At 35.7% G+C, this 122,018-nt stretch overlaps 6 protein-coding genes across 8 annotated transcripts; 4 read left to right on the top strand and 2 right to left on the bottom strand.

The window, feature by feature from the left end:
* Nucleotides 1–3,423: 3,423 nt before the first annotated feature.
* LOC146729625 (uncharacterized) lies at nt 3,424–6,995 on the bottom strand. The gene is made up of 2 exons (XM_085495023.1): nt 6,881–6,995; nt 3,424–5,185 (listed from the first exon to the last, which is right to left on the bottom strand). The coding sequence occupies exons 1-2, from the start codon at nt 6,993–6,995 to the stop codon at nt 4,680–4,682; spliced, it is 621 nt and encodes a 206-aa protein (XP_085351149.1). The 3' UTR covers nt 3,424–4,679.
* A 1,210-nt stretch (nt 6,996–8,205) lies between these two features.
* On the top strand, nt 8,206–14,829 carry LOC100366923 (uncharacterized). Its single transcript, XM_002737057.4, has 5 exons — nt 8,206–8,395; nt 12,257–12,522; nt 13,241–13,407; nt 14,196–14,277; nt 14,686–14,829. The coding sequence occupies exons 2-5, from the start codon at nt 12,295–12,297 to the stop codon at nt 14,740–14,742; spliced, it is 534 nt and encodes a 177-aa protein (XP_002737103.2). The 5' UTR covers nt 8,206–8,395; nt 12,257–12,294; the 3' UTR covers nt 14,743–14,829.
* Nucleotides 14,830–23,626: 8,797 nt separating this feature from the next.
* Nucleotides 23,627–75,980, top strand: LOC102808957 (uncharacterized). Of its 2 annotated transcripts, XM_085495169.1 has the most exons (21): nt 23,627–23,687; nt 28,511–28,589; nt 29,301–29,375; nt 29,680–29,787; nt 30,565–30,609; nt 32,090–32,177; nt 34,574–34,603; nt 36,530–36,675; nt 44,330–44,522; nt 49,180–49,305; nt 50,520–50,631; nt 51,178–51,341; nt 52,915–52,998; nt 53,573–53,752; nt 57,101–57,199; nt 60,605–60,736; nt 61,503–62,957; nt 63,571–63,669; nt 64,772–64,885; nt 70,195–70,221; nt 72,907–75,980. In XM_085495169.1, exons 2-20 carry the CDS (start codon nt 28,532–28,534, stop codon nt 70,196–70,198), a joined length of 3,312 nt encoding a protein of 1,103 aa, XP_085351295.1. In that variant the 5' UTR covers nt 23,627–23,687; nt 28,511–28,531; the 3' UTR covers nt 70,199–70,221; nt 72,907–75,980. The 2 variants fall into 2 exon arrangements, with proteins under 2 accessions (XP_085351295.1, XP_085351294.1); XM_085495168.1 differs by lacking the exon at nt 70,195–70,221.
* Nucleotides 75,981–77,566: 1,586 nt separating this feature from the next.
* LOC100370013 (translin-like) lies at nt 77,567–82,751 on the bottom strand. Its single transcript, XM_002734422.4, has 6 exons — nt 82,557–82,751; nt 81,157–81,250; nt 80,437–80,533; nt 78,681–78,796; nt 78,463–78,542; nt 77,567–77,893 (listed from the first exon to the last, which is right to left on the bottom strand). Exons 1-6 carry the CDS (start codon nt 82,620–82,622, stop codon nt 77,657–77,659), a joined length of 690 nt encoding a protein of 229 aa, XP_002734468.1. The 5' UTR covers nt 82,623–82,751; the 3' UTR covers nt 77,567–77,656.
* A 222-nt stretch (nt 82,752–82,973) lies between these two features.
* LOC100370307 (RING finger protein 32-like) lies at nt 82,974–98,156 on the top strand. Its single transcript, XM_006816042.3, has 8 exons — nt 82,974–83,176; nt 84,936–85,167; nt 86,298–86,440; nt 89,028–89,060; nt 89,986–90,110; nt 94,916–95,024; nt 95,397–95,564; nt 96,482–98,156. The coding sequence occupies exons 1-8, from the start codon at nt 83,129–83,131 to the stop codon at nt 96,707–96,709; spliced, it is 1,086 nt and encodes a 361-aa protein (XP_006816105.1). The 5' UTR covers nt 82,974–83,128; the 3' UTR covers nt 96,710–98,156.
* Nucleotides 98,157–101,547: 3,391 nt separating this feature from the next.
* Nucleotides 101,548–118,695, top strand: LOC100370157 (kelch-like protein 18). Of its 2 annotated transcripts, none has more exons than XM_002734423.4 (10): nt 101,548–101,700; nt 103,332–103,462; nt 106,332–106,472; nt 108,635–108,833; nt 110,158–110,318; nt 111,350–111,486; nt 112,242–112,464; nt 112,962–113,066; nt 113,597–113,708; nt 116,208–118,695. In XM_002734423.4, exons 1-10 carry the CDS (start codon nt 101,557–101,559, stop codon nt 116,592–116,594), a joined length of 1,740 nt encoding a protein of 579 aa, XP_002734469.1. In that variant the 5' UTR covers nt 101,548–101,556; the 3' UTR covers nt 116,595–118,695. The 2 variants fall into 2 exon arrangements, with proteins under 2 accessions (XP_002734469.1, XP_085351020.1); XM_085494894.1 differs by lacking the exon at nt 101,548–101,700 and adding an exon at nt 102,209–102,391.
* The last annotated feature ends 3,323 nt before the right edge of the window (nt 118,696–122,018 follow it).

Genomic DNA, 122,018 nt, shown 5'->3' with positions numbered 1-122,018 from the left:
GAATCCAAACCCAACCCGAATTTGAACTACATCATGGAGTAAACTACTTCAGGCACAAGACGTACACCAAGCGATATAAGGGTCAACGATTTGAAATCATTGGAGGTGACTAGAAGAGTGTGATAAGTGCATTTTTTTCACGTTGTTTCATCTCCAGGTTTTTATTTTTGCTTGATTGAATGTGCAAACATTTTATTCTGCCAATGAACATCTTTTATGCATTGTCTTTCCTCTCGTTTTCTATGTTGCAATGTTTCGTAACAAATCTTCCGCCCCCCCGATTTATTGGCGGGGTTTTAATCATATCGTAACGTTAATCGAAAACGAGTCTGCTAATACTAGTATTCATACGTTTAAAAAAATCAACTCACCTCACAACAGCACAGAATTCGTTGTTTTCTCTCCCGTTGTCAGGTTGGCCGCGCCTCCAGTTTGAGTAAGTTAGTTCAGACTCATTAAAATTGGTGTACAGAGGATTATTATCGTCTTCTATATAATCACGTATACCAATCCACGTGTTTGCTGTAAGTACATAGTGATAGAGTACATGATATGGTGTGTGCAATACAAATGTACACAATGGTTTAACATGTTTTCCAATCCCTTTTTCTGAAGCCTTCTTTTGTGCACGTGGGGCGTTATTGCAGTGCTTCTACTTCATTGCAAGTTCGTAATGTGTCATCTTCGCCAGCCAAGGACCATTTATTCGACCGAAACCTCAACATTAACCCTTGGCAGATTTCACCACGATTTACTGTATGTCGCACGTCCTCAAACGATTATAAGATTCACTTGGGCTCATTTGATTTACCCAATCAGAACTCACGATAGAAACGACACATTACTTGGTAAAATCGTGGCGCTAGCTCGGTTGAATATAGAAATCAACATGTTGCTAGCTTTTTCTCCGTAAACGAGCTTACTGACCATCAAAAGAAAAAACTTAGTGCTGTTTCTAAGGGAAATGATGTGTTAATTGCAACGAAGAACGGATCGAGCAAGTCTGTTTTCTGTTTCGACAGTTTTGTCAGTTTACTAAAACACGGTTTGCACAAATATTTAAACATTCCATAGTCTTTATTCAATTGGAAACGTGTCAACGAACATAGACCTTTTTTTCTTTGACACCCGGCAAATCAGCGCAGAGCTTACACGCCGCCATTGTTTTAATCTGTGATGACCCCCGGATCTTCAAATTTATGATACAGCTTTTCCTAACACGATCACGTACGGGTTCGTGGGCCGGTTATGAATGGCCGGTTTTAGCGAAACCGTGCGATTCGGACGATGGTAATGTGTGTGTTATTTATATTCAGATCGTAACAGATACTTTCACGCAAAAAGAAAAGAAACTGGTGAAAATCGGACTTGTATGTATTTACGTGTACCTTTGATAGATGCGTGATTGGCATCAATTAACACACGTTCCACCCCTTCGGTTGGAATTGAAGTTAGGCGTCCTCCCATAGTTTCACAATAGCTCTGTGCATCGTCCCAATTCAACTCAAGATCCACAATTCTGTATGTACCATCTTCAACAAAATAAATATCTGCAATAACAATATTCAGATTTATGTAGCAGAAAAGTACACTTCGATTTGACATGAGTTGTCAATATCTATGTTAACTGTGTAATATTAGGCATAGTTGATTTCATCATCTATGTTCATTGGTTATTTTATAATGGCTACTTCGTTGAGAAATGGATTTTTAAACATTTTGAATATGGATTATAATAATTGTAATCATCTCGAATGATATTCTGCCTATATCACACAATTGATAATTCTACAATATTTATCATAGTACTATATCTTCGTGAGGTCCGCGTCTGTCCACAGCGGCGATGTGCATTTGCCGTGATCTTACGTTCGAATCCCGTGGTGCGTGTTTATATCTTTCTAACGTGTCTGTATCTTGCATAATTACCTTCTCCTTGCGATCCCACCATTGTAACATTAACGGCCGCACATGAAGACGTGTATATAAACGTCAACATACACACAAACTGTAAACAGGTTACCATTTTATATTCCATCGTACATAGCCAAGAAAATTACTGAAGATTTGTTGCGTCGACATGAGACCATCTGGCATGTAATTATGTTTTATAGCCAACGCCCTACTTAAAGAAAAATGTATATATCATATGAAATGGCCTCAGGTTCACGAATTGTACCTAATGTTATATATAGAAGGAATTTGCCAAATATACGAGTGTATTTAATTGGTCAATTCTATGACTGGGGTGTAATTACGACATATCTACTAGTATATCTTAAAATTGCAACATATCTATATATTAAAATGTCCTGTATATCATAATATGACTTATGACTTGTGTATTGATAATTACATATCACTATTACATATATATTAAACTATGATGAATGCAACAATTATGTTTATCGATTTTTGTAATCGGTAATTATATCTTTTGGAGCAGAGTTTGATTTGATGTGAGATAGACACGAGACTGCGTTTTCTCATCGGCAGTTTTCCATTGTTCCTCCCCCTTTAACGTACCTGGCATTCCAATGATCTATGTCATTACAATGTTGTTTTGAGCAGAGTATCAAATTAACAACGCCCATGTTCGAGGAGATTGCACCATATGACAAAAAATGATTTCCAAAACGAAATAACTATCTTATACTAATCAAAAACTAAAAACATGAAATAATCTGCAACTATTGCGACTGGTGTTCTCCGTCCTTATAAACGAACCAACGAAATTGTGGCGGCATCCGACAATATTAATTAAATTTCCGCATGTTAAAGCGAGTGGGTCGTCACCTGCGTGCGTTGTTATCGTGGCTTGGGATTCGATTTCCGCGCGTGCGCAGGTGACGACTCCTCCGCTTTAATAATGGTGTTTCATGTCTATTCAGAATGTACCTGCTGGGTGATTAGAATTCTGCTAATTGCTTCGGAAATTCAACGTATATACGGTTTACAACTACGGCTATAACGTTAATATTGTCGGTGCTTAGCGAGGGTGATATCCTTATCATGGTGTTTAAAGGAAACATCAAGCCAAACAACATAAAGACCCCTCAAGAAATAGCTCCACAAATGTGGGAGAATGCAATTTACAGTTTTTTTTAATATCACTTTTCATTCTCTAGATATTCAACTTTCAGTTCATCAGTATTATGTAGTCAGCCACCTTGATTCTTCAGCCAAGGATTATGGGTAGAGTATGACATCATGAGCGTCTATCGAGGGATGGAGAATGGAGACAAGCATTAGAATTATACAAATTCGCGTTGTTCTTATCCCTCGTCATTCTCCAGTCGATGTGTACCAAAAATATAAACATTATAATGTTCATTGTTGTATTTCTAGTCCCTGTGTACATTATCTTCCTAATCAGACATCCAACGAACATATATCGTACAATAAATACAAATAATCTGTAAGTTTTTGTTGTAAATGTTTTAATTTTTGTGTACATGCAAGTGCTACATAGTATCAATAGTGCTACACAAATTTATATATACCCTATCACTGTTTTCATTAAGAACAACACGAATATGTTGTGTTACAATGACTAATTACATAAAGTCAGGGTGAGTGAAATACAAGATCTATAAAAATGCTAAGAAATATTGTGTAATGTCGGTATTTACTATTCGTAATGATGCGAACATGGTGCGGAGATATTGCCTTATTTTAAGAACAACACATCATTCACCGTCGCCCTCGAAGGCTTCAGTTTGTTCTCATCAAGATATACGTTTTATTTGAAAAAAAAGAAAGTGTGCATTGTGCATGTGTGGGATGGGATAATACAGAAAGAAAAAAACGTGATACTGTTATTACATGATATTAGGCATGATGATGTAAACCGTTTTTAAAGTGACGTAGAATACTAAAAATGATTTAATTTGTCGATATTGAGTACGCAGCAGTATATGGAGCAAACGTCCCATTCATTGGACGATACCGAACAGCAGTATAGTTTAAAATGTTGGAACAGTAAAATAACTTCTTAGTTGTAGTATGTACAGTGAATTAAACACTCATTATAAAAAAACACATTAAATATCTCGACATTATTATAATCAGCACACAAGCCCTGAACGTAATAAGCATTTCAATGTTCATTTCAATGGCCGCGACGTGTTTTATAGTTATTACTTTTGGCAGCGACATTACATTTATTTAGTATTTTAATAATATAAGATTATTTATGCAACATTTACACAAATTCGACATTGAATAGAGCAACCTTATAGGGAAACCAATCTTGAGACACTGTATTTTGCAAACTGTACAATTGAATGCGTGTAGATTTATAATGAAAATATATGAACGTGTGGTAATGGTAAGAAAAACGCCTTTTCTATTATATGCTAATCTCCGTATTCCCAAGCAATCAGTATTAATCTGCCAACACACAAGTAAAGCGAGAGTATTTACATATTACATAGTAGAAATATATTAATTGTTGAACAGAACAATGCATTATGGGAAATGTCAAACGTTAAAGCGGAAGAGTCGTCACCTGAGCATGCGCCAGGTGGCCATAGCGTGTCATTGTTTACAAACAAGTGTCTACCCATCAGCCGACCCATGACCCTTTGCGTTTATAGAGTGTGTTGTTATCGTCACTCGGGACTCAATTCCCGCGCGTGCGTAGGTGACAACCCTCTCGCTTTAAACACACAAGACTACTAGGCTGATAGACTTTGTTGGTCACGTTGAAGGTCTGACTTGCCCCTTTCCATGACAATAATTTGGCTTAACATTACGGACAGAGATTCTTGTAATCCTTTAACTTGTGAGACTAATATTAATAATATTATCAGCAAAAATAAGGTAATCATTAAGAGCAAGCCCAGTACAAAGAGCAGCAATGATGAAGTGCCGATCCCGTCTAAAGAAAAGTCGAAGAATGATATAGATGTCTCCGTTGCGCTGTCCGTATTCTTGGCCTGTGTATTTGTTGTTATTGGTGGAGTGTTTGTATCGGTCTTTCTGGCATCCGAATTTACAACAGCAACGGTTATGAGTTCTGGCTGCTGGTCTCCAGTGGACATCTGGTTCGTACCAAATACGGTGTTGTCTGGACCGTTTCTCAACTCCGTTCCACTTGTGCTGTGTTTCGCAGCTGCGTACTCCGTCTGAGTTGTGCGCATGCGTCGAGTGGTACTAGTATCGGTGTCGGAAACACTTGACGCTAATGACAAATAACAAAACACAGACAAAAATAAGTCGAAAACATTAATATGTTGACATTCTGTGTGAGATATTGGAGTTGAAAGGAGGTGTAAAGTTTGATGCACGCAATTTTGAATATATAAATAAATGGTAGGTAAATATTATTCTAGCAATATTTCGAACCATCGAATCGTGCCGAATTTCAACCTATGACCTATCCTAAATCTAAAAAGAAGACTTTCTTGAATTTACAACCTGAGATCAAACAAAACATATTTAGTATGAATAATGTTCGTCTAAGTAACGATATAATCTGATTGTATAAAAAAAAAAAAAAACTGTAAAATAAGTTCAAAATTTTATTTTCACCGGTGATGTGCTAGGCTGTGAAAATGACCTGATGTCCGGTCCCGGGAACAGGGTTAACACCACAATTGAAATGTGTATCAAGGAGCGAATTTTCGCTCTACGTGTATTGTAAAAACAACTATGAATCATACTTGTATTTCAAACTGTTTTATTAAATACAAAATCAGACGAACCACGCCTTAGATTTGTGAGTTGATTTTTCGGCAATATCAACTGGTTTTGAAATTGTGGACTGATACATTCAGAGTAAGAATTTAGCTGGGTCGACTTTTCCAATATTGCCAAGACCAGTGTAGTTGAATTGGGTAGTTTAGACATGTCAAAAGTGATGATTTTCACGATTAGACTTGACTGAAAACTAAAGAAATCACTCTTTTTAAAATTGTTGGTACTGTAATCATTGATTATATGTGTAAATATCACCGCTTATTGTCGTATACTTTTAGTATAACAGATTTAGCGCATGAGACAACGCGCTAACTGCATTACCTCGCTGTGGTTTTTCAGTGACTTGTTTTCAAATCTCAAAAAAATATACTGTTAAACAAAGCTCTTGACAAATTATTTTTAACATCACATCAGTGATAAACACACTTGTGACTATTCCTAGCTGCCCGAATGTACAATGTGCGTTATCGTGTTGAAGTTAAAGGGCGGTGGTCGTCGCGCCGCGCTCTCGAAATGAGACTCATAGTTACGTACACAACGCGTGTAAAATACATTGTTTTTTTTACACGAAATTCAAACACGCGCTGCGTGACGACCACCGCCCTTTAATATCGGTTCGAAATAACAGAACTATAATGCGGATGATTGTATCTATTATTTCTACATGTAGCGCAAATATTAAAGCGCGGTGGTCCTCGCGCAGCGCGTGTTCGAATTTCATGTAAATAAACAACGTATTTTACACGCGTTGTATACGTTGCTATGAGTCCCATATCGAACAGAACGCGGCACGACGACTGCCGCCCTTTAAACAATAAACATCATAAATTGTCTCTTCTCAGATTAGATACATTTGTGTGTGCCATTGATAATTAATAATGTTTAGTATATTAATATATCGAGTCTCGATTTTAAAACTTAACTGATACTTAATAACTGAAATATCGCCTCTTTTAAAAATGCGCGGAGATAATGCGTCATGTAATGTAATGTAACGTAACTTAATGTAATGTAATGTAATGTAATGTAATGTAATGTAATGTAATGTAATGTAATGTAATGTAATGTAATAATATTCTCATCTAACATTATTTCCTCATTATGATTTCATGTCGATTTCCTATCAATGAATAAAACGTATATTTGGTGGTGAATGTGTTAATCTCGACAACCTTACCTTGTTCAAGTGTACCAGTGACCGTGCCAGTGATTGTTGAAACCGTAGCTTCGCTTCTTCCTCGCATCACTCCCAACAAACATGCGTACATCAAATAACATTTATGAAGCTCCATTATTCGGTCAGAAACGTATAAGAGATTTAAATTTAAGATGTGAGAATGTCAGCGTGTGAGGTTCGTCTGTTCAAAGTAATGTACATACCACCTGTTGATACATTTTCTGAACGCGCGCCTGGGAACGCCCGTCCTTTGGGCGATAGTTCGCCGACATGGGTTGCATAGCGCCCTCAATTAACATACTGTGAAGTATTTTATTTTCGCTTGGAATTAATTTTCGCTATTTTCGCTGAAGGAATGATTCAGTGAAAATATAATCCGGCGAATACACCTGATTTCCTATTTTTACATTCAACTCATCAAAAATCAGTGAAAATAAATTCTATACAAAACACCCAAAACATCTTTGTAGCGGAAATTAATTCCAGCTAAAATATATTATTTTACAGTATCTTTTTATTTGTTTGTTCTTCGACGTGTGGTTAACCGGCCCAGAAGCCGTATTTTTATCATTATCATTTTACTATTTATTTATTCATTCCTGTTATTTATTCATTTCTGTTATTTATTTATTTATTTATTTATTTATTTATTTATTTATTTATTTATTTATTTATTTATTTATTTATTTATTTATTTATTTATTTATTTATTTATTTATTTATTTATTTATTTATTTATTTATTTATTTATTTATTTATTTATTTATTTATTTATTTATTTATTTATTTATTGCATTATAGATAGACCCAGGGCCCTCCACAGTCGCCACACAAAATATAGACGATACAATAAGTGTTTACGATAAATACACGCGCCTGCGTGTTTTTCGTGGTTTCATCACAAACTATTAATTATACGGGTAACAATATTTAGCGTATTAGACAAATACTATTTTTTAATGAATACAATTGTTTTCAATAAATATTTTTGACGAACCCGTGACAACTGAAATTGGACTCAGTTAGCGCTGAAAGCATGTACAACGGAACATATGGGATTGTTCTGCAATGATTTCGTCGCGATCGACACCCGCATATTTCACTTTCTGGCATTACGTATATATTTAGACTCTAATAACGAATATCGCAACGAGGACGTTGATTCATTTAACCTTTCTGCGAACGAGGGGACATGCAAGGTAAATTCCACTGTATTCGTCAAAAGGCAAAATGGTAAACTCGACCTTTGACCTTCTGAGGAAACCAATACCATGACGTCATAAATAAGTGACAATTTAACTCAAATTTTAGATTATATTTGTCTAAAACACATATAGGATAGGCACTGACAACGGCGGCGACGTCGCCATTTTGATGGACATTTTTAATTCTTTCTGAAAAGAGTAACATATCAGAGAACACGACAGAAGAGAGGGGCATAGCTGAACTTTAATTGCCGACGCGTACCGTAATAACTCCCTGATTGGTGTGGTGGTGTAACTCGACATTGGCAAGGTAATTTAGAATATTTTTTATTTTTGGCGAAATCGCCTTCTCTATTTCTGATTCCGATTTCCCCTTTCTCAAAATTAAAAAAATAATACTTTTTGAAAAAGAAAATTACATGAATGTCACACATAATTACAATGTATAATTTCAGTGCAGGGGTAAACTGTTTAATAACACCCTACATAGATATTATATAAGATTATTCAACTTATTCCTGAGTAAATGTTAGGTTTTTACTTTACGTAATTCCTTCTCCTTAAATAGCATTTATTCTACCAGTATAAATCCTATATGCATGCATCATTGGAAGATGCAACAAGACAATTGACCTTTGGTACACTAAGTGTCACGACGACAACACGGCCATATCATACACAATGTGTCGAGCTAATAATTAGACAACGACCTGTCGTATAAATATCGTCGAACTTCCAATTTTGTTCACGTTTCGGGGGAGCAGTAACTGAATTTAAACCTAAATATCAAACTTTTATAATTCATTTCACTGTGCAGAAGTTTGTCGGTCACGTCAGGTTCTGGTCTCACATGACTGTTATAAATATAACCCTGTACTATCACGGCGATATTAATCATGCAAAACAAACACTGCCGTGAAAATTATTTTATTATTTCGAACGTTAGTTTCTTATTTTGCTCTTTTAATAAAGCAAACTAAATAGTTTACTTGATATCGTTTATTTTACCAAATGCGTAAAAAAGTGTGGTTTGTTTTGAACAAATAATCAAATTACAGTAAACAGCAAATGACTCAGGCTCGTATAGTAGTATTTTACTCCTACTATGTAAATTACCACTTCAGCATATTTACAGCATGTTATGTGTAAAATATTGGAAAATGCTCCCGGATCTGACTTACCTTAAAATCTGTGTGTTTTACAGATTGTATCAATATCAGATTTTAGTTTTCTTTTCTGTGCGCTTGATATTATGTTCGTTTACATCACAAATGTGTAGGCAAGTTAGCCGGAAGTTGGCTTATGGTAGGCACGATCACTGTCCCGTGCCCATAAATGCGTGTTTTCCCTCATGATTTCGTGGTGTTTTAAATATTCACCTGCTATTCAGATGTGATAGTTATATATTTAGAGTACGAATTCAGTGATGACTGTGCGACTGGCTGCGAACGAGACATCGAATTTTGTAGTGTAGCCGGATAAAATACCACGTGATAGTGAATCCCACAAGTCAGCTATGATGACTTCCAGTTATCCATAAAGCGCTGTTCTCCAGCGGCCATTTTTAACTTAAGACATGGTAAATAAATAACACGAAAGACGTTCCGGTTTTAAATCAAGAATTGATTACATATATTTTTGGCAATATTGGAATGGATTATGGTACCAGTCCCTATGACTAATTTCACTTATTTCCGTTTTTTCCCAACCCGTTTCTCCTTCGCTATAATTTTATGACTCGTACCATTCACACACCATGCCATGTTTTAATCGAACCTTGTGACCTTTAAAGTGCCCTGACTTTATGGGATGCTGGTTGTTATTTACGTATCACGTACCTCGTATGCTTCAATGCCACTGACCAAATAGAAAAAAAAATCGAAACAAACAAACAAACATGTTTTGAAATATAGTCGCATTTCAATTTTGATGAGTCATCACGAACCTTGACTTCAATTGTGGTCTTCTAACCAGGTTATTTTTAAAGTCCATTCCTATATTATAAGTTGCGCCCCGGTGACGAAGCTGTTCTATGACTCAAATCCGGTTCTGGGACTCAGTCCATAGCGTCACTATTGTTTTGATTTATGAATAATTACATAAAAAATAGGATGTTTGAGAGATTCCTTACATTCTAAATGACAAGCCTGTCATAGTTGTCTATTTGAATGATATTAGATACACCCGTTACGTCATTTTAACGTCACGGAAGCGTTTCGTCACTGGAGGGCGCGTACTTATTGGGAAAGGTGCAGTGTATTGTGGTGATTCATCACGACTACTCTCCATTCATGTATACGGTCTTTAAATCTACTAACATAATCAAGATTTAATTATTTTTTTTTTAACTTTCAGAGTAACAATTGATAATCTTGCCTCGAGAACTTCGTTGCGATGTACTCGACCAATTTCTTTTAAACAGAACATCAAACCGATTAATAATCTCGTCGGACGTTTCGTTGTCCTTCCCACACATTTTAAATAAATGACACATGTTTTAGTATCTCAAGATACGTAATCACAGATATTTCTAGTTTATCACGTGTTCCACCGCGTTTTGTGTGGTCATTGTTATTGATTTACTTATCCTGTTTAAGGTTCAGTAGTAGTCTAAATTTAGGAGACCCTAACACGCTCTTCACGAACTTCAGAGTGAGACAGTCTGTACTGTATGTGACTGTCCCATAATTATAAAACTGTCAGCATGCTCATAATATATATATGTAATAATTTAGACGGATTCATATTCACAATAGGGGTCGTAGGTGTGCTACATTGGTAACACTCTTCTACCACCACGTGACCGTGATTTCATATGGTTGACCCCTATTGTATTTATCAACACCAACGTACAGTATTGGTTATGGCCTCCCACGTCGCACTAATTATATCGGTCACAATGGTAACTGTTATTTAGCGTGACACAACTAGACACAAAGTAGAGTTCGTTGTAATCACGTCGTCTGATAAATGACATGCCAGTACATTGTACCAGTACAACTCTCTTATGAGTAGCGCCCTCTAGCAGCAAAGAGTTTCTGTGACGTAAAATGATAAAAAGAGGACCGGCCGTTCACGGCGTCCATATTGTCCTGACGCGTGATCGTCCGTCAGTAAAAAAAACAAATTACGTAATCACATTGCCACATTGATCAAGATTGCTTATTCACCATCAACGTCATTTGACGTCATGTAAGTGGTTCGTCGCTTGAGGGCGCGTTTTACAAGAAAGTTGGATTAGATGTTAGATCAGTCAAAATAAGCATTAACCATTATTGACATTAGCAAAAATGTCAATACTTTGACAATTTCAATCCGCTTGTAAAATGGATAATTTGCAATTTTCAGTTTGAAAACTGAAGTGGGCTTGAAGACTGAAAAAAAATTATTACCGGTAAAGCGATTAAAAATGAAAAAAATGAACCGTCGCCCATAATGCGAAACATGGTCCCTACCATCTTTCAGTTAATAAACAATTGTCTACAGTCATATATGTAAACCAACTTTAAATATTTGCACCCCCCAGATTTACTTGATTTGGAATCCAAGAATATTTAATATATAGTCAATGTAATCCATACAATTGTCTCTGCCCGGGTTGGCATACAATTAAAGGACGGTAGTCGTCGCGCCGCGCATGCGCGAGATATGGGTCTCATATAAACAAAGATGGCGATTTTGACTGTTGTGCAGACCAACGAGTACATACTGAGAGGTTACCAAGCTTCAATTAGGTATTTTGTTTTGATGATTGGTTGGTATCGAATGAGTCGCCGGCAGGAATTAGTAAGAGTGGCGCCCAGGGCAAAACTCGTACTCGTGATTTTATCAGAAAAGCGCTTTGGATTATGGGAAAATCAATGATTATCAAAGCAAATGTCGCACATGCGCAGCGCGACGACCAACGCCCTTTAACGCTAAAGTATTAGGATACCAAAGTTTGAAGTCTCGAGTCATTAAATGTGTTCACCTTAATATGTTAATGTGTTTTTTCTTCAAAAGAACGGTAACTCCCACCAAACGGGCGCCCTCGTCAATGGCAGTCTCTGTACAATCATAGTAATCTTAATGCACAGGCATTTGAGAGCAATGGCTGCTCCGTTTCGTATAACAAGTGCTCTTGTTACAGATCATCGTCTTCATATTATGTTTTATTTTTTCCACAAAACAGACCCCCCCCCCCCCCGGGGTACACTTGTTATAGTAGGCATGGCAGAAAATAATACAACGACCCCGTATCCGACAACGGAACCATCAGACCAAATGCAAACAAACACCCAGGTTACACCGTACCCAGTAGACCCAAATCAACCAACGACAACAAATGCAACAGGAGCGCAAGACCAAACTGGGCAACAGGCGCCACCACCGGCAGGGTTTCAACCAGGCGTTGAACATGAAGGGAAACCCGGCGAATATCCAACGGAGCCCCCACCGGTAAATAATATGTAACATTTCATTTATAGGCTGGAAATATTTGTTTATCGCACAGTGAATCAAAGTTGGGAAAATTTTCATACACTAATTAAAATCTGATGTAGTGTACGGGATTTAATTATTTTTTTAATTAAAAAAAATCACAAAATCAAAATCAAAGTAAAATAATAAAATAAAAAGGTATTAATAACAAAAGTAATAAAAAATAAAATTAAAATAAGTTTATAGCCAAAATAATTAAAGCCCTTATAATACATCAGATTTTAATCAGATTGTAACTGGGAGATGCCGTTGCGTGCCAAGGGGTAGTCTATTAGGATGTGGTCTTTGATCGGACGAATAACAAGGCCCGGTGTTTTGGCACATTGTTCTAGCTGCTGTTGGACTGGCACATTCGGAACTATTTTTTGTTGTGTTGAAAATAAAATTAAATCACTATTATAATCTGACTACGATGAACCATACCCAAGATGCAAATTTATACAAATTTATTCATGATTCTGATAAACAACATTTAATAATGGTCAAAGGTCACTGTTAGAGTTACCGGACAAATATTGTGCGTTCAATCTTAGAAAGAGGAAGTTTTTGTCAGGTTTCTATCGTTTTCTGGACAAATATCCCATCTGGATAAATATGCCCTGAGCAAAATCTGTCAACACGTTAGAAATGTGTATACTTATGGATTACCTACTTCACACCATGTTTATTTACACAGCCGTATCAACCGCCTGGAGGATGGGAGCAGCCCGTGGGCCCGGCACCGGGGCAGCCTGGTTACGGCCCGAACACCGCAATGTACTACGGAGCGACAGGTCAACAGGTGAATGTTGTAAGTCAGCCACGAGTGACCGGGACTACCACATACATAATCAAGGATGAACCGTAAGTGCGGGTCGTACTACATTTAAGATAAAGGAGCGGGGAGGCAGCGTTTTGGGACGACTGGGGGAATATAGGGAAAATAGTTGTACTACATGCACATGTAGTACGCGCATGCGATTCAACGGTGCGTTGGGCTCACTGGGGAGAAGTGACTCCGAGTTTTAATAAAAGGGATCTTTGGTAATTCATGTTATATGAAGTTAATATCACGTTAGTAATGAAGACATGCAATCTTCTTGGGAAAAAAAAAACATCATTGTTCATCGTAACATACTAAAACCGACTCAGACAAATCGGCATTCGTTAGATAAATTTGCAAAACGCTCGCGCAGATGTATGTATAAGCAAATTCGAACCACACAGGAAAATGTTAAAACCTATATATGAAAAAGTTGGTTATAAATCGCATGACATTGTCCATTGGTTTATTATTACAATCATGGAGCTATAATATAAGAGCTATTAATAATAGAAACATGAAATATCATTATTTTTGTTGTTATATTATCATATTTTGAGAAAGTTAGCCAAATAGTATTTAAAGTGAAATATTATTTTTAGGACTTTTCGAAACTTTATTTTAATAATTCAGAATAACAAAAAGTACCCCGTCAACTAAAAATGTATATTTTTTCACCCGATGTCACCAGTCACCATTTTAAAGCTTAACATGATATATCTCCACCATAGGAATTCAATGATAAAATCTTGACAAAATTTACGAGTTTACCAATTCAAAACGCTTACTGCGAATCCTTATTGGTGAGTACGATGTGTATTTCTTTCAGCCCGCCGTCACGTGTCAACCATTGTCTGCATTGTATTATCAGTATCATATTCTGGCCCTGGGTATTCGTATGGTGTGCATTGGTAAGTCCATATATACCTATTGCTACGTTCACACGGCAGCATTCTATCGAACTTTGCTCGAGCTGGCTAGAGCCGAACGCGTATACACGGCCATTTTGCTGGCTCGAGCCGTAGAGCTCCTGTCGTGTGAACGTAGCAATATTGTATCCAAATATTTGACTATGCCCATGAAATCCACACATGAGTACTGTATTAGTGTGATCCTTGTTTGCCCAGAACTCAATATATCAGTACATGTATTATGTATTACAAAAAAACAGCTAACGTGTCGTAATTCTGCAATAATACAGAATCTATCAGGACATATTTGGAATTAGCAAATACAAAATAAGTCATAGTGTTTTCAGATAATTGTTCAATATTTAGATGAGCATAAGCTAAGTATACTTGTGTTATTTTTATTTCTAGTGTATAATGGAAAGCAAAGAAAATGAGAGATGGGCCCGAGCACATAGGAATTACTGAACAGCTTATGACGTGTAGAGCATGGTGAATGTAACAACACGACTACGAAATATTATTTTAACATTATCCGTCACATTAGAAAAGAAATCCTAAATGAGACACGCTTAAATTAACAGGAGAATTAATGATAATTTGTAGAAAATCCTATATGCCTTCCATGGTAACAGAAAATAATCATGGCCTGGGACTCTGTGTAATATGCTATACAGTAAAATCACAGCCCGTGACTGTGTGAAATAAGTACATGATGTCTTGCGCCCTCTGGTGACGAAGCGCTAAATAGTCTGGGCTAAATGGGTGACGACACGGTCACGTAAAAAAAAAAACGTTCTGTGTTTTATAGAGATTTCTCACCTATCTACACCATCTTTTACATCACAGAAGCTCTTTGTTGTTAGAGGGCGCGACTTCAAAAAAGGCGCACGGTGTATTCTTGTTCGATTGCGTCACCAAATAGACTCGTTCAAAAAATGTTCAAATATCTCGCTACGAGCGAAAGAGCCACGAGACTATGTTTTGCCCATTAAATAGTGTTCCATTCTCTCTCGTGATCACATCAACTGTTCCACTGATCTATGTAACCATGGTACTTTGAAGAGCGGATTTGATGACGGGGGTATTGGAACACTACTCTAAGGGGAAACACGCAAGTGTGGTTGCTCTCCCGCTCGCAACGAGATGTCGGCGGCCATTCGCGTCGAATGTCTATTTCTCATGTTATGATTGGCATACCAAATCATGAGATTTAGCTATGATGACGTACTCGGACAGAAACTTCACGTGACACTGACTCCCGCACGACGAAGAATGCATGGAATCCACTTTATTGTTTATTTATAACAAGCACCATGTAATTATTTTTACAACATTATCAATAAATCAGTCAGTTTCTAAATTGTCAAATCTAAAATAAAAAAAAATGCATATTTACATAATATTATTATACTCAAGAAATCATTTCTGTATTTACTCTTCTCAGTTTGTGTTAGTGTTGTTTGCTTGAATAAGTTTGACCCCTGAACCATGATTGTGCGTTAGTATTTGTTATAAATAGTAAACCAATGTTTGTCAATACACTAGCAAAGTACGTATATATACACACTTTGCTAATATTAATTTATTTCATAGACACTTACAGTTGGGATCATATGACGTTTGTCAGTTTGATGTCAAATTATAAACAGTTTTTTCCGGGTGTTCTTATGGACTCTGAATTATTTACTCTTCCAGTTGGATTGCACGTGTTTTTTATCACGCGTGGACTATAATGAATAGTAGACTATAATGGTCACATCGTTTTTTTGTTTTTGTTTTGTTTTAGTGTTTAGTATACATATTACCCTAGCACGCCCTCTATGTGACAAGGGTTCTTAGGGGTACGAGAGATATATTTTCCAAGCGTTAGAACCTTACTGAAAGTGGTTACATTTCAAAGCAGTTTATTCCAGATTTGAGCTGTCTTTCAAGTTATTTATCGTCACATAGAGTTGATTTTATTCTCTTTTTTTTCAAATCATTTGTTCGATTATTCACGACTTATTAATTTCTAGTTACTTCCACAACCCTGATTTGTTATTTTTTCATAAATCAAAATATTTAAAGCAATTTTAATGTCGAAAATATTGAACGACTAAGCAATAATTTACAATGGTGCAGTTTAAATTGTAGTTGTGAATTTATTCATTATTTTAAATGTGTTTCACTTTAATATTTTTTTTTTGATGTTATATACCAAATACAATCTCGTTTGAAAATCATACACATTCCATGTGTTTTTGTTATTATTATTATTATGATGCATGATAGTTAAAAAGAGTCTAGGAACGGTGGGTCAAGTCTGCGGTGCGGAGAGGATCTTGCAAATGATGAGATGATAAGCCTTTATTTCGGGAAATTCAGTTAGAAAATTTATTTTCACTATAGACCTTAGTCGGAAATGGCCGCCGAGACCTTGTGTGAGTACCGCAGTGCGAGGGAACTACTAAATAACGGAAGACTATTTGAAGGAAAAAAAAAATACATGCATTGTTCATTTTCATCAAAAGTACATTGTCAAAGCTCAGTGCACGCAAGTGAGGCACCTTACATGTGCACTATAAATGCAATTTCACCACTAACTCGACAATCCTAGTACCGATGTAATTTGTTGTGTGGTGGGTCATAAGTGCCTGAGTAGTAAATTCGGAAAACTTGATTATATCACGTTTATCTGATATTTTTAATATTTATAAAAGCACTATATCGTTTCAATACCATATCACGTTATATTTAGTTTGACGTATACTTCCGGGTATAATGGTTTGTTTCCTATATATAGCGCGCGGGGTGAACACATAAAACCAAAGATTTATGTAATATTAAAGTACAGTTCGTCGCTAGCGGGCGCTATTTATCGAAGTAGTGAACACGGAGACACTCAACTTCACACGTCATGATTAGTATTATTCGAAAGTTGACATACTTAGGTAGTAACAACGAAAACCATCTTAGACTAGCTTTATGTTATAAATTACGTGAAATGTTTCCCAAACGTTGAAATTTAAGTCATTTTCATTTGTCATTCGGTGGTGTTTGGACTTGTAGTTCAATGTCAACATATGAAAATTTGTGCTTACAACTGGTTTTTAATCCGTGTCGAAAACGTGCACAGAATGGTCGTTTTGTGCACGTTTTCGACACGGCTTATCAGCTACCTCAAGTGCCAAATCCATGAAATAAACAACCAATGTCAATAGAGTAGCCTATGTGTTAAAATGGATTAAGTACTGGCAAACCAGCTTCTGCATAGGTATGTTTCTAAACGCTTGCTTTTTAGCTGATTTAGTCATCATTTTTGAACTCAGAAGCCCGCAAAACCTGATATTACATGTGAGAACGAAACAAATCCGTCGAGATTTCACGTTTTCCCGTAAAAGGGATGCTGGCTGTTCCCTCTCTGGACTCCCTCCCCGCGTATACTAGTACTGGTACTACCATGGATTAGTACATTCCATGGTACTACCAACTCTAACCATGTCCCCATTTGGTGACGCATGTCAACTATAAATGGGCATCAATACTCATTTCGCCCAATATTTCGCTTTTATAACATTTTATAACATATCACTTAATTTCCGACCGGAAACACGACCATGTTTTTATCCCTTTTTTTCTCACTCGCTTATTAAAAACACTGACCGCTTGTCCAAACACTGAACACTGGCACATAAGTTGTCGAAATGGTTGTTTTAGTGCTAAAGTTTGAGGATTCAATGAGTATTAACCATTATTTAATTTCGAACGACACTTTCAAACCATCATACTTTGTTTCGTTCGCGAACGTACAGCGGGACTGTGTTCCGTTTGAATCCAGGGCTGCTATATCGTTTCAACAACATGATTATCGAGACAATTACATGATACAGGCAATGCTAACTCCTTGGGGCAGAGAGCAGATACACCATGAACATATTGATGCCACGGCCATGTATTTAAAATGCGAGCATGCAGACGGGCGATATTTCTGGGTTCGCGCGCTCGAAAAAATAAGCGAAAATTATTCAACAGGCGGTTGCAAAAGCGATTAAAAATGATAATCGAAAAGCAGAAGCGAGCAGGAGGTTGGGTGAAATTAGTGCTGTACATTCAGGTCCTTTGTAAAAATACGATCGGCCAAGATCTATATCATTCTGAGGCACGCTAGAGACAGACAAAATGCAGTTTTAAATATTGACACCGTTCGTATTTTTTAAATGAGTCAAAAAATAAATAAATTGTATGCTGCTTAAGCGATGATGGATCGAAACAGACTCGTTTTGCAAGCTTTAACGGCTACGTTCTGCTGAAGATATAAGACTTCACTTTCAGAGTTATTACCGAAGATAATGTACAACAGCAAAAAACAACAACATTTGGTTATGTGAAATAGAGTAGCATTCATGTAGGTTCAATCAGTACTGTTGTATCGTCTATTTCGTCAACCGAACGTTACTACCCTACCCCATTACTACCCGGACCTGCTCGTCGATAATTATTGCAAATGTCATTTTTTTTCCAGAATCAATTGGGTATAAGTACGTTATTTTAGAATGATTTTCATTTGGTTTCACCAGGGAGCTGTAATGATCATTACAGCTCCCTGGTTTCACCAAAGACAATTGTCTTTGGTTTCACGTGATAGTTAATCTGATTTATCATATAGCATTACAAACAGGAAGTCCTCGGCATGGGTCAGAGTACTAGTATACCCCAGACCACTCGTTTTGATGAATGGTCTGGGTGTGGCTTGTGGGTAAGAATAGAAAATGAATTTCGGTGAGGTTGTGATTATTTGGATTTTTGAGAACGGATTTTTACTATTGAAATGAAATTATCACGTCTAGGGGTGAATTGTTAATAGGTGAAGTGATGTTAAAAACATAAGTAGTTCATCTTCTTGCGTACACCGCAACAACAACGGTTTATTTTCTAACACAGATCTCCAGTCAAGAGGGTGGCGTTTGGACGTAACCCCGGAGTTAAACCATAGAAAATATAGTAGGAAGGACAAGCAACTCCAGCGATTCTATTGTAGCAGGGTAGGCTGGAAAAAAGTTAAGCTGATTTAAACTAACCGTTAACATAAACTAAATATTTATTTCGATTTCTCGTTAAGGTAGAGAGATGCCTGACAGGTATTTTAATTAGTTAATTAGGCAACCAAGATGACCTCCCTTGTCCACAAAACTATATACAGACAAAACAAAGTCAGCTTGGACATTCAGTTGTGAGACATGACAAACTAAACGGTGCCAGTGATAGATTTCGCGAATGAAAGAACAAAATAAACGCAATAAAAGGCGCCGACCACGCGCGTTCGAAATATATAGAACTGATGAGAAATTTCGCCTGCATCTTTCACTCACTCAAACGCACACATATGCTATTTCCGTATATTGAATACGTTGGTAACGGAAGGAACAAGTTTAAATCATCTTTGTATTAACACAACTTGAAAGCAACAGTCTCACACTGAATATATGTTTATAAATTATCAAACTAAACAATCAATGAAGCGGACTGCGTAATTTCGTTGATGAGAGTCGCCTACGGTATTCCATGGGTATTCTAAATGGCCGTTGCTGATCACGAGTTCCCGTGTGTAGATGATTTGCTCGATGTTTTTTTTCCGGATTTTGATGACGGTGGAAATGATAGTGAAGAAGATCCAAACGCAGTAGACACAGCAATTCATGTTAACAACTCTGTGTGTGTGATTCAGAGCCCGGGCCGATCAACATCGAAAATAGCGAAGATTTGCGTTTCCTTGATCGTCACGTAAAAGAAACCCTTTGAAACGCTAACAAAAAACCGATAATAGTGAAAATAAAATAATAAAGACAATCGTGCCTCATTTATTCACAAGTATTCGAGTTATTTTGTTGAAATTATTAATAAAAACAGGGTATAACGTAGGTAGACGTGCATTCAGGCTGAAAGACTGGACGTGTCGTCAAGATGGCGACAGACGTGAAAACGGAAAACGGAATGAAAGTCTATTTATAAAATGCGAGACAGACAACAACAAAAAACAAGTGTAGTCAGTGAAAATAACAAAATTTGACGATTCATGCATCATGAAAACAATAATATTCGTGTATTTTGTCGAATACGGGGTACAAACTTACACATGCATTCCGTTTGAAAGTGTGAATAAGTAGTCAAGATGACGACAGACATAAAAACGGACGGATTGAAAGTTAATTTCAAAATAAGTGCAAGACAGAGAACAACAAAAACCGAGCACAGTCGGTGGAAAATAACATAATAAGAAGATTCATGCATCATGAAAACTAAAATATTCGAGTATTTTGACGAAAACGGGGTACAACCTTAGACATGAATTCCGGTTGAAAGAGTGTGAGCTATTGTCAAGATGGTGACAGACAAGAGAACATACGGATTCAAAGTCTGTTTGAAAAAAAAAATGGTGGCAGAGAAAAATAAAAAACGAGCATAGTCGGTAAACAATAACATAATAAGATTCATGCACCATGAAAACAAAAATATTCAAATATTTTGTCGAAAATGGGGTACAGACTGAATATAACATGTACGGAAACATTACTGCCGTCTGAAACTAACTTTTAATTTTATTAAATTAGTTAGTGACATCGTATGGAAGTAAATATGACGTCATTGTTTACTTGCTCATCATAATATTCCAGCCCTGCTTACGTTGGGCATACTGCGTTTGACATTGGTGTTACTATACTACTATACTGTCTATGGTTAAACAGGGCCCAAATTGATAGGGGGTAAAACACGGAAGTGGAAGAGCTGTCCATGCATTGACCAATCACACAAGAGCTCACAAACACCAACGAAATATTTGTTGTTGTACTTAACAAAGGGGTTTGGCACTAAAAACAATGGAACGTTTATAGGCTTAACGTTGGATTTAGATCGTGTTATAATCCAAATCCCCTACTAAGACTTGTAAGCACCAATTTTCATATGAATATGCCTTAAATGTGCACGTGGACTCGCATTTAAGGATTCGCTGTTGTTGCGAATTCTATTTCCTGCAAATCACGCATTAAATAATTGGTGAATAGTTAAAATGTTTGTTTTTTTAAATGTTAATGATATCGTGAATTACGTTTTTACGTTTTCTTAACTAAAAGAAGTTTTATCTTTGAATGTTAAAGCGGGAGGGTCGTCACCTGCGCACGCGCGGGAATTGAGTCTCAAGCGACGATAGCAACACATGCTAAAACGCAAAGGCGCATGGGTAGATGCTTGTAGATGGCCATCCGATGCATGCGCAGGTGACGACTCACCCGCTTTAATATGTATTTCGGGTTCTTCGAAAATAACTTCTCTATTTGCACGGTTATCATACAGTTTTTTGTTGTTGGAATATTCATTTCATATTATTTGAAAAATAAGCTTTCTAAGAATATATTACTTGATGGGATGTTACTTCAGAAATGTGCTATGCAATTGCAATAGCAAAAACCTCTACTACAAACTTAACCTTCTTATCATTCTCCAAGCATAGTCTGATTCCGGATCTTCAACCACGCCACCAACGGCAAAAATTAGCCGAGGCCTTCTTGTAAGAGGTAGGGGTATCAACACATTACATAGCTTAAATGAGCGAATGTCTCAGATTGAACATTTGAAACAGGTATGGAATATCTTTAAAAAGTGTATTGAAATGTCCGAGAAAAAGTCATTGTGTTAAATAACTTTTCTCTAATTGACGTGAGCATTTTACATTTAATTACAAAAAGATATTCACTTAGACCTCACCTTGTTATTTTGACAGGGGGAAAGACATCCTGGAAGTTTTGGCTTCTTGTAACTCATTTGTTCGAAGTTAAAGCGCGGTAGTCGTTGCGCTGCGCATGTTCGACATTTGTGTTGATAAACATTGAATTTCCCACAATCCAATACGCTCTTCAAATGGAAATCACAAGTATGAGGTTTGACCTGGGCGCGACTTGCTCTGATTACCGCCGGTGGCTCCTTCTATACCTTCTGATCACATGAAAATTATCTAATTAAAGCTTGGAAACGTGTCAGTTCGTACTCGTTGATCTGCGCAACAGTCAAAGTCGCCATCTTTGTTTATATGAGACCCATATAGTTTGCACATGTGCAGCGCGACGACTACCGCGCTTTAAGTTCAAGTTTATGGGTTAGGGGGGGGGCAAGGGAATAGCTGGTACAGGTTACAGGAAATAAAAAAAAGCATTTTACGTTTTTACAAGAAATAAAATGAAAGTTCCATGTGTTTTTTACACTTTACAGATAAAGCAAATTCCTAATTACATTCAAGTTACAATATAATATATTTGATAATTTGTGTTTAAGAATCAAAATTAGAAATTGCGTAAGAACTACATTTAATGTGGAAAATGCTTCATACGCTTACAAAAAAAGAAGATCTTTGTACAAATTACGGACGAATAAAATAGCTGATTACATTTTACACCTTGCCCATGTCTACGAATTCACGTGTTTTATTTATTGAAATTACATTATTACGAGAATAAAAACAATTGATTGATACGAAAATACCCTTGCCGACCCTCGTTATGGTGTATATTGTTGCTAGTCTGGCTCTGTGTGTCAGATCATCTATCATTATACTTGTACGTAGTGACTAGGTCTTCCTAAGTTGTAAACTTTGAAGACTTTGAATTTGCTACTCTCGGCGCCACAAAGGTATTCTCTTCATCTTTATAAATATTTATATATTTCACGATTCGAACCGAAACAGGAGTTTCTATTGGCGATTGAATAACATTTGAACGTGTTTGCAAAACTGTGCATGTTCATTGGTTGGTTGGATTCAACTGCCATTGAATTTATAAATAAATAAACATGAAGGGAATGATTTTGTTGCGCTGGGAGTAACAGGCTCAAGCTTGGATGCACGATTGGGGGCGTAATTTGGGCTCCGCTAGTAGGGCCCTGATGCGTATATACAGAGATTGTATATACTCGGTCGGGACATATGTATCGAATGCGTACTATACATGGCCATTTTTGCTGGCTCGAGCCGTAGGGCTCCGATAAAATGCTGTGAACGTAGTAAATGTAGGCATTAATTAATTGATATTTAAAAATGTTTATGTAGTTGTTCACATCAAACGTATTTTTTGAGATGAAACTGATTCACACCTGGTGTGGATTTAATGATGATGTTTTAAATAAGACAATTTTAAAAGTTGAAAATTGCTGTGACATTATAGAGTGTATAAGTGAATATTAATGCTTGAGACACAGGTTTCTGGTGTGTGCTGTAGTTAATTTCACGAGTATGTATATTACAATTTGAACAAAAATGTTGTAAATTATTTTGTGTGGGGAATGAGAATGCGTACAAACAATAGTAAATCGTACTCAGTGAGGTTGAGGGCGCACTTATATAATGTCGCCATTTTGGATACAACATTGCGTGGTGCATGAATTTGGTAAGTTCTGTTATAGAAATATACACGATTTCTCCATCTTTTAGTCGAAACCGAGCAGTCAGATTCGTTTTATAAGAAGACATTATATCCGGAGTTTGTATTAACACGAATTTAACTCAATGAAAATTTCGATTCGGTTCCAAAAAATTTCCTCGACGGTTTCGTTTCAGATCAACACCCAACGCTTGGCATTTTGTTTGGCCTCATCGGAGAGTAAGAACTCAAAATAAATAAATAAATGTTAAACAAACAAACATGCCGTACTGTCAAATTACAAGGCACGTTTATGGTTCAGAGAACGATAAAAAATAAAAAATGAGGTTTTCCACTTTTTTCAAAAAATCTTTTTAAAGGGGTACAGCGACTGTCGGCGTGTTGCAAATTTCTTTAGAGCGGGTCTAATAAATATTTGCCTGCAGCATAATCCCTGTGTTCATGTCGGTTGTTCCGGACGATACACCGTCTTATACAATGCATGAAGTTAATTATTGAAGATCACAGATCATTCAAGAGTTTCATGAAACTACTTAGAAAAAAATAATATCATCATTGCTTCATTGAAATATAAAGAGTGCACATTAATATACAATATGGTATAGTTGATGTGTAATTGAGAAAAATATTTTATTTACGATTACATGTTTATTAAATGTCCTTCAAACGTGCCTTAGACTAATCATTTCTAAGTTTTAGAATATGATGTTACTGTATTCTATCAAATTCATAACCAGGTTTGTCTGCCTCCTAATCTTATGACTATGAAGCTATAAATTAAAAGTATGTTTTCTGTAATAACCACATATTTTACTGACTCAAGTTCTGTAAGTTTACATTTATAGTGTTGCATTTGAAACTGTATGAATGAGTAGGCTTTTGGTCAATTAAGGACGCTATTTTGTTTGTTGTTTAACAAATTGTGCTAAGCAAGAAAGCTTATACTTTTCAAAACTGTAAAACAACTTCGGAAATATTCTTCATTGATCGGGCAATCATTTTCCGACAGAGTACTGTCAGACTATAGTTTAACTCTGTATTTTTGTTTCGAGTCATTTTGAGCTTCATGCAGCGACACCTGAGTGTCGTACTCAACTCATGTGTGAATTCAACATCTGTTGTTCACTAGCTGCAACGTTATATGAATACTCTCTTGTATTTTTAGTAAACTAAACCACTGTTCAGCTGTGCCTGCATTGTCCATTGTATATATTCAATAATAATATTCATTATACCATAATGAAAACTTAATGATTCATTTTTTGACAGGAGTGTAATAAAATATACAATGAAGTGAATTTAAAAAAAAAGTTAAATTATCGTGATTTGGATATAAAAATAAATGTGAAGACTGAAAACTTGTGACATTTCATGTTTTTTGTCGCATTCCGTATAATCTTTTAAATTGGCGTAACTCTAATTTAGGCATCAAGGAGGAGTGAAAGGCCTTAATTTGGTTCGAAAATAGGCATCACGAATTACACTAGTCACATGATAAAAAAAAATACTCAGTATATGCATGTTTTTCCATGCATACGAGTGACCTGAAACTGTGTTCTTTGACCTGACAGGTAAAGTTGCTAATTAAGCAATCAAAATGCTGGTTGGTGCCAACGTGTTCGAATTACCATAGCTCATTTAAATATGTTAATGAAAGTTCAGCAACTTCATGGTGAACGCAACACCGAACAGATTTACCGATGTTGTAGTGCAATCTCTTGTCTTTGATTTTGATGGGAAAACAGCATGATTTTTTTTTTAAATCAAGAAATTAGTTAAACTGAGCATTAAGGATGCTGTACACGTTTTTGGTATTGATTTTCTAAACTGATATTTTCATATAAAATATTTACTGAACCACACAAAGCTATATATTGATGGACAGCTTATTTCACACTGGATATGAAATCGACAAGATAGTGTGTGTATGGACGTGTATAGTCACGTGATCTCTGTGTAAACACAGAAAGCCATTTTCGGTAAAAAATAATTGAACCAACGAATAAACAAATTTAGTGGAACATTGGCAACAAAACAGTTTTTCAGACGACGCTCACCACCATTCCGCGTTAATTGAGATATATATCGACATGATAGTTGGAGAATAAATAATAATTTAGCTATCTTGAAAAAACAATGCGATCTGGTTCTTTCCGGTATTCAGAAATTAGAACGTAATTTCGAAACAAATAGGAAAATAGAAAAATCCCTGCGCGGCTTGAGAGGGAACATATCGAAGAGTGTCTGTGCGAAAAATTGGTATAATGCGTCCACTAAAACTCGAGATCAAAGGCCTGCAGTTGCCGTGAATCGCTGTTTTGTTTCACCGAGAAAACGGCAAAAACAACTTAGCAGCAACGTATCGTCGGCTAACTCAAAATCCGTTTGTCCCATGGATCAAAACAAACTCATAACGAATAGTCATGGTATCTGTCTGTCATAATCACGCAGATGTGTGGATATGCGTGGTCGCAATTGGTTATAAAGTACGAAATTATGCTCCCGAATCCAATAGGAAACACTGTTTGTGACAAAGCCGCGCCAAAATGACGTCATGATTTACATATTCATTAATACGTTGTGGGAGGAGACACTTTTTTTCTGGAAGACTCATTACCATACATTACCCTCCATGGAAGCTCATTCTCTTGCTCAGCTGCTGAACTAATAACCGTGGCTGAACGCACCACCAGAGTTAACTACATGTAGTTTTCTTTCCAAGATTTTTGTTTTGCGAGATGTCTCGACGAAGATCTGTATTATCTGATTTGAATGGCAATGAGGGGGATAGAAGTCACAGCGAGTGCTGAACTGAATCGGGAGATGCGATCACTTAGGTTTAAAAGTTGTCTGTCGATCGGGCGGTGAATTTTCAGTTTGTTTGCTCCGTTATTATTTTGTTGATTTGTAAAATAACCTGTTCGCCATAAATCGTGTTTTCCGTTTTTTAGTTCCCAAAACTGTTGACAAAATTAGTGTGATGATTCTTTTTCCATCTTCAATGCGTAATACATAGTACCGGAACAACTGCTGGCGGGGACTACTGCCGGTATCTAACATTCAGTTCACTTTCTATATCATGTATAACAAATCTAACTTCATTGGATCCGTCAAATTATTTATTGGGAATGTGAAGATAAAGAAAAATAAAACAGGTAAAACAAGGATGCTCACACACACGCTTTTACAGCTGCTTGTCTCTGGCTTTACGTGTAGCCATGGTGTAGCCAAGTCCGGGCCCAAGTGTTTCACTTCCGACTCATTGTGGTCGGAGTCCATGACACGTAATTTGGTCACGAAAACTAAGTCTGCCATGTGCTCAAATTTTCTACCTTCTGTTTATACCTCCATGGTCTGATCAATTAAATCGTGGAAGGTACCTTCCGTGATTAAATTTTCATAATAATCGCTTTACATACTGTCGACGTTCTTCTCAAAATTTCCTTGCATTCGTTTTCTTTCGTCACTGTCATAGTCGACTGCTTGAAGAGGGAGAAATTCAACGAAATTAAATTTGTGGACGATCGTAAATGGAGTGCGTGTAACTTGTACCTCGGACTACTAATACAAAAATGTACTCGTATTACCATAGACCTTGTTTTCTAAGGTCTATGGTATTACTAATCTGAGCGTGTACTGAATGCAAGAGACTGTTTATATTTGCTATGGGTGGTGACTATTATGCAAATTATCTGTCTATTATGTCTTTGGCTGATTAATTAAAACATAGCTTTCAAAACAATGACATGTGCTTTTGTTTTTAATTAACAAAAATTGATTTTTACACCCTATAAAAACATTCAATTCACTTTTTTTCCTACTGAGTGTTTGCTCCTTGTAGTCCAGCATTGAAAAATACAAAAAAGTAGAATTTTGGGTTTCAAAGCAAAAAAAAGGTGTACAGCATCCTTAAAGAAGAATTTAACACTTTTTATGATAAAAAGAGCTCATTGTCAAAACACAGTTTACTCATTCACGCTACCCACAATAAACCATGTACTCTTGAATAGACGTCAATGACAACAGAAAACCTAAATTTAGGCATCAGGAATGATTGAAATGTTCAAAAAATGATGCCTAAATTAGAGATTATACGGTATAGTAGCTTAGATTACAGTACATTACAGATTACAGTAGATTTATTGATCTCAGTCAACAAATGTAAAAATATGGTAGGTTTCAATCAGAATAAACTCACCAACGCTGTAACTTTCAGTCCTTTAGAATTGAAATGAAATCCATAAACTAAAAATGTGATTTTATATCTTGTACTGTAAAATACTTTATTTTAGCTGGAATCAGTTGCGGTATTGCTGAAAAAGTTTTTCGGGTGTTTTGTACAGAATTTATTTTCACAGGTTTTGATTAAAGTTTAATATAATATAATATAGACAATAATGTACATTCGCTAGATTTTATTTTCACTGAATCATTCCTTAAAATTTTTGCAAAAATAGCAAGAATGAATTATAAGTGGAAATGAAGTATTTTTCAGTAATACTGACTATAGCCATGTGCTCTATACCAGAACAAATGCTCCACTTGACTGTACATTCACTAAGTACTGTAAATGCATTTAATTATTTACTGGCTTTTAATTTCGCTATTTTTGCTTTAAATAAAATCCGCTAAATTAAATCTATGTTAACATGTAAAATACCAATAAAACTCATTGTTTTCTTGACAAATTCACGAAATTAAGACAGTGAATATGCTCTAAACATCAAAATAATGATATTAAATGTAAGTGAAAATAAATGACTTTACAGTATTGTTTTAACGTACCGGTATATTTATGCTGCATGTTTGTGTGTTTATTATCATTGCAGACTTATTATTAGCGCTTAATTATGGTTGTCAAGGGCAGACCACGTTGCTTCTTTGATATTGAAGTGAATGGAGTGTCTGGTAAGAACACAGTCTCGTATTTGCTTTATCAGATGTAAATTTCAATGTACAAATAAAGCGAGAGGGTAGTCATCTGCGCACGCGCGGGAATTGAGTCCCAATCGACGATAACAACACATGCTAAAAACGCAAAGGTTCACGGGTTTGTAAACAATGACACGCTATGGCCATCTGACGCATGTGCTGGTGATGACTCCCCCGCTTTAAATATTGTAAACCTTGTTTGTTTTTGAAATTGTTTTGATTCTACTGGAAGTGACCCAACCTCGCATCACATATGATATACATGTAGTTAGTATATTAATAGTGTCTATAGCACCCCAGTGTCGGGTATTTAATACCATGATTGCTAAAAAGAAACATAATCCTCTCTTTTATTTTTCGGATCATGTCTTGCTGCAAGACATTGTGTCATTATTATTGCCTTGGAAAGTTTCACTGTGCCATTTTTACCACACATCATGTATATGATATTTACATGTATAAGACAAATGTATGCAACCTAGATATCAAGGTACAGTATTATCCGATGAAAATATGCAAATTATTTCTGTATTCAAAAATGCAAAATATACGTAAGCAATACTTTGTGAATAAGCAGGGGCACTGAAAAAAGAACATTCAAGGAGAATACAAACCAATTCTGTCACATGTGTTACTCTTTTCATACCAATGTTCACAAGATTAAATGTTTGACATATTCATTTCAAGCTGGCCGACTGGTGTTTGAGTTGTTTGCCGACATCTGTCCCAAGACATGCGAGAACTTCAGATGTCTGTGTACAGGTATTCTTTATATTTTTAATAAATAGATTATGCAGTCAAAGTACACGCCAAATACTGTATTTTCATTTGAATGGAATGTTTACACAGTTTATTAAATTCCACTTTTGGTGATTGGAACTTTTATTTATTTAATTGCATGACATTTATAAGCTGGTTGATATCCTGTAGCATTTAGATATGTCAAATACTAGTAATCTTGAAAGCTTTCTCTCTTGCAATTGAAGCTGTGTACAGTATATTCTTGCTTATCTAGACGTCTTTCTCAATACTCACATTTTGTAACTCATGACATTGAACTTTGCAGGTGAACTTGGCATTGGGAAGACAACCGGTAAACAGATGTATTATAAAGGCAGTCCATTCCATCGTATTGTTAAAGACTTTATGATACAGGGCGGTGATTTCACTGCTGGTAAGTTTTCAAACAGTGGATTATGTAATAAAAAGCTTATTTTGGAGAGCCTTGTTTAATTGAAAAATATGTTCCATCTGGTGTGTGGATTATTTAACATAATCTGCCGCCACAAAGTTTATCTTTATCCATTTTTCCAATATGCCATTTGCTTATTTTGGGATATCTTTATTTATTTAATATATATTTTTACTTAATTTTATTTACTCATTTGTTTATATATCACATTTATTTCATTTGTATAATGTGTGTATTCCCTAAAAATTACTGTAGTGACAAATTTTTGTGTTATTAAAATAATTACATATTCACATTTTGAGTGCCATAATTTTCCAGCCCAAATTTTTTGTCAATTTTTCTGTAAATGTTTTTGGACCTAATGGACGTAATGTTTTGTTGGCTACAGAGCTTGTTCAAAATTTATAGAAAGGTAACAAAAGTAGATTTTTGGGTTTTTTCATTGAACCCCTAACCTTATCACTGTCAGACTTCCCTGCCTACCTTTTCTGCATTTTTTTCTTCAATATTTCTGGAAATAAACCCTAAGTTTGAAGCCAACAGACTAAATTTCAGTCTATTTTCACTTTTTACTCAAAAAATTTGGCTATTTTTGTTCCAATTTTCTGAAGGAAAATGCACACAATAAATAGGAGTATTTTGTGAATTTGTGATGAAAAGATGGTGAAAAGGTTCAAATTCAGTCAGTGACGACATTGTGTACTGTCAATTTTAGCTTGTTTTATTTGTCTTAACTGATGTTCTTGTGTTCTGTTTTAGGTAATGGGACTGGAGGGGAGTCTATTTATAATGGAGCTTTCAAAGGTAGTTTTTTTATGCAATTTTTTTTTTTACTAACACTAAATAGTGATGTCATACTTTTCAACATCCCATTTTACAGTTCAACATTTATTGGCATATCTGGTGATCATTGCCGAACCCATGCTAGAATCTTGTAAAACAACTTTAATACAGTAAATCGTGTTAATTGTGCCAATCATAGAGGAGATAAGCTCATCATACGTCACTAACAGTAATTCTGATTTCTGAAATCACTGAAAAAAAGTTGTAGGAACTATGCCACTTTGCTTAATACCTAAGTATGTAAGCCCGTAAATTCACTGCTGCAGCTACCAGCGTGTATTACATTGCCCAAGTAATAGTTTAAATATACATTTACTGTCTGCACTGTTAAATAATGTCAATGTCAAGTGCATCTTGCGAGAATATATTGGTAGTAATTTTGTATTGATCATATGATAAGAAAACCAAAATGCTCACATTAGGTTTGTTGTTCACACAGATGCAAATATTTTGTTTTGTACTACCCACAACTGCGAATGAGCTATATTATTATACATCTGTCACCGTAACGGCATAAGTCACAGCGTGCCGTAATTTTGTGGTATTTTCATCCTACTATATTAAGATTTGTAAATCATATTTGCAAATTCCAAATATGGAATGATTACGCGCGTAAGCGTCCACTAATTAATAAAAACAAACATGGCTGCCACCAGAGTTTGACCAGACTCCACACAAAGAAGTTCGCTGATTCTGCTCTAAACATTTTGAAATTCGGCATTCCCTCCGCTGAGGGATTCTCGTAATAACCTTATAGTCATGTGATTAGTCTGTATATCCTTTTTTTCTCAAAGCTTTCATGCATCTTTATTGGGGACTTGGGACGATTGTGTGAAATATTTGATAGTCTGAATTTGTGCGAATAAAGGGGAATATATAATAACTCATGTAATGACATGCTGGCTATCATTTTGGCTTCCCTTTTGATTCTATGTTCAAACACATGTAGGACTGTGGTAATTCAAAAACGAGGCAGAATTCTGATTTTTTAAAAATATTGAAATATAGTTAGGGAATTTGTAACTTTGTGAAATGAAATTCAGATTTTATAGACGAAGTAGAAACCAAAAAAAATCAGAAGCCACAACATTTTTGTTGGACACCTATACTGTCTTCTGTCACATACAATTATATTTTTCAGTAGTCAACAACCTGACTCAACTTGAATTTGAAAGATAACAGTTTTTCTCAGGATTCCTATAAAAGCAGTTCTGTTAGAAGAGGGCACACTGATCCCGGTGAATCCTCATTTTGTGTTCAAAACCAAACTAATAGATCACATAATAATCCCGAAACTACATTAAAGCTAATTGTTCTGAGTATGCAACTTGAGAATTGATATTTTTTGATATTAGTTGATATTTTAAAATCAATTCTTTTAAAATTTCGTACTGCAACAGCAGATGGAATTTTATAAAAAAAAAAAACTCTTTCATTACAGATGAGAATTTCATCTTAAAGCATGATAAAGAGTACCTCCTCTCCATGGCAAACTGTGGTAAAGATACCAACGGATCTCAGTTCTTCATGTAAGTGACATTCAATAATAGTATCTAGAAAACTGTCTCATCAGCTTTATGCATGACCCCTGGAGGTCACTCATCCTGGTGCTTTCTGGTGGGAGGGTACTGTAAAACATGTCTTTTTAGCTAGCATGTTACTTTAGCTATAATTTCAAGATTTCGCTAATTTAAAAAAAAAATTATTCTCGCCATAAGATTGTTTACTCATTAGCTGAATTAAGATTGTGTTAATTCAAGCATGGAGTCAAATTTGCTAATTAAACTGTAGCTATTTCAACATGTTTTACAGTATTTTCGTCCTATAACAAAAATAACTTCCTATGGTATACCTTGTATTTTTAAAAAAAAATCTAATTGAGATATTCTCACTTATAGTGAATTTGTACCTCCAGAAAGTACCAGGATGTGTGACCTTTTTGGGGTCATGCATACATATACAGCCTATTCCCTTAATATTCAAAATGTATGCAGTTAGGAAGAGATACCAAATTTCTGTTGTATTTATACATTTTATTGGAAAGTCTGATGTGTCTTGATGTGTGATCGGAATCAGAATGACTAGCAAATGTACAACTGTTAATTTGCATGTATTATGTAATAGTTATTGTCCGTTGTGCTGCGCTGTGCTAGAAACGTTGCTATGCAATTTAGCACTCCATGATGTTTAAAAATATCTACGACTATTAACCTCTTGATACACCACAATTTTTCTAGTCATTTTTTGGTGCAACATTTTCTGTATTTTTATGTAATTTTCCATAATATTTATTAATTTTAGACATAATTTCCCATTGCCTATTGATATATTTTCCGTTCACTTTGATATCCTGTGTTATGCAGGAAATCAAACATAAAAACAGGGCAAAGAAAGTTCGTAATGGCTTCGAAACAACACGCGAAAGTATTTCCTTGCTTTATATTGTGTTATACATATACATATTTGATGTTTGTCAATTTTAATAAAGTAAGGGCATCTCAACACAATATTCCCCTCTGAAAGATGGGCATTTTTTCGATATTGAGCAATAACAAAAGAAATTCAATGTTCAATCCATGCAATATGCAAGATTTCGCAGTGAACGGAAAATCGCCAATTGATAATCATTTTTTTGGGGGGAAAAAATATTGGTAAAATTTATACCGGGTATTGGTTTCTTTTGTAAATGGCATTCAAAAAGTTAAATCGTCTCGCGTTAAATAGTTTACATGTTTGTGCATGTTGTAGTTTTATTTTTGTGCTACATGTCTTTGTGTATCTTTCTATAATTTCTTTTTTTTTTATTTTGAACTAAAAAGATGTAATTTCACATTGGCTGAGCATTTTTTTCAAAATTTTTCCGAAAATGATGAAAAAAAAAATAATTATTTTTGTCAAAGTAGCTACTAAAATTGGCTCTGGTGTTCATAGGGTTAATATAACAAGGTTTACAATTGGCATTACTTAAATTATGCATTATTTCATGGTTTTAGACATAGCAACGTTTTCTGAACACATTGTCAGTCATATCACCAAGTCTCAATGTGCTTTGGTGATGTGACTGACATCACACACAGCTACAATGTCTTAGTATTATTCTCTGCACATTTTAAGACGAAAAAAGGTTTTGTTGTTTTATTATATGTTTTTTTTATATTGACAACGTAATAAATATTCCCATAGATTTCGGCGTCACTTGAAGATTGCAATCTGCTCAGGTATTGGGTTTGTATTCAGTGATTCTGATTGGCTAGTTTCAGGCACTGTCAGAGTCATGCATTACTTAGGGGGTCCTATCACCTTATCAGTTAAGACCTTTCTAGGTTTGAATAGCCATTCAGTGATTCTGATTGGCTAGTTCCCGGCAATAAATAATGCATCACCTAGGGGGTCTTTTCACCTTGCACACATGATGAATACAATGTTAGTGTTTTTTTTGTATGACATTTTTGTCTCTTTTGCCATTTGTATAAAATTATTTTCAGAAAATACTTGTGCCCTTCCAGCCTGTCGAAGGTAATTGGTTTCACAGGTTTTATCATGTATACACTTATGCTGTTTAACATAACACACAGTGATTCTATCACTTACATATTTTGTGTCAACTGATGTATTTATATCAATAACACCTAAAAGTCGGCTCCAGTCTTACTAGCACAGGACTATCTATATATATATATATCGACGTATTAAATATTTTTTGCGTCTCTAAGAATTAGACGTGTTTTCAGATTCGATAAAAATTCATGTTCCATAGTTTGTAATTGTATAATTTCTATTACCATTGGAGCCTATATATCATATTTGTAGCCTAGTGTGGTGTACACTCATTAAAGATGAACAGATGTCTTAACTCGGCTTCGTATTAATTCTACTATTTTGTCTGTTTCTTTCATGTCTTCCGGACGTTACTTCTCTACTCCAGTACTACTAAACCGGCGCCCCATCTTGATGGGTAAGTTGACTTGGTGCGGGGATTCTTTCAAAATGGTCGTATGGCGATGCTATCTCATGATCTCATGAGGGTGCTGTAAAAATTTATTACCGTACTTCGTAAGCCCAGGGGCCTGAAAATCGGCTTATACTCGAGGACCACCTCAGAAAAGATAATTTTTTGGTGGTTTAAAATTATAACCATCTTCCCAACCATGAAAAATTATCCGAAATACATTTTTCATTCACAGCGTCGGTCTTGGAGAAATATTACGTTTTTTTGAGAAAAAAAAATGCAAATCGAGTCATTGATTTCCACAAAACTTTTTACAATGAAAAAACAAACATTTAAAAATACACACATTTTATTACAATACGATTTACCTACTGTGAATTTACGGTGCAAAAATGGGTAGGTTCTATGGGAAAATAAGATCTATCTTTATTATTATCTTCGTTGTGGAATGTTTTTGATGCCATGATGTTTTTCATCATAATTTGACCTGAAACGGCTTTCTTTGACCTAACAGGTCACATCTTTCGTTAACCAATCAAAATGCTGTGTCGCACAAGTGAAGTTTTCTGATTATTGATGAAGTAATTTTTTCAACGCAATGCGGAAGTGAATTACCGCAATGTTCAAATGCAATCTGTTAATACTGATTTCGACAAAAAATACATGATTTTTTTTCTCTAAAAGCTGTTGATTCGCAATTTTCGAAAGGGAAACTGAGGGTAGAGGAAGTATTTAAACCTTTCACTGTCGCAAAACAAGTCATGTCGAATAATAATAGTTTGCTTGTTAACACCCCATTCACGACAGTCTCAATTGACACGATTATTCGGAAAAGTAAAACGATGTTCTATGACCAGGTCTCACGGCTTGACGATCATATTTTTGGCGTTTCTAAAACTACTACTCAAAAAAAAATATGGATTACTTCCATATTGCAACATCAGGGTTTATCCGGAGTAAATATTCGAATAGAAAATGTGCGAACCATGTTCTTTTCATTCGCCCGCCATGCATTCCATGCATTCGCGCGCCATGCATTCCTTTTTTATTATAGCAAGTTCTCTTAAAAGCAAAAACCAAACTACCATACCAATCATGATTTTTATGCAATGAGATACACTTTTTACATGCATATTTTAATAAATGTCGTCAACGCCCGGTAAAAACATCCTGGGCCTATTCTCGGGGATGCCCTCAACTCGTTAATTGTCTAAAAACAGAGGGATGGGCTTATACTCTGGGAGGGGCTTATGATCAAGGAAGTACGGTATCTGGTACTGCTGTAACGCGATATTGGGGAACTGTTACTGCCACCATCATATTGTTCCGAACATCAAAACATCAACATTGCCAACTAAGTTGCTGAATGATTTGTTATTCGCATCTTAACATTCGTTACATGATTAGAACTTGTTAGTTCAAATCGCTTTATGAGGTTGTGCTGTTCGGCTAAAATGATGCGTACCAGACACACCATCGCCACACACACCAGACACACCATCGCCACACACACCAGACACACCATCGCCACACACACCAGACACACCATCGCCACATACACCAGACACACCATCGCCACACACACCAGACACACCATCGCCACACACACCAGACACACCATCGCCACATACACCAGACACACCATCGCCACATACACCAGACACACCATCGCCACACACACCAGACACACCATCGCCACACACACCAGACACACCATCGCCACACACACCACACACACCATCGCCACACATACCACACACACCATCGCCTGTGTCAAAGCGATCTCAAAGCGTGCTTAGCAAACCAGTCATTAACATAGCTGGCAATATTGCTGTTTTGGTTTTCAAAACAATATGGCGGTGACAGTAAAAATGATAGATTGGAGGCGCTGTTCAAAATTATTTCAGTTTTTACATCTGATTTCTTTTGTAGAATACATGTTGTATTTGGTCAAGTGATCAGTGGTATTGAGCTAGTGAAGGAAGTTGAAAACCAGAAAACTGACGCTAGCAGTCGACCAATTGCAGACATACGTGTTGTCAATTGTGGGGAATTGGTACTCAAAAAGCAAGCTAAAGGTAAAACATATTTTATATAGGAATATTACTGTAGAATACTTTATTTTCACTTGGAATTTATTTTCGCTATTTTCGCTGAAGGGTTGATTTCGTGAAAATAAAATCCAGTGAATATACTTTTTTTCCTATATTTCACATTCAATTAATCAAAAATCAGTGAAAATAAATTCCATAAAGAACGCCCAAAAAGCCTTTTCAGCGAAAATTAATTCCAGCGAAAATAAAGTATTCCACAGTATGTGTTGCATTGCTGCCATTAAAACAGGTCATCAGATTTCATTGATTTTATAATATGGTTTTATTTTTTTCACAAAACCCAGATAGAAAAATGTTTCTTAATTTCTAAGAAAATTCATTCAGTTGCATGAAGGTGAAAAAATTATTTGTAGTTATGAGATGGGTACTTATGGATGCCACAAATTATTAGGAATTGCTGATGAATACTATTTATTAAAAATATATTATCGTAAAAATCCGCAAATAAGCGCCACCCTCAATTAAGAGCCACTCAGTGAAAATTTGTTACATTTGACCCTCCATTAAGAGCTACCAAGAGTTGAGTGGTTTTGTCAATAAGAACCCAGAAATAAGCGCCAGCCGCCCGGTTGTTTACAATCAGGCAGACACAAGCTTGTCGTGCCTCACTTCCACCCTGCATTGTTTATTAAACCTATAACATTACAGGAAATTATTCATGCAACAAGAAAACTGAAAAACAATAAAGCAACTGGACCAGACGGAATACCAGGAGAACTGTTGAAATATAGCAACAAAATAGTGAAACAAGCTTTACAACAAATGTATAACCACATCTTGGAAACTGGTATTTATCCACAGTCATGGAACACAAATGTTATAACACCAGTACACAAAACAGGTGATAAAATGGATGTTAATAACTACCGTGGTATATCTGTTAGCAACATCATTGCTAAAATATTTAGTAGTATTATTAACAAAAGAATATCCAGCTATTTAGAAAGTAACTTCACCATACATCCAAACCAAGCAGGTTTTCGTAACAAACATCGCACTACTGACCATATATTGACACTCCACACCATTATTAAAAAATATCAATTAAGAAAGGAAAAAATATTCTGCTGCTTTGTGGATTTAAGAAAATGTTTTGATACAGTGTGGAGAACAGCACTGCAATATAAACTACTGAAAAATAACATCAACGGTCAAGTATATAACATTATGAAAATGATGTACAAAAACATGGACTTTGTTATAAAATTAGGAGATGTTATAACACCACATTTCAAGCTAGATAATGGTGTTAAACAGGGCTGCCCTTTAAGCCCAACATTGTTTAACATCTTTATGAATGACTTTATTGAAGGACTGTCAAATATTGAAATGCCAGCACCAGACTTAGATGGTAAACATATTAACTGTCTACAATATGCAGATGACATTGCATTATTGTCTACTTCAAAGGTAGGGCTACAAAATGCACTAAATTACCTTCATACATATACAGTTAGTTGGGGGCTACAAGTCAACACATCAAAAACAAAAATTGTCATATTCAGGAAAAACTGGTGTAAAATATTATCACAAAAATTCACCTATGGAAAAGAAGAAATAGAAGTCAAAGAACAATACACGTACCTAGGAGTAATTTTTAAGTCAAATAGTAATATTGTAACTACAGCTGATAGACTAGCAGACAAAGCATACAAAGCACAATGTATACAATCACAACTATATTTACATAATACAAATAATATTAATATTAAATTAAAGCTGTTAAATATGACCCAATTACCAATCCTAACATATGCAGGAGAAATTTGGGGTGTCCTTCTCAAACCTGCTACATGGGATAAGACAGAAACTGAAAAGTATCACATCCGTTTCTGCAGACAAATTTTAAATTTAAATAATAAGACAAACAAAATAGCCTGTAGGATGGAAATGGGACGGGAACCCCTTATCTCCAAAATATACTGCCAAGCAGTTAGGTATTATAAACACCTAATAACTCTTGACTACAACAACTTGGCATACTATGCACTGAAGGAAATGAAGAAAAATAATTACCCGGGGTCATGGTTGAAGTCATTAGAAGACAACTTAGAAATATATACTAAATGTAATATAGATAATATAACAATACAAGAAGTGATAATTTCAATTAGAGAATATTACACTAACACATGGAACAATGACAATAAAAGAGATGATGCAAAACTGCGCACTTACAGTACATACAAAACCACACTAGACATGGAACATTACATAAAACACATAGATAACAGACATTACATCAAAATACTAGCACAATTTAGAACAAGTAGTCACAAACTAGCTGTAGAAACAGGAAGGTACACAAAACCAAAAACACTGATAAAAGACAGATTATGCACCCACTGTAAAGAGATAGAAGATGAATTACATCATTTACTAGAATGTAAACTGTACACAAAACACAGAGATGACATATATAATATCCTTAAAGAAATTAACAGTGATTACCAAAACTTAAACAAAAAAGAACAATTTAAACTTGTACTACAGTCACCAAATACAAACCATCTTATCACTCTCTGCAAATATTTAGTTAAATCTAAACAAGACTAATTCTTTTATTTTGTCATGTTCTTCTATATTTTTTACATATTCTATGCTACACACAGTGATACTTACATATCACAGTATTTTAATATTTCTTATATTATTAATATTTGTCTGTAGTATTCTTGTCGTTCACTAATGTTGAATTGTTCACTAATGTTGAATTCTTTTTAAATCAATTTTTATATTTCATGTACTTTTATTATTTACTTTATTAATCTGAAAACCTAAAAGGAAATGTTAACTCTTTCTTTACGGTATTAATAAAGCATTATTCTATTCTATTCTATTCTATTGCCCCACAGAAGGTGTGAGACAAATAAAGATTATCCCCATAGGTTGCCTGATGTCCAGTATAATTGAGAACGGAAGAATGACAGACGAAAGAAATACACTGAGAGCGTGAATGTGACTGTCAACTTGTCTATTTTAAATTTCTGACACACAATCGACCAATTCACAAACTATTTAGTAGTAACTATGTTTTTTGTCGAAACACCGAAGGACACGTTGAGATATTCATTGCCAATGTTGTCTTTATAACCAAGTAAAAAACGTCACGATTTTAGAACGCCTTTATCGGAAAATCGGAGGTATCGAAAATACTTTCTCACAGAACAGAACAGGAAGTCAATAGAAAACAAAAGATTTTTTCCTTAGCTTGGGGGAAATTTGGTTAGCGTGGGGGGAAACAGAGGTGTTAATCCGCTCCTGGCAACGTTTGAGGGATCGTGACTTAGCTCCGATTGTGAGAATGTAATGATTACGCAGCCCACTCTCGCTGATCGTGATTTGGGGTTATTTTTGCCATTTCATTTGAGACGTTCGTTTTGGGGTGATTCGAGACAAAATGTTCAGGGAAGTGACAAAATAACTGGCATTAGTTTGGAGAGGACTCTCTTACCGAAAATAATCAAAATTGAAGTCGAATGGATTAGTTCCACAAACTTGCGCGATCAACTTGTCTTACAGCAAAGCGAAGTCGACGTGACCCGCCTGACCCAAATATTTAAATTAGCTATTTGTGAGAATTGAAAATAATCTGGACTTGTACCAATTAGAAAATGCCTTGTAACAGGCCTGGGCTTTCGTAAATGATTTAGTCTCTCCGATTGGTCACAGGAAATTATTAGTCCCCGTTCGGACGCAGTCCGAAAACGGGGACTTGTGTTTTGCCCTGTGTGCATCCGTCCGTCCGTCCGTCCGTCCGTCCGTCCGTGCGTCCATGATCACCTGTATCTCGAACATGCATGGACCGATTAAGTTCAAACTTCACTCATACATCACACATTATATGGGACATATGCACATGCATTTTTTTCATGATCCGATTAACGATAGCCAAATAGCGGCCATTTTAAGGCCGAAAATGCATCAAAATCGCACATTTTCACCATTCCGGACCCGGATCTCAGTTATGCATGGACGGATTTTATTCAAATTTGGTACATACATTAAACATAATAGGACCTTGATGCACGTCATTTTTTTTTTGGGGATCGGGTTCGAAATGGCCGACTGGCGGCCATTTTGTTTTAAAGAATTCAGTTCTGGATCCGTATCTGAGACATGCTTGGATTGATCGAGTTCAAACTTCACACACACAAGGTACATCATGTCACAAATATGTATGTGCATTTGTTTCATGATCTCATTAACGATAGCCAAATGGCGGCCACTTTAAGGCTGAAAATGCATTGAAATCGCACATTTTCACCATTCCGGACCCGGATCTCAGTTATGCATGGACGGATTTCATTCAAATTTGGTACATACATTAAACATAATAGGACCTTGATGCACGTCATTTTTTTTTTCGGATCAAGTTCGAAATAGCCGACTGGCGGCCATTTTGTTTTAAAGAATTCAGTTCTGGATCCGTATCTGAGACATGTCTGGATTGATCAAGTTCAAACTTCACACACACAAGGTACATCATGTCACAAATATGTATGTGCATTTGTTTCATGATCTCATTAACGATAGCCAAATGGGGGCCGCTTTAAGGCCGAAAATGCATTGAAATCGCACATTTTCATCATTCCGGACCCAGATCTCAGTTATGCATGGACGGATTTCATTCAAATTTGGTACATACATTAAACATAATAGGACCTTGATGCACGTCATTTTTTTTTTCGGATCAAGTTCGAAATAGCCGACTGGCGGCCATTTTGTTTTAAAGAATTCAGTTCTGGATCCGTATCCGAGACATGTCTGGATTGATCAAGTTCAAACTTCACACACACAAGGTACATCATGTCACAAATATGTATGTGCATTTGTTTCATAATCTCATTAACGATAGCCAAATGGGGGCCGCTTTAAGGCCGAAAATGCATTGAAATCGCACATTTTCACAATTCCAGAACCGGATCTCAGTTATGCATGGACGGATTTCATTCAAATTTGGTACATACATTAAACATAATAGGACCTTGATGCACGTCATTTTTTTTTTCGGATCAAGTTCGAAATAGCCGACTGGCGGCCATTTTGTTTTAAAGAATTCAGTTCTGGATCCGTATCTGAGACATGTCTGGATTGATCAAGTTCAAACTTCACACACACAAGGTACATCATGTCACAAATATGTATGTGCATTTGTTTCATGATCTCATTAACGATAGCCAAATGGGGGCCGCTTTAAGGCCGAAAATGCATTGAAATCGCACATTTTCATCATTCCGGACCCAGATCTCAGTTATGCATGGACGGATTTCATTCAAATTTGGTACATACATTAAACATAATAGGACCTTGATGCACGTCATTTTTTTTTTCGGATCAAGTTCGAAATAGCCGACTGGCGGCCATTTTGTTTTAAAGAATTCAGTTCTGGATCCGTATCCGAGACATGTCTGGATTGATCAAGTTCAAACTTCACACACACAAGGTACATCATGTCACAAATATGTATGTGCATTTGTTTCATAATCTCATTAACGATAGCCAAATGGGGGCCGCTTTAAGGCCGAAAATGCATTGAAATCGCACATTTTCACAATTCCAGAACCGGATCTCAGTCATGCATGGATGGATTTTGTTCAAATTTGGTACATACATTAAACATAATAGGACCTTGATGCACGTCTTTTTTTTTCGGATCAAGTTCGAAATGGCCGACTGGCGGCCATTTTGTTAAAGAATTCAGTTCTGGATCCGTATCCAAGACATGTCTGGATTGATCAAGTTCAAACTTCACACACACATGGTACATCATGTCACAAATAGATATGTGCATTTGTTTCATGATCTGCTTAACAATAGCGTAATGATGGCCATTTTAAGGCCGAAAATGCATCAAAATCACATATTTTCACAATTCCAGAACCGGATCTCAGTCATGCATGGATGGATTTTGTTCAGATTTAGCACAATGTGTTGTACATATGCAGGTGCATTTCGGTCATGATCTGCTTTGAATGTATATGTCACTCAAATATGAACGGAACGGGGATGTGTCATTGACAATGACTTGTTTTTAATACATGTAATTGTTACTTTCTCGGTATCGTTTCGTATTTGGTTATATAGGGGTTGGGCTATAGTTCGACCCGTTTGCCTGGACAGTGAAGTACGTGAATATCATTAACATATCATTATAAGCTAGCTTGATTATGAAACAGGAAATATATAAACCAAAGCTGTACTTTCAGACGTCTAGCGCAATTAAAACAATTCCCAAGTACCCAAGCTGTAAAAATATATAGAAAAGCGTGTTTTTCTTTATTGTTTTTGCCATAAATACAAATGATTGGGCATAATTTTTTTCATTCGTTCCATGCTCCTGAAACTATTTTATATCGTCACCAAATCAACCACCACGCCAGCCACAGCCACGCAAGTTATTCCCAGTTTTCAAGAAAATAATTGGAGTTTGCCGTACCAGACTTGGTAAACAATTGTACAACTGAAGTACAAGTGTGGGTCAGACCCTGAGAGTGCTACCAAATCCGACTTCTGGCATCGCTACGCATTGTCAGTCGGTGAAACGTCGAATCGTCGTGTACGCTAAGCAGCACGGTCAGCGAGCAGCCGTTCTTATTTATTTGACATTTGTTATTTCCATAACAGTATTTTTACAGAATAAATTAATTGCAATGATACATCATTAATAATTATTTGTCTGTTTTGGTTGTGTGTGTGTTTGCCTATCCCTTCCCCATTTCACAATGAAAAAGTTTGATCACCCTGGTTTAAGAGCCACTGGCTACAAAGTTGTCAAAATGTTACCTCAAATAAGCACCACCCAGAAATGAAAGTGTTACAAAGTGGCTCTTATTTGAGGGTTTTTATGGTAACATGGATTACTATGAAAATTCCTGCAAAATAATCTATATCTGCATTTTTTCTAACAGTTTTTCGACAACAAATATTTTGAACTGAGTAAAAAAACGAAATGTTGATGACTTGTGTGTAAATTATGTAACACTATTGAAATATGAATTGAAATCAATTTTTGTTGCCCCTATTTATTCTATTGAAATGTCTGATTCAATCAGAATCAGTGAAGTTAACTGTTTAGTGATCATTTTCATTCATTCAATTAAAAAGTGTATTAAAAAGCTTTATCGTGATCTTTGGGCTTATGTGAAACATTCAAAGTGATGACGAGTGCACTAGAATTCGTGGCTAATGAAATTTGAATGTACAATTACTATGGGGTCGAAATAATTACCAGCATTTGGATGTGCTGAAAATAATTGAAAATGAGACATTAGTAAATATTTATTGCAATTCATACAAATTTAAACATTCCTGTATTTTACAATATAACTTCAGGAAGAATCTCAGAAAGCAACTTTAGATTGTAAAATAAAAAAGAAAAAATTTAATTTTGTGAGATTAAATGTGAATTTCGGTTAGTTAAAAATCATTACATTTTGTAGTTTTGAATATTTCTATCGGGTTCTATGACACAGTGTCATCGACATTTGCAAACATTTGTCTTCACGAATGCTATAAAATCACAAAATCTTGAAAATTCCTCGAAGCAAAAATTAAGCGATTTACACTTTGTCAATCATGTTCTAACTTCTAGATACCATTTTTGTTTTTTTTGTAGCTAAGAAAAGGAAAGCGAGTGTTGATTCTTCGGAGGAAGATTCTGATGACAGCGATTCTTCACTGGACTCCGACTCAGATAGCTCAGAAGCTGACAAGAAGAAAAAAAAGAAGAAAGCCAAAAAGAAAGACTCAAGGAAGAAGAAAAAAGAGAAAAAGAAAAGGGACAAGAAAAAACAGAAAGGCAGTGAAAGGTATTTACTCCTTTCCTTTCTCTGGCAATTAAGCATTTCTGTGATGTCCAAATGCATAGAAGCATATTCTCAGGCACAGAATTTTCTATGTTGCTAAGACACGCACCACTTTGCCATGTATTTCTATGAGTGATATGCGAGCTGCCATGGAACACCGGGCGAACGCCAGTGAAAAAAGCTAAATTTGAGAAAACAACACAAACTTAAACTTTGAAGTGTATCCTGAGCAACCAAATTTGTACATGTTACACACGTCCCCCACGTCCCCTAGTTTTGTTACACTGTTTGAGAGAGTCTCAACAACTATCCCAAAGTACAGTTTTTCTGAGTTTTCAACTTTTGTTTTTACCATGATGGTGGAAATTCCCCCTAGAATAAGCAACGTTGTTTTGTCCTTTGTGTACCAAAGTCTACTTTTGTAATCTTGCACAAAATAAAACCTGCAAAAACTCTTTTGTAATTTTTTTCAAAATTGTGATCAAGACTTGAAGCAAATATGAAATTATGTCCATTTAGTACAAAAATATAGAAAACCACTTAAAAGTAAGCAAAATGTTGCACCAAGATTTTGGTCAGAAAAATTAGAAATTCCGAAACGAGTACTTATGGTTTACAATTTGTGCATGTGTATCCATCAATGCATCCAGAGCACATAGTCTGTGCTCTCGCTGTCGCTCGCAAATGTCGTAAATTACGAAATTTTGACAAAATTTACGAACAAAATAAATATCTATTAGTAGGATTTACGAACACATTTTGTACAAAATACCCTCGCAAATCGCGCTCATTTAATTGTCAAGACTCGACTGTGATCATCACGCGTGTTACGGTTTGAGTGATTGCCATTTTAAAGTTAAACAACGTCCCGTTACTTCTAAGATTGCAACAATTGTTACATGGTGATCGCGATCAACACGGAACTGCCACTGAATGTATTTTTCCACTCTAAAGTTATTTTGGTGTCATCGCACATGCGTAGTTTAGTCGACATGTGTTTCAAGATACCCTGCGACATTACTCTCAGTATGGGACGGTTTCATGTCGCCCTTATCAAACACGTGATTTATTTATTTATTGAAAATGGAGACTACGTCAAAAAGGAGCAGACAACTGCTCGACGACTATTTTTCACGACGAGATGGAGAAACCGCTAAATCGTGTTCAGAACCAGAAACAAATGGGTGTCCTAACCCTGACAGCACCAAGAAACTGAAAGTTGATCGTACTGCAGCACGATTTCAGAAATAATGGAAGGTTAGCTGCGGTTCCGTAGCTCTTTGGTGCGACATACAATCTAATTTTGCCCTACCAATTTCATTCGGACGTCTTGTTTTTATTTTTGTTGTTGTATGTCGAACATGGGCCGGCCAGTCTCTGTCATGTAAATAATGCGGTCGGCAACATAGGGCTATGATTCCACAGCTAATGGAAGGTGAGACAATGTTAGCGAATCGATCGAAAAATATTATAATTTGTGTAACATTCTTACCGGGCATTCTTAGCATTGAGATCGAGTTACAAGACCGAAAGTTACTTTAGTTACTTTTTCACTTTAATTCAGAAATTTCGATGAAAATAAATAGTCATTTTGTGTCGTCATAAACGTCAACATGCGGGTTTGCACGATGAGCATGGGAGATTACTTCATAATAATATTGATTGGCATAGAGTTTTTTTCTGAGAAATTTCCCGTGAAAATTTATTCACAGACTTATGTTCTTGGCAGTGAACTTAGTGAACTTTTGAATGATGACTCGTTTTCCCCACTGTTAACAATGTGAGCTTATCATGAATATGTTTAATTAATACTGAGTTATTCAAATAAAGGTTCTGGTGTCTACATTTTATATTTTGTTGTGATGTTTTGTTGTACCATCATAAATGGTACATTTTGTGGAGCAGACTGCCTAATTTGATGTCATGAAATTACACACAAAATTAGAGCTCAGGTTGCACCAGCAAGCACCATTTTCAGCATGCTGTTCTTGTTTTCGGCGGACGACAAAGGAGACACCTCCCTCTCCTTCTCTCTTCCACGTTGTGCTCGGTCGCGGGAAAATGCTCCGCAGTTTCCAGACAAAGTTTACTAATACTTTTTTTTCTTGATTAGTAAATTTACTATTACCTAGCAAATTCCAGAGAGAGCCCAGCATAGTTAAAACCTTATAGATACATATGCACATGCAGTGACTCCTCAGGGTGACTAAGAGTTCGAAGCGCGGTAGTCGTCGCGCTGCGCATGTGCGAGATATATGGGTCTCATATAAACAAAGACGGCAATTTTGACTGTTGCGCTGATCAACGAGTACGAACTGAGACGTTTCCAGGCTTTAATTAGGTAATTGTCATGTGATTGGAAGGTATCGAAAGAGTTACCAGTGGTAAACAGTGCATAACGCGCCCAGGTCAAACCTTATACAAAATTTGCACATGCGCAGCGCACCGACTACCCCACTTTAATCTGGTTTGATTTTATTTGGCTGAGAGGATTTACTAAGTCTGGAGGTAGGTAGTTTAATATGGCAGTGAAAGTTAAATCTGATGTGGTTTACTCTGGCTGTTAGGGTTGAGGGTTTACTCTGGCTGTTAGGGTTGAGGGTTTACTCTGGCTGTTAGGGTTGAGGGTTTACTCTGGCTGTTAGGGTTGAGGGTTTACTCTGGCTTTTAGGGTTGAGGGTTTACTCTGGCTGTTAGGGTTGAGTCTGGCAGGGTTTACTCTGGCTGTTAGGGTTGAGTCTGGCAGGGTTTACTCTGGCTGTTAGGGTTGAGTCTGGCAGGGTTTACTAGGGCTGTGAGGGTTAAGTCTGGCAGGGTTTACTCAGGCTGTGAGGGTTAAGTCTGGCAGGGTTTACTCAGGCTGTTAGGGTTAAGTCTGGCAGGGTTTACTTAGGCTGTTAGGGTTAAGTCTGGCAGGGTTTACTCTGGCTGTTAGGGTTGAGTCTGGCAGGGTTTACTCTGGCTGTTAGGGTTGAGTCTGGCAGGGTTTACTGGGGCTGTGAGGGTTAAGTCTGGCAGGGTTTACTCAGGCTGTTAGGGTTGAGTCTGGCAGGGTTTACTCTGGCTGTTAGGGTTGAGTCTGGCAGGGTTTACTATGGCTTTTAGGGTTGAGTCTGGCAGGGTTTACTGGGGCTGTGAGGGTTAAGTTTGGCAGGGTTTACTCAGGCTGTTAGGGTTGAGTCTGGCAGGGTTTACTCTGGCTGTTAGGGTTGAGTCTGGCAGGGTTTACTATGGCTTTTAGGGTTGAGTCTGGCAGGGTTTACTGGGGCTGTGAGGGTTAAGTCTGGCAGGGTTACTCTGGCTGTTAGGGTTGAGTCTGGCAGGGTTTACTCTGGCTGTTAGGGTTGAGTCTGGCAGGGTTTACTGGGGCTGTGAGGGTTAAGTCTGGCCGGGTTTACTGGAGCTGTGAGGGTTAAGTCTGGCCGGGTTTACTCAGGCTGTTAGGGTTGAGTCTGGCCGGGTTTACTCAGGCTGTTAGGGTTGAGTCTGGCAGGGTTTACTCTGGCTGTTAGGGTTGAGTCTGGCAGGGTTTACTCTGGCTGTTAGGGTTAAGTCTGGCAGGGTTTACTGAGGCTGTGAGGGTTAAGTCTGGCAGGGTTTACTGAGGCTGTGAGGGTTAAGTCTGGCAGGGTTTACTCTGGCTGTTAGGGTTGAGTCTGGCAGGGTTTACTCTGGCTGTTAGGGTTGAGTCTGGCAGGGTTTACTAGGGCTGTGAGGGTTAAGTCTGGCAGGGTTTACTCAGGCTGTGAGGGTTAAGTCTGGCAGGGTTTACTCAGGCTGTTAGGGTTAAGTCTGGCAGGGTTTACTTAGGCTGTTAGGGTTAAGTCTGGCAGGGTTTACTCTGGCTGTTAGGGTTGAGTCTGGCAGGGTTTACTCTGGCTGTTAGGGTTGAGTCTGGCAGGGTTTACTGGGGCTGTGAGGGTTAAGTCTGGCAGGGTTTACTCAGGCTGTTAGGGTTGAGTCTGGCAGGGTTTACTCTGGCTGTTAGGGTTGAGTCTGGCAGGGTTTACTATGGCTTTTAGGGTTGAGTCTGGCAGGGTTTACTGGGGCTGTGAGGGTTAAGTTTGGCAGGGTTTACTCAGGCTGTTAGGGTTGAGTCTGGCAGGGTTTACTCTGGCTGTTAGGGTTGAGTCTGGCAGGGTTTACTATGGCTTTTAGGGTTGAGTCTGGCAGGGTTTACTGGGGCTGTGAGGGTTAAGTCTGGCAGGGTTACTCTGGCTGTTAGGGTTGAGTCTGGCAGGGTTTACTCTGGCTGTTAGGGTTGAGTCTGGCAGGGTTTACTGGGGCTGTGAGGGTTAAGTCTGGCCGGGTTTACTGGAGCTGTGAGGGTTAAGTCTGGCCGGGTTTACTCAGGCTGTTAGGGTTGAGTCTGGCCGGGTTTACTCAGGCTGTTAGGGTTGAGTCTGGCAGGGTTTACTCTGGCTGTTAGGGTTGAGTCTGGCAGGGTTTACTCTGGCTGTTAGGGTTAAGTCTGGCAGGGTTTACTGAGGCTGTGAGGGTTAAGTCTGGCAGGGTTTACTGAGGCTGTGAGGGTTGAGTCTGGCAGGGTTTACTGAGGCTGTGAGGGTTAAGTCTGGCAGGGTTTACTCTGGCTTAAAGGGGTTACTCTAGCTGTGAAGGTTAACTGTTTAAACATACACGTACTACTAATTGTTAACAGTGATACTGAAGATAAAGAGAAGTCACAGGAAGCCCAGTATGTGTGTTCTATTAATCCTGATGAAATTCCAGATATTCCTAATAATAACTTTTTGATGAGACAACCTCCTAAGAAAGAAGAAAAAAAGTAAGTGATATTTAAATACCATAGTAAATACATGCCATCAATACCACTGCCAAGTTTGGCACTTATGGTAAATATGTGCCATCAATACCACCACCAAGTTTGGCACTTATGGTAAATACATGCCATCAATACCACTGCCAAGTTTAGCACTTACGGTAAATACATGCCATCAATACCACTGCTATGTTTAGCACTTACGGTAAATACATGCCATCAATACCACCGCCAAGTTTGGCACTCATGATAAATACATGCCATCAATACCACTGCCAAGGTTGGCACTCATGGTAAATACATGCCATCAATACCACTGCCAAGTTTAGCACTTACGGTAAATATGTGCCATCAATACCACTGCCAAGTTTAGCACTTACGGTAAATACATGCCATCAATACCACTGCCAAGTTTAGCACTTATGGTAAATACATGCCATCAATACCACTGCCAAGTTTAGCACTTATGGTAAATACATGCCATCAATACACTGCCAAGTTTAGCACTTACGATAAATACATGCCATCAATACCACCGCCAAGTTTGGCACTCATGGTAAATACATGCCATCAATACCACCGCCAAGTTTGGCATTTCCAGTAAATACATGCCATCAATACCACTGCCACGTTTAGCACTTACGGTAAATACATGCCATCAATACCACTGCCAAGTTTAGCACGTATGGTAAATACATGCCATCAATACACTGCCAAGTTTAGCACTTACGATAAATACATGCCATCAATACCACCGCCAAGTTTGGCACTCATGGTAAATACATGCCATCAATACCACCGCCAAGTTTGGCATTTCCAGTAAATACATGCCATCAATACCACTGCCACGTTTAGCACTTACGGTAAATACATGCCATCAATACCACTGCCAAGTTTAGCACGTATGGTAAATACATGCCATCAATACACTGCCAAGTTTAGCACTTACGGTAAATACATGCCATCAATACCACTGCCACGTTTAGCACTTACGATAAATACATGCCATCAATACATGCCATCAATACCACCGCCAAGTTTGGCATTTCCAGTAAATACATGCCATCAATACCACTGCCACATTTAGCACTTACGGTAAATACATGCCATCAATACCACTGCCAAGTTTGGCACTCATGGTAAATACATGCCATCATTACCGATGCAGTTATATAAATGTCATGATACTGCTTGATAACATTTATTAAATGTATTAACAGAGAGAAATCACCACCATCATATGGCACAGCAAGACCCATACGATCTGTACCTTATGGAAGAAGAATCATGAAGACCAGTTCTGGTAGAAAAATCAAAGGAAGAGGCACTATTGTGAGTTAAATTATATGGTTGATTCTAGAGGGAGATGTCCAACCTGGATTGAATGTTTCAGTTAACAAATCCATAAAACATGAAAACATGACATACAAATGGATATAATTTGGTATATTGCAAAACAATTCAATCAGCAACCTGTTCACGCTGGTAGTTCCTTGACTGGAGCGTGTTTAAAGTGTGATATATACTCTATTTCAACAGCGAATACACATAGTGATTCTGAAATACTGATACAATAACTTAGAGCAACAATATTAGAGTGAAATATCAGCATGATATAATTTTCTCTTTCTCCATGAATTTTATAACTTGCTATAATCACATTAAAGTGAAAACATTACTGGATTTTTGTGATTAGTTCAGATTGTGACAAAAAAATCAGTCAATTTTAGAACTACCATGATAAATATTGGCACAGTTTCAACAAAAATATAATTTTATCATACTCGTGAATATTAATTTATGCAATTAAGATATGGCATTGCAGGTGCTGTGAAAATTTAGACATTACTGAATATTGTTATACTTTTATTGTTTCAGAGATACCGGTCCAGGTCTAGGTCCAGAAGCACCACACCACCGCATTGGAGGCAAGAACAACAACGAACCAAACCATTCAGAGAATTTGAAAGAAGTCAGAAGTCTCGGTTATCTCCTGATAAATGGCAAAGTGGATGGTCACCAAGTGAATTTGCAGGCAAAAAGTGAGTCATTTCATTCATTCATTCATTCATTCATTGTTACCAAACTCAGCTCTAAATAATTATGAATTCCCATCTGATATACCGTTAAAATCCTATTATAAACCGCATACCTAATAGTAACTGCGCACCCCCCCCCCTGATTTTGGCTTCAGTATTAAAGAGTTCTCAACAAAAATTGAAAACGTGAAAAGTACCTAATACTAACCGCACCCCCAATTCAACAAGACCGTGACGGACTTTGTTTCGACCAGCTGGTACATTGTTCCTAATCCTATTCATTTGTTTCAGCAACGTGCCTAAAATATTCACACCTCTTTATTGTTCAGTGTTAGGATGTCAAACACGCAGTGAAACTGCTTTTGTCTTGTGATAACGTTTGTCAATACTCCTTATGAATACGTCCGTGTGTCGCAAGTTTTCGACAGTGAGCTGTTCTCACCGAAAAACTGTTAAATTCTTTTTCAATGCTCAGTTTATCATTCGAAAACAACTAATTTCGTGATTTAAAAAAAAGTCATGTCGTTTTCCCATGAAAATCAAAGCCAAAAGATCGCACTACATTATCGGTAAATCGCTTCCGGGTTTCGTTCACCATGAAGTCGGTGACTTGCATTAACATATTTAAATGACTAAGGTAATTTGAATACGTGGGCACCATCCAGCATTTTGATTGGTTAATTAGCGACTTGACCTACCCGGTCAAGTACTGTCTCGTGTGCATTCAAACTACATAGCGGAAGTCGTGTCGCTTCGATCGTTTACATGTGACTGAAATAATTCGCTTACGGTGAAACTAAGTTGAATTTTACTTGCATTTGATAACAATTCAACGAATTTATTTTTCGTGCGCTATTATAATCACTACTGAGTAATAATCAACAATTTCAACAGTTCGAAAACAAGTAAGTTATTCACTTGTGAGCATGGCTTCGAAGGATTGCGTTACCGTACCCACGGTACTGTACTTTTTTAGTGCCGTACCATGATCATTTTCTATTAAGCAATGCATTAATGTTTGTTTTTATTTGAAACTCTTGTCAGAATATACTTTCCGTTACGAAGAAAATAAAAATAAATGCATATTACATTAAATATACAGAGTATTGTTTTTTCATGTGAATAGTTTTTTTGTGACGTGACGCTTATCACTCTTCCCTGACATCTAAATTGGAGTTACGCTTATATTCAAAAGATTGTGCGGTGTATTGCATGTTTTGTGCGAGTGATGTGGGAAAAAAATGACCACGCCCATTTAGTGATTCCAATATGTCCCTAATATAAACCGCACCCCGAACTTGAGCTGTTGATCCCAATTTTGTATTTGATACATTGTTATATAAACCGCGGTTTATAATAGGATTTTAACGGTAGTTCAAATGGGGACTTATGTTTTAGGTTATGTCTATCAAAAACTGTTTATCAGGCATGCCTGGGCTGATTTTATTCAAACTTGATGATCAGTTACCTTGTGTGAGTCTTTGTCATCAACTTTGCACTAAATTAAATATCACAGAAAATACTTGCTTTGAAGAAATTTGAAGAAACGACAACCTTGTTGATTTATTTGTTTCAGAAAAGATGAACGAGAAGGTACGAATAGAGAAAGCAAGGACGAGGAGAGGAGACATAAACACAAGAAAGAAAAACACAAAAGCAGGTACAGTGAAAACTAGAACAGACCTTGAAAACTGTCTAAAGTGAACACTTGTAGAACACAGTGAAACCTGTGTAAAGCAAACACAGTGAAACCTGTGTAAAGCGAACACTGGTAGAACACAGTGAAACCTGTGTAAAGCGAACACTTGTAGAACACAGTGAAACCTGTGTAAAGCGAACACTTGTAGAACACAGTGAAACCTGTGTAAAGCGAACACTTGTAGAACACAGTGAAACCTGTTTAAAGCGAACACTTGTAGAACACAGTGAAACCTGTGTAAAGCAAACACTTGTAGAATAGACTGAACACTTGTATGACACAGTGACCTGTGTAAAGCGAACACTTGTAGAACACAGTGAAACCTGTGTAAAGCGAACACTTTTAGAATATACAGTGAACACTTCTATGACACACAGTGGGACAATACCTGCAACTCATTATTTTTCGCAATTTCTTCGAATAACTCACTAATGTTGTTGCTTTGAATAATATTTTGAGTATTATTTTGTTTAACAAATATTATTATTATTGAAAAGACATTACTGAAATATTATTTCATCATTATTTTCTTTAGATCCAAACACAAGAAAGGTCACAAACACAAGAAAGACTCAAAGAAACACAAGAAACACCGTGGAGGGTCAGATAGAGAAAGCTCTCCGATGGATGCCTCACCTTCTAAAGAGAGAATGTCGACAAGATCCGATTCTGGTTCGCAATCACAAGAAATGAATGGAAAGGAGGGAAAGAAAAAGTGAGTTTCGGTGTTTAAATAAAATTACTCATTAAAAATGATCGATAGATGAATTTAAAACACAAACATACCCATGCAACACAGAACAGTAGCATGTAATCTACCGTATTACCCCGGGCACACGCCCCTCCCTGGGCAAGCGCCCACCCCCTGTTTTCACATAAGTTACATGTTGGGGACATCCTCGGTTAAACGCCCAGGGTGATTTTTAGCCAAGAACGGGGTCAACAATAAAGTTTTATTTGTCAAAAACGAACGCGTTTGATTTATTTAAATAGTGTGTTTGTTACGGTAGTTCTCTTTTTGGAGTATGTGGTGGCCCTGAAAGGGGCCGTTTTGTTTGTGTTTTTACGTAAAAACTCATTGGAACTTAACGACGTAAGATGAACCACATATCTTCATTCACGATAAATCCAATATTGCAATAATCCATACCTTGGTGAGTGGTTTGAAGCACTTAGCTTTGGTTTCAAAACGTAGCACTTTGCTGACTGTGAATCCATAACGGAAGAGTATCGCCAAGCAATGGACGCGGGGCATTTTGGCAACGACCGCAAACGTATCCGTGTCCAGCCATTGGTTGGCCACGTAGAGGTCAAAATACGTGTTCTATTTTTACGCGTTCAGTTTGGCTCTTCCGTTTCACCCCCTCCAGAATGTTCTACTTTAGCAGTCTAATCGCAGGTTTTTCAAAAAACGTCGAAAAAACACAAGATAGAGAGTAATTTCTTTATTACAAAAATGCTGAAAAACCGCGAGTTTTTGCCTTAGTTATTTTTTTATTGGCGAAAAACTGCGAACTTGGCAAATTTGATTGCACAACTTCCCTTTATCATATACACCCAGCGACACCGATGCCAGCTGACTGTAAACGGGAGCTAGCACTTTTGAGACATCACGTCGTAAACTTGCTACTTTCCTTCCATCTTTCATCACAGCTATGGCATTACGGTCATGTGGATTATTTTTCTGTTGTTGAAGAAAAAACATTTTGCCGACCTCAAGTATATTACGATAACCATAATGAGGCATGCCGACGATGGGAACTTGTTGCATCATAATTTTGTCAGGTGTGTGGTAGCGTGAATAAATCATGTTAATGAGGTCGACCAGAGTTTATTTTCAGTCTGTTTTTTATGTATCACCATTTGGATATGTTTATGTATTCACAATAGTTTGTAAACATTTCACATCAGTAATAAAAGGTTTATTTGTTTCATAACCCTGTCTGCTATTCTTCAGTAATTACGATGCGATGTATCAATACGTGCGTTATGAGGTCATCGCCATCTTGGATTACAAGCGGTAGTTTTTCCCCGGCCGTTTCAACTTGCACTGATCATGGTTACTAAAAATGTAACCGGGCATTGATTACATACTTTGTAGCCAATTTCAGTGAGTAATACAACTTCATTCGCTGACATAAAACAAGTTTTATTCTTGAAATTCGACCCTGTGTCTTAGTGTTCCCACAGTTCTTGACCGAGTGCTCACGTTTATTGAAACCTCGCATAAATCAAGAAATAAGTACGTGTACAAAGTGTACAAAAGCATTCCTTTATTTGACCTTATCATACGATCACAAAAACAACTTTTTAAAATCTTTTTTGGGTTGGTCCTCTGGTAAGCGCCCACCCCCAATTTTTCCCGATTTTGTATGTATGTCGCATATGACTTGTTTACCACTTCCGTGTGACTGAGAATGTTCTAGAACCGTACTGTGTCTGGGTGGAATTTTTAAAAACTGGTTGAATAGGTAATAGAACACTGTAGGAGGCAATAGAAGGTAATGGAACATTCTAGAAATTTGTAGTAAGTTCCAGACTCATTATGTATGCTGATGCAATGGTCTATTTATAGACAGTGTGGGTATATATAGGGGAGTTGTTCAGCACTGAGATCAGATCGGAGATCTCGTTGAATTTTATTGGAGTTTAAGTATCTAGTTATTGGAGTAGTGGAGTTTTACCGCGTTATTGTACTTGATGTTTGCAGAGTATAATAATACCAGTACCAGTTGAAACCTCATCTGTTGGCTCCGTGTTCGTATTTTATCGTCGCCGCCAGGGAAGTCTTTTTGTTACTGTTGCCATTTTGGTATTTGAACCATCACACCTGTACTATACCAATTACGGTAATATTACGTTGCGTGTGACAATGTTCAGGCCCCTGGGCACGTGCCCGGGGTAATACGGTAGTAGAATTTGAAGAAATATATTTTGAAAAAAGAGTTACAGTTGACACAACTATAACTTTGTGACTTGATGCTTTAAGTTTACGATAATACAATGTTTTTATTTGTTGATTTAAAACAAAAACAAGTCTACTCCAGGTATAATAATATTGGTACGTAAACTTGTTTGTTGTGATAATAAATAAAGCATATTTTTAAGAATGGATTACGTAAACTACTGGGAAAGATGTGATATTGTAGATGTAGACTTGTTGCACATACCCAGCTGCTTATGTGACACACCATGAGATGTTGCATGGAATGTCATTCTATTCTTTTAGATGTTTGCTGTATTTTTTAGTGTCTTTGTTGGCCAAAATATTGACCAGTGTTTTTAAAATTCTTGTCAATATTCTGGCCATTAAGAAAATAGTGGCCATTATAATGGCCAGAAGTGACTTTTTAAAAGGTCTGGGGGGTGAAAAAAACAGTGTTAATGTGAAATGAAAAAATTATTATAATCTCCTCACTAGCCTAAAAGTACAAATAAATATTTATAAGTTTTGAAAATTAAAACTTTCTGAAACGCGACGGAATTTCTGAAATTAATCCGGACGCTGTTCATAATATCTTTAAACACGTGTATCACCCAGAAAGACTGCGAAAGTAATCTCATCTGGAGCTATGTGACGGTCAAGTTTAAATAAAAAGAACTCACAACTATGTTTGTGTGCTTACATGTTCTCTCAAGCAAAATATTGAACAATGTGTTTAAACTTAAAAACATATACTTTCAAGATGCATCTATGAAAGAAGTTGATTCCTATTCACTCAAAGAAGCCGTAGGATAAGCATCTCATCCAAAATCTGTTTTAGCAGATAAATGGCTGTCTATACGTTGACACTTACACTGCTTACAAAGAGGTGAAGAGCAATCCATCATGGGGAGGAGGTCAATATGAACAAAAGACAGTACACTGTGATAAACAATATCACCACATATCTGTCTAGTCAAAAATTTATGTTGAACTGGAATTAAAACAATATATGTTTATGTTGTTCTGGTGCCCTCTGTATCGATTGTGAAAATAAAGTTATAGGAAATACAATTAATATTAACAGGATTACATTATGACAAACATGATATTTTACTACTGTGTTTATAATTATTTCAGTTCTGGTGATGCCTCAGATGAAAGTCCTCCTCCTACTCATTGGAAACCCGGACAAAAACCATGGAAACTGAAACAATCTGATAATGATGAATTGGAACGGTGAGTACCGTTAAAATCCTATTACTAACCGTGGTTTTTATTACAATGTTGCAACTTCAATAATTAGTTTTGAACCTCAAAGTTAGGGTGCGGTTTGTAATAGGGCCATATGGTAAATAAGAAATATGGATGCTCAGATTTTGGGGGTGTTTTATCACGATTTTTTGGTGTTTATTACATATGCAACTTCACAGAAGATTCCACCTAAACAAAACATGATTACAAACATAAAAAACACAGAATAGTAATATGGTATAAGACATATCGTTTTTTGGAGGATGTGGTGGCCCTGAAAAGGGCCGTTTTGTTTGTGTGTTTAGTCATGGAAGGTATCCATGTTGCGACTAAAACACGATGAGAAACAGGTTCTCGATCTGCGGGACATCATTGTGGGCATGTTCATTCGTCATCATTGTCTTCGCTGTCGCTGTCAAATATATTAGCAATTTCATTGCCAATAGCGTCCAGGTCGATGTCTTCGTCATCAGTCTCCAAATCATCATAAATATGGTCGTCTTGAGTTACATCCAAGTTGTTGGAGATGCCCGGTTTCAAAAATTATCGCCGGACTGTGTCTCCCGACAAACTTTTCCAGGATTTGTCAACCCAGTCCACAACCAAATCTCTAGTTGGACATTTCCTTTTTCCAGATGGGGTGAACTCTGCAAGACCCTCCTTCATCCAGACATCCCACAAATCATGCATCACTGTCTTCACTGGCTTATTTACGCCAACGTCAAGTGGTTGCAGAATTGCGGTCAATCTTCCTGGAATCACCACAACCTCTATGTTTTTCTTGGCGAGTGCGGCCTTTACTTTGGCCGTCAAATGAACAGAACACGAGTCCCAAACTAATAGCTTTCTACTATCATCATCTTGGCGCGGAAAAGTCCTGCGATTATAGTCAAGGCAACCTAAAAAAAAATAACGTCATGGAATGCCGGTAAAATCTCTCAAACATGTATGCATATGCAACAACATAGATACTCTAATTAATATTCATCGTCGGTTCCAAGACGCCCACGACCCCACGAGACAAACATTGAGAAAACACTTGCAATGTGGCTAGAATAAAATAGGGCACACTTGACACAGTAGCAAAACACGGGATGAAATAAATTTACCTGGTTCATCAATGTAACCTTTAGGGTGTACTTGAACTTGCACACTTGATTTTGATAAATGCGACTGGTCACGCTTTCCTTTAAAAATGATTACCAGCTTTAATTTTGTACCATCGGCTGCGGCAGTCAAAAACACCGTGAATCCCTTTTTCTCGTTGCCGGTTGTCTTAATGTGCACAGTCTTAGCACCTTCGTGCTCCAGTGTCCGGTTGCCCGGCATGTCGAAACGGAGTGGCGTTTCATCCATATTGTATATGTCAGAAAGTGGGTAATTATTTTTATGTCTAAGTCGAATGACGTAACTACGAAAGAGCATGATTTTCTCCTCATAGTCTGGAGGCAATTTTTGTCCGATTGACGTTCTCTGTCGAGTTGACAGCGCATGGCGACGCTTGAAACGGCGTAACCAGCCATTCGAGGCTTGAAAACTCAAACACTCGGAAACTCTGCGTGCTTGACGTTGTAACTGTTTACTGGTTATACCATTCCCATTTTGCCGTTGATTTTCAAACCACTGCATGAGGCTGTCGTCGTGCTCAATGTCAGCAACTGAGCGGCCTCCCCCAGCGAGGCGTTTTGATGATTTAGAACGGATGGCAAGTTTGTCTTTCTGCTTGACCCAGTCTCGAACTTGTCTTTCATTCAGACCCTAATGGTCGGCCGTTTTCCTTTTATTTCCCCATTCGATGGCAGTAGAAATAACTTTTAACTTGAAAGAAACATCATAGGCTACTTAGCAACGATATGAACGTGAAATATTTTCTTTTGGCATATTTATAAATAAATAGCGAGGCAATAGCGATGTACTCAGGTTGAAACAACAAGAGGAAAGTGACTTTCCATGGAAAGTACTGACTATTTAAAGAGATTTTTTGCATATCATTATCTCCTAAAATAATTAATTGGTAGACTTCCTAATCCAACTGGAACGGGTAGCCAGACAGTACGATGAATAAGCGCGATACACACTGTTGTTTTGTAAAGGCGTGAGACACTGCGATGATCTACCAGAAGTTACAATATTTGTGTTGGCTGTCCGCTCCAGGCTTCCAGTGATCAGGTGCTTGCACATCCTTCTAATACCTTATATCATTCTGTGTTTCATGTTTGTAATTAATCCCCCAAATGGCAAATGTACAATATTTGATCTAGACTTAACATCATTTTGAACCTTATGTTCTCATACAAAATAATTATATAAATCAGTACAACTCAAACACACAAATAAAAAATTAAACATCTAAAATAATTTTTTTTTGTTTCACATATTTTCATGCATCCCTTTAGTGTACGGACTAAATTAAATGTCAATGACACACATTTTGGTCAATATCTTGGGTGAAAACACCTGAAACCATAGTTTCACCAGAGAAAATATGATTGAAGGAATCATTTAGATTTCAAACAATCATGGTTCAGGGTTCACCTGCGCACGCACGGGAATTGAGTCCCAAGCGATGATAACAACACACATTAAGATTACAAAGGATCATGGGGAGACGCTTGTTTGTAAACATTGACACGCTATGGCCACCTGACGCATGTGTTGGTGACGACTCCCCTGCTTCAAGTTGTAAATCAACACAAAGGACCATTGCCTTTCATCATGATGTGAATTCACTAAGTTACACTGTTTGCTTTTATTATAATCGACACATTATTATAATGAGACACATTGTAATTAGACACATTATGAGACACTTAATCAGATACATTATAATCAGACACATTATTATCAGGCATATTATTATAATGAGACACATAATCAGACACATTATGAGACACATAATCAGACACATTATGAGACACATAATCAGACACATAATCAGACACATAATCAGACACATAATCAGACACATAATCAGACACATAATCAGACACATAATAATCAGACACATAATAATCAGACACATAATAATCAGACACATAATAATCAGACACATAATAATCAGACACATTATAATCAGACACATTATAATCAGACACATTATGAGACACATAATCAGACACATTATGAGACACATAATCAGACACATTATGAGACACAGAATCAGATACATTATGAGACACATAATCAGATACATTATGAGACACAGAATCAGATACATTATGAGACACAGAATCAGATACATTATGAGACACATAATCAGACACATTATAATCAGACACATTATGAGACACATAATCAGACACGTTATTATAATTACAGATTATTGAGTTTTTCTTTCAAATTTTAAGTGTTAATTGTCTTAATTATTTTTCATTCATTTTATGTATTCAGAGGAGCAGAGGATTCTCCATTGTCAGCATCTGATGATGAATTAAAGAAAATTATCCAGAGAAGTACCAAACAAGATACTACTGTGACATATGCATCTAAGTATAGTCGCAGTCCATCCCCTCGATCGGAACAGTGAGTAAAGTCGTATTGTTTGATAGATGGCTTACGATGTTACCTTAGATGTGAATGGCTGCCAAGATCAAGTTTGGTTTGGTTTTTCTCTTCAAATAGTGTTCAATTATGTAACTATCATATTTGGACCAGTGCTGATTTTTGCGGCTGAAAATGTTGCTCTAATGGCGAAGATGAAGATGAAATTTTGTGAAAAACAGTTATTTCTCTATATTTAAATAGCACTTTACAGTTCATGTCCTCATTCTATTGTTCTGTGCTGTTCAATTGTAAAGAGGCTTGATCATATGCAAATGACCTTATCAATATATGTGCTTATAAAACTACTTGCAGAAGGTGATGGAAGTTGACAATGGTGGTGAAAGGGTTGACATGCAAATTAGCTAATTAATATTCATATACAACAACAAATTACTACTTTGTGGAAGTTGACAAGTTATCAGTTGTGTTGAATGGTAGATTATATGCAAATTACCTTAATTAATATGCACATATAAAACTACTTGCAGAGGGTGACACAAGTTTACAATTGTATTGAATGGGTTGATTATATGCAAATTACCTTAATTAATATGCACATATAAAACTACTTGCAGATGGTGACGCAAGTTTACAATTGTATTGAATGGGTTGATTATATGAAAATTACCTTAATTAATATGCACATATAAAACTACTTGCAGAAGGTGACGGCAGTTTACAATTTAATTGAAAAGGTAGAAAACATTTCCCAGCTAACATTACTTCTTATGTTCCTTGTTTGCAGCGAATCATCATCACCTGGAGGATCTCCAGAGAAAGAACAGCAGACGTGGGAGAGACCAACCAGAACACCATCACCGAGTAAGCCATCTCCGGTACGTCAGCTGCCTGCTAAACACAGATTAAATACAGGTACCCCAGAAATATCTAGTCAGCCCCGAATACCTCAAACTCCGAGTGAGAGTGAGTCTGATAGCTCCTCTAGTGATGAATCGGACTATGCTGATACGGCTCAGAAGATACCCGATGTGAAGAAGAAACCTAAAGAAAATAAGGAAAGGTTCCAGTGGCAGCCTCCTGAAGAAGAGGATCTTGAAGAAAGTGAGGAGCAGAGGAAAAGCAGAGTTGATGAGGAGGATGAGTATCTGTATGGATCTGGAAAAGATCCTGAAATTGTTCCACCACCTTTGAAGTACTTTGGTGTTGACCATTCCATAAAGCAGGCAAGACCTCCGCAAAAATATCCTGAAGAAGCAGTTATCTTCACAAAAGAAAATAACAAAGAACTTTCCAGACATCCCATCTCTGAAAAGCCCTTGAGGCTGCCTCTTGAAGACAGAGCTGAAGAGAGAGTACAAAATCTGGTTCAAGGAGTAAAAAAGGATGATTCCGATAGGGTTAAAAATTATGAAGAAGATAAAAGGTCTGGAAGTTATGCTCGACTTCAAGAAGATTATCAGAGTAGCAATCAGAATGATTACAGAAATGATGTGGACCCGCAAAAAACATCCCATTATGAGAGAACAGATGAGAAAAAAATACAAATCACTGTAAGAGAGTTGGGACGAACCAGCCGTGATGAAAATTATCGCCCCAGTCTGAGTGACAATAAGGAGGTGAAAAGGCATTACAATGATGATGCATTGCATGGCCGACAAAAGGCATCTATGAAAGAAGTTGATTCCTTTTCACACAAAGAAGCCTTAGGATTAGCATCTCACCCAAAATCTGTATTAGGGGATAAATGGTTGTCTATAGGATTCTCTCAGGTTGAAACTCGTACTGCTCACGAGGAAGTGAAGAGCAACCCATCATGGGGAGGAGATCAATATGAACATGAGAGGACAGAGGATGCCGAGAATAGAGGTCAGGGAGATGCAAAGCTACAGAAAGAATCACCAAGACATGTGGAAAGAGAGGAAGTTGTTCGAAAATCTTATCCCTCAGCATCAAGACAACATTCTGATAGTGAAAGCCACACAGATAGTGATGATGATAGTAGTAGTACTGAATACAGTGACAGCAGCAGTGATGGGGGATATAGGAGAAGTACTAGACGCAAGAGTCCTGTGCGGCGGAGACGCCGATACAGCTCATCCGAGAGTTCCAGAAGCAGAAGCAGAAGCCGAAGTAGCAGAAGCAGATCACGTAGCTATGACAGAGGAAGCAAGCGTCGCAGAGGTGGTGGTAGACGAGGTAGAAGTAGAAGTCCTGTCAGATCCTTAGGAAGAAGGAGAAGGTAATAAAATTTCACCTCTTCGTGTGCATGCATGCATGCATGCACCTGTCCACACTTGTATTACAGACTTTACACAGATATCATATACCATACCATATCATATACAAATACCATATCTTGGAATACATACGCACATGTATTGTTCAAGATGGCTGATTGCTGGCCATCTTATGATGGTGTAAAGTTTGAAGCATTTACACCATTCTGGAACCAGAAGCTCAGACAAATTTTGTTCACACTCATTACATGCATTTACTTTCAAATTGGTGCATTGTCAATTTGTATTTATGTCAACTTTGTTTATTACATCTCCTGTTGATGCTGTTTTTGTCCAATCTATTATGTTTATCTGTAGAGGGTTTTAGCAGGCAATGTGTTATCATATGCTGTACCAGAGACATATCTATGACATGCCTTGTGTTCATCATGGGATATATGTACACACACACACACACACACACACTTCTATATAAAATTGAAAACAAGCAGGAACAGCTCACAAACTTGTATGACAATAAATATACATATATTTTGTATATTATCGTTGTAGTACTCCTCCTTGTTTGTTAACACTCACACAGTTAGTGGAATGCATTGCGCTGTCTTCTTCTAGGTCAAGATCTCGAAGTCGGAGCCCTGTGAGACGCTACAGGAGATCTTATAGTCGAAGTCCAAGCAGAGAGAGGAGATCAAATAAATCAAGAGATTACAGGTATTCATTTGCTTAACAGTTTATTCCTAGACTTGAAAAGATTGGTGACCTGCCTTAACCCTGAGCATACTGTAAAACATGTCTTTTTAGCGAATTTGGTGAGAGAACAGATTCGCTAATTCAAGATGTTGCTAATGACTTTATTATAAACCAAACAACGTCTTTTTTCTCCACACACAAACACTCTGTAAACAACACAAAGAAAACGTACTGACATGATAGATACACTTTATTGAAAAGTAAATTAACACAAAAGAATAAACGTATTCATTGTCATTATTTCAATGAAAATAAATAAATGAATGAATAAATAAATAACATAAATGAAGTGATACTGATATATAGTTTTTCTTTGTTTTTATGGAAGTGATAACTACGCATTTTTTTTTTTTCACGCGACAGACAAGTATTGTGAAAACAGGAAATCAACAATAACAAGAGGGATTCGCTAAATCAACATTTCGCTATTACGTCATTTTACCACAATTTGTTAAAATTGCATGTCGCTGTAATTTACGTAAGCCCATGCACTATGAATAGAGCAAATAAGGTAACTCAATTCAGAAAACTCAGTAAATATGTTCAAAAATACTGAATGCTGGTTAAAATTACCAGTTTTACAGTATAGCGATTGGTTGGTCAATATTAACATCTCTGGATTAGCCCCAAAATCACTGATGTTATTTTTAGTGCAGGTTGAAACATTAAAGAGCGTGATACTCGCAAATGAATTAGCTCTACAAATGTAAAGAAAAAAATTGAATATTAGATAATGTAAAGTGACATGAAAAAAAATACTATAAATTGCATTTTCCTACATTCTCTCATCTGTAAGCGTTATGTTCTTAGCCTGGACTTACTCTTTAATGTTAGCATATTAATATGTAATGTAGAAAATGAAAACCAGCTAAGCCTGTGATTAGTTTCTTCCTTTCATGTGTAAAATTGCCATTGTGTTTTTGGAAAGCTGTCTTCTGTGGCAGATCAATACTTAGGGAGCAGACCATCTGAACAATCACTATCGGTATATTGACAATCTTTGTGCTTCAGTAGTCCATACAATAACTGCAATCTTTTTTTGACATGGACTTGTATATTCTAGGAGAAGTAGAAGCCGAAGTCGAGATAGATACTACAGAGACCGGAGTCGTTCTAGGTCATATGATCGATACAGACGACGTAGAAGTAGGTCCAGGAGTAGATCCAGAGGAAGACGGTATGTTATATTTTGGACTGTCTATGTTTTGATCATGACATACTAAAAACATTCATGTTCAAGGGTTCTCTTAAGATTGGTTGCTTTCATTGGCTTTTCTTTCTTGTGTCCAATTCCACTTTCACTTTGGTGTGCTATCCTGTGTATATGGTACCCATGTTCCACCCTCTTTCACCAGCTGTACCCTCTTTCAACCACTGTACCATATGTATTCTATCTGTATAGTATCTATGTCCCCTACCCTCTTCTACCAACTGTATCATACACATTTTATCTGTATGGTACCTATGTTCCACCCTCTTTCACCAACTGGTACCCACTTTCAACCACTGTACCATATGTATTCTATCTGTATAGTATCTATGTCCCCTACCCTCTTCTACCAACTGTATCATACACATTTTATCTGTATGGTACCCATGTTCCACCCTCTTTCACCCACTGTACCCTCTTTCAACCACTGTGCCATATGTATTCTATCTGTATAGTATCTATGTCCCCTACCCTCTTCTACCAACTGTATCATACACATTTTATCTGTATGGTACCCATGTTCCACCCTCTTTCACCAACTGTACCCCCTTTCAACCACTGTACCATATGTATTCTATTTGTATAGTATCTATGTCCCTTACCCTCTTCTACCAACTGTATCATACACATTTTATCTGTATGGTACCCATGTTCTGCCCTCTTTCACCCACTGTACCCTCTTTCAACAACTGTACCCCCTTTCAACCACTGTACCATATGTATTCTATTTGTATAGTATCCATGTCCCTTACCCTTACTAAAAAATAAAAAAGCACCTGGGATTGACAAAATCACTAACGAGATGATAAAAGCAGGCAGAAATACACTGATTAAACCACTGCAAAAATTGTTTAATTTAATACTGAGCAGTGGAAAATTTCCAAATACTTGGAATTTAGGCATGATCACCCCTGTATTTAAACAAGGTATCAAATCTGAACTAGGAAACTATAGAGGAATAACTCTTCTTAACAGTTTGAGTAAGCTCTTTACTGCAATCCTGAAACAAAGGTTAACAACATATATCAAAGAAAATGATATCATTATGAGAGAACAGATTGGCTTCATGCCAAATTTTAGCACATCTGACCACATCTTTGTTTTTAAACAACTTTTAACAAAGTACTTAAATAATGGTAAATATATTTTTTCATGCTTCATAGATTTTAAAAAGGCCTTTGACTCCATTTGGCATCTTGGCCTCTTCTATAAACTACAGAAATACAACATTTCCGGAAAATTCTACAATGTAATTAAAGCAATCTATCTTAATTCAATTAGCTGTGTTAAGCTAAAAAATAGATTAACTAACTCCTTTGCTGTGAAAAAGGGCATCAGACAGGGAGATGGCTTAAGTCCTCTACTCTTCAATATATTTGTTAATGACATCACAAGTCACATTGAATCCTCCAATAATGATCCACCAACTCTTCTACATAATAATCTTTCCTGCCTGATGTATGCTGATGACCTGGTACTGATTTCACAATCTAAATTAGGCTTACAGAATGCCATGAACAGTGTGGAAACATACTGCAAAAAGTGGAATTTAAAAATTAACACAACAAAATCAAAAATTATGATATTCAACAAATCTGGCAGAGTTCTCAATAAATTCAAATTCACAATCTCTGGCCAGCAATTAGAAAATGTAGCCTCCTATACCTACCTCGGAATCAAATTTAATCTAACTGGGAAGCTCCACAGAGCCCAAGAGGACTTGAAAAATAGAGCTCTAAAAGCCTATTTCAAAATGAAACAAATTTTGTATTCGGACACTGCAGTTCCATTAAAAGTACATATAAAAATGTTTGATGCTGTGGTAAGACCAATACTGCTCTATTGCAGTGAAATATGGTCAACTGATTACAACAACCATGCAAAAGATTTCTTTAGTTTGACAACACCTATGGAAAAATTGCATGTAAAATTCTGTAAATCTCTTTTAAGAGTAAACAGCAAAGCTACCAATCTTGCTTGTCTACTAGAACTAGGAAACAAGATATCCATTAGCTATTACTAGTATAAAACAAAAAATTAAATATTGGTGTAAAATAAAACAAACAAAGAACAACACACTTCTTTCAGAAGCCTATCGACTTGGCATTTATTTAGATAATTTAAACATCTATAATTGGACATCTGGTATAAAGAATCTGTTGACTCATTTAAACATGAGTCACATTTGGGAAGAAAACCATTACAAGGATGAAAAGCTGCCTAAATCAGTCTCTGAAAAGCTTGCAGCCAACTTTCAAACATACTGTTTAGACTCAATGTATGATGATAATAAGGGAACAAAATATCAGAATAAACTCCGCACATACAGACATCTAAAAACAAAATTCACTTTTGAAAAATATTTAGAAACTGCAAAATCCCTTCCTCAGGTCATCCATGTCCAAACTAAGAATTAGTGCTCATGTGTTAGGAATAGAAACTGGAAGACATAAAAACATTGACATTTCAAAAAGAAAATGTCAGTTTTGTCAATTAAACGAAATAGAAAATGAAGAGCACTTCCTTCTTAAATGCGGTCTCTATAAAAAAGAAAGAAATGAGCTTCTCAAAAATTTGATGCTACCTTCAAAACTTCCTGACAAAGAAAAAATAGTTGCAATACTAAACAATGGTAGTAAAAAATTAGCTCCTCAAATTGCTAAGTACATAGATGATTGTTTTAAAATCAGGGAGAACAACCTGAAAAAAGTACTACCAGCTGCCTCAAAATGAATAAAAAACATTTACTTTCATTTATTATATTTTATTAATACCTTTGTTTTATACTCTATTAATCTCATTTAATTTTTTTTTTTTTTTCCATTGCTATACCTTTATTGTATTCTTCAATCAAAGTCCCATAGAGGATACGATAACAATAAAGATGATTATTATTATTATTACCCTCTTCTACCAACTGTATCATACACATTTTATCTGTATGGTACCCATGTTCCACCCTCTTTCACCCACTGTACCCTCTTTCAACCACTGTACCATATGTATTCTATCTGTATAGTATCTATGTCCCCTACCTTCTTCTACCAACTGTACCATATACATTTTATCTGTATGGTACCTATGTTCCACCCTCTTTCAACCACTGTACCATATGTATTCTAACTGTATAGTATCCATGTCCCCTACCCTCTTCTACCAACTGTACCATATACATTTTATCTGTATGGTACCATGTTCTGCCCTCTTTCACCCACTGTACCATATGTATTCTATCTGTATGGTACCCATGTTCCACCCTCTTTCACCAACTGTACCCTCTTTCAACCACTGTACCATATGTATTCTATCTGTATATAGTATCTATGTCCCCTACCCTCTTCTACCAACTGTACCATATACATTTTATCTGTATGGTACCCATGTTGTACCCTCTTTCAACCACTGTACCATATGTATTCTAACTGTATAGTATCCATGTCCCCTACCCTCTTCTACCAACTGTACCATATACATTTTATCTGTATGGTACCATGTTCTGCCCTCTTTCACCCACTGTACCATATGTATTCTATCTGTATGGTACCCATGTTCCACCCTCTTTCACCAACTGTACCCTCTTTCAACCACTGTACCATATGTATTCTAACTGTATAGTATCCATGTCCCCTACCCTCTTCTACCAACTGTACCATATACATTTTATCTGTATGGTACCCATGTTCCACCCTCTTTCACCCACTGTACCCTCTTTCAACCACTGTACCATATGTATTCTATCTGTATAGTATCTATGTCCCCTACCTTCTTCTACCAACTGTACCATATACATTTTATCTGTATGGTACCTATGTTCCACCCTCTTTCAACCACTGTACCATATGTATTCTAACTGTGTAGTATCCATGTCCCCTACCCTCTTCTACCAACTGTACCATATACATTTTATCTGTATGGTACCATGTTCTGCCCTCTTTCACCCACTGTACCATATGTATTCTATCTGTATGGTACCCATGTTCCACCCTCTTTCACCAACTGTACCCTCTTTCAACCACTGTACCATATGTATTCTATCTGTATATAGTATCTATGTCCCCTACCCTCTTCTACCAACTGTACCATATACATTTTATCTGTATGGTACCCATGTTGTACCCTCTTTCAACCACTGTACCATATGTATTCTAACTGTATAGTATCCATGTCCCCTACCCTCTTCTACCAACTGTACCATATACATTTTATCTGTATGGTACCATGTTCTGCCCTCTTTCACCCACTGTACCATATGTATTCTATCTGTATGGTACCCATGTTCCACCCTCTTTCACCAACTGTACCCTCTTTCAACCACTGTACCATATGTATTCTATCTGTATATAGTATCTATGTCCCCTACCCTCTTCTACCAACTGTACCATATACATTTTATCTGTATGGTACCCATGTTGTACCCTCTTTCAACCACTGTACCATATGTATTCTAACTGTATAGTATCCATGTCCCCTACCCTCTGCTACCAACTGTATCATACACATTTTATCTGTATGGTACCCATGTTCCACCCTCTTTCACCAACTGTACCCTCTTTCAACCACTGTACCATATGTATTCTATCTGTATATAGTATCTATGTCCCCTACCCTCTTCTACCAACTGTACCATATACATTTTATCTGTATGGTACCCATGTTCTGCCCTCTTTCACCCACTGTACCCTCTTTCAACCACTGTACCATATGTATTCTATCTGTATAGTTTCCATGTCCCCTACCCTCTGCTACCAACTGTACCATATACATTTTATCTGTATGGTACCTATGTTCCACCTACTTTCACCCACTGTACCCTCTTTCAACCACTGTACCATATGTATTCTAACTGTATAGTATCCATGTCCCCTACCCTCTTCTACCAACTGTACCATATACATTTTATGGTACCCATGTTCTGCCCTCTTTCACCCACTGTACCCTCTTTCACCCACTATACCCTCTTTCACCCACTGTACCATATGTATTCTATCTGTATAGTATCCATGTCCCCTACCCTCTTCTACCAGCTGTACCATATACATTTTATTTGTGTGGTACCTATGTTCCACCTACTTTCACCAACTGTACCCTCTTTCAACCACTGTACCATATGTATTCTATCTTTATCGTACCCATGTTCCACCTTTTCCCACCTGCTGTACCATATGTACTCTATCTGTATGGTATCCATGTCCCAGCTTCTTCCATCCACTGTACCATACTGGCAAATGTGTAGTCATGACGATTTTGTTAAATATTGTAATTATTTTATATTATAGCTAACTACATGACAGACATACATTCAGGTGAGCATGCAATGCACGACTGCAGGCACTAGTCATATCAGGGGCTTATTTCCTACTGTGTGTACTTTTTATTCCAATCTCAAATCTGATAATTGGTGTAGGCGTTGTTCACTTCCTGCCAGATATCATCTCTCTGGAATAGTATGTAAATTATGTTCCCACCTCTGATGAAAATAGTGACCAATCAGAGACTGTTTACTAGTCTAGTAGTATTCTATTTAATGCAGTAAAATGTCTGTCATGATTGGTTTTTACACAATGCACTTACTGTAAAATTACTAATTTTCACTGGGTTTAAATTTCACTGATTTAGCATTTCAGGCATATTCAGCGGGTTTTAAATTCACAATTTGATCATTTGGATAATTGGTTCTATGCTCAATTTTACATATTCACTGGGTTTTAATTTAGCACGTTTTCAAGTCAACGAAATAAAAACCCAGTGAATAATTAACCCTTTTACAGTATTATGCAGAGGTGAACAACGCTTATACTTTTTACAAAAATATTGCATTCATTAATACTATTACTTCAATTACCAGCAAACCAGGAATCCAAGAATCTCAGAACTAGTTAAAAATCAGAATTTAAATTCAAGCTATCTTAAATGATCGTAAATTTAAAATCTGCTAGTTTTTCAATTCTTACAATTGCTCAGTAACTGTGCAAATACAAAATTACTGCAGATCTAGTCTTCTTGACATACCTTTATCCCAGTGGATCATTTGGTTTTATCAATCATAATTGGTTGTGTTTTTGTATTGAGCAGATCATAAATTTGGGATGTAGAAAAGTGTTTAGGATATTTTTTTGATGTGAAATAAATTATGAATTACTGATTAACTAATTCTGGAAATTGGGGTTCCAGGATTCTCTGTTTTATGGCCAACCTACATATCATGCCTCGTGTAACGTGTATTCATCTCGTGACTGAGATGAATGGGGAATATTTTCCCATATTGTTATGTGGAGGTTAGGGTCTTTTTTATTATAGATAGCATGTTTCCCAAAATAACTTGATTTCAGATTTTTTCTACAAATTTCGATCAAAGGTTGTATGCAGTAGCCAATCAGAAAACATGCCTATTGGTTACATAATCTACCGGTACTAAGAAATTATTAAGAAATACAAACAAATTCACAATTCTAGCGTAAAAGTTGAAATAGTGAACTAGGAAATCTTTGATTAATATACAAATGTATCTTTAATTATGTCACTATACCACACTGCATTTGCTCTATTAGAAGCGCATGTCCAATAGAAGTGCATATAAACAAAAAAAGTTGTGTTTATTTTATTTTATCAATGATTGAGAAGTACATCTCACTTTAACCATAGACACACCTCTGTTATTAAAATGCTTCTAATTGAGCAAATGCCTTGTAACACTGCTAGAGATTTTGGCATGGAGTAAAAAAAACACTGTTCCATTAACAGAGGATTACTGTATCTTGTCAACATTTCACACGTTTGATTTCTTAAACTGAATCAAGAAATTGTAATGTCTGCGTTTGTTTTTGAAAAACTGATACCTGAACCAATCTTGTTCAAAGTCGCATACAAAGTCATATGCAAGTCAAATAGATTTTCGTGTGAATGACATCAAATTTTCAATAAAAGTATCATTCATTCAAATTTGGTATTGACATCGCTAGAAATGGGTTACTAAGCATGTCATTGTTTTTCTATTTGATTAAAAATGGCCAACTAGTGGCCATGTTGGTTTTATTTTTTTATGTGGTCTTAACCATTTCTTTTGACATACATTGAACTATTTTGTTTAAAGATAGTAAAAATACGAGTTAGATATGAATAGATATGTTTAATATGTATAAATAATACTACAATGAAATAATCTAATAACTTTCAAAACATTGGATAATGCATGTTTTGACGTTTAAGGTCAAAATTGTGATTATTGCATTTCTCATCAGAACACAATGCGTTGTACAAAGACTGTTACCTCTTTGTGGGTTTGAGGAAACTACTAGTTTGGTACAAAAAATATTACAATGAATTTGTTATATGTTTTTGAGTTGAATACACTGGCGTTTTGTTCTTGTGCATTGTTTATCAGTTTTTGTTGTTTTGTAGTATTTAGTGTATATATATTTTTGATCAGTTTGTTATTTTGTACTTGTGAATTATTAGTTTTCTGTTTTTGGTCCGTTTTACAATTGTGAGCGTCAATAACCATTTATGCAATGATGTGTAATTTAGAAAAGCTCTTATCAATCACCAATTAGAGTGCGTCATACTTTTAGAGTAATCTGTACAATGTAACATGAGTTCTGATTGGGTGTTGAACCTAAAAGCTGGAATGTACAATGTAACATGAGTTCTGATTGGGTGTTGATCCTAAAAGCTGGAATGTACAATGTAACATGAGTTCTGATTGGGTGTTGATCCTAAAAGCTGGAATGTACAATGTAATTTGTCTAATCCCCTAAAAAAGAAATTTGTTCTGGGTCCCAAGATGGAGGTTGAGTGCCATTTTTTTTTATATGGGGGGAGGGAGTGAATTGATTTTTAGTCACAGGAGCAATGTACTCCGGTCAACACTTGTTTGTATTTTTAGTTGTTAATTTGCATACCAAATAGACCAAATATGGTAATGCAGATTGTAGTAAAAATCTTATTTTCAATTGTCACTATAACTCAAACTGTGTCTGATTGTTTTGCAGATACAGTCGCAGCAGGTATACTCGCAGCAGGTCACATGACAGATATCGTAGTTCTCCTAGCTACTCTCGTTCCAGGAGCCGAAGCAGTTCCTCTTACGACTCAGATTATTAAACTTGTATTCATTACTGGACTTGCCATAAATTGGCTATGGTTACAAGTCTGCGACAAGTGTCAGCTATACAGAGTCTTACATTTAAAGTTACTGCCAACTAAGACATCAGGAATGCATATATTTTGTAAATCCTCAGCACAGTTTTAGGGAAAAAAGGCACATAAGTATTTGTTTGGCAGTGTAACTGAACCTGATCATTGAGAGAATCTGGGAGGGGTTTATAGGGTTAAGTAAGAACTTTGGTAAGTAACGAAAATTTACTGAATATTTCAGAATTTTAATTTTAAAGGGGCCCGCCAGTCATTGAGTAGTCCATCCATGTTTTCTGTACATAAATAATGGATTGTACATGCATTGTATGATAAAATCTGTTTTAGAAGCTGCTTTCTTTTTTTACTGAAAAAATTCAGAACTGCAAAATCGCTATTTCTCTTAGAAGCTGCACCCCTTCTGTTGCATTGTATCATTTGAATAGAAGACACAGCTTCTACTAATACAGTATATGGCGCATGACACCATGCATCAGTTTAATGAGAGATCCTTGTCTTTGATGTTGATAAGGGAAACAAAATTAAAGTGCCTTTTAAGTTTGCTCAATACAGTTTTATGAAAGTATTTGGAATCTTTTTATCTTGCCCGTAACATCAAAGATGGAAAGGAAAGGTATATTAAGGGAAAAATTTTTGTCCGTCGTCATTGTCGTTGTCGTTAATAATTGTCATTGTGTGCATAATAACTTTACTAATTCAATTCCAAATTTTATCAAACTTGGTCACCTTATTCATCAGTATAAAGTCTTCCCTGAGTATGAATGACAGATTTCCTGTATGAAAATATCATGCAAAAATTGAGAAAATCTAATAAAATATTTTGACTGTTTCTACTTGATTGATCACTGGCGATACACATTCAAAGGTCACTGATCTCAGTGGAAATATGCATTGTTGGCTGTGTTCAATGAAGTGAATCATTTATCTTGTAATAATATCCTTGATATCCCATGGGAATACTAGACTGGGTTTCAAAACCAACTCATGGAGAGAGTTTTTGCACAGTCAGTCTAACAAAGGGCAAGGTCATCAGAGTTCAACTATGTTTATATTTTGTTAACCGATTGCTATTGCTATACAGTTCATATGTAAAGAAAACAAAATTTGGGGTATAGACCTAATTTTTGAGGTTAACAATATGATACTGTATGTGAATTATGAAGCTAATACATGGAACTCTGTGGGGTGTTAAATTAGACAAATCCTTTAGATTTATTTTAACTTTAGATAATAAAACAATGTATTTGTAACAACATTTTGAAAAAATAGCAGGTACTCATTTTGTAAAGATCCTGTAGTTTTAATAGTTTCACTTTCACCCATGTTGGGGAAACTCTATTGGACAATCTTAATACCTTTATTGTCTGCTTTGGAACAAAATATGAACATGACAATGATAATGTTGACGTTTTTAAATACCAAATGGTAGTAGTTTCGTTCTGGCAATTGCAGTTAATATTCACTTGATACAAGTACAACCAGGGACAGAATAGTAAGTGTGTATGTTGTGTGTGTCTTGCAATGCTAGAGACACAAGTTATCAGTACTGCTTTCGTGTTCTTATATTTATTTTAATTATTACCACGTCTTGTTTCGGTGGCAATGCTGTCTCATTTCGTTAACTTCACAGGAATCAAACACAGTTGACACAACTAACAACGGTCTCACTATTCTGTTACTGGATAGTTGTTCAACATAACACCTCAGATTTTCTGTTTTATGCTAGAGTGTGTTGAATGATACCAGCATTTATAAGCTGTTATATTTTGTAACTCTGATATTTATTATACTATGTACATGAGCTTACTGTGACTTCTGTTTTGTTTTATTGCCATTACATGCTAAGTATTTGCTTATTTGATTGCTATTGAAATAAAGGAAAATGTGCATTGTATAAAGATGGCATCTCATTTCCAAAGATTACCTCAGAAATCTTTTTTTTTTAAATGTTAATTCCTGAAAGCAAGGTTAAAAGACAATTTTATTTTCGGCACTATCACAATTTCATTATTAAGGCATTGGCGAGAATGCAAAGGTCACCAGCACTAATAATTTTGCTGTTCTATAATATAATTCGCTAACATTTGTTGCTTGCAATGTTTACAATAGTATATTTTTTGTGTGTGTAAAAACTGTATATTCAGGGTTATATATTTTGTACAATTGTAATGGTCATTGTGCAGCACACACTCAAATTTTACGTCAACAATGTACACATGTACCAGTCTATGACAGACATGAAACTGATCATGTGAGGACCACCACCCAATGCATCATAGTCAATTCTGTTTATAGTGACCACTTAAAAAAAATGTTCTTTTATAGACATTTGTAGGTTGATTATGTTATTTGCATATAAAAATATGACAATATCTCTGTTATCAGGACAATAAATATTTGTCTCCATTAACATTTCAGTGTAGAGACTCATGTAAAACCTTCAACCTGTCAATATCCTTAGCATCTATACACACGTTCATTTGACCAAACTGGTCTCATTTGACAGGTGGTCTTCATATTTACATGTAAATTGCATTTCGACAGCATAAAAAGTGGTCACTATGAGCACATGGTTGCTAACACAGGCTTGGACTGTATGGTGTACAAATGTCTGTCTCTGTATTAATTTTTCCTTTAATGTAGTGAGTAGAATTTTGAAATTAACACATTCTCATTCCACTATGCTCTATATGGGTGTAAATGATCAAATAACTTGTTTATTTCATTCCCTTTCAAAGTTGCCGGGATGACGGAAGAGAATAGTGCAAGTCTCCATAGCTTTTGCTCTCAGTAATGTCTTGGTGTTCATTTTCGTTCAAGGTCAATTTCTCTTTACTTTTAGCTGCCTTTTAATTAATGTAGTCACTAAGTTGTGAATTTGGTAAATAAAAACAAATTTGAAAGTTTAAAAGTGTTTCTTTGTTTTCAATACTCACATACCTGCTGCAACACAGATGCTGTTCACATCATGTGCAGTGATTTGTGTTTTACTTTAAGCATGTAAATTTGAATAGAAATCACAAAAATTTCTTGCCAAAATAGTCAGCTATACAAATCAGTATTGTGAACAACTTGCTCTGACCTCGACTAGTTGCTCAGTAAAACGTGTCTTCATTCTATCACCTTACACTTAAAGGAGAAATGGTTAACAATATCTTTTTTTTTCTCCAAAACATTTCCTGCAACGGTCATCGCCAAAATGTGGACATGTAGCATATACGCTCTATATCCACTTGCATTCAGGTCTCCAGAGGGCGCCATATATATATTGCAATCATGAAGAACTACAGTACAAGACAACCTACCAGAGGCCCTAGGCAAATGGCAGATAAATTTAAACGCAAGGGGCCAAGTCTAACAGCTTCTCATAGATCCTTTCTTATAATTTGTATGAATTGACCAATGATGGGATGGGGGAGAAATGCCATCATTCATTTTCTGTAAGAGGGAGTAACATGCCAGTGAATTTCAGCACCTTCGTTTAACAAAAAAAAAATTTACTTTTTTTCTTATTTTTCCTTCAAGCCATAAATATGGAAAGCACAGTAAATTAGACTACTTGAGATATGTATACAAAACTGTATTTTGATATTTTTTTTATTTGACTTTGAAAAATGTATTGAACATAACTGAGAAAAAGAGTTGTACTCTACTACAATTATAAAATTGAACTTTAAGAACAACGTTCTCTTTTGGGAGATTGTCGTGTTTGAATCGTATTGTCGTATTTTTGTCCTGATTTGTAGGATTCTGAAAAACGCGTTTCACAACTTGTCTCTTATTTAGTTTTATGCGACATTCAAGATGGCGGCCCCCATATAGTAAATATCGCATTCATTTTATTATATCAGGTGTGCACCAGCTGACTGTGGTTGAGATTCTCCTGATCTGTGAAACAAAATTATCCCTACATGTGCAGCATTTATAAATTTGATTGTTCAGGATTATCTCATGGTTGAGTTTGTGCTGTTTTCTCGACTTTAGCTGTTTTCATCGGCTTCTCGTCCGGCGTTTGCCCATGGTGGTGCACATCTTAATAACATAGAATGTTCTGTAATGTAGCTCCATCACCAAGAGTTGATACAATATAAAATACAGCATATTATATTTTTCCGACGTATTTAAGTTTGGTGATTATTTTCATTTTGAAAAATTATTGGTAACTGATTAAATTAAAACAATGTAGCATTAGCCAAATTGGCAATATTGGCAATTATTGCATTTCTTGTGTCATGAAAAGGTCCTAGCGGCGGTTGACAGTGCAGATATAGTTCAATATGTGGTATTTTGCAAATATCAAGTGGTATATACCTCAGAAATGGTGGTTTGTGTCAAATATGAACATATTGGTTAAGAAGGAAACCTTTTTGGTTTTCTTCTGGAACATAGCGAATAGAGTGCATCATTTTATAATTTTAGGATTAAAATTTTGTATGAATATCTTCAAATCAATTTGAAGAAAATATGTTTTTTGAGCATTTGACAACTTGAGATCGCTTTTAAATGTTACCCAGAATGCATTGTTTAATTTAATTACCCATATTGCATTTTGTTTAACTGAGTTCCTGTGGCAATAAAGTTAGTAAATTATTTCTCTTCTTTTGTTTTCGTACTGTCCTGCGCTAGAAGCCCTCGGATACTGACATCATATACAACTTCTTCCACTTTTTTCATGTCGTATTTCAACCCATCGAATCGTTTCCGCAGGGAGTCATTCTTCAAGTTCAGGAGTCTAAAACCAGAATCTAGCTCACCAACAAATGTGGCAATTCTTGACGGCCTGCTGTATTCGCCGGCGGTAACGCTGTTCACTGCCATACGAGACTACAAATAAAAGTAATAAATAAAACGTCAAATTACACACTGGTATCCTATTTTTGTGAAATCCATGATTTTTTTTTTTCAAAGGAATGATTGAGCTAAATGGATATTATTATGTCCACTTGATTAAAAAAGATATAGAAAAATTCATAAAAAATGTACAAAACATTTTGGTGGAAAAATTGTAGTTTTCAAAGTGTTAAAAGGCGACAGTCATCGCGCCATGCATGTGCAACATTTGTGTTGATAAACATTGATTTTCCCACAATCCAATGCGCTCTTCTAATGGAAATCACAAGTATGAGGTTTGACCTGGGCACAACTTGCACTAATTACTCCTTCGATACCTTTCAAGCACCTAAAAAATACCTAATTAAAGCTTGGTAACGTGTATCTGCACAACAGTAAAATTCGCCATCTTTGCTTATATGATACCAGTATATCTCGTGCATGCGTGCCGTGAGGACTATCTCCCTTTAAAGTGACCCACAGTATTCATATAAAAACATCTCAGACATATAGCAATTCACATTTACTGGACATAATTTCTAAATTGTAATCTGACGACTTACCAGTTCACTTGCTAAGTTCAATAAACCCATTAAATAATCTTCAAGATCAAGGTGCAGACCATCTCCCTTATCAAACTTAACTGAAAAAAAAGGAAAAAAAAATTCTACTATTGTAGTCAATTTTGATGATTTGACACTGCATTCACGCATATCATTTTGATATCATAAAAGCACTTTGATGATAGAGGGCTTAAATATTCAAACTTTGTACAACTTACCACCAAGTAACTCTGACATTTCTTCTCTGGTTATCAGTTTTTCAGTTTCTAAATACACGGTGAATGCGGCTAAGAATGTTAATCGCTGCGTCACAAACCTCCAATGATCATGAAATCTACAGAGAGTGCAGAACAACAAGCTACTTTATATCAATAAATAAAATCCCTTTTACAGCTAGCCTGGTTACCATCCTGTTATTTTATTGGTCCTTCATCTGTCTCCATACTAAATCTGGAAACATTGTCTCAATTTTGCTTGTACAGTCAATTGGGGATCTTGCTGATGATTGGCTGATAAATATAGCACACTACTAATCTGAATATGCTAATCTTTCAAACAATGGATGACCATGACTTGATTGGCTGATAAATATAGCACACTGCTGATCTGAATATGCTAATTATCCTAACAATGGATGACAGTGGTATGTTCTCAGTATGCACTGTTATCAACTGACAGTTACCACAGAGATGAAAGTGTGACTGTCCCTTTCTTTGTGACGTTGGAATAAATTTGCTTAGTTAAAAATCAAGGAAACATTTCCAGACTAGTATGGAGGGTGCCGAAAGATCTGTGAAATAATAGGAACGTAACCAGGCAAAATTACAGCAAAACCATTATACTTAATATTAAAAACCAAAAGCATATACAATTATATAGCATCTTAGCCAGCCAAGGTTCATTAATTCGGCCATCGCTTCACCACTAAACCTTAGCAGATGGTATACAGCCAACGTGTATTTAAGTGCGCCCTCTCTGGCAATATTTCCAGTCAAATTGCTCATCAAACATTCACCACGAACACAATTGTACAGGTAGAACTTTTCTTCCCAGCCAGGGATTGAGCTGACATTTCTATCGGATTAGAACAATTTATTATAAATTTGTTTGCCCATTTTTCACTATACTAAAGAAACACAGCTATAACATACGGCCACCGTAAAATGCACGGTAGTATTTGTGTGCATGCTATTTATAAAATGAACATAGACTTTCAACCGTCACATGTTATAAAACATGGCAACTGTGTTTACAGTGTGTCTCAGGGGTAAGAACTGATAAGACTCTAAGAATGATTTCAATAATTTGCAAGTACTGACCCAGGCTTGAGGCGGAGGCTCAATGCTGTACATCGAAGTAATGGGCGCATGGAATCGAATGAGTTGTTTGCGTCAAATACTCATTGTAACCCAAATCAAGTGATAAATAGTTTGACCAACTGTAGTTTTTGTTCAGTACTAGGCCACATATACCAAAGACGATTCTGGCAAGTGGGAACTGTGGAAAATTTGCATCGGCGATTATTCATGTTCGACAACACAATGCTACATTTTTTTAATGACCAGTTGTCACATGTTACGCCAACTCTGATTGGGCACATGCTTTATGGCCACCTCCAAGGTAAAATACACGACTTCTCAGTGCAATCATTTCAGTACAGTTTTACCTTTTAAGAAAACTAATCTGAAGTATAATTATGTCCTAGAAATTTTATCCCACTTCCACCAAGTAAAATGCTGATTCTGATCTGATTATGTCAAAAGGATTTTAGTGTTGTTTTTTTACAACTAAAAGCATAATTATTGTACATGCGTATGTATGATATACTCTCTATGTATAAATTTGAAGTGAATTGCTCATGTACAAGATGCACGTCTGAAATAGAATGTCCATGAGTTGGCCATCTTGATTCAAATTTATAAAGCTCTGCATATTTATCATGAAAACACAGATTTATATGAAAGCTTGGCTCACCTATAATATTGGTCAGATGGGAACTTTGTTGCCAAGTCTTCATACTGTGTCCTCACAATCTTAAACATATCCCGTGATTTCTTGCATAGCGATGGAACTAGATGATAGATAATAAAAAATAATTAAAAGCTCTCTCTCTCTCACTTCCACTCTCTTCATCCCTCCCCCTCCCTCGATCTTCCCCAGAGCCCCTGTATCATATTTATTCAAGTTTCATAGTTCAACGTCAAAATTCAGGAAAGAATATGGCATTGAGATACTGTAGAATACTTTATTTTCGCTTGAAATTAATTTTCGCTATTTTTGCTGAAGGATTGATTCAGTGAAAATAAAATCCAGAGAATATACCGGTTTTCCTTTATTTTACATTCAACTTGTCAAAAATCAGTGAAAATAAATTCTATACGAAAAGGCTTTTCAGCGAAAATTAATTCCAGCTAAAATAAAGTATTTTACAGTAACTTTACTTCATAAAAATTTACCACTATAATGTATCATTATTAAGCGAGGAAATACCGGGGGTACCCCTCAAAATAGTTTCATGTTTGTTGAATCCCATATGATGTTTTGACGTTAATACAAAGCTATGATCTTTGATTGTCCTCCTCTATATGGGACTCATACACAATGTGTGTAAAATTCATTGTTTACATGAAAGTGAAACATACATGTACGCTGCATTACAACCATTGCCCTTTAAGCTTATAAAGATTTGCTCACTTTCTTTAATTCCAGATGGTTGGTGTACACCCTGCAACACTGCTAACATCTCACGGGCAGTTTGCTCTAAATTTCTCACAGACAGACGAATTTCCTGAAAATAAAATTGTGTTTTAAATTGTAAATGAATGAAATATAGTAAATGGAAAAAACAATTGTTTTTGGTGTATAATAGAAATTATTTCCTGATTGGTTTTTGTATGGGAAATGTTGAATTTAAATGAAAAACTACAAACATCTCACTCTCAGCACAACTAGCCTGTTTCCTTCACGGTTATAAATATTTACAAATTTCAATGGTATTTGAATTCAAAACAGCCGATCAACAAGCACAGTATGCAATGAAATCAAAACGTTCTAATGTTATTCAATTGGCCAATAAAAATCTAAGTTTTCAGTTCAATTTTTGAAGTTTATGAATATTTATAAAAATGAAGAAAAAAAAGTTTGTTGTGTCAAGAGTACTTAAAATATTTGTCCATGCATTTACAAACCATAGTATACCCACTGTGTATTTACTAAATTAGACTGAATTACATTTCAGAAAAAATCTCATTAGTATTGTAAAATTGAGATTAATTGAGACTAGCAATTCACCTATTCACAAAGTTCTAAACACATCATTCAAACATTCTGCGAAAATGTGTAGGTCCTATTTTTATATCATTTGGCTAGTCAAAAATATACAATATATAAATCAAAATGGATGTTAAAAATCAAATTGACCAATCCAAGAATGGTATTTTGACATCAATGTTAGATATAATTAATATTCTTAATTAATAAGTTCAACATTAGCCAATCAGCAAACGGCCCGTTAGTCACATGAAGGCATGAGCTTGCACTGTGGGTATAGACAATGTTCAGCTCATGAGCAAATCACTAATAAATATTTGAAATTTGAATGAAAGATGATGATCGACACTTAAAAACTTGTATAAATATGTTTATAAGCCCCAGCTTTGTGCCTTTCACTGTACTGTGTTAAACATATTTAGACCTTGAAAATAACACCAAATACACAACATGGTAGATGCTATGTTGAATGCGCGACTCAAACCTACGCTCATGTATGGCACGTAGTGTACAGACAAGCATACATCGTCAGACAAGCAGCGGCATTGATGATTCTGAATGAGAGAACGTTCAGTTGTGGAAGGGTGAAATACCTCTACCCAACCAAATCCAAAAGAAAAAGCAGATCACACCAGAAGAGGGCGCTTTGACCACATGGGGCATCATGTCAATAGTCTCAGTTCAGACTTTCAATTCTCACTGTTTTTCAAAATATTAAATGACTAATTATAATAACAAAGGTTAAATATATATGATAATAAATTGCACAGTTAAATTAATAATATTATCAACTTCATAGAATTTACGGATTAAAAAAAACTTACCTCCCGGATTTCATGGTCTTGCGTCAGGTAATCATTGAAAGATGCAAATATATCAGTCGTCGACATTGTGTAGAGTGTGAATTAAAAACACTGCGATGAAATCTAATGTTTTAGGTAAATGCTCGTCTCGAATACAACACAAATGCTGAACACAAGTTATTGTTTATACTCTACTGGTCATGCTTTCTGTCCCGGCATGCAATCAAGTAGACCCTCTATGTTAAGAAAAAGAATCAATAATATACCCAAAATATAACACTATAACTCCAAATTATTTTACATAAAAAGACAATAGATGAGTTTATTGTTAGCAAATACAATTTGTTATTGATATATTTGATTTAACCAGACCACGATTTTAGCTATTATTTATAGCGTTGATTATAAATAATATTTTTATCCATTGAGTTAGGCGGTCTTCCAACATGGTGGCAATAGTCAAAATCAAAACATTGTGGATGTCAAGTTAAAACTATAATGCGTTTTTGAGATTCAGCGTGCATCATTGCAGATATGAATTATGTAATTGATATAAACTAGATATACACGAAGGTGTATATTTAAACTTTAATATGAATTCCAGGTATAACTCAAAGAAACTGACAACGTCTCCTTGTCAGGTGAGTATTAAAGTAGGTTAGATTATAATAGTTTTATTAACCTCGCGCTGCTATGGTGATGAGAAAAGTAACACAGTGCATTTAAAATCAAACTCGAAGTAAATATTGCTGGGGTTGACTCAGAGCATTGTCTTAATTCTTAAGTTTTAATGTGAGAATGTCTGTCACGGATTTGTTGCATGAATGTTAGATAATTCGGTGGAACCTAGACCGTAACCCCCCAGTGTAATTGAATATGCCCCTCTAATTATAAATGACACTCCGGGGTATATAGAATTGAAAGGTAGGAGGGGGTACTCGAGGGGCAGGATGGGATTAGAGATATGGGCGAGGGGTCCTAAAAACATTTATATCCAAGGGTGCATTACTTTAGTGTTGATTCAGTTGCACATACCAAACCGCAAGGTTTTCACTCAATTCATTGTTGTACTTGTCACTGAAACAAGATAAAATTTATCATTTTAAGTTAGAGATGCAGTTTACCTGACAGGTATTTTAATTAGTTAATTAGGAAACCAAGATGACCTCCCTTGTCCACAAAACTATATATTTTCGAAAAGCTTATTGTATAAATTTTAAAATTTTGTTAGTATATTTTTTTTTATAGACACTGTAGTTTGAAATATGCTCAAAAATGTGCTTTTTGGTCAAAAGTGATTTAAAGAAAATTAGCTTCTAAACCTTGCTTCTGTTTCCTGTCAAAATTGGTTTATGGGTAGATCTGTTGATTATGAAGAAAGTGCCATCTTGAAAACTGTCTACCAACTGTCAAATTTTCAGGGCAGCAGCTTAAATTTTACTACTTCAAGTTTATGCATAAATTAACACCCAGGCTAGTTGTCTGTACGATTGTTGTAACACTGTTCAACCAAAAACAATGCCCCAAAGGCGTTTTAAAGATAAACACATTGTCAATCATTTGTGAAAATTTCAAAACAAAAGGTCAAAGCGTCTAGGAGCTATTTTTTTTAAAGTTCTGGGATGTGCACTAAAAAGAAGCTGAGATAATTGCTAATTTGCATAACAATTCACTCAGTAAGAAGTTTGCTAATGCTCATAATTAAAATGACTGTAACAGTTCCAAATTTAAATGTATTATCGTTTTGTTAAAAGTTGAATATAGTGCATAATATGGAGATCCCGTTATTTCTTTTTTTCACCATGTTTCTTTTTTATTATTTATGCACAGCCTTGCTAAATCTTGCTAAGCATTCAAAAGAGAGAATGTTTGCACCTGTTATCTATATTTTAAAATCGTTTTTTGAGTATGTTTCACTATTCACAATTCTACCAAATTTTTACATTCTATAGCCAAGACTGTTTGGATAATAAAAAGCAAAAAAAAAAAAAAAATTCACTCCCAAGTGCCCACAAACCTGCATCTCTACCTTATAACATTAATTGTAGTATACATGTACATGAATAACCAAAGATTTATATAAGATAAGCATATGCAACCTAAATCTAAGTTAGTTTTCAGAATATATTACCTATGACTATACCTAACTTGCATAGAAATAAATAATGTTAAGCTCATTTTAATAAAATAAACTTTTATCTGTTTACTGAAATTAGCACAGTTATTTTACAAGAGTTGAAGCCAACTAACCCTCTTGTATTTCATTATTGACAAACTCAGTTATGTGACATGTTAGTGATGTTGAATTTCCCATGATGCACTCTCAGGAGTGCAGGGCCGTGCTTTAATGTGTTCCCTGTCACTACCTTAAACACTTTCTACTCCTTTCTCAATTTTCAGAACAGTAGTACCATACTTGCTGCTGTGGCGTTACAAGACCACCTGTCTCGGAATTTATCCCTAGTAGATCCATTGAGGCAGACACATCTTAATAGACGTGCGCCAAAAGCAAAACCTAAGAAAGTCAACGCAGTTGTAGATAGCAGGCTAAGAAAACCAACTAAGAAGACTGACAAGACAGAAGAAGAGAAAGAGTTTGTATTAGATGCAAAACCACACCAGCTGTCACTAGGTAAGCAGTTAAAAGTACGGTACTTAACTCTTATACTGCCAGCCTCATATACTTTTGCATTGGCTTGACCAGATAAGGGTTAATGAAATATGTACATTATGAGCAGATCTTTCTGTGATGCCACTCACTACGTTACTGATAAGGCCGAATAAAATAAAACATATTTCTAGTAACTACCTTACGTACCCATATTTCAGGGGAAATCAGTAAGTTTAGTTTTGGACCCCTTCCAAAAAAAAAAAATTTGTTACCAAAAACACAGGATATATAATATTTTAAACATTTAATAAATAATGCTTCAAATACATGTGTTAAAAAAAGTTTATTTAGATGAAAACTAACTCTGATATCATTTTTATATTGCCCATATCATAAGATGAAGCTATACAGTTCAATTTTGGTGTGACTAGCATTTATAATTTTTAAGATATGGATTATAAATTGGCTAAAATAAAACAATTGTTAGACATAGAAATAAGTGCAGAAAATGAAGACATTAGCACTGTGGATCATGGAAACTAGCATAATTCTCATCAAGGTCTGTTGCTAATAGTGTAGTAATTGGATATACTGTTTTCATTAAGTAGTATAAATCATATTTTAAATGAACAATTATTTTTCCCCCCAAGATTCTTGCCCTTTTATTCAGCCAAAATAATGCTGAGATATAATGCTGTACTATTTGGGAAATTGTTTAAAATTTATGTTATGTTATTCAATAAGGGACTTTGAGATTAATATAGTACATGTATTATTAAAGGTACAAAATATACAAGTATTAATACATATTCCAGCATTTATTTAATTTTCAGAGTCAGATAATCGCCAGTGTGATAAAAACATAGCAGCCAGTCTAGCTGTATTGATGAGCAATTCTTTTTTGTTATTTAATATCTAGACTCTTGATAGGCAAGGTTGTAATACGCAAATGTGTAGTTAAATTATTTTTTTTTGTTTTAGCAATAACTAAAAAAAAAGTTCAGTTCATTAAGAATAGTAGGATTTAAAAAAAAATAAATGAAATAGGAAACCATTACTACCTACCAGTATTTGTATATCCCAGAAAACACTAATTTGAAAAATGTTAATTGTAAATTTGTGTTTCTCTCATTGTTTTACGGGATGTACAGCTCAGAAACTTGGTATAGTTGAATCACCAGAGCAGCCATTGTCAGATGATCAATGGAAGAAAGCCAAAGAGAAATCTAACCGTAGAGATGATTCTAAGCAGCCATGTGTTATCTGTAAAGAAGATTTTGGATTGGTACAACAGGTATGCTAACCAATTCATTTATAGCTCGTTGTCGAGCGGAGCTTATCATATGAGTGATTGTCTGGTGTTGTCGTTCGTGTCAACTTTTAACTATTTTGACTTCTTCTTGAAAACTACAATTCTTATTGCTTTGATACTTGGTATATATGTACCTTGTGCAGACCTTTCTTAGATTTGTTCATTTTGTGATGATATCTTCAATTCTCTAATTTTAATGAATATTTTTGTCATTTTTGGTAAAAAGTGATATTTTCGACCTCTTGTTGAAAACCTCAAGTGTGATTGCTTTGATATTATATGTATAGGAAGTATAGTTGGACCTCTCTCAGATTTTTTCATTTCATTGATGAATGAGGGTTTCCTTCATATCTCTCAACCATGGTGAATGAGAGCTCCCTTCATATCTCTCAACCATGATGATTGGCTGGTTCCCGCCTCAAGTGTCATGGCGTACCAAGCCACAAGAGGCCGGTAACTAGTAACGGTTCTGGCATTCTGATTGGTACATCACTTTCTCATTGCTTGTTCCATTTCCCTTAGTTACCTGACGTCAGCGCTTACGCTCGTAGCCGTTCAGGGGTTTCCTTTTGCTTTCGAAAGTTGGGCGAATAAAAAGAATTGTTTCTTTTGTTATAAATTTGCACAGAACATATCAAATCTGTAAATCTAAGCAGGCAGTATGTATGAGCATGGCTTTATTGTAGCATTACAGACACGTTTACGCAAAACGGAACTTGGAATGTTTTCAAATTACGTCACCCAGTCGCGTTCCTTCCGGCCGGAAAACCGGCCCAAATGGAACAATATGGCGATTACTAGTTACCTGCGTCCTACCTGCCATTCGCAAAGGACGCCGGGAACCAGCGAACCATGATGAGTGAGGGCTCCCTTCAAATCTCTCAACCATGATGAATGAGGGCTCCCTTCATATCTCTCAATCATGATGAATGAGGGCTCCCTTCATATCTTTCAACAATGATTAAAGGGAAAGTAAAGGCTAACAACATAATACTCCTTGATGAAAGAGCTCTGCAAATGTAAGGACATGCAATTTACAGTTTGTTTATATTCTCATTCTCTAGATATTCAATTTTTCATCAATTCATGTAAACCGCCATCTTGATTCTTCAGCAAAGGATTATGGGTAAAGTATGACGTCATAGTCTGTTGTAAGAAATTGAGAAAATGATTTCATCTATAATCTCAAAAGTTGAACTTCAAATTGGCTGAAAGTTTTGAACATGGTAGCATACATGTACTGTTGCCAAACATCCTTATAAAAAAGTTGTCATGGAAACAGAAATGTTTTTCTACCAAATGCTCAAATTTCCTTATATTGTATACAATTTACTGATGTGGGTAGGTTATATAGGTGATATATTACCTGTTGACCATAAAAGGTGGACAAAAAAGTGTCATTCTATATTTCACAATGATAATAACGATTTTTATTTTTTTAACATTTTTGGCAATATCTTCACTTTACGTGTATTTGTAACATTCTAATTTACATTACTATAATCAATAACAAGAGTAATATGCACAACTAATTCGCATCAGTAATTCCCATGTTATAGATGAAATCATTTTCTCATTTTCTGACAACAGACTCTATGATGTCATACTTTACCCATAATCCTTTGCTTGAGAATCAAGATGGCTGACTACACAATACTAATGAAATGTTGAATATCTAGAGAATGAAAAGTGATATAAAAAAACTGTAAATTGCATTCACCTACATTTGTGGAGCTTTTTCTTTGGGGGGGGGGGGGGGTCATTATGTTGTTTGGCTTGACTTCCCCTTTACTGTGAGAGTTCCTTCCTATCCCTTATCCCTGATAATATCCATGATCAAATTTCATCTAATTGAATAAAAATTGACATTTAACAAAGTTTGAGCTGAAATAAAGATTATATATTATTTATCATCCTTTTTTCATTCATTCATATGGGTTTATACCATCAGAATATTGAAAATTGAAAAAAAAAAATATGGAAAATTGTCAAAACTGGCATTTTTACCTTGGCTTCTATGATGACATTATTCCTTCATAACTCAAAATCTTGCTTACTGACATGGGATGAAAAAGTCATATAATATTATTAACAGTAAAATTTAATGAGTTTCCATGGTAATAATAATTTTCCATTATATACAATGGGAGGATATCTCCCACAATGCATTGCATATATGTACAGCTGTCTTAAATGTTGCACATAATTATTGATCTCTAAAATGATGATAAGAGGGTTAAATTGCCCCAAGGATGTCTGCTATGAGGAAGTGTTTAAAGTGCTGTGGTTGCATTTGAATGTTTTTCTTTTTTTGAATAATTTACATGATTCACATTCAAACCCTTTCCTTTGATGACGCAGCAACAAAGCCCATGATCGAAATAGAACAGGGCATGCACAAATAGTTTTCACTGGCATTTTGGGGTTGTTATATCTCACTACATTATGACTAAAAGCATAAAAAGATGTATAATAACTAGGTCATCTCAAGCATACCGCAAAGTATGCACTCGGGCAGTACAGGATCACATCAGCCTTGTAATAACCTCCAATATAATTTATGTTTCAGGTACTCTTATCCTGCAGTCATGTCTTCCATAGGGTGAGTTGAGAATTTTACAAGAATATAAATATTATTATATTATTATTTTTTTTATTTATTTATTTGTTGCTACCCTTTTACATCAGGGACTCACTAATAAGTAATTAGGAGCTGCAATAAAATTACTGGAAAAAACACATGCTATATAAATGGAAAAAGAAATACAAAAAACAAACCTTTTAAATGTTAAAATGTTACTATGCATACAAATAAACAAGTGTTAATAAAATAAACATGATTAATTTACTGATATTTACTACATGGGGCTACCATCTTGAATACGACTTGAAAATAAATAAATCGACAAGTTGAGAATTACGTTTTTCAGATTCCTACAAATCAGGAAAAAATTAATAAACTTTCACAAACAAACAATTCGTTTGTGAACGTTGAACCAACTCCTAACAAAACTCGACTGAATTCATCATTTTTGTGTTGAAAATCTTTTGCATACTAATACAACTAATTTAGGATGACCATGAAAGGAAATACAGAAAGCACACTATTACATAGTCTAATGTAAAATTATCATTGCATACTTGTTTGCTGTGATAACTATTGTTCTGAGCAGTAAAGTTGTTTAAAAATTCATAGTTACAGTGTTAAAAGTCCCTCAAAAGAAGCTGATTAATCTACACTATTATTAGCAATAGCAGACAATTTGATTCAGCTGACTGTTCATTATACATGTACATATATTATTCCACCATAACAAAACCAGCTGGTTTCCTCAAAAATCCCACTCATAAACGTAAGACTTGCATATTTTGGTATTACCGGTATATAAAATCAAATAGTTTGAAATCTAATCATTCCACCCCTTGCAACAAGTTTTTTTTTTTTTTTTTTAAACAGGGAGGTTTTTGTGGGTGCAAATTATAATTATGGTGTGAAACCTTAATCTGATTTGTCTTTCTTCATATAGAACTGCTTGCAGGCTTTTGAGAGATTCACAGGGAAGAAGACATGTCCCATGTGTAGAAAAGAAACCTACCAGACAAGAGTGATATATGAGGGGGCAAGAGAACACAGACAAAAATCGGCTGTTTTGTAAGTTTGTAGGTCTACAGTCTTGTCATTGTTGCAATATTATATGGCAGATATTACAAGTCAATCTTTATCACGCTGTTGTAAACACCTATCAAGTTACTGAGCAACTGGGTGAAAGTCACTGAGTAGCTTGGTGAAAGTCACTGAGTAGCTTAGTGAAAGTCACTGAGTAGCTTGGTGAGAGTCACTGAGTAGCTTGGTGAGAGTCACTGAGTAGCTTGGTGAAAGTCACTGAGTAGCTTGGTGAAAGTCACTGAGTAGCTTGGTGAGAGTCACTGAGTAGCTTGGTGAAAGTCACTGAGTAGCTTGGTGAAAGTCACTGAGTAGCTTGGTGAGAGTCACTGAGTAGCTTGGTGAGAGTCACTGAGTAGCTTAGTGAAAGTCACTGAGTAGCTTGGTGAAAATCACTGAGTAGCTTGGTGAGAGTCACTGAGTAGCTTGGTGAGAGTCACTGAATAGCTTGGTGAAAGTCACTGAGTAGCTTGGTGAGAGTCACTGAGTAGCTTGGTGAGAGTCACTGAGTAGCTTGGTGAGATCACTGAGTAGCTTGGTGAGAGTCACTGAGTAGCTTGGTGAAAGTCACTGAGTAGCTTGGTGAAAGTCACTGAGTAGCTTGGTGAAAGTCACTGAGTAGCTTGGTGAGAGTCACTGAGTAGCTTGGTGAGAGTCACTGAGTAGCTTGGTGAGAGTCACTGAGTAGCTTGGTGAAAGTCACTGAGTAGCTTGGTGAGAGTCACCGAGTAGCTTGGTGAAAGTCACTGAGTAGCTTGGTGAAAGTCACTGAGTAGCTTGGTGAGAGTCACTGAGCAACTTGGTGAGAGTCACTGAGTAGCTTGGTGAGAGTCACTGAGTAGCTTGGTGAGAGTCACTGAGTAACTTGGTGAGAGTGACTGAGCAACTTGGTGAGAGTGACTGAGCAACTTGATGAGAGTCACTGAGACAATATGGTGAAAGTCACTGAGCAACTTGGTGAGAGTGACTGAGCAACTTGGTGAGAGTCACTGAGACAATATGGTGAAAGTCACTGAGCAACTTGGTGAGAGTCACTGAGCAACTTGGTGAGAGTGACTGAGCAACTTGGTGAGAGTCACTGAGACAATATGGTGAAAGTCACTGAGCAACTTGGTGAGAGTCACTGAGTAACTTGGTGAAAGTCACTGAGTAACTTGGTGAAAGTCACTGAGCAACTTGATGAGAGTCACTGAGACAATATGGTGAAAGTCACTGAGCAACTTGGTGAGAGTGACTGAGCAACTTGATGAGAGTCACTGAGACAATATGGTGAAAGTCACTGAGCAACTTGGTGAGAGTCACTGAGTAACTTGGTGAAAGTCACTGAGCAACTTGGTGAGAGTCACTGAGCAACTTGGTGAGAGTGACTGAGCAACTTGATGAGAGTCACTAAGACAATATGGTGAAAGTCACTGAGCAACTTGGTGAGAGTCACTGAGTAACTTGGTGAGAGTCACTGAGTAGCTTGGTGAAAGTCACTGAGTAGCTTGGTGAAAGTCACTGAGTAGCTTGGTGAGAGTCACTGAGTAGCTTGGTGAAAGTCACTGAGTAGCTTGGTGAGAGTCACTGAATAGCTTGGTGAAAGTCACTGAGTAGCTTGGTGAGAGTCACTGAGTAGCTTGGTGAGAGTCACTGAGTAGCTTGGTGAGAGTCACTGAGTAGCTTGGTGAGAGTCACTGAGTAGCTTGGTGAAAGTCACTGAGTAGCTTGGTGAAAGTTACTGAGTAGCTTGGTGAAAGTCACTGAGTAGCTTGGTGAGAGTCACTGAGTAGCTTGGTGAGAGTCACTGAGTAGCTTGGTGAAAGTCACTGAGTAGCTTGGTGAGAGTCACCGAGTAGCTTGGTGAAAGTCACCGAGTAGCTTGGTGAAAGTCACTGAGTAGCTTGGTGAAAGTCACTGAGTAGCTTGGTGAGAGTCACTGAGTAGCTTGGTGAGAGTCACCGAGTAGCTTGGTGAAAGTCACCGAGTAGCTTGGTGAAAGTCACTGAGTAGCTTGGTGAAAGTCACTGAGTAGCTTGGTGAGAGTCACCGAGTAGCTTGGTGAAAGTCACCGAGTAGCTTGGTGAAAGTCACTGAGTAGCTTGGTGAGAGTCACTGAGTAGCTTGGTGAAAGTCACTGAGTAGCTTGGTGAAAGTCACTGAGTAGCTTGGTGAGAGTCACTGAGTAGCTTGGTGAGAGTCACTGAGCAACTTGGTGAGAGTCACTGAGTAGCTTGGTGAGAGTCACTGAGTAGCTTGGTGAGAGTCACTGAGTAACTTGGTGAGAGTGACTGAGCAACTTGGTGAGAGTCACTAAGACAATATGGTGAAAGTCACTGAGCAACTTGGTGAGAGTCACTGAGTAACTTGGTGAGAGTCACTGAGTAGCTTGGTGAAAGTCACTGAGTAGCTTGGTGAAAGTCACTGAGTAGCTTGGTGAGAGTCACTGAGTAGCTTGGTGAAAGTCACTGAGTAGCTTGGTGAGAGTCACTGAATAGCTTGGTGAAAGTCACTGAGTAGCTTGGTGAGAGTCACTGAGTAGCTTGGTGAGAGTCACTGAGTAGCTTGGTGAGAGTCACTGAGTAGCTTGGTGAGAGTCACTGAGTAGCTTGGTGAAAGTCACTGAGTAGCTTGGTGAAAGTCACTGAGTAGCTTGGTGAAAGTCACTGAGTAGCTTGGTGAGAGTCACTGAGTAGCTTGGTGAGAGTCACTGAGTAGCTTGGTGAAAGTCACTGAGTAGCTTGGTGAGAGTCACCGAGTAGCTTGGTGAAAGTCACCGAGTAGCTTGGTGAAAGTCACTGAGTAGCTTGGTGAAAGTCACTGAGTAGCTTGGTGAGAGTCACTGAGTAGCTTGGTGAGAGTCACCGAGTAGCTTGGTGAAAGTCACCGAGTAGCTTGGTGAAAGTCACTGAGTAGCTTGGTGAAAGTCACTGAGTAGCTTGGTGAGAGTCACCGAGTAGCTTGGTGAAAGTCACCGAGTAGCTTGGTGAAAGTCACTGAGTAGCTTGGTGAGAGTCACTGAGTAGCTTGGTGAAAGTCACTGAGTAGCTTGGTGAAAGTCACTGAGTAGCTTGGTGAGAGTCACTGAGTAGCTTGGTGAGAGTCACTGAGCAACTTGGTGAGAGTCACTGAGTAGCTTGGTGAGAGTCACTGAGTAGCTTGGTGAGAGTCACTGAGTAACTTGGTGAGAGTGACTGAGCAACTTGGTGAGAGTGACTGAGCAACTTGATGAGAGTCACTGAGACAATATGGTGAAAGTCACTGAGCAACTTGGTGAGAGTGACTGAGCAACTTGGTGAGAGTCACTGAGACAATATGGTGAAAGTCACTGAGCAACTTGGTGAGAGTCACTGAGTAACTTGGTGAAAGTCACTGATCAACTTGATGAGAGTCACTGAGACAATATGGTGAAAGTCACTGAGCAACTTGGTGAGAGTGACTGAGCAACTTGATGAGAGTCACTGAGACAATATGGTGAAAGTCACTGAGCAACTTGGTGAGAGTCACTGAGTAACTTGGTGAAAGTCACTGAGCAACTTGGTGAGAGTCACTGAGCAACTTGGTGAGAGTGACTGAGCAACTTGATGAGAGTCACTAAGACAATATGGTGAAAGTCACTGAGCAACTTGGTGAGAGTCACTGAGTAACTTGGTGAGAGTCACTGAGTAGCTTGGTGAAAGTCACTGAGTAGCTTGGTGAAAGTCACTGAGTAGCTTGGTGAGAGTCACTGAGTAGCTTGGTGAAAGTCACTGAGTAGCTTGGTGAAAGTCACTGAGTAGCTTGGTGAGAGTCACAGAGTAGCTTGGTGAAAGTCACCGAGTAGCTTGGTGAAAGTCACTGAGTAGCTTGGTGAAAGTCACTGAGTAGCTTGGTGAGAGTCACTGAGTAGCTTGGTGAGAGTGACTGAGCAACTTGGTGAGAGTCACTGAGCAACTTAGTGAGAGTCACTGAGCAACTTGGTGAGAGTGACTGAGAAACTTGATGAGTCACTGAGACAACATGGTGAAAGTCACTGAGCAACTTGGTGAGAGTGACTGAGCAACTTGGTGAGAGTCACTGAGACAATATGGTGAAAGTCACTGAGCAACTTGGTGAGAGTGACTGAGCAACTTGATGAGAGTCACTGAGACAATATGGTGAAAGTCACTGAGCAACTTGGTGAGAGTCACTGAGTAACTTGGTGAAAGTCACTGAGCAACTTGGTGAGAGTCACTGAGCAACTTGGTGAGAGTGACTGAGCAACTTGATGAGAGTCACTGAGACAATATGATGAAAGTCACTGAGCAACTTGGTGAGAGTCACTGAGTAACTTGGTGAGAGTGACTGAGCAACTTGATGAGAGTCACTGAGACAATATGGTGAAAGTCACTGAGCAACTTGGTGAGAGTGACTGAGCAACTTGGTGAGAGTCACTGAGACAATATGATGAAAGTCACTGAGTAGCTTGGTGAAAGTCACTGAGTAGCTTGGTGAGAGTCACTGGGAAACTTGGTGAGAGTCACTGAGCAACTGGCTGAGAGTCACTGAGCAACTTGGTGATATTCACTGAGCAACTTAGTGAGAGTCACTGAGCAACTTGGTGAGAGTCACTGAGCAACTTGGTGAGAGTCACTGAGCAACTTGGTGAGAGTCACTGAGCAACTTGGTGAGAGTCACTGAGCAACTTGGTGAGAGTCACTGAGCAACTTGGTTGTTCTTTTCAATGCATATGCATGTGTAAGTTAACAATCCCCTTTTGTTTTTGTTTGACTGAATATACAACAATTGTATATCAATTTTGTATGTGATCTTTACTCTCACATCTACCCTGACAGGATACAAGCATATTGGAGGGGTTATGTTGTCAGAAGCTGGTACACAGAGCTGAGAAAGACTGTCCCTCCAAAAGATCCCAAACTCAGAAAGAAATTTTATGAAAAAAAAGTAAGTAAATTATATCTCTTTTTTTATTTTCATGAAGGTTGCATTCATCAGTGATCTGGCTTGCAAATCTAAGAAACACGTTCCCTTGATGTGCTAGTAACCCAACCATTGTTTTTTTTGGTTTTATCGGATCCACTTTATCTCTTATGTTAATAACCACAGTAGTGCCACATGTGTTTGATATGGGGTTCCATGAAATGTATACAAAGCATGTAAAATACTTTGTTTACAAGAAATTTGACTTTGTCGTATTAACTGGCATTTATACCAGAAATAGAGCTGTCATACTCACTTGTTTATCAGGTTCTCAACACCAATAGAGGTATATTATTATTTTATTTTATTGATGCTGTTGTTTCATATTCTGTTCAGTTACAAAGTATCACAGATAGAATACTGAATTCCTACGACACCAGAGTAGATGACTTCCTGTCTGAGATTGATAGATCTGTCGCTGCTAGTCGAGATGTTTTCAGACATTTTGAAGAATCATCTATGCGTGACATCACAGACGATGAGTGGCAGGTAATACAGCTGAAGGTAAGAACAATCCATTCCATGTACATTTCATATCACTGTAATTTTGGCAGATTTTAAGATGCAGGGATATTCTCTAGGTTTCAAATTCACTAGCTTGTGTAGAAAACATTACTGTATTTGCTCTATTAGAAATGCATACATTTGTATTTCGAAATGATCAAGAAATATTTGCTTATTCAACATGGTATTTACAAATGCACATGTACTTCTAATAAAGCAAATATAGTACTACCGGTAGTATACTCACTGAATTTAATTTTTTAACAGATTTGTTGTTGTAGAGATATTATTCACTAGGGTTTAAAATTACTGGTTTGTGGAGTAAGCAATACATTCTATAATTTTGCATATTCACTGAGTTTTAATTTAGTGTATCAGTAAAACTAAGCGAAAATAACCCCCCAAAAAACAGCTAATGATTAGGCTCTGTGCAGTACCACTGGGACCATTCACATAAATATAATGCTGCTTGAACATGTTTCCTACATGTACAAGTAATTACATTCCCATATATTTAATACTGAACATGAAATTGTATAATATTGTGATTGCATAATTCAATTAGCCATTTTGGCTGATTTATCAATCAAATTTTATTTTACATCCAATCATCCAATCATGGGTCGTTTGAAATTGTAAAATTTTTGGAACTAAGAGTGTTTATTAATTTTCATCCTAATTGTGGTGCCAGTCTAGAATGAAATCTTAAAAATGGTTTTGAAATAGGCCTAATATACCTTTATAGTGTAATGTTTTGTAACATAATAATAGGAATTTAACTTCATGTTAGTGGACAGAAATTACCAATTTATCACAGAAAGGAGTATGATAACTCAAGCTCAACCAAGAAATGTGAAGATTCAACTTTAATAATACATCTCTCTGATATAAAAAATTTTTTTCATATTTAATTTTAGGCTGTTCAAAGAGGGCATACTGAATGCCCAATATGTATAATGCCATTAGAATCTACAGGACTGTGTACTGTATCATCACAAACTACAAGCCATATACGCAAGACTATTCTACTATCATGCTCACATGTGTATCACTTAACATGTCTTAATGCATTTGAAGAACTTTCCCTCGGTGAGAAGAAAGTCTGTCCTGTTTGCCGATCAGGATACCAAAAATTACTCATTTAAATTATCATCTCATTGTAATCTGCTCTACAAACTTAGAGAGTACCTCAGCTATCACTGGGATTGCACCAATGCATCATGGGAAATGTAGTTTTGAATGTTGAATGGCTCACCCATCATTTACTACGTATGTGTGTATACTTTAGGGATGAGTTATTCTGCATTTTGTAGACTGTATTGTCTGCATCAAAAGGATGTATTGTCACGAACTATTATGAAAGTAACAACAGGGGAAAAACGAGTTAAAAAATGATCTGTGATTTAGACATTCTCTAAAGGTTACTGAGCATGCTACTATAACAACTTGAACATCATCTGAAAATTTATATATACATGTAGTAGGTGAATATGATAGTGTAAGTATATTCCATACCAATGTTTGTCCAAAAGTTTCAAACCATTCCTTGTTCTCCTGTTGCTACATTACTAATTTGATTTAGCAAAAATTACTCTTAAATCTTAACCAATTTGTAAACAAATGTAAAAATTATATTCTACAACTGTTTATAATTGTGTGCAACAGAAAAATAAAGTACTCCATACATTCTGATTATTGCTGAATGCTTCAAACAGATTCAGCATCATGCAGTGTGATTTAAATACTGAAATTTTGTCAAGCAACATTTTGAATCGCTGGACCTACTTTTCACCAAACTAAAGACATTTTTTTTTTCCATATTTTCTTCAAAAACATTGTTCAACAACTGTAGATAATGTAGCAAAAGAAATAATAGAAAAACACCAATGTAACAATTAATTGGTGGAAATATGTAATGCTTATTAAATCACATCTGTCATTTCAATTTTTTAAGATTATTTCTTCTACTATAGAAAGTGGTGCCTCCTTTGATGGCTTACAGCTCATCAACATAGTTCACGTATCATTTGATTAAAAGATAACTCTTTTGTTATTTGATATTACATCACTCAATCCGTCCTGTCTGTCTGCCGATATCTTTTTTATCTATCTGCACATAATAACTTTCTCCAAATATGGGATGGGAACTCAAAATACCTGGTTGCATGTAGTTAATGCAGGAAGTATCTGGACTCTGAGTACCTAGTCCAGTGGCATACCTGATACAGGGTAGTACCTAGTTTCCTGGAGTATGGTATCTGGTACCCTGAATTTACTGGTGTCATATGTCCAAGATGGATAACTCTTAGAGTGGAGGAAATTAGCAGTGTGCCATTTCTACAGGCCACAGTTTGGTACACCTTATTTGCTGTATTAGAATCACATGTACTTACATACATGTAAATGACAGTGGTGTATCTATAGTAAAAATTAGATGTGTTTTCAATGATTAAGCATACAGTAAATGCTGAATGCTCCCCTCCCACAATACACATGTACTTTGTGTAGTTTATGTTAAAAAAATGCTACACCTGTTTCAAAATGTATATAAATGAATGTAAATATATTGGAATAAAATAATGTACCGGGTAATGGAATTTGTCTTCAATTCTTTCTTTTCCCAAAAAGTAACTCTTTGAGCACGCCAAAATTTTCTTTTTTCATCAACTTTTACAAAATAAATCTGCATACTTGTTACCATGACAACCCCATGAAATTCTGTCAATTCTGTCCATGATTAACTAAGAAATTTAAAAAAAATAGATGCTTTATGCCATTATTTTATGGAGTCTCTCACTCGTAATCAATAATTTGTAATGCCTTTTAAAATTTACACATTTTTTTTACTAGTTTGGTGTTATACAAAGAATTTCATGTAGGCATTAATGCTGTTTTAATAGAAATTTATAAAACATTCACCCCAAAAGACCATGTTTCATTCAAATCCAGAAGCGCTTTCATTTGCTATAAAAAAAACCTCACAGGAGCCATATTGGTAACACATATTACCCATGAGTCTTTGCTGGCTTCCATAGTTTACTAGCATGAATTCGCCTTGGCCAGAAATCAGGTACACTATCCAACTATAGTGAAATCCCCAATAAAAACAAGCCATGCATGGCAAGGTCTTTGTTAGTTATTGAATTTAAGATATATAGTTTTGTTATTAGTAATATAGCTAAAATATAACCATGTCAGGAATATGATTATGATGATTGTTTAACGTTAAAAAGATTGAAATTTGTATATGATCGTCAAACGAGTACTTGTCCACATTGAGAGATATTGCTCTTGAACAGCATTAATTAAAACAAAATCAGCCATTTTGAATACATCTATATATCTATAACATGATGTATAATGAATATATAAAATTTGAACATAATCAGTCAAAGCATGTCAGAGATATAGCTCTAGAAGCCCATTCATTAAAACAAAATGGCCGCCATTTTGAATCCGATCTGAAAATTAAAATGACGTGCATCAGGAACCCGTAATGTCTAATGTATGTACCAAGTTTGAACAAAATCCATTCAGAAATGCTTGATATTTGATGATTGTTTGCACAAAAATGGACACTATTAGGCCATTTTGAATAGGATCGTCAAACCAATATATCTATGACATGATGTATGATGAATACTTAAAATTTGAACATAATCAGTCAAAGCAAGTCAGAGATATGGCACTTATACCACAATCATTAAACAAAATGGCTGCCAGTCGGCAATTTTGAATTTTATCTGAAAAACAACCTGATTTGAATCAAGGTCCCATAATGTCTAATGTATTTACCAATTTGAACAAAATCCAACTGTAAACAGCTGAGAAATTCTTGATTTTGAATATTTTCCAGTACAAAAATGGCTGCCATTCGGCCATCTTGAATCAGATAGTGAAACAAATTGATGTGCATATGTATAATATTATGTATGATGTATCAGACTGATGTATGTGTAAATGTAATTGGTCCAGGCATGTCAAGATACAGGTACGGACGCACACACACACACACACACACACACACACATGCTGGTGTAACCGTAGTTGTGACGAGACACGTTGGATTAACTTTTAATATAGTTGCGAACTCGATTTAATTAAACTCAATTACAATGCAATACAACGTAGAATTGCATTTTAATTAAGTTAGAGATGCAGTTTACCTGACAGGTATTTTAATTAGTTAATTAGGAAACCAAGATGACCTCCCTTGTCCACAAAACTATATATTTTCGGAAAGCTTTTTGTATGAATTTTAATTTTTTTTTAGTAATTTTTTTTATATGGACACTGTAGTTTGAAATATGCACAAAAATGTGCTTTTTTGGTCAAAAGTGATTAAAAAAAAATTAGCTCCTAAACCATGCTTCTGTTCGTGTCAAAATTGGTTTGTGGGTACATCTGTTTACTATGAAGAAAGTGCCGTCTTGAAAACTGTCTACCAATTTTGCGGGACAGCAGCCCAAATTTCACTACTTCAAGTTTATGCATAAATTAACAACCAGGCTAGTTGTCTGTACGATTGTTGTAACACTGTTCAACCAAAAACAATGCCCCGACGGCGTTTTGAAGATAAACACATTGTCAATCATTTGTGAAAATTTCAAAACAAAAGGTCAAAGCGTCTAGGAGCTATTTTTTTTAAAGTTCTGGGATGTGCACTAAAAAGTAGCTGAGATAATTGCTAATTTGCATAACAATTCGCTCAGTAAGAAGTTTGCTAATGCTCATAATTGAAATGGCTGTAACAGTTCCAAAATATAGTGCATAATATGGAGATCCCGTCATTTCTTTTTTTCACCATGTTTCTTTTTTATTATTTATGTACAGCCTTGCTAAATCTTGCTAAGCATTCAAATGAGAGAATGTTTGCACCTGTTATCTATATTTTAAAATCGTTTTTTGAGTATGTTCCACTATTCACAATTCTACAAAATTTTAACAGTCTATAGCCAAGACTGTTTGGATAATAAAAAGCAAAAAAAAAATTTCACTCCCAAGTGCCCACAAACCTGCATCTCCACCTTAAATAAAAGTTGAATATCCCATGACTGAACATAGAAATGTTTGCGAAGCTTAGGTTTAATAGTGGGGAAGGTATGGTACAATTATATTAATATTAATATAAATTGAACCATACCTTCCTCCTTTACTAAACCTAAGGTTCGCAAACTTGACTTATATTCGATTAAATATTAATACAAATTATGAAACATTGTGAGTCCCCATGTTTGAGTCTCCACTTGTACAAAAGGCTCCACTTTGTTGGTGTGTGTCCGGACCACTGGCCCCACTTCTACTTCTATACAAACACACACACACGTACGGCCAATTTATAGTTCCATGGGCCAATCAATAAGTCCCCGTTTTCGGACTGTGTCCGAACTGGGACTAAAAATGGCAGTCTGACAAAGTTTACCTGTGTCCTGTAACTACTAGACTATGAGTGAGGATGACAAAGAACGGCTTCAGTTCAACTATTAAATGAAGTAACACTACACAGACTATACTCCATATTACCTGGATCCATGCAATGCAAAGGCGCACTGGAAGTAAATAACAATGGGTTTGTTAGAAAGCCAGTGTAAGGGACTTCCATTAATTTTTGTCAAACATCCTTTTTTAGCGAATTGTTGCCTGCATTGATGGTTAAAGACCACCTATACGCAAACTAAAATTCACAATTTGGTCGAAGCTTTATCAAACTCAGTATTTTTTACTATAAAAATATGATTAATGTTAATAAAATTGTGGTCTATATTATAAATTGTTGACTTAAACACTAAAATAAAAAAGAAGTATGATTTTCAGTTAGTGAACCAATAGAAATTTTTTATATATCAGTTTCAAAATTATATAAAACACAGTCTTATGACAGGAACTGTATATGTAATTCAAACGAAAATGCAAAATATCTACAGGCAATTGTATAATGCGCCCTCAACGGCAGAAACATTTTTAATTAGTCAGTCTATTAAAAGCCGACAACATGGCCGCAGCTGTTTCTGCAACGACGACGACGAAAATGCTTGACGATATCGTCGTTTTTCAAAAGAACGACTTGCCATCGCAAGGATATCCTGTCATGGAGTCAATCAGACGACAGGGAAAACTCTGCGATGTTACTCTCAAGGTAAAATGTCGTAATTCTTTGAATTAATTCATCGGTGTTGCAAACATTTTTGTTGACATTATCAAATCACACAACACAATTAAAACTGTCATTGAATCCATGACTGAATTGCATCCTCCCACAGTCTCATACACGGTTCAATTATAACGCGTTTTCCGGTTAAACCTATATTACATTTTTATTCACTATCTTTCCAATGGCTGCATGGTGGATTTGCCTGGTGGAACATTTCTAGTGTTTTATTTCCAGATCATTGGGTCGAAAAACGATAGCAGCACTAACCTGCTAGTGTTACTGCATTAAAATTGCTGCTGTAATTTTAAAATCCAAATCTTTAAACAATATTCGCAAACGATACGTACTAGAATCCGGGCGATTCGCATGGTTAATTATTGTTAGTTTTGTTTAGATATCGCATTTGTTTTATTATTATGTTAATGACATTCTGCACTCAAAAACACATGCATGACGTAATTTTACGGCTAGTTATTTTGTGCCGACATAGTTGTGGTTGGAGCTAGCCTGCGGCACATTCAATCGCCTGCTAACCAGGAAATTCTGTTTGATTTGCAGCGTAAATACAATGCAAAGAATGCAGCTACTCAATATATCCTCTTGTGGGGAGAAAAATACTTGTAACCTGTGTATTTGTTTTGTAGGAGAAATATGTGAAATATTTTTCATTTCTCAGGTGAACTTAGTATTCTGTATCTCATTACACTATGCAAACACAGACTGTACGCTGGTGATGTTTTGCTGCCTTTCACAAAATTTTTTTTTTTTCCCGGATTTTTGTTTTTAATTTTGATCAAAACTCATAGTAAATGGACATTTGGTACAGAATTAACAAAGAAATTTGAGAAAAATACAAAATCTTGTGCAAAATGTAGCACTAACATTTTAATGCAAAAAAGATGTTGCTTAGAAACCACAAGTTAATCATTGAATGTCAATGGTGACTTTTGTCACCACAAAAGCACAAAAAAAAAAAAAAAATCCTTGCATTATTCTAATTTTTTCTTTAAAAAATGTGATCAAGGTTGTATCGAATGGTAAATTTTTTCCATTTGTGGCAAAAGAAATTATTAAAATATACACAAAAATTTTTTACAATTATTTTCAGGAAAATTGTTGGCGTTTATAAAAATAATAGTAATTATATTTTTATTTACAGCAATGCATGTAAGTGATTAGACATCACTTTCAATTACCGGTACTGGTAATACTGGATATCATTACAAGTTCTTTGTTTGTTTTATATACACGTGCCAGACATTTTTTCATTCCTGGTAAAAAAAAAAATATAATACTCATGGTGCAAACAAAGGCTTTACTTTATTTTTAAAAATTTATAAATTTCAATGGCAGATTAATTAAACCAGCCAATTAGTGCAGTGTGCAACACATCATTTGGAGGTGATTGGAAAAAAAATGTACAAATTATTTTTCCTTTTTTTTGCATGGAGCAATTTTTTTTCGTTATTTTTCCATGTCAAGTTGTTTATTATTTTAAAAATAATAATTTATTTACCCTCCCTCCCTCCTCTAAAGTGATAGTCATTTTCTAACCTGTGACTAAATTATTTAAGTCCCTCCCATCGTATAACATATGTCATTGCTTTGATTGGTAGGTCGGTGAGCAGAAATTCTCCGCCCATCGGATTGTTTTAGCGGCAGCCATTCCATATTTTCATGCCATGTTTACACATGATATGGTGGAAAGCAAACAAGATGAAATAGTTATGCAAGGAATTGAACCAAGGTAAGTCTATACAGTATAATAATATAATATTTTTTTGAAAAATTCTGTACAGTCAGAACAGAACATAATATTTAGCTGACTTAATTAACCCCTTGAGCACAAAATGTTTTTCCCGCTCAAATTTGGTTAAATTTGCTCACATTTTCTGTAATTTTCATCAATTTTAATTTTAATTTTGAACAAAACATACATAGTGTAAAAATTGCTTCTAATTTTTGATCAACAAATTTGACATTTTTGCAGTATTTCTTGTACAAAAGAGCAGACTATAAATAGAACTATTTTGTGGAGGTTGCCTAAAGTTGACTAAAAGGGTTAAAGCTAGCTTAGATTGCTTTAAAAATTGCCAAATATCTAAATTGTGCAGAATAATAAGCCTAAATATGTCAAACATTAATAATATTAGTAAATGCCACAAGAAAGCGTTTGATGATAATAGTGCTTACTTGTAATATTTTTAATAGAAAGGCAAAGTAAACTTATTGCCAACTTTGGAGTTGAGTTGCACTCTGACTGTACTGTACAAATGAAAAAAAAAAATGAAAAAAAAAATCATAAAATATATATAAAAAAAAATTATTTATAATTTCAATGTCTCCATGTAATTTTGTTTTAAATTATGAGGAAACTATTAAATAAATAAATCCACCAACATTTAGCATCACTAATGTGGTGAAAATTTAAAAGGCATGGTGTGAAAAACCTTGGCAGGAGTTAATCTCTTATTGTCTGTTATGTGCACTCTGGATTTTCCGTTTTTTGAATAGTGTCTAATTGCTTCACATGATTGAGCATTATTATGATATCAAACTTTCTCACCATTCACAAAATAAAACCTTAATAATCATTTTCATATATTTTTCATATTTAATGTTCAATACATTTACATATAAGGCAATAACAAAACTATTTTAACTCATTGGACACCAGAATTTTTCCTGCCAATTTTTTTGTACAAGATTTCGCACATTTTTCATGTATTTTTCTATCACGTCTTTGTTAATTTTAAACCAAATGGACATAGATTCCAGTTGGCAACAGGTTTCGATCAAAATTGTAGAAAAAAAATTAGAAAATTGACAAAAGTTGATTTTGGTGTTTAAACAAACAAAGTCGTAATTTATGAGATTTACAACAACAAAATACACAACTGTATTGTGGGAATTCAATGTATCATGAATTGCATATTCTGAATGCAGCACATGTACAGAAATAAACAAAATCTAAAATTCTTAAATTAACAAATTTATTCTTAAATTCTTTTTTTTTAAATATATAAATTGATATTGCATGTGGGATAGATTTACATGTAATATTTTTCCAAAACTTGCCTCTAAAATACAGCATTAAAATTTTAAATTTTATAAGACAATACAAATAAAGGTCATTCATTATATTAATTAATAACAATAACTTTATTATATAATATTTCAGTTAATTAGAGTTTAATTGTTTCTACTGGGCAGTAGTTTCATGTCGATCCACGTGTAGTTTCGGAATTGTTCTTAATGTTTAATATTCGGTGACTAGTGAACTATTGATAAGTACATACAGAGATAAATCATCTGTTTTAAATTTGCAAGGTGACTGCATGCCATCTGATGACCCTTTTTTCACGCATGCTTACTCTATTCAAAGATTGTGTCTGATTGGCTGTCCAACACTAACATCTAACAGTCAGACCAATCAGAGAGCAGCTTGTTTGTTGATGGGTTTTTTCGATGTAGCAAATTCTGCCTTACGTATGTGCAACTCAACTGTTGAAATGCAGGTCTTCAAATATATAAACATGTATAATAAAAGATTATAGCATCTAAAACTACTAGATTATTTTATCAATATTACCGTAAAAGCTACTTCACCATGTTTGTAATTTTCTTTATTTAAAAATAAATGTCCAAACAGAAATAAATCATGCATTTTTATTTTGGGAGGTGACATCAGTTGACCCCATGACCTTCGCATGCAGTCTAATAGACCCAAATAAAAAGGTGCTGCTTCTCAATCGACCTAGAGAAAATTGAAAAATGATGTCCTGCTGCAGTTTCAATTTTGTTGTTGTTAATTAAGGTTATGTAATACCACAACAACGAGATATTTATTGAATAATTTTGAGTACATGCATTAAAGGTTGATTTGTGTCAACAAAACATGCTCTGAATCAATCTATTTCCTCATTCTACTTTTCCGGTATGCAAAATTGAGAAGAAAAAACGACTTTTTTTCAGTATTTTGCAAGCTGACAAATTATTTCTTCTGTACATTTATTCAGAAGCATACCACAATATGTTTCACTGATCGTCATTCAGTATTAAAGTAAATTGTTCTGACAGTGCTTCTAAGACTTAAAAAATGTTTTTGGTCCTTAAATGTTCAAAAAAATGGTGTGACATGCTTTTTTTCTTCTGTTATTTTTACATTTTGACATGAAAGCAAAAAAAAATAGTGGGCTTCCCCATTTTGTACTGCCATGCATACTAAAAATAAACAAATGCATTTTCTGCCCAATAGAAAAAATTACTCTTATGGTTTTTCCACCTTTCACAAAATAAAACCTGCAACTTTATTTTTTCAAATTTGTGCAATATTTTGATAAAAATTCAGCCAATAAGAAGTACCCATTTTGTCCAAAGTCATCTAAAACTTTTAAAAGTCAAATATAGTGTTTGAATTGTGAAATCCACGAGAACATTTCTCAACCGATAATGTGGTTATCACAAAAAATTATTCCCAAAATAAATTATTTTTTCTGTATCAGAGGCATTTTAATTCACAATTTTTAGTTCTACACATTGCTTGTCAAGCCAGTAAGGTTTCAAATAAGTGTTCATCATATGGTACTCATCCCCACTCTTCTCTTTTCTTACAGTGTTTTAGAATCCTTTGTTAATTATGCGTATAACGGTCGTGTTGAGTTAGATGTAAACAACGTGCAATCAATATTAGTTGGTGCTAGTTTTCTACAGTTACAAGCCATAAAGGAAGCCTGCTGTGAATTTCTTAAAGAAAGGTAACGTATATTGTATTGTTGTACACCAACAGCTGTTGACAAAACACCAAAAGAGATTATAAACACAGTGAAACCTGTCTAAACTGAACACCAACAAACTGATAGAGTAAAACGTGTCTAAACTGAACACCAACAAAGTGATACAGTAAAACCTGCCTAAACTGAACACCAAAGAGACTGATACAGTAAAACATGTCTAAACTGAACACCAAAGAGACTGATACAGTAAAACCTGTCTAAACTGAATTCCAACAAACTGATACAGTAAAACCTGTCTAAACTGAACACCAACAAACTGATACAGTAAAACTGTCTAAACTGAACACCAACAAACTGATACAGTAAAACTGTCTAAACTGAACAATAAAGACTGATACAGTAAAACCTGTCTAAACTGAACACTAACAAACTGATACAGTAAAACCTGTCTAAGCTGAACACCAAAATGACTGATACAGTAAAACCTGACTAAACTGAATCCCAACACTGATACAGTAAAACCTGTCTAAACTGAACACCAAAGAGACTGATACAGTAAAACCTGACTAAACTGAACACCAAAGAGACTGATACAGTAAAACCTGACTAAACTGAACACCAAAGAGACTGATACAGTAAAACCTGTCTAAACTAAACACCAAAGAGACTGATACAGTAAAACCTGTCTAAACTGAACACCAACAAACTGATACAGTAAAACCTGTCTAAACTGAACACCAACAAACTGATACAGTAAAACCTGTCTAAACTGAACACCAACAAACTGATACAGTAAAACCTGCCTAAACTGAACACCAAAGAGACTGATACAGTAAAACCTGACTAAACTGAATCCCAAAGAGACTGATACAGTAAAACCTGTCTAAACTGAACACCAACAAACTGATACAGTAAAACCTGTCTAAACTGAACACCAAATAGACTAACACAGTAAAACCTGACTAAACTGAACACCAAAGAGACTGATACAGTAAAACCTGTCTAAACTGAACACCAACAAACTGATACAGTAAAACCTGTCTAAACTGAACACCAAAGAGACTGATACAGTAAAACCTGTCTAAACTGAACACCAAAGAGACTGATACAGTAAAACCTGTCGAAACTGAACACCAAAGAGACTGATACAGTAAAACCTGTCTAAACTGAACACCAAAGAGACTGATACAGTAAAACCTGTCTAAACTGAACACCAAAGAGACTAACACAGTAAAACCTGACTAAACTGAACACCAACAAACTGATACAGTAAAACCTGACTAAACTGAACACCAAAGAGACTGATATAGTAAAACCTGTCTAAACTGAACATCAAAGAGACTGATATAGTAAAACCTGACTAAACTGAACACCAAATAGACTGATACAGTAAAACCTGTCTAAACTGAACACCAAAGAAACTAACACAATTAAACCTTTCTAAACTGAACACCAAAGAGACTAACACAGTAAAACCTGACTAAACTGAACACCAACAAACTGATAAAGTGAAACCTGTCTGAACAGAACACCAAGGCGAATACAGTAAAACCTGTCACCTGTGACACTGAAAGAAATGCCAATCCTCGGTGGCCATTTTGAATAATGATATCAACATTAAAACCCTCTACTTTTCTCTGAGTGCTGGGAATATTCCTTTATATAAAAACATTCACAGAACAGACTGTGATTTGTTGTTTGAATGCTTAAAGGTTGTATGGGTTATCATGATTACCGGTATGTTGCATTACATTGTCACTAAGATTGAATGCTCCAGGTTATAGTACACACTGTAGTTACATTTAGTAGCTTGACAGGTCATTCATTTCTTTAGAGCCAGGTCTAATCAGACTTACCCTGTATATGGTCCAAGCGTCACTTAATTAGCTAGCCTAAAGCGAAAACTTTGCTTGCTTTCAAAACTGCCACATATCTAAATTGTGCGGAGTAAAGTAAGTACATGATGAAGCTGGCTTTAAAAATTATAAGTTTTTATGAAAAGGCAAAACACCCAGGCTGGAATTTAAGTTACACCCAGACGGTACTGTACAGTGTATTTAGAGAGTTTTATTTGCGTAGCCCAGCCTTTTTTCTGCATGTGTTAACATTTTAATCCAGTTTTTCTGTAACATGTTGTCAACTTCGCCTTGTGTTGATTTTGTTCTTTTTCATATTTTTTACAGGTTAAACCCGTGTAATTGTCTAGGAATTCGTACATTTGCTGATACTATGATGTGTTCGAATTTACAAGAAGCTGCCAATAGCTACCTTCATAAACGATTTATAGATGTATCAAAATCCGACGAGTTTTTAAATTTATCAAAAGAAGAAATATTTGAAATTTTATCGTGTGATGATTTAAATGTGAAAGGAGAGGATCAGGTATGTACTGAAGTTACTGACTCTGGGTTATTTGAGCTGTAGGTAAATAATGTGACAAATAATTGGTAACTAGAACATGTACATTGCATGATATTTCACCACAAGTTCTTATAACCTTTCCATTTGATGAAATGTTAACCTTTTCACCACCAGACTTTCTTGCTCAAATTTGTCTCCACTTTTTTCTTGTATTCTTCAATATTTATTGAAATGAACCCATATTTTGGAGCCAACAAACAAAATTTGAGTAAATTCTCAGTTCTTACAAACAAAATACGACTATTTTTGAATTTTCTGAAAGAAAGTGCAGACTATAAACAGGACAATTTTGTGAATTTGTGATGAAATGAGGGAACTGGTGGTTAAAAGGTTAGGTTAGCAGGATATTCTTTTTTCCAGAAAAATGGCCAAAACCTATCCGTATGTAGAAAGCATTTGGCCTGAAATTATCGAAAAAAACAGTTTATCGTGTAGACTGTGTTTTAGGGTCCCATGACTCTAATAAACAGATACGATAAATGAGCAACATGAATAAAAAACACTAGTAGCATATCAACTTTTATTTGTGCTGTAAAGAAAAGCTTCAACTGTACAATTTTGTCTGCATCAGAGGCATTTTGGACAATGCATTGAAGAAAATATCTCTAGTGTTGCCATAGAGGGCGCACTTAAATATACCTTTGCTATATAGTATCTGCCAAGGTATAGTGGTGAAGCGATGGCTGAATAAACAAACCTTGGCTGGCTAAGATGCTATATAATTTTTCTCTTTAATTCTAGTATTTCACATTTGACCCAATATTCTTTTTTGTATTATTTCTTAATTTAGAAATTTGATCCAATTTTTTTTTTGTGTTTAATTTGTTATGTAATGCCCTATTTAGTTTGTAACTTATGCAGCTCCTATTTACATGTATTTTTTCAAACAGTGAGCCTCTGATACAAATGAGTTGCAACAAATAAATGAATATGCAGGATTGTTTATTTTGTGAGAGAAAATATCACTGAATTTCTTTGTTAAATGGTAATTTTGTCAATAGATATTCAAAACTGGAGATTAAATAAAATTAAGGTTGTTTGCCTTGAATAAATTTAAAATGTCTGTGTAGAAACTACCGTAAAACACTAAACCTGCAATTATTGTTCATCCTTTTAGTCTTTATACTGAGTATTATTTGGTCAGACCGATGTTTCTTTTATTGTACAGGTACATTGTATATATACAAATAAGTTGCATCAGCTCTGCTCAAAGGTAATCATTGTATGGTTATGTTTTCAGTAACACAGGTTCGACATTACTAATAAATTATCTGGTTATTTACAGGTATTTGAAGCACTTGTTGCATGGGTAAAACGTGATATTGCAAATCGGCAACAGTACATGCCTGAGTTACTTGCCAAAGTTCGATTACCACTTATTAGGCCACAAATATTAACAGACAGAATATCAACTGAGGAGCTAGTAAAGACATGTCACCAATGCAGGTTGGTGAATTCCTAGTTTTATTGCAGTACTTGATGCATTTTTCCGTAATTAGAGCATTGGGCTCACATATTTAACACATTAGCATGGTGCACATTGGTCGTAATGCCATTATAACCATAGAAACAAGTTTGGGGTGACTTGAATTTTTTATTTGCTCATTATCATTTTTTGATGGACCTTTCACCAACCAAAATATCAAGAGTTTGTAAAGCTTTTAAAAAGTCCACATTTGTTAAGGAATGTGTCCATAACTACATTTTTTGTTACTACCGTTATTCTTGATGCTTGTGATTCAAAGTTTAACAAGCTAACTTTTGTTGACAACAGATGTTTATCCTGTGTGTCATGCAATGTTACAAGTGGACAGAGTGCAATTAACAACTTGCAACTTGTTGAAAGAAAAGAGCATTTCTCTATTTCAATCAACAATTGGCAATATCTTGACAACAGTCTGTCAACACGAAACATGGCATGATACACGGATCAATGTTTGTTGTCAAAACAAATTTACCTATGTAAGCTTAATCCTCTCTTAAGGCGCCAATATAATCCTTCAGTCTTCACGATTCTGAGCAAGCCAACGAATCTCAGGTTTTTCCCATTTATCCCATTTCCTCTTCCACTGTCTTCCACCAGGTGTCCAACGGTCTGCATCTTCTACTTTTTACATGTGGTGCCCATCTGAGTGCAGTGTGTTGGTGTCTGGTTTCATCACGTGGCCCAGCCATCGTCAGCATCTTTGTTTTACTCTATGAATGATACTTTTGATACCTGTGCATCTACTGATTTCTTTGTTTGTAATATGCTGTGACCAGTGTACTTTCAGAATTCAGCAGAGACAGCAGCTTTCAAAACCTCTGTGCCTGTTCTCAATTTTCTTGTTGGTTCTCCAGGTTTCTGCTGCATACAGGAGGACCAAGCGGACATTTTACTTTGTAGACCATATGACCTATGTATCATGGCTTTAACCCTTAGCCAAGAATTATTATTATTATATTACTCACTGTTATATTATTTTTTTTTAAACCAGAGACCTAGTTGATGAAGCCAAAGATTATCATTTAATGCCAGAAAGAAGAGCACAATTACAGAGTGCAAGAACCAGACCTAGATGTTGTAATGATATTACAGGAATGATTTATGCTGTAGGTGGTTTAACCAATTCAGGTGCGTGTCGTATATGGTTTCAATAATCTCTTTGTTGCACTGACTGCCGCTTGTCTAGTCTACAGAAAAGAAATAACACTGTTACACTACTGCAGGGTCAATAGAGTTGGGAAAATTCTTTGGATTTTTTGAGGTCTGGAAAGTCTTTGTGTTGTCTATATATATTACAGGAAAAATGAAAAAAAATCTTTGAAAAGTCTTTAAATTTCTTCATAGTTATTAATTTATTTTAGAAAGGCCTGTTTTCTCCAGGGAACTACCATATCCTCAGAATTAGATGAGCTTTGGTGATGATGTTGGCCTGAATTAAGGGTCAAAATGTGGAAAAATTCAAGAAAGTTGGGAAAAACGTCTGGAAAACTTGGAAATCATTTGGCTCTTGGTGCTATGGACCCTGTACTGTTATGTGGGGTAAAATATTTACCCATATTAAAAAAGCTTTCAGATCTCAATTAAACTATACTCTCCAGAAACTTTTTTGGCATTTTTTTTCACTTCTAATTTTGCTAGAAAATGTTTACTTTATTATAATTTAAAAATTTTTTTTTTCTGAACTTCTTGCAAGCAATCACATTGTAAGTTCATAGATGATAATAAAAGTAGCTTCATTGCATGCATGCTTTGAACAGGGGAACTAGAATTAGGGTAGGAAAATGTGAGATCTTGGACAGGAAAAGGAACAATTTTTACCACCCCTTGATTTCAACTGGTCTATCCCTTGTTTTACCTAACATGTGCTTTACTTTGTTTACTAGGTGAATCTTTAAGCACAGTAGAAGTATATGATTCAATATGTAACAATTGGGTGCCAGCTAAACCAATGAGTACACTGCGTAGTCGTGTGGGTGTGACTGTATTGAGTGGTCAATTGTATGCTATTGGTGGATATGATGGACAGTCAAGACTCAGTACGGTGGAGGTATACGACCCTGTTGTTAAAGAGTGGTGGGAAGTGGCTTCAATGAACAGTAAACGAAGGTAAACATAAATTATAGACATTTAAGGTTTGCACTTTCAATCTGTACTACCATGGTATGTTTAGATTGATTGGTTGGTGTTTTTTGATATTTTATGATATGAATATGCATTTTACATATATTGAATAAAGAAAAAAAAAGCAGTACAAATTCTTGTCATTTTACTATAAACAAATACGTGTTTAGGTACCCGAAGTTTTAAAAAGTTAATTTCAATAACATTTTAGGTAATTTCACGAGTCTTTCAGCTCAAAAAAATATTAGGTTGATCCCTATTTTTCTTGCATAAAATTTTTCTTCACATTGCCTGAAATTGCTATATATCAACATTTTTGTGGGTTGGTGTTTCAATGGGAGTATGAATCATATTTGAATCCAACACTAAAATGAACCATATGCTATCTTCACAGTGTTTGTGTCTGTTGCAGGTGTCTTTTTTTTATCTTTTCTTCTGATTGTTGCTGAATATGTCATATGTTTCTTGCATGTTTTCTCCAGTGCACTAGGTGCAGCTGCCGTTGATGGTAGAGTCTATGCATGTGGTGGGTATGATGGTATCTCATCTTTAAACTCAGTGGAAGTCTATGATCCAGAAAATGACAAGTAAGGATTACCCACAATTCCCCCACACATCCCAGTACTGGTACATCAATGAAAATTCAGTTATTTTTTTTCTCAAAAAAATTCAAAAATTATATATCTGTCATCGTTATGCTATAAGTTACAGCGTGTCATAATTTTGCAGTATTGCACTGGGTATTTTTATTCTACAATATTAGGAAATGTAAACTCTAAATATTGAACGATTATGCAAGTAAACGTCCTCTACTAATAAAAACAAACATGGCATTCCCATGATGTATTCTTAGCTGGAAAAGATGTATGATAATAATAAGGTTATTACACATTGGTCGACACTATTGCACATTGGTTGATACTACTGCTGCACTGTCTTCTTACATACTTTGCGGTATCCTCGTAATAACTATTACGACTGTATTATGACTTTTTTAATAAATTATGACTTGGCCTAAAATTAATGACAAAGTTTTAGAAAAATATGCAAAATGATGCACCCAAACTTTGGCGAGATAGTGCTTTTTGTTAAACATATTCTGTTTTTCTCCTTCTAGATGGCACATGGTTGCTAATATGAACAAGTCGCGAAGTGCAGCGGGTGTTGCAATATTTGATGGTCAAGTGTGTGCCGTAGGAGGACATGACGGATTGTCAATATTCAGTTCGGTAAGTTGTTAATTAATTACAAAGGGATGTTGGATCATACCATGCATTTGAAAGACTGGAGTATGTTGTACATGTGATATTAAAAATTGTATGAAGATTAGGTAAGTAATTTGTTGCTGGTTAAACACATTTAAAAAAACGAATTTTGAATTTTACTTTTACTGGACTGGACTTTTGCATTTCAAATAACTTTTTTACAGCCATTTTATGATTATTTTTTGGAGTCTTGCTGATAAAATCTGTTTATTCAAAACTACCATGTTTTGTATTAGAATGTATTGTGGCACAGTTTTACTGAAAACATGTGTTTTTCATTGTTCACTAATATTATTTTTTGGAAATGAGGCTTTTTCAGCCAATTGTATCATGCAACTTCCTTGTCTCACATGGACAAAATGGCCGCTTTGATCAAACTGAAAGGATTATGGGGCACGATGTGTAGTTGTTTGGTATTTCTCTCCTCACAGTCACAAGTAGCCATCATTGAATGTAGTTTTCATTTTGTGTGTCTGGCAAGTCTTTTGTTGCAAGATTTACTATACTGTGGGCTAATACTTTGCTTAAAAAAGGAGTTGTTTCTGGTTTTTATAAACATAAATGTCATAACCGTGAAAGTTTTTTTCCGTAGCTTTTGACTCAAGTACGTAAATCAGTTCATTGCAGTTCATGAGATGATCAACACATCCCTGATTCATACATGTACCAATTACGTAAACCATTTCACTTATCACTAATTATTCAATAAATGAATTGATATTGGATGCAGAATTTTCTTTATGTGCAACAAAAGAGTAATTTGGACTATTTTCTAGTTTTTATTTTCTTTGGTGTTCTTATATGAGTAATGTCGCACGCAATGAACGGTTCCATTGACAAATTTGTCATGATTAACACTGTAGTTATTAACTTTGTGGGGGTTTACTAGAGGTTATCAACTGATAACGACGGTACAAATGACTTCATGGGCTAGTGATGTCGCACACAATGAATGGTTCCATTAAAAAAATTGTCATCCTGAGCGACACATAATTGTATATTAAAGTTGGAGTATGTTTATGATTAACACTGTAGTTGTGAACTTTTTTATAAAATGCGGACCACAACTGTGGGGGTTTACTAAAGGTTATCAACTGATAACGATTGTTTATAGATCTGATTGATACAAATGATTTCATGGTCTAGTATTATTCATTAACTGAAGTTGAGTTGATACAACACCAAGATAGCACTACCTCAACATATAAGTTACACAAGGAGATAACCTTTTTTATCACACATCAACTCCGAGCATCGTTTATGTCACACAACATTTTTTTTTTCACATGTTGTGCGAGCACACACAGACTGATGATATTTAACCATATTTATTGTGAAATATCAATTAGTGATAATTAACACTAAACATAATTACTATGAATGACATGTTCTGTGGTCTTGTGATAAAATCGTAAATACACAGTGAGCAGTAATTAATGACTTATTCCACAATTCAAATGTTCATAAAGTGTCTTCCTAAGGTTAACTTCCTTATATTCTGTTAAAGTCTGATGTACGTATGATTAATAAAACTGCACCAACGTAACCAACGTGCAATTTCTAGTCTATATACTAAACTGTAGTATTTCAGTTCGTGATGATTCACCCTAAACGTCATTACGATAACATGTGATAAAATCATAAATACACAGTGAGTAGTAATTACCGACTTATTCCGCAATGTCAAATTGAAAGGTTCATCAAGTGCCGAACTAAGGTCAGCTTCCATAAATACAAAGTCTGTTATACGCATGATTATTTGTTGGCTAAATCTGCACTGAAATAACCAACATGCAAAGTCTAGTCTGTACACTAAATTGTAAGTTTTCAAAATAGCATACTTATTGCATACATTTTACTTATAACATACTAGTTTCTAATATATAAACCATATAAACCAAACGTCATATTTGTTGTGTACTGAATCATAATAACCCTAATCCTGCCAGCCCTATGTATTTTACATTGAATTGCCCAGATAAGTGTTAAATCTTTACATATTCTGTCTGTAGAAACACTTCTGTAATTCACGTAAGCACATACACTGCTAATTAAGCAAATATAATATGCTATGTTACAATTATAGTGGTTTATGCAATATGTTAGTTTGCAAGTACGAGTAATACACACTCTGCACATTGAATACAACTGTATTACTGTAAAATGACTAATTTTCACTGGGTTTAAATTTCACTGATTTACCATTTCAGGCATATTCAGTGGGTTTTAAATTCACGGTTTCGTCATTTAGATAATGTGTTCTAAGCTAAATTTTACATATTCACTGTGTTTTAATTTAGCGCATTTTTCCAGTCAGCGAAATAAGCTAAATTAAAACCCAGTGAATAATTACCCCCTTTACAGTATTTTAAAATCTGATGGTGAAGAGACATGTGCAAGTTAACAGAAATAAAGGTATGACCAGTATTGCTTTCTGACTTTATACTGTACACATATTTTCAGGTTGAATCTTTCAATCATTTTACTGGACGCTGGACAATGTTACCACCGATGTTGACAAAAAGATGCCGTCTTGGTGTTGCAGCACTCAATGGTAAACTATATGTGTGTGGTGGCTACGACGGTTCTGTCTTTCTCAATTCTGTGGAAATCTTTGATCCTGTACTCCAACAATGGTCGTTTATTGCACCAATGAAGTCGCGAAGAAGTCGTGTGGCACTCTCCGCAAACTGTGGTAAGCTGTACGCCATTGGCGGTTACGATGGACTGACTAATTTGAACACTGTTGAGATGTATGATCCACAGATGAACACTTGGACCGATGTAGAACCGATGTCTGGCCATGAAGGCGGTGTCGGCATTGGTGTTATACCACTTATGCCACTTTGATGAATTCAGATTATCTATAATATGTATATGTATCAAATAGTCAATGTTCTTAAGACGTTGAATTTATTTTGCCGAGTCTATATATGTGATCATCCTGTATATCTGATTTCAACAACACTAAGGTTTTTGTATTCAAGCTTTTTTCTGATGACCTTTTTAGCTTCGCTGTCGACTTTGTCGAGTGGAGCTTATCATACGAGTGACTGTCCGTCGTCCGTGTCAGTGTTTTATATTTTTGAAAACTACAAGCCTGAATGCTTTGATACTTGGTGTATATGTGCCTTGGGTAGACCTCTCTCAGATTTGTTTATTTCATGATGATATCTTCAATTCTTTAATTTTGGTGAATATTTTTGTCATTTTTGGTAAAAAGTGATATTTTTGACTTCTTGTTAAAAACCGCAAGTCCTATTGCTTTGATATTACATATATAGGTACTACATGTGGATCTCTCAGATTTGTTCATTTTGTAATGATATCTACAATTCTCTAATTTTGGTGAATATTTTTGTCATTTTTGGTAAAAAGTGATATTTTCGACTTCTTGTTTAAAAACCGTAATTCCAATTGCTTTGATATTACATACATAGGTACTACATGTGGATCTCTCTCAGATTTGTTCATTTTGTAATGATATCTACAATTCTCTAATCTTGGTTAATATTTTTGTTATTTTTGGTAAAAAGTGATATTTTTGACTTCTTGTTGAAAACAGCAAGTCCCATTGCATTGATACTATGCATATTGTTCATTTTCTAATGATATCTTCTGTTCTTTAATTGAAATGTGCATTGCTAACAGCGGAGCTATCTCAGCCAAGAGGCTGCTTGTTCTATAGTCAATTGTCTCTATTGTGACAGTGCTGTGTTTGCTCTATTAGTAGTGCTTGTGTGTACAGAGGTGTATCTATGGTCAAAATATATATAGTATACAATAATGCATTTTTTTGTGATGCGCTTCAAATAGAGCAAATACAGTACATGATATATAATTGTCATCATTGAAAATATGAAGGAGAACAATTTTCTGGAGATCTTTCGTAAGTGCAGCTTTTACGATCTACACAACAAAACAACAATTCTGCCAATAAAAATTCTTCAAAATTATGCAGATTATAATGAAAATAATTATCTATTGTTTATGACATGCATGTGGGTTTTTAAAAAAGCTTTAAATATTTACAATTTTTAGGAAACAATTTATTTACATTTACTGATGCTTTTTAAATTAGTTGATTTTTTTTTATATTAGGGGAATGTATGACATCTTAAGGTCACTCATCCTGGTACTTTTGGGGGTATTTTTGCTCTAAAACAGCAATAATATGAGTTTATTACGAGGATACCGAAAAGTATGCACGAAGACAGTACAGCGGAAGTATCGACTAATGCAACTGCGTACTGTCTTGATGCATACTTTGTGGTATCCTCTTATAACCTTATTATTGTACATCTTTTCCTCCCAATGATACATCATGAGAATGTTGAAATCTAAAGTGTTTAGAACAGAATCAGCGATCTTCTTTGTGTGGAGTCAAACCCTGGTGGCAGTCATGTTTGTTTTTATTATTAGAGGATCATTACACGGATAATCATTACATATTTGGAATTCGCAATTCCTAATATAATAGAATGAAAATACTCTGTAAAATAACAAAATAACGACACGCTGTAACTTATATCTCATATTACACATACATTTTTGAGATGTTTAAATATTTTTAAATTACTCACATTTGGAAGGAAGAGGACAAATATTTGCGAAATTCTGATTGTTATTGAATTGGTACCCCCAGAATTTTACCTGGATGTGTGACCTTTTGGCAAATATTCATACATTAGGCCTGTTAAATTCAGACAAGTTATTTTGGTTGCGGTACAAGTTGTTCATGATTCTTGGTGTGGTCTGTAGATTTAATGGTGTATTCTTATTGACAGAGCTACTACCAAATTTATATAACACTTAACAACTGATGTCGGTTGGCCAATCACTGAATGGTGTTATGCGCACAACACTGAACTGCAGAAAACCACACAATTGCATTCAAACCATGTATTAATTTAAATTTGCAAGCTATATTAAAGTACGCAATACAGTTTAAGTTGCCCATACTCAAGTTATTTCATTTATTTCTAAGATCATCAGGCTACCATTTTTGACTCCCATGTGCGAAGCACAAAACGAGAGTCTTTGCACTTGGTGTGTCTGTCTGTGTGTCTGTGTCTGTCTCTGTTTGTGTCTCTGTGTGTGTCTGTTCCACTGATATCTCAAGAACCATACATTGATTTTTGATGAAACTTGGTACATAGATACTCTGGGCCAATGCTCAGATTTGATTAATATCAGTACATATTAATTACCTAATTTGCATAATTAATTAAATTTCAGCTTTTGATATTTCAAGTAGTAATCATCACATTTCAATGACACTTGGTACATAGATGTCATAGGACACTGCACAGACCTGATAGTTTTGAGGGTAATATCAGTACATATTAATTACCTAATTTGCATAATTAATTAATTTTCAGCTTTTGATATTTCAAGTAGTAATCATCACATTTCAATGACACTTGGTACATAGATGTCATAGGACACTGCACAGACCTGATAGTTTTTAGGGTAATATCGGTACATATTAATTACCTAATTTGCATAATTAATTTTCACTTGATATTTTAAGTAGTAATCATCACATTTCAATGACACTTGGTACATAGTTACTGAAGGACTGTGCAGACCCCTGATTAGTTTTTGGGTAAATATTTGTGCATATTAATTACCTTATTAGCATAATAAGTTAATTTTCAGCTTTTTGCCTGATATCTCAAGTACTATTCATCATATTTCAATGAGACTTGCTACACAGATCTTCCAGGACTATGCAGAGACCTGATTAGTTTTAATTGGATATTAACTACCTAATTTGCATAATGTTCCACTGATATATAAAGAACCACAAATTGGATTTTAATGAAACTTTTAAAGAGAACTATGCAGAGACCCAATTAGTTTTTGGTAAATATTTATGCATATTAATTACCTAATTAACATAATTAATTAACACTGATATGTCAATTACTGATCATCACATTTGAATAAAATTTGGTACATAAATGCTCTAGGACAATAGACAGGCCTGATTAATTTTGTGTTAAAATTTGTTCATATTAATTCTATAATTAGCATAATAATTCATATTTTTTCGTTCTGTTCTGTTCATATTAGTTACCTGATTTACATAAATACTACATAAAAAGACAATGTCATGACCTAGTCTGTTTGGGGTTCATATACGTCCTTTAAGAACTACGTAAAAAGATTTTTTGTTCCACACAATAGCTATCATTCCCATAATGCATTAGTAGACACGTAGTAGACACAGATGACAACTGATAAGAAATGTAACCATATTACAGCGTTCCAGGCACTGCTTTAATGCTGAAGTAGTGCTAGATATACACAATATTTTACAATAGGTTACACACTTTGTTTTCACATTTACATCAGTTAGAAATAACTAACTAGAAATATAAACATCAGCGATATATCAGAGAAATGATTGACAGATATTGCCCACAACATTTCCGCTACAAAGTCAGACGTCCCTATACTTAGTGGCTCGTGCGTCTTTTACATGTATTTACTTTTTTGCTAAAAGTTTAAGTTTCAGACATCGTTTTAGTTGCGTGTCTAAAAACCGGCATTCGTCCAAGTTGTTTAAACACCACGTTGTATAGGTAAGGAGTCAAAATGCAGTCGAATTGAGAACAAAACTTTTCGATTTGTATTTCGTGAACTGTCATTTGCTAGGATTGGACACCAAAGTGGTGTTTCAAAGCAGACTGCCTACAATATCGTCGAAGGATTAGTACCCGAGAGTATCGTGTCTACAATTTGATGCACCCCGGTGAGAAGTTCTGCCAAAAACATTAGGTGCCTGCTTCAATTTGCAGCACGTGTTACATGTGGTCTGCATTATTTGTAACAGTTTCTGAAAGTGTGAAAACAAAATGTGTAACCTATTGTAGTAAGTTATTCACATCTAGAACTATTTTAGCATCAAATCAATGCCTGGAACGACTGTAACTGGTGATTTAGGTCTGCCTCAGTTTGTTAAAATGTGCAATTATCTAACAATTACTATAACATGTTCCTGAAAAAATAACATTTACGATTTTCCCAGTAATAGTAATATTTGGCCTATTAATAATTGTATCGTTCCAAACATGGAACTCGTGACTTCATGAGTCAAGAAATTGAAAAGATACAATTATCAATATGTTACACATTTTGTTTTCACATTTACAGAAGTTGTTACAAAGACTTTTTTAATTGTGTCATTATGAATCAGATTCATAATGACAACACAAAAATAATTCGTGAATATTTGTATCGATTTGATAATGCCAGCACGTTATGGGTACTTGTTATTTATTTATATGGCTATTTAATAACCCGGTATTTGTAGAGTAAAATCGTAACTCGATTTCCTGTCATTTTGGCGTGGTATTGATTTGATTCGTTGGTGAATATTTTTGTTTTCATTTTAGGCTATTTTGATTTTTAATTATCCATGCCAATTTCTTTGGTATTGAATGACTTTTTCTGTTCAGTTTCACTACATTGTTAGTATACCAAGATAATCTCTATCATGTATCTGAACCTTTTATGTACACAATCGTTTTGTGCTATAGTACATGTACTTACATACGCATTATAACTATATACAGCTTAGTATCTAACAAACTTGTGTGACAAGAATACAAAATTCCAAAGTGGACATTAACTTGTGCAATGCCTTAAAAATATTGTTCTAGACATAAATAATTCATTTAATTGTGAACGTTTTCATTTAATATCTAATTTTAAGTTTTTAGCTCCGCTGTCGACTTAGTCGAGCGGAGCTTATCATATGAGTGATTGTCCGTCGTTGTCCGTTTCAACTTTTTCGACTTCTTCTTGAAAACTGCAAGCCTGAATGCTTTAATACTTGGTGTGTATGTACCTTGGGTAGACCTCTTCTAGACTTGTTCATTTCATGATGATATCTTCAATTCTCTAATTTTGGTGAATATTTGTGTCATTTTTGGTAAAAAGTGATATTTTCGACTTCTTGTTAAAAACAACAAGTCTGATTGCTTTGATATTACACTATAGGTGTTACTTGTGGACCTCTCTCAGATTTGCTCATTTTGTGATGATATTTTCAATTCTCTAATTTTGATGAATATTTTTGTAATTTTTGAAAATTGATATTTTCGAATTCTTGTTGAAAACAGCAAGGTTGATTGCTAACAGTGGAGCTTCTTGTTTGGAAATAGAACACACAAATACTAAATAAATAAAAGCATTACACTGCCACCAATATACCTATCTGGTGCAAACCTAACAATATCATATCCGGTGCAAACCAGAATATTA

This window comes from Saccoglossus kowalevskii, chromosome 21 (assembly GCF_978046115.1).
Source record: "Saccoglossus kowalevskii chromosome 21, keSacKowa6.1, whole genome shotgun sequence".
NCBI lineage: Eukaryota > Metazoa > Hemichordata > Enteropneusta > Harrimaniidae > Saccoglossus > Saccoglossus kowalevskii.
The sequence above is the reverse complement of the archived record's forward strand: the minus strand, read 5'-3'. Positions and strand labels throughout refer to the sequence as shown.

Bases quoted from the DNA above. Each gene is read 5' to 3' on its own strand.
- LOC100370157 (XM_002734423.4), top strand. From the start codon at position 101,557: ATGGCCGCAGCTGTTTCTGCAACGACGACGACGAAAATGCTTGACGAT. The intron at 106,473-108,634 runs GTAACGTATATT...TATTTTTTACAG, and splicing joins TGTGAATTTCTTAAAGAAAG to GTTAAACCCGTGTAATTGTC. The intron at 111,487-112,241 runs GTGCGTGTCGTA...TTTGTTTACTAG, and splicing joins AGGTGGTTTAACCAATTCAG to GTGAATCTTTAAGCACAGTA.
- LOC146729625 (XM_085495023.1), bottom strand. From the start codon at position 6,995: ATGGAGCTTCATAAATGTTATTTGATGTACGCATGTTTGTTGGGAGTG. The intron at 5,186-6,880 runs GTAAGGTTGTCG...ATTTGTCATTAG, and splicing joins CACTGGTACACTTGAACAAG to CGTCAAGTGTTTCCGACACC.
- LOC102808957 (XM_085495168.1), top strand. From the start codon at position 28,532: ATGGTTGTCAAGGGCAGACCACGTTGCTTCTTTGATATTGAAGTGAAT. The intron at 44,523-49,179 runs GTATTTACTCCT...AATTGTTAACAG, and splicing joins AAACAGAAAGGCAGTGAAAG to TGATACTGAAGATAAAGAGA. The intron at 62,958-63,570 runs GTAATAAAATTT...GTCTTCTTCTAG, and splicing joins TCCTTAGGAAGAAGGAGAAG to GTCAAGATCTCGAAGTCGGA.
- LOC100370013 (XM_002734422.4), bottom strand. From the start codon at position 82,622: ATGTCGACGACTGATATATTTGCATCTTTCAATGATTACCTGACGCAA. The intron at 81,251-82,556 runs GTAAGTTTTTTT...TTTTATTTTCAG, and splicing joins AAGACCATGAAATCCGGGAG to GAAATTCGTCTGTCTGTGAG. The intron at 77,894-78,462 runs GTAAGTCGTCAG...TTTTATTTGTAG, and splicing joins TGAACTTAGCAAGTGAACTG to TCTCGTATGGCAGTGAACAG.
- LOC100370307 (XM_006816042.3), top strand. From the start codon at position 83,129: ATGAATTCCAGGTATAACTCAAAGAAACTGACAACGTCTCCTTGTCAG. The intron at 85,168-86,297 runs GTAAGCAGTTAA...CGGGATGTACAG, and splicing joins ACCACACCAGCTGTCACTAG to CTCAGAAACTTGGTATAGTT. The intron at 86,441-89,027 runs GTATGCTAACCA...TTTATGTTTCAG, and splicing joins ATTTTGGATTGGTACAACAG to GTACTCTTATCCTGCAGTCA.
- LOC100366923 (XM_002737057.4), top strand. From the start codon at position 12,295: ATGGCAGAAAATAATACAACGACCCCGTATCCGACAACGGAACCATCA. The intron at 12,523-13,240 runs GTAAATAATATG...TTATTTACACAG, and splicing joins ATCCAACGGAGCCCCCACCG to CCGTATCAACCGCCTGGAGG. The intron at 14,278-14,685 runs GTAAGTCCATAT...TTTTATTTCTAG, and splicing joins TATTCGTATGGTGTGCATTG to TGTATAATGGAAAGCAAAGA.